Source organism: Gossypium raimondii, chromosome 3, assembly GCF_025698545.1.
Source record: "Gossypium raimondii isolate GPD5lz chromosome 3, ASM2569854v1, whole genome shotgun sequence".
NCBI lineage: Eukaryota > Viridiplantae > Streptophyta > Magnoliopsida > Malvales > Malvaceae > Gossypium > Gossypium raimondii.
The window spans coordinates 7,550,548-7,694,726 of record NC_068567.1 but is presented as its reverse complement, the minus strand read 5'-3'; the positions used below and the strand labels follow the sequence as shown (position 1 = coordinate 7,694,726).

Here is a 144,179-nt window from a genome sequence, read left to right as displayed (position 1 = left end):
CAAAGATCGTATTGATGATTTAATTTTTGTAAAACACTTAGATCGAAATGTGCTTGACTGTCCTATTTTATTTATTGATGATCTATCTGTTTTGATGGTTGATAAAAAAATTCTTGTTTTTGATAATGCATGTGTGAGTGAATCTATAGACCGTCGATTAATGCATGGTATGATTGTGCAACTCTGTGAACCATGTGAATCTTTTCAAATACCTACTTGTGACGATTATGTTTACCATTTGATTTATTACTCGCAATTTATTCATGGTTTGTGGAAACAATTTGAGACGACTGAATGCCTTAAAACATGTCCATCTTTGTTTCGAATATTTGACGAGGCAGTGGCGAGTAAATTAGATTGTTTGCATGGTAATCTGAATCTGTCCATTCGCATGCGTTATACCTGTTTTGTTATGCTTATGACTGGACTACAAGCTTGTTTGCGTTGCTATTTACTATCTCATGGCTATTCTTTTCAGTAGACTCAATTGCCATTAGTCTCGTTCGATCGAGGAAAGTCGAGTCGATTTGATTTTTTAGATTCGAGGACGAATCTTTTTGAGGAATGGGGCAATGATACGAGTCACAAAGGCCCAACCCAAGCTCAAGAAGGTGATGGGCTCAAATCAAGAAGCCCACCCATACTTAATTGAAAATCAGACCAAATTGTCAAAGTGGCCCAATTCGTAAAGTTTTATTTTTTTTAATACTTAGTTAAATTTTTATGTAAATATTCAGTCCAAGAGGCCCAATTAAAAGCCCTTGGCCAAATTTCCATTTAAATATTAAAGTAATTAGGAGTTTTTTATTTTTAGTTTTCTAATTAGATTAGGAAAACACTTGAGAGGCCTATATAAAGGCTTGGCCAGCCACCTTGTTATTGATTTCTTAAATATATTAAAGATTTCAGATTTGTTTAAGTGCAGAATTCTCCTTCAGTTTTTCTCCAAGAATTCTCTCTTGAGTTTTCTGTAGAAGTTGTTTTAACAATCTTTTGATTGTGGGAGCCATCTTCAGCCTTCTTCTTGCCACTGATATTCCTTTGGAGGGGAGATTAGAGCCGTTTGAAGGGAGTTGTGATATCTTTTGGGATTTTAAGGCTTCTTAGGACTTATCTTTTAATTTCTTGCTATCAATTTTTTTCTTTTAAATTCTGCTTGTGTCGATTTTATTTAATCACTTTGTTTGCTGTTCTTGTTGTGTTTCAGCCTTTCCAAAACTCCAAGATTTGATTCGGCACTTCCTTGGACATAAAGAAACGTTTTTGATTTCACAAAAACCCCTCTTTTCTTGCCGTCCAATCCCTAGAATTAGTTTCAATTAATTTCGTAATCTGTTTTAATTTATTTGCTTTTTTGTGTTCTTTGATAGATTCGGCTGATTGGAAGTTAATCTTGGGGCTTAGTTTCGTGTTCTTGGCTTCCAAGAACATCTATTCATAAGTGTTTTGATTCTTGTCTGTTCTTTATTGATTTGGGGATTTTTAGTTTCCAGATCTAATTGATTCTAATTAAGCTTTGCTGTTTCGTTTCAGATCCAAACGTTTAGAGTTTTCGTAGGAGTTTCCCGTGACTTGGCAACTCGATCTTGGTCCGCGCGCAACCCTCTATCAGATAGGGTATAACATTTACAACTCTTATCTTTTGCTAACTTTGCAATGCCCAATTAAAAATCCTCTCAATTTACAAACTGGTGAAATATTGTAAACAAAGGACCCTTGTAAGGGTGGGTGTTTAGAAAGTGTAACCTGTCTCAATTACAAATAAACACTTGAATAAATAAACGAAACTAAATCATATAAGTGTTTATGTACAAGGTGTGAGAATAAGAAGAATGAAAAAAGGAATCTTGAAATATAAGCTCTTAATCTTTGAAACATGTTTTTTTTTATCTTCGTTTGAGCATAAAAAAAAAACCCTATTTATATCCTCTCATTGATTTCTAGCCATTTGGGGGAGTCGCATGGAGTTTCTAGCTATTTGGAGCATTAAATGCATAAGTTATTATAGCCTTACAACTTGAGGTATTGATACCTATAAAGAAGGTATCAATAATTCCAAGAAAAATAACTATTAGAAACACAAAGATATCAATATCTTAAAACCCAGAATCAATACTTTTGGGTTAGGTATTGATACCTTAAAAATATGTATCAATACTTTATCCTTTTAAAAATAGTTGTGGCTACTAACTTCTTGATGTATTGATACTTCAGCGTAGGTATCGATATCAATACATTAACCTCTAGAATTGGTTATGAAAACTGTTTTGAGGTATTGATTACCTAAAGGCTAGATATCGATACTAAACCACTAAAATGCCTTAAAATAATTTTTAAACACTTTAAAAAGATTTGGATAAACTAAAAATATTTAGTACAAATCAAAACTTTTTGATAACTTATTTTTGAGTATTTGTAACCATTGAAAATATTTTAAAAGTATTCAATTTGATTTAAAGCCTAACAAAGTTGATACATACAAACATTTATGATTCATTTAGATTGTTTGGTGATATTTAAATTATGATAGCAAGTTTTTGTGCACTAAAGTTGTAACTATGTATAATTCTTCGACAACATAAGCAGGGGATTATTTGTAATTCTTTATTTATTAGACTCGCATATATATTAATATAAATGTACATAAATTTGGTATCAATTAAAGGAGCTCAGGTATTTGATCTACTAAGGTATTAAACTAAATGAGCTTATAGAAACATCATTCAGTTTTGTATGGGTTAATATGTTTATAAACTCAATAATGATTCAATTGTTAATGATGGACCCTAATATAAATATGTTCATGGTTATACTTGATTATGGGAAGAGCCATCCGTTTAGGCTCGAAGGTTCGTTTGAAAAATGAGAGGGTTTGGATAAAAATATAGGCCCGAAAAATGAATTTGATTAAAAAAATAAAACTCGTTTTCTAAACGGGGTGGGCCTCGGGTAGGATTTTTTGCCTGAGCCCAACCTAGCCCTGTCTGAATAAGTTGTTTCGTTGTCATTTCGCACCGATATTGTTACTATTTTGTTGTTATTGTTTGGATATTGTATAACTCTTATTTTATTGTTAATTTTGCTATTGTTTTAGAGACATTTACTTGCTAAGTTACAACTATTTTAATGTTATTTAAGTAACTTTTTTTTAATGTATTTTCAATTTGTTGGGAAACATTTATATTAATTAAAGTTTTTAATGCATTATATTTTTTAAATTTGTTTTCATATAAAAATATAAAAAAAATTAATACGGAAGGGTCGAACTCGGGTTTAACATTTTTAATTTAGACAGGACTTGGGCAGAATTTAAGCTCATTTTTACGGGCCTAAAATTTTGCATCGATCCAACCCATGATCAGGTCTAGTTATACTCGTTATGTTTTTACTCTTTATCCATGGAGAATAAATAAATAAACTAAAAATATGTTCATCACTTCAAAAGCTTCTCCAATAGATCAGACTAAGGTTTTTTTTTTTTAATTATCTATTAATTTACTACAGATGTTGGATTTTATAGTTTATAGAATCCATATTGCTAGAATTCTATGAATGAACTGCAGTTTAAGTGCATTGTACCTCAGATAAGCTTGACTACGTCTCATTCTCCCTATGCCTATTTTAGTGTGCAATACATACAGCAGGCTGCTGGGAACATACAGAATATAACGTTAATAATACTAAGGTTCACAATCACACCCACTACCAGCCGCTGTGCTTCTCACAATTCATTCACAACCTTTCCTTATGGTCAAAATACCAAGAATCAAATCCATGGAAATGAATTACCTAATTTATCTTTTATCTTTTTTCACATCTCTCGCTTTCAACTTTGAAAATGTTTACATATACGAAACCAACACCTGCTTTCCTATCACAATGTTTATACATGTTGCTTACACGTCACATGTGTATATGTAACACTTTTTTTTTCTTTTTGAAAATCATGTAAAGTTTTAGGTTTAGATTCACACAGGTTTGTCAATATTTTACACCAAATTTAGAGATTCAGCAAAAATAAATTTCTATGAGGTTCAAAGAAAAGAAAAGGAATTTAAAATATAGTTATAGTGAGTCAAAAACTCGAACGGCTCCCCCATTAAGGAAGGTGACGACAGAATCAAAGGGAGTCCACTCATTGAATGGTCTCCATCAATTTCTCCAGATTCCTCTCTTTGATGCTACCTAATTATATTTGCATTTGCTTTCACATTTGCTGTCCAATGAGTTGAGAAATGCACATGCATGACTTCAAATTTAATGTGAATCCTTGAAGCTTTAGGATACTGAGGATCAAAGAAAAAAATAAAAGAGAAAAATGGACATGCAAACACACCAGCCTAGTTGGGAACTTTTAGGGTCCTATTTTACTTCTACTACTAATCTACAATACAGGTCATTGGCATTCCCAAAGAGTAGGAAAAGGGTTTTGGGGGGGGGGGGTAATATTCCAGTCTAGCAAACATTTCGGTTTAATTTTATTACGGTGAGTTGAGAGTTTGAGAGCGAAAGACACGGATGTGGGGCTTGGATTCCTTATAAAATAAATGCTAGTACTTTTTACTAAACAGAAAAAGTGTTGTCTCTTTCTCTCTATGAACCACATTTATAATCTCACAAACTCTCTCCTAACCTTTTCCTAAATTTCCTCTCTTTTCACCTTGCTTCCAAGCACACCACTGTTTCTTTCCCTTCTTCAACTTGTTTCCCCTGGGGTTCCACTTCTCCTCTTAACATTTTCTGCCCAAGTTTTTTCTTTTTGTATTGCTTACTTTTTCTCCGTTTTTTTTCCTCATGAATTTGATGCTTCTTGAAACTGCTGGCTTATCACGCTTGTTGTGGCTATTGGTGATCAACTCTAATTCAAAAACTTTCCAGAATTTGAATAAAGGGATGATTTTGTTATTTATTTTGAGGTGATTAGCTGATGATTAGACAAGTTTGGACATGTGGGTAAGCCTTCTTTTTGTCCATGAATACCTTGGGTGAATGTTTATGGACTAGTGCCGGTGAATGGAAGGTAGATAGGCTAATCATTTTCAGGTTTTGTGTCTTTGGACAATTCACCCGCTTTAAAGTTTCATCATTTTTATAATAGATTCTTGTTTAATTTCTCAACTTGTCTTAATTCAATTGGAATTCTGCAACTTGGTAGTTTTGAGGGGTTTTTGAGTAGATGAATGGAGGGTAAATTTGGAGGCAAGCCTCGTCATTTTTATGGTCCAACGGCATCTGATTTGAAAGCAGCTGAAAAGAAGAGTGTAGAATGGGATTTGAATGACTGGAAATGGGACGGTGATCTTTTTACAGCTACTCCATTAAACCCGGTGCCATCAGATTGTAGGAGTAGGCAGTTGTTTCCTGATGGGTCTGAAACTGCGCCAAATGCAGGTTCCTCACATAGTTCATCTTCTTGTTCAGAACACAGCAGTCCTGGAAATGAGAAAGGGAAGAGAAAGATGCAGAATAAGAAAAGGGCTGTCGTTGTTCTCGATGATGATGATGATAATGATGATGATGACGATGATGGGGTAAAAGGTGATGCTGGTTCCCTTAAGTTGCAACTTGGAGGACAGGTTTACCCTATCATGGATGAGGATGCTAAGTGTGGGAAGAAAACCAAGGTTACTGGGACTCCTTGTCGTGCAGTTTGTCAGGTGGAGGATTGTAGGGCTGATCTTAGCAAAGCCAAGGATTATCATCGACGGCATAAAGTTTGTGATGTGCATTCTAAGGCCACTAAAGCACTGGTGGGAAATGTTATGCAGCGCTTCTGTCAACAGTGTAGTAGGTGGGTTATATTTTATTACATTTGTGTTTATGTGTGTGTGTGTGAAATATATACTACTAAGAATCTGCATTTTAAGAACATAGATTATGATCCTGACCTTGGTCATTATATATTGCTTTGTGAGTGCATTTCACATATTATCATCTTTAACTTCTTGTTTACTGACGGTTTAGTTTAGATGCTCTTAAAATTAGCCCATGCTGCAGAAAACTCTCTGTTCTCCATTTAGATGCAACTTGCTTAAAACTTATGGGCAGGTTTCATGTTCTTCAAGAGTTTGATGAAGGGAAGAGGAGCTGTCGTAGACGTTTGGCTGGTCATAACCGACGTAGGAGGAAGACTCATCCTGATAATTTACCTACTGCTAATTCACTGAATGATGAAAGGAATAGTAGTTTTTTGCTGATAAGTCTTCTGAGGATTCTCTCCAGTATGCATTGTAAGTATCTTCTCTAACACAAAGTTAGTCATGTCGCTGCTTAACTAGGACAGTGGCATCAATTAATTTGCTTAGATGACCTACTGAAAGCTACAGATGAGATCAAGGCTCCTGGATTTTCTGCTTTAAGCACATTAGGTCTATGAAATTAGTACCTGCTTCTCTTTGTGACAGAATAATAGATGGATTGACAATGTTCTTGTGGTTAACATGGTCTTCATTGCAGATAAATTGATTTGCATTGAACCACGTAACATAGGATTCTTGAATCTTGTAGTAGATAGGACTTGTCCATACATCTAGCTCATTTGAAATGCCGCCTAAATCGTAATGACTTACTATAGAATAAGTTCTTGCAAGTCAGTTCTTTTAGTTAGATTGCTGGAGGGTAGTAGTTGATAGGAAATAAAGATAATGGAAAAACAAACAAATTGCTTATAGGTGTAAAAGTATTATTTTACTTTGATAACTAGAATTGCAAAATGAATTCTTAAGTGTAGTAATGGTAAACTTCCAAACTTGGGACCGAGTACAAGTTCTAAATAGATTTTGAAAATATATCTTAGAGGTAGTAATGGTAAATTTTAAAACTTGGAACTGGATATAATTTGGAGCTATGAGTTATGGTAGATGTTGGTTTTACTTTGGTAACTGAATTTATAAAGGAATTTGGAGCCACGAGTTTTCATATTAAGCTTGAAAGAGATTGGTGACTTTGCAAATCCTAATGTTTCCTACTAACGACAGAACAGTTAAAATTTTCAGTATTTTGCACTTATGGTTTTTGAGGTATCTTCACATGCATGTTTCCTGCCCAATCAAATTACATGGAAGTTTACAACTGAAATAGATGTTAGATCTGATGTGGATGACATATTTTCTGGTGATGATTGGCCAGCGGTTATGTATAGTGTCACTGAGCACTGGTTCCCTGGCAAATCCTACACTTATTTAGAACTCATTAAATTTATTTCTTCAGGATACTTGGAAGATGGAGCCACTTATATTAACTTGCTTCATATTTCTCATATCATTTTGATATGCTTTTAGTTTATTCATTATATGTTTTTCCTCACTTCCTCTCTAATTTCCTCTGTCATTCTTCTTCCTTCACTTGAAGAACTTTTGGCTTCTGTAAAATTGTAGCTAACAACTCTGACCAAGCTAAGGATCAAGATCTAGTTGCTCATCTGTTGAGGAGCCTGGCCAATGTAGCTTGTTCAACTAATGGAAGAAACTTATCTGGATTTCTTCAAGGTTTCCATGGTGCAGCAAATGCTGGGAGGTCTCTTGGGAATCTTGAAAAGCCAACTGATGTAGTTTCTGGCAGTACTGAACATGTTAGGCCTTCTGGTTCTGCCTCTAAAATAGACGACTGTGCTAATCTCGCGGAGTGGCAGGGGGCTATGGGTTATTGTGGGACTGTACCTACTTCTGATTTGGCACATAGAAGAGCTAACAATGATGCTCAAGATGGAATTCTGTCTGGTTCGCCATCTAGAACACTGATTTGGTCGGGAGCCGGCTTCCAACCCAGAGCAAGTGAAACAGGGGATACAGTTGAGAGGATCAGAATTGATAAGATAGACTTGAATAATGTTTATGATGACTCACAAGACTATGTAGAGAACTTAGAAAGATCTCTGGTCCTTAAAAATCCTGTAAATGGTTCTCTGCATAGCTCTGTGGGTGTGCCTGAATCACTCAAGTCAAGTCCTCCTCAACTGAGTAAGAACTCAGATTTAACCCCTAGTCAGTCACCATCTACCTCTGGTGGAGAGGCTCAGGTGTGTTACCATCTCTTTTCTTTTTAGAGAGCTCAATTTTCTTGAGCTTTGTCACCTTCCAGCTATATTTTAGGACAGACAAAAATTGCTTGCCGACTTATTACCTTCTATAAAGATTTATTATCATTATGTTCAACTGAATATTGTTAGATCGCATGATATTTACCATTTGTTAACAGTATGTAAAGCTTTTTAAGTTATATTCTCCGTTCTTTATATCTGTTTCTCTTAAGTGTATTTTGCACTGAGATAGACACTCGCATGTAATCAATCAACTAATATGCATGTGCAATGCAACTGTGTTTTACTTGTTTTTCATTTTTGAAGAAATTATTTTGGAAGGCTTTTGGACTGCCTCATTCTCTATTTTCTAATATTTTGTTCTATGATTGAAACAACATAATGCATCAAAGCAGAATTATGTGATGTTATCTTAGGGATGTTAAAACATTTTCTGACTTGACCGCAATTTTCTTGCCTATGTTCAGAGTCGCACTGATCGAATCGTTTTTAAGCTCTTTGGAAAGAACCCAAATGATTTTCCTATTGCTCTACGTAGACAGGTAATTTGTAGAATTATTTAGTTTAAAGGTCTTTTGATAATTCTTCATGGAGTTGGTTCCATTCTGTGGAAATCATTGAACTTTTCAGATCCTTGAGTGGCTATCCCACAGTCCTGCCGACATTGAAAGCTACATAAGACCTGGCTGCATAATATTAACAATATATCTTCGTTTACGAGAGTCTGCCTGGGAAGAGGTATGCTTTGTCGGAGATGGTAAAGTGGGAGTTGCATCTATTATTCAGGAAAACCCTTGCTGATCTTCTTTCTTACTGTTTTACATGCAGCTATGCTATGATCTCGGTTCCAGCTTGAGAAAGCTAGTTGATGTGTCCAATGACTCTTTCTGGAAAACTGGATGGGTGTATGCTAGGGTTCAGCACTCTGTAGCATTTATTTATAATGGTTCCGCTCTCTCTCTCTCTCTACAGACGCACACACAAACATATGTGTATATACAATATATGTATGCATCTGCTTTAGTGCTTGTATGTGTCTATTTGTCTGTCTATGATGAAACTAGAGATGAATACTCTAATGTATTGAGGAAAAACTCACTCAAAAGTATATATTTCTTAAAAATATGTACAACTATATATACATGAAGATTGAATCAACTTAAGAAAAGAATATCTCTTAATTAGAATATCTAAAAATCAGTTGTAATCGCTAAAGATACTAATTAATGCTAACAAATAATCAAAAGGTTATCAATACTCCCCCTCAAGTTGGTGCATAGATGTCTCGCATTCCCAACTTGCAAAGAAGATTATGATAAGTCTTACAGTTGAGCTCTTTAGTAAAAACACCCGCCAGCTGTTTTCCGGATCCTAGAAAAGATATGCTTAAGGCACCACTGACTACTTTTTCCTTGATAAAATGACAATCTATTTCGATGTGTTTGGTTCTATCATGTTGCACTGGATTTCGAGCTATACTGGTGGCCGCTCTGTTGTCACAGTACAAGGTTGATCCATTTTCGTTCAACAACTTGAGTTTTTCCAATACCTTTTGCAGCCATAAAAGCTCACAAACACCTTGAGCCATGGCCCTATATTCAGCCTTTGCACTTGATCGAGTCACGACATTGTGTTTCTTGCTCCTCTAAGTGACTAATTTTCCTCCCACAAGAGTGCAATAACCCGTTGTAGCCCTTTTGTCATCAAGAGAGTCAACCCAATCTGCATCTGTAAATACTTATATCTTGAGATGACTATTTTTGGAGAAGAGAACATCTTTGCCTGGTGCAGACTTCAAATAGCACAATTTGCAATACTGTCTGCATATGAGTTTCGCGAGGATCATGCATAAACTAGCTTGCCAAACTAACTGCATAGGCTATATTAGGTCGAGTATGTGCAAGATAAATCATCGTCCGATGAGTCTTTGATATCTCCCTTTATCCACCATTTCACCGATCCCTGCTTGTAACTTGTGATTACTTTCAATAGGTGATTCTGTTGGTTTGCAACCTAACATGTCTGTCTCTATCAGAAGATCTAAGACATACTTTCTTTGGGAAATAAAGATTCCCTCTTTCGATCTGGCCACTTCTATTCCGAGGAAATATTGTAATTTTCCCAAGTCTTTGATTTCAAATTCTTGAGTCAATTATTTCTTAAGTTGGGTCATTTCTTCCTTTATCTCCTGTCATAATTATGTCATCAACATAAATTATAAGGAGAGTAATCTTACCCTTGTGATGTTTTATAAAGAGGGTATGATCAGCATTACTTTGTCAATAGTCAAACGAAACCATGGCCTTACTAAATTTGTCAAACCAAGCTTTAGGAGATTGCTTTAGTCCATATAGGGCTTTTTCAGTCTACATACCTTCACTTGAGTATCTTTATCCTCGAATCCTAGAGGGACTCTCATATACACTTCTTCTTCCAAGTCTCCATGTATGAAGGCATTCTTTACATCAAGCTGCTGTAAGTCCCAGTTGAGATTTGTTGCACTTGATAAAAGGATCCTAATCGTGTTCAATTTAGCAACTGGAGCAAATGTTTCTTGATAATCCACTCCATATGTTTGAGTGAATCCTTGCGCTACTAATTTGACTTTGAGTCTTTCAATTGAACCATCAACCTTATACTTGATAGTAAACACCCATTTGCAGCCAACCATTTTCTACCCCTTAGGGGAATTAATCAGTTCCCACGTCTCATTTTTTGCTAAAGCCCTCATTTCTTCAATCATAGCCTTCTTTCATCTTGGATCAGTGATAGCATCTCTCTAATCCTGTGGAATAGACATAGAGAACAAAGATAAAGCAAAAACTCTATAGGATGGGGATAACGAATCATACAAGGCAAAGTCAGAAATAGGATGTAAAGTAAAAGTTCTAACACCTTTCAGTAGCAAACTTAGGTAAAGAAGACTCACTTGACAGTGAAGAGTCGAGGCATAAAGTAGATTGTATGATGGCATATTCTTTCTTACCTTTTCTAGTGTATGTCCTTAAATCAGGCCTATCCAACAATCGTCCGCTAGTCTTCTTTTGAACCGAAGTCTCTACTAGAACTAAATTCTCCCTCGGAAGAGTAACAGAATAAGGTGTCATCTCTTCATTTTCAATCTCCCCCCAAAGAGATGATTGTGATGAAGAAAAGTAGGGTTCATCCTCACGAAATGTTAGATCCATACTGACATAATACTTCCTAGATGGAGGATGATAACATTTGTAACCCTTTTGTCTAGGGGAGTATCCAATAAAAACACATTTGACTGCTCGAGGATTCAGTTTGCTCCCATGTCGAAGATGAATTAAGCAAACACAACCAAAGACCTTTGGTGAAATTGGGTAATCCGTCTTGCCCTGTAAGGTTTCTATAGGACTTTTAAAATCAAGGAACCGAAGAGGCATCCGATTAATGAGATAAGCAACAACTAAGGTCGCATCCCCCAATAAGGCTTTGGGAGGTCCATAGTGAATATAAGTGATCTAGCAACCTTCAAAAGATGCCAATTTTTTTCTTTTGGCAACACCATCTTGAGCACTTGTACCTGGACAACTAGTTTGATGCAAAATCCCATATGAATCTAAATAATCATTAAAGTTATACTCGGTTCTATTATTAGTTCGCAAAATCTTAACCTTAGCATCAAACTGAGTAGTAATCAATTTATGAAAAGAACGAAAATACGAGAAAACATCACTTTTGGACTTCAATAAAAAAACTCATGTCATCCGAGTGCAACAATCAATAAATGTAACAAACCAACAATTATCAAGTAAAGAAATAAGGCAAGTAAGGCGCCAAACATCCTAATGAATAATCTCAAAAGGAACAATACTTCTATTATTATGTAAAGGATAACTGTTTCTTGTATGCTTAGCAAACTCACAAGCATCACAAACTAAAGAGTCTAACTGAGTTCTTGAAAACAAAGCAGCAAACTCACGAGCAGCGCATGAAACAAAGCTGCAGCAGCTTACGACGGCGCATGAGGCCCACACACGGGTCTTCTGGTCACCGGAGTCTGAGGTTTCGCCGGCGAGTGGATGCTGACTCCAATGGTAGGGGCTGTGAGAGAAAAAAATAATGCTAGGGTGGAAAGTACCAATTCTGTGTTTCTAGGGTTTTTGGAAAAAATCAGGAAAAAAATCTCAAAAGTATATATTTCTTATAAATATGTACAACTATATATACATGAAGATTGAATCAACTTAAGGAAAGAATATTTCTTAATTAAAATATCTAAAAATCAGTTGTAATCTCTAAAGATAGTAATTAATGCTATCAAATAATCAAAAGATTCTCAACAGTCTGTAATCTTGAAAGAGTTCCTTAGCCACAGTTGCTCCGTTTTTTTTATTGTTGCTAGGGCAAAAATTTATCAATACTTGAAAAAATTTCATACAAGCCAAAGAAAACCATAACTCCTAATTCAATACATTACAATCACCAGAAAACAGTAACACGTAAACCAATATGCAAGCAAGACACAGTGGTATAAAGAAACCAGAAACACCACAAATCAGGAGCCAGAAAACAGAAAAAGATCCATAAAGGGCAATACAATCACCGAAACACCTCAGCTTCAAGAACTGGATTCTCCACATCAGCCTCAGTATCTCCAATACAGTTGTCTGTTTTAGTGTGTGATAAATACCAAGAAATCAGATAACTTTATCTGCACATATTGTGATATGCTTCTCTTTCTATAGGCTGCAAAGTCTGAAATATAATCCCACTGAAGCCATGACTTTCTGCTTTCATTAGCAACTTTAAAATTCTTCTTTTTATTTAATTACCAACAAATTAGTACTTCGCATAGACATTGTCAAAAGACTAGCCTATGTTTTTTTGCCCCCATCTATGCTGCAGGAAGGGTTGTGCTGGATGCTCCTTTACCTCTGAAAAGCCACCGAAATTGTAAGATCTCAAGCATCAAGCCAATTGCTGTATCAGTAACCGAGAGAGCTCAATTTGTTGTTAAAGGCTTTAACCTTAATCAATCCAGCACAAGGTATTTCTTCATTATCTTTGAATCCAGCTATGCTTTCTTTTCATCCTTCATTTAGTAGAATGTGTATGCACGCAGATGTTATAAAAGACTAATAGTATAAAAGAAGAGTTATACTGTTAGTTTACCTGAACAAGTACTAAATCCAACTACCTCTGGTTCAGGTTACTCTGTGCGGTTGAAGGAAAATATCTGGTGCAGGAAACTTGTTATGACTTGATGGATGCTGTTGATCCCATCAATGAACAAGATAAACTACAACACCTTTGTTTTCTATGCTCTATACCAAATGTTTCTGGAAGAGGATTTATTGAGGTGCAGTCATAGTTTGGTGTTTTCCTATCAGATTCTTTGTTCACGGTGAAATTTGATTAGACATAGTAAATTACTTAAGTATCTATGATGAAAGCTTGTTTGAGATTTCAAGATGATAGATCTATAGTACAAAACCATGTAGCCTTATAATGCAGTTGTGGATGTGGTGTTTTGGTTGTTTGGGAGAATAGGGTTGGGGTTGGATATGGGCCTTAACATCTCATTTCCTGTGAAATATTGTTACAAGATATGCATACTGTCTTGATCAAATAATATCATCTGCTTTGAAACCAAGCAACCGAGTCAGTCACTTGGTAAATATCATTGGAAAGGAGTCCACTAAGTGCTAGTTGAGAGCTGAGACTTGGTCTTAGATTTTTAAAAGAAAATAAAGGATCCACAAATTATTTGTGTTCTGCATAGATGGAGTGTGTTTTTCCTCTCCACTCTAATGCATGGATTTTGATCATATGATTCTATCAGGTTGAAGACTTTGGACTCAGCAGCACCTTTTTCCCATTCATAGTTGCAGAGCAAGAAGTGTGTTCTGAGATTTGTACACTGGAAGGAGTGATAGAAACAGCTGTACCAACCGTTGACATTAACAAAAAAGAGGAGAAAATGGAAATCAGGAATCAAGCACTGGACTTTATACATGAAATGGGATGGCTTCTTCATAGAAATCACTTGAACAGGAAGCTGGGTGACATGAACCCCAATCTAAATCTCTTTCCTTTCAGGCGGTTCAAGTGGCTTATGGAATTCTCCATGGACCATGACTGGTGTGCCGTAGTTAAGAAACTTCTGGGCATTCTCTTTGACGGAACAGTTGATTTAGGGGACCATAGTTCTATGGAGTTTGCTTTGTTGGATATGTGTCTGCTCCACAGAGCTGTCCGAAGAAACTGCAGGCCCATGGTAGAATTACTATTAAGATATGTTCCTAATGAAGTGTTGGATAAGCCTGGATCTAAGCAGAAGCTATCGGTGGATGGAAACGACTATGGATTTATGTTTAAACCAAATGTTGTCGGGCCTGCTGGGTTGACTCCTCTTCACATGGTAGCTAGTCGGGAAGGCTGCGAGAATGTTTTAGATGCATTAACTGATGATCCTGGATTGGTATCTCCTGATGTCTCTCTTTGTATTTTCAACATAATGCATTATGTTTGTCATTGGAAAGCATGCTATTGAGTATAATAATCATAATCCCTATGTGCCTGCCCCTCCACATCCTCTTTCTATATTTTACTGATTTATGATCTTAACTCCTGAACTTGAACTGCTCTAATGCTGATTGATATCTTTGGACCGTCTCTATCTTTGTCACAATGTTTTTTGATTTTCTTGGGTTAAGATCCACAATAATGCTCCTCTTCCGGTACCGACCTGACTGTGTGCCTTGTCCAGGTGGCAATTGAAGCATGGAAAAGTGCTCAGGACAGCACAGGTTTGACACCTAATGATTATGCACGCCTTCAAGGTCACTACAGCTACATCCACCTGGTTCAGAGAAAAATCAACAAAAAATCAGAATGTGGATATATTGTGCTGGATATCCCTGGAACCCCATTAGACTGCAACTCCAAGCAGAAACTATCAGATGGAACCAGATCGGCAATGGCCGTCAGTCTGGAGATTCAAAAGATTAAGAAGAAAGCGAGGCAGGATGGTTGCAAGGCATGTGAAAAGAAGTTGGCCTATGGAAACAGAAGAACATCCTTGGTATATAGGCCGACCATGCTGTCCATGGTTGCTATTGCTGCTGTGTGTGTATGTGTGGCTCTGCTCTTCAAAAGCTCCCCTGAAGTTCTTTATGTATTCCGACCATTCAGGTGGGAACTGTTGAAGTATGGGTCCAGCTAAGGTAGCTAGGTATGATACCAGATTCCGATTAAAGGCTGAAAAACATACGCCAATTGTATCTACATGGCTAAGTGGAAATTTCACCATATAATCTACTTGTGATAGTTCACTTCAGCTATATATAGAGAGAGAGAGATTACAATTATGGAGGTGTATTTGATGGAGTAATCCAGATCACCTCTTATTCTTCCCCACGTTCCAACTCTGGGTCTGCCCAATTCTAACACGAAAATGCCTTTAAAAGAACTTTAAAATTCTTTCTCATTAATTTACAGATTGCTAAAATGGTGGCCTTTGCACTACAAGTAATATTGGACCCGATCTTTAGCCTAAAAAAATACAGCTTGGGGAAGAGGGTGGGGGGCGGGGGGGTGGAGCTTCAGCAGCCTTGATAGACCTTGTGGTAACATCCATCCACCAAGCTACCATTATGATCCCAAGCCACCAGTGTTTCCATCCCTTTTGATCCAAGTTATTGCCTCTGACATCCGCTCAGGTTTGAATCAAAGAGAGGTCGGGAGATCCAATTCTTCCACGCTTAACTCTAAACTTACAATTGAAAAAGAAATTTGCATCTTAACCCAAAGTAACTCTAAAAATGATGAAAATTAAACAAAGTATGAATAAAATATAACTATAAATATAATAAAAACTAACATAAAAGCTAAAATTCCTAAAATACTAGGAAAATTAAACTAAAATAATTCTAAATATGAGAATTATCAATTCATTTTTGGGTCGTCCTAAAAAATAATGATTTAATCTAAGTCATTTAATACAAGTTTTAGTTTTGTTCCCTAAAAATCTTTTAATTTCATCTCAAAAAACAAATTTTGGCTTGGGTTGCAAGCTTTAACTCACCTGCATAATGTTGGAATCACTAGTAATCTTTGATCATACAACGATGAATTAATTCTTGAGTATTATACACACCATTGTCACTCTATGGAGCTAGGCATGCCTGAAATTGACTTTTTTACTGTAATAATATAAAATAAATAATTATATACCAAATTGGTATGTCAGCCAGATTATATACCAAAATGATATATCAAAGACAATGGAGGGTGGTGCATAGGCAGCATCACCCCTTTTTTTTTCTAAAAATTATTTCTTTAATGTTTAAAAATAATAATTTTATATTAGTGGTTCCTTATTAGTAGGAGGCACCACAAAAAAATACGGGTTTTGGGTTTTGTAATAGCCCGATTTTAGGCCTAGTCGGAACAATGGTTTTGAGACCACAAATCCGACGAGAAAAAAAAATGTAATGGCCTGAATTTTCAGAGGTGTCGGAACGGTGATTCGAGATCACTAAATTTGACAAATGGGTAGAAAATATTATTAATTTAGTAAGTAGAAGTTAAATGTGAAGTTAGGAAAAATTTTGAAATAGTGAATAGTGCACTAGAAATAAATATTAAAATAATTAGAATCGAAATGAGGTATCAAGACCTCGGGGATTTTAAACCGAGCCATAAATATTTTTATAAATATTTATGGAGTGTTAAAAAGTTAGTATTAAAGTTTCGTTAAGAAATTTTAAAGTTTCGATAATTAATTGAACAAAAAGGACTAAATTGTAACAAATGCAAAATTTTGGGAAATGATTAAATAGCTTAAATGATAAAAGGAAGAGGGCTTAAAAGGAATATAGACCCAAGGTCTATTTGGGCTGGACGGCAAAGGCATGAAATCAGCAAGAAAGTAAGAAGAATTAAGGGCAAAATTGGAATATTGCAAAATTTGCTTAATAAAGTTAGGACCAAAGTGGAATTATCTAGATTTCTCTTCATTTTTTCTGAATTCTCATCAGCTAAAACACCATGGAAGGGCTTCTTCAATCAGGATCTTCATATTTTTATTACAAGTAAGTTCAATTCTTGACTATTTCTTGAAATTTTTGTATTTTTATGACTTTTACAACTAGGCCCACTTGTTAAATTCATTAGTTTTTGATTTTATGAAAGAAGTTGAAAGTTGATATGAATATGTGATGGAATTATATGATGATTTAGCATGAAATTAGAGCTTTAAATTGTTCATATGCTGATTTTATTGAAAGAATTGAATAGAAAGTGAATGTTTGGGACCTAATAGTAAAAGAGTTTGAAGATAGAGTTATATGTGGAAATTCTGAATTTCAATAGTTGTGTAACAACTTATAATGTCTAGTAAAGTATTAATTGAGAAAATTAGATTAATTGAGGGGTTAATTGAGAAAGGACCGAATTGTATAAACTGTGAAATTTGGGGCAAAATGGAAATCAACATTTTGCACTAAAGCAGTTTTGGACAGCAGCAGTAGTCCAACTTTGAAAAATAACCAAAAATTGTAGAGATTGAATTAGAGGATGAATAAAATATGAAACTAAAGCTTATTGAGTCTAGTTTCTTATAAAAGAAACGGTGTGAGCAATGGAATTGTAAATCATGAGATATAATAGATTTTGTGAGACAAGGTCAGAATGAATTCGGGTTCCCCTATTCTGACTTTGGAAAATCATTAAAAATTGTACAAAAATGTTTATGAGTTATAATTTATATGGTTAGAATCCTTAATGAGTCTATTTTTATAAGAAATAAACTAAAACATCATCAAAATTCTGTACAATGAGATAATTAATTTTTAGTGAAGAGTGGTCAGAACTGTCAGACAGCGAAACAGGGGAAACTTTAAAGAATAAACTGTACTATTTGGCTGAACCAAAAATTCTGAAAATTTTATGGTATGAAGATATGTGAGTATAGTTTCAGAGAAAATTAACGAATCTTAATTTTGAGCTCTGGAGCTCCAGATAAAAATAATTTAGTGACTCTGACTTGGATAAACAGTTTTGAATATACATGTGAGTGAATAATGAAATTATAGCTAATGTTGTTTAAGTGTGTTATACACATTAAGGATGTGGAATGGAGAGGAGGAGGAGGAAAATTGGGAAATATATGGATGATTTGTGTATAATTGGTCATATGCTTGATTTTAATTGATAAACGATGGAATAGAAATGATGCTTATATTTGTGCATTATTGGTCATGGTTTAAGCTCATGTGTGAAAATAAAAGTTTCATAGTATGTGTGTATGGTATATTCAGTATATGATTTGGCATGAAATAATGTCATGAATGGTTTATGAATTAACACATGTTGGTAAGCCTGATACATGAATAAATGTTGTGCTCATCCATGCTTATAATGCTTATGCTATACGTGTATTTGGCTAACATATTTGGTGTATATGCTTAGGCTTTGGCCAAGTAGTGGCTAGATTATGCCACGTTAAATTTATAAGTTATGCATTGAAATGGTTTATAGTGTGGTTAGTTCCAAAAAGAGTTATGTTTAAATACACTAGCTTGCAACTATGGTTGAATGATATGCTTATATCTTGTGTGATGTACATAGAAACAAGTGTGGAAAGATAATGAAATAATAAGTTCATATGGCTGAAATTTAATGATTAAATGTTAATTTCATAAATTATACAATGTATGATGAAATGTATTTATTTTTGAAATGAGAATAAAATAAAAATTTGAAAAATCGAATAAATGATCAAATTAAGTGGAACGCCGGATTTGAGTACTTCTGATCAAGAGATAAAGTGATAAGTGGTAGCTTTAGCTACACTTATCTGATCAAGTGAAAAAGTGATAAGTGCTACACTTATCTGATCAAGAGACAAAGTGATAAGTGGTAGCTTTAGCTACACTTATCTGATCAAGTGAAAAAGTGATAAGTGCTATACTTATCTGATCAAGTGACAAAGTGATAAGTGTTAGCCTTAGCTACACTTATCTGATCAAGTGAGAAAGTGATAAGTGGTAGCCTTAGCTACACTTATCTGATCAAGTGACAAAGTGATAAGTGGTAGCCTAGCTACACTTATCTGATCAGGGACAAGTGATAAGTGATCATACGTAAGACCATAGTTATACTATGGCAAAGTGAAAGTGAAGTACTCAATTTTCCGTAACCGTTCCCTAATTTGATTAAGGATGGTAAGTGACAAATGGGCCCAAAAGAATTAAAGTAAATGGATAAGTGGTAGTGTATTTTTATCAGGACGATGTTGTTATTCAAGCTAAAGTGATATTTTCATTGCAAAATTGAGAATTTCATAAATGTGTTATTGAATGATATAATCAATAAACATTGAGTTAAATGGTAAATACGTATTAGTGTTGAACTTGATTTCATTGAATTGTACGTGAATTAAATGGAAATTGCTAGTGATATGATCTAAATCGTGAGCATGAGAAATTGCGAATTGAAGGAAATGGAAATGAAGCATTGAATTGCATGAGTATGTATCAGGTCTCGTAAGCCCTAATTATTATGATTATAACATTTTGAGGATATACTATGAAAAGTTATAGGAGCATGTTAATTATTTTAAAATTTTTAATTTAGATGAAATTTTATAACTCGGTTAAATACGTTTACAAGTGCATCTGTTTTGGTAATGCCTCGTACCCTATTCCGGTATTGAATACGGGTAAGGGGTGTTACAGGTTTAGTATGTGCCACGTAGAAATATGGGAATGGTATATAGGGGTGGTGCCATATCAATAGGCAGCACTAGTGACCCTTATCTGATAGGCGGCACCGGTGAAGCAGATTTGGGGGTCCTTTCAATGGTCCCCAGTAAAGAAGAGAAATAGTTTAACAAAAAAAAAAGATAGCAAAAAAGAAGAAAGAAGAGAAGAAAAATGAAGGATAATGTTTTTTTTTTTAATAGAAGGGATTATGATGAGGATAAATTATTTATTAGTATTGTATAGTTTGTTTATTGTTATTTTTATGTTGTTTTAATTTATTTTGTTAGCAACTATTATAAATTATTTGTTTAATTTAATGTTTATTGTGATTTGTTAGGTTATGAATGTAATATTTTATTTTTAATTTATTTTAAAGTTATTTTGTTAGTAACTATTATAAATTAATTGTTAGTTAGTAATGACACTAGAGGAAAATAGATAAATACTGAAATTTGAAAGAAATTTTATTTTCTGTCATAGATATTGGTAGAAATGACAATAAATCTTATATTACCTGGTGAGATAACAACTTTAGCACAAAGGGAGAAAGTTGATAAGATTATGAGAGAATTGCAAGATTATAGAATGAAACCAAAAGAAGACATCATTCAACACCTTATTATCGTAAATCAAAAGATGCAAGAAGTGATATGAAAGGGTCATGAACTGATTAGAAAGAATAAAGTGTAATACTTGACCTTTAGAGGGACATTAATAGAACGGGAGCATCAAATCATTTTAGACCAACTTTGGAAGACATTGGTACCACGAACCTATTGAAATATAGTTATATTCGTGAAGTTTATAATCTCTTATGGAGTAAGAAAAATAACGAGAGAAAGTGTAAGTTCACGAAAATTGATTGAAAAGTAAAATGCCTTTGACATGCCATGGACATGCCATGGATAGATAAATTAGTTGTTAAGAAATTACCAAGATAATTTATAAATTCAATACCCGTTATAAAGATTGAAGAGGAAGAAAATCCTAAGGAATTTCCAAATTGGATTGTAGAAGATGAATTTGAAAAGAATTCAGAATTTAATATAGAGAATTTCTCAAAGGAAGATACAGAATCGAAGATGGAAGAAAACGTAGAAATGAGTTTAAGTGGTTAAATGTAAAGATAAAGTAAACGTTAGAGAGTAGAGAATGTGAAAAAAAGGAGTAAATATGGTTCTACATGTACAAAATGAGAACTGAAAAAGTCTGAGCTTATGAACGAAAAGTTTTGCATATTGATATAATTTTGGTCTTTTTTTTCATTAAATTTTCTATCTAAGTAATTTTTTTTACTGTTCGAAATTGTTTTGAGAATTTTTATTTCTTTTTTAACTTAGTATTGAAGATGGATAATCAGTTTTTCGTATGCGTTTATTTTGATGGAGTAATTTTGACAATAACAGTTGGATGCATATTATAATGTTGCCAACAAATAGCAATGAGATTTAACAGAATTGTCTCGTTTGATGATATGAAGGAAAGGATTAGTGCAAAAATTGGTAGACGTTGTGGGAGAAGGATTTCGAAACTTTTCTACAAGTTTCTAGTTTCAACAGATCCCATCAAATTCACCGAGATGGAACTTGTAAACGGTGGAGACAATGGTTGCTCTTTATTGTGGGAATTGGAGCGACCAAAATGCACCGATTCAGTTATTTGTTGAGTTAGCTAGTGTGAAGCCAACTGCAGGTCCCACTCTATTAGGTGAAGAACATAGAGCTCAAGAGTCATGTATGGTGGTTCTGATATCGTACATTGATAGTCAATCGACTGTACGCGAGATCGACATCAATCTTAATGTTGCACTCGAGACTAATGTGGTTGGTGATGATGGATACAATATTAGTGATCCTTCTAATCATGAGGTCGATAGTGATAGTGATCCTGATGTGAACGAGGTCCCGGATGATACTGACGACGAAGGCGTGAATGACGATGGAAATGTTAACGTGTCTTCAGTCAGGAACTAGATTCGACGTATTGTGATACACGATAATCCTGGGGCAAACATGTCGCTTATAAACCTGGTGCGACGCATGCAGTCGAGTTTTTGGAGTACCCTGAAATACTACTTGCTCACTGGCTGGCCATAGATTCCGATCTTGAGGAGTTGTTCGTGGGGCAGAGATTCAAAAGTAAGGAAGAATGTGTATTTACCATTAAGCAGTATAGCATGAATGTGTCAGTGGACTACAAAGTCATCGTGCTTAAACTGACATTATACATTGGAAAGTGTAGAAGGTCAACGGAAGGCTGCAATTGGCAGGTACGAGCCGCATTTATCCATAAGTCATAGATGTGAGAGATACAAAAATTTGTTGGGCCCTCACACATACACTTCAACACGTATAACAGAAGATCATCGGAACCTTGATTCTAAAATTATCTATAAGTGCATCATGCCAATGGTGAAAGACATGCCAACCATTAAAGTTTCGGTACTGATTGTTGAAATACAGGCACGATTCCAGAATCAAGTATCATACCGGAAGACATGGATAGCTAAACATATAGAAATTGAGCAATTGTACGGAGATTTCAATGCATCGTACAATGAGCTATAAGGATGGATAGTCACTATGCAGGAGTATATACCGGAGATTGTAATTGAGTTGCAGACACGACCTTATTACAGTCTGGATGACCAACTACAACCGGAAAAAAAATTTCCAACGAATGTTCTAGACGTTTTATCCATACATGTACACATTTCCCCATTACAAATCATTTGTGTAAGTATATAGGACCTGGTTATACAGTAAATATATACAGATATTCTTTCTTGGGGTTGCTTAAGACGAGAATAAAAACGTGCTCCCGATAGTGTTTGCCATTTTAGTTACGAAAAATATAGAATCATGGGAATTCTTCCTTACGAACCTGCGGAGGTATTTATTTGTAACGATAATATTTGCATCATCTCTAATAGAGAGAAAGGATTAATTGTCGCATTTGGAGTTTAGGTGTATCATGTAGATCCATTTACTGCATCCGGCACATCGCAATTAACTTTCATCGAGATTATAAGAATGCAAATTGGCAGAGACAAGTTATGAGAATAGGTAAAGGATGACATTATCTTTTCAATATACATTTTAATGTTTTAGGGCGAGACTGTAACTTATCTTTTCTTAATACATACACAGCATACGAACTAAAGTCACACATTTTTCGGCAAAGGATGACTCGACTTGAAAGTGACATGGAGGGTGAAATGAACATATATTTTTGACAGTGGTTGGATACCATGGAACCTTAGCAATGGGCACAAAGTTTTGACGAAGGCTTTCGCTATGGTCATATGACCACCAACTTAGCAAATGGGGTTAACTCTGTGTTGATGAAAACACAACATCTTTCAATTTTATATGTGTTATTGGCTGCGTTCTACAAGTTGGCTACCTTGATGCCAAGAATGGGCAGCAACAAGTCAACCAGATAGAGACGAGACACGTGTTTGTCGAAGATGCCAGGGATGCAATGGTTGTAAACCGTCAAATGACGAGGTCAATAAATGTTGAAGTATATTCATGATGTTTTGAAACATTTCAAGTTATGGAGACCATCAGTCGTCGACCCGGCATACCACCTAGGTCTTACGGAGTTAATCCCCGAAATAGAATGTGCGATTACAAGAGGTTTCAGACACTTCATTATCCATGTGCGCATGTTATGGCAGCTTGTGCTAAAGTCTCACTCAATGTTAAACAATTTATCGATGAGGTGTATATTCTTGAGCGCATGTTACATGTTCGGGAGAACGAGTTCCCCATACTTTCTGACCTACCTATATGGGAGGTGCCTCCGACAACTTTCGAGCTTGTCCCAGACAAAGGGTTGCGTAAGAATCCAAAAGGTCGTTTGCAATCATCCAAAATCCATAATGAAATAGACATTAGGGAGAAATCCGACGGGAAGCTTTGTGACGTATGCAGATTAGCTGGTCATAATCAGAGTAAATGCCCACACCGAAACTACCATATTGTACAATCATCGCGATTGGGTAGGAATTGAGCTAATGTACTCCAATGTATCTAATTTATATTACAAAGTTTGTTTCTCGTTTTAATGTTGCAATTAATTTAATTTAAATAACAAAGTTTGTTCCAATTTTTAATGTTGCAATGAATCTCAATTAAATAAATACAAAGTTTGTCTAAAGTTTGTTGCAATTAATCTAATTTGAATTAGAAAATTTGTATTTTTGCATTTATATTTTTGTAGAATTAGATAAATACAAATTTGACTATTTAAATTGTAAAAACCCTAAAATTAATGGTTTGATGTTGTGGTCTTAGGGGTATATTTTTGTAAAGGTCGACATTCACGTTGCGGGTGATTGCAGTGATCAACATTCTCTTCACCCGCACGTGGGGGTGTGCGAAACATAGAAGAAAAATCATATGCCTCAAACGCCATCGATGAACTTGAGCTAAGAGGAGTGGAGTACTGCGATGGTAGTGGGCTGAAGATATCAAACTCTGAATGATATTCGTGGCCTGACAAGTCCGGAAAATAGTCATCGCTCCCCAAGTCTGGATGATAAGAACTATCCCCAAAGTGTAGCTCTGGCTCTGGATCTGGCTCTGGCTCTGGCTCGGGTGCAAGAAGCAGATGTGGAAAGGGATGGGAGGGTTACGCAAGTTATGTCATATGTGGAGGGACTATCATCGACTGCCCACCAAATAAATAAGATTTCCCTATCTCAAAGTATCAATATATGTACTTCAACGAAGGTTGCAGATCCAAAGCACGATCCATCTGAGGTATCCGCCCAGGCCGATTGTTTTACACTGCAATATATTATTCATGCACTACCGCCCAATCATTTCCATGTTTCCTCCTCTTGCTAATCTTGTAGATGTCCCCCAATTGTACTGGCGGGATATACTATACACAACCGAACTGACGGAGTACTTGATCCCTATGATACCACTTCACTGACTAGAAATTGACAATGGGTGCGTTAATGTACTATAAGTCTGAGTGGACATGGGCAGATGAGGGAATAACCGACATAATTTTTGGGACAGAATAGGGCATCCAGATGAACTGCACAATTAATAACATGGTTATATTAATGCGGGTCGAGTAAGATAAAATAATAAAATGTCATGAATATTGGAAAAACTTACTCCCTCTCCAACATGATTCTCGATCATCAGACGGTATATCGGAACCGTGTATGACCTCCCGATACCCTATTAGTACTCCATCTACAAAAACAAATTGTTAGAATAATATCATCCGAAAAAAATTCAAATAATTGTTATAATAAGTAAAAATTCATCACCTATTCACTAGTGGAAATACATATGATTGGTGACTAATCGATACTAAGAATTGCATCCGATAAAGCGCCAAAGACTGCAGCAATATAAGGCATCCACCTATGTCCACGGCAGAAAGATTTGTCATCCGACAAAGTTTGCGATACAACATAACTAACACTGCAGACCCCCAACTGTACGAACGGATGTTACGCAAATCAGATAATAGGGGCAAGTACATCAAATGGATATTATTGTTGTTTGCATCCGGCATGGGTATACCCCCTATAATGTGTATAATGAAAGCTCGAACGACATACATCACCTCCCATTCAGTGGCAGTACTCGATAAATGCCTGAAATTAGCCTTTAGCCATGAAAACCTTAAACCCATAAATTTCTCCTCACTGGGCGAGCGTCCAAGTAAGTTATAGCAAAGGGCTGCTGACACAGATATCGAACTTACGCTCGTGACCGCATTCCTGTCGATGGGGAGCCCAAGTTGTAGTGCAACATCCTGCAGAGTGATAGTGTACTCCCCACACGGCAAATGAAATATGTGGATCTCCGGGCGCCATCACTCTACTAAAGCGGATATTAATTCGTATCGCAAATCAAAGGTCCAGATCAATGTCGCTGATCTGAAGCTGGCTAACTCCAAGTATGGCATGAGGCGTTCATCTGACAAATAGTCTACACCATTCACACGACCCCTCAATGCGCCTTACGGGCCCTAATATTATTAAATTAGCGAAATAGTTAATATAACCTAATTTAATTCTGTAAATGATGTGAGTAACAAATAACAATTTTATTACCATCTCATTAATAGTATTTGATATGTGGTCATCATTATTAATCAAAGAACTCATTTGTTGCAAATCTGCAACTAAAAAAAATTTCAATTAGGTTGTTGCAAAAAAAACATAGTACGGTAGGTAAATAGTTTGGATTTGAGCCTATTTATCCTAATAATAGAAGAAACAAAATTAAAATACAAAACTGAGACACCCTAACAATTTGTTGAGAATAACAAGTTTCAATAATTAATTTCTAGATGGTCCATTTTAATAATTATCAAAACATATTAATATTATACATACAATAAATAATACAATAAATATAGTAGAATAATAATATAATTACAATAAAAATATAATAAATCTCATATTTTACCTACTTAAAAATTATGTTAGTTTACAATAATAATATAATTAAAATAAACATAAATCATCTAAACATAAAAACATACGAATCAACAAAAATAAAATAGAAACATACGTGTTTAATTTCTTACAAACAACCTATAAAATTATATAAAAACAAATTTAATCAACATTTTAATAAATTAAAAAATTGTTAAATAAATAAAAAACAATTAAAATTACATTATAACAAATCACAATACACATTAAACTAAACAAATAATTTATAACCTAATCATAAATTACTAACAAAATAATTTTAAAATAATTTTTAAAAAAATTAAATTCATACAAAATCACAATAAACACTAAACTAAACACAAATAATTTATAACCTAATAAAAATTACTAACAAAATAATTTTAAAAAAACAAAAAATTACATTCATAAAAAATCACAATAAGCACTAAACTAAACACAAACAATTTATAATCTAATCATAAATTACTAACAAAAAACTTTAAAATAATTAAAAACAAAAAATTACATTCATAAAAATCACAATAAAACACTAAACTAAACACAAACAATTTATAATAATTATTAACCAAAAAACTTTACAATAAATAAAAAACAACATAAAAATAATTAATCCATTTTGTCTAAAAAATTACTAGTCACTTTAAATTAAATATAATTAATTACTAACAAACATACATTTTTCTCTCTCTTTCTTCTCCTTTCTTTCCTTTCTTTCTTTTCTTTCTTTCTTTTTTTTCTCCCTCTGCTGGATTTTCTCTACAAGGGGACCTTATAATCATGGTCCCCCATCTGCCCCTCCCTCTTTTTTCTCGTGCTTCAATGAGACTTAACACTGCATTTGCAGTACATTGCGCGGTTGACGGAGAGGATGTGCCGCTGGCACCAATGCCGTCTCTCAGGGAGGCATGACTAGTACCACCAGTGAAGTGGCATTACTTCTCTCCTTATCCTATGTTGTGTATTTGATACCGGGTTAAAACTCGAAACCCGTATTTTTTTGTGGTGCCACCTACTAAAAAGGTGATACCCCACTCTCCACTAAATGACTAACATACCAATTTAATATATGCCAACATTATTACGTTTAACCGCAAGGAAAGGGGGGGCAGAAGATCCAACTAGACAAAGAATATAACAATATCCGTAAACCGGTTTGATTTAAATTAATTATTTTTTTTTTAATCTAATCCATGCAAATGCTTGTTTTGCCTAGATTGGGTTGAGCTTTCAATATGTGGTGGGGGTATGGTACGAAAAAAGGACACACATCTACTTTTATGATTCCTTCCTTCGCACACCGAACAAATCCCACCGACACAGTTCACATGAACAACTGGCAGCTTTTCTACACCATCATAAATGGGCCCTCCTCTAATACCCATTTCCAAGGAATCACCCCCATTAATTTACTTCCAAAAGAAATGCTACCCATTGAGACAAAGAAAAATGCTTTAATTCATTTTCTGTTATTATATTTCAAATTGTAATAATAATAACATGGCAGTACATCCTTTCTCATTGCTATTTCATTCATTACCTCTCATATCATATGCATATGCATATATATAAATTTAATCAAATTTCAAACCCAAAAAAAGAAATTAAAGGAAATTGTAAGAAAAGCAGACTCATATGGTAGCAGACAGCAGATAAGATAAATCAGACATAGAATCAATGTGAAGAAGCTCCAATTAAGCATGGACCTTGTCCCACTTCAGTGGCTTGACAACCTCCCAAGTGAAATCTGTGTCATCCCGACCAAAATGACCATACGCAGCAGTCTTCAAGAACCTGCTATTGCCCCCTCTCTTAAGATCAAGATTGATGGCAATCATTCCTGGTCTGAAGTCAAAGGTCTCCTTCACAATCTTGAGAATTTCCTTGTCTGGGATCTTTCCAGTACCGTAAGTGTCCACAAATACAGACAATGGCTCAGGTACACCAATGGCGTAGGAGACTTGCACGATGCACCTCCTAGCTAGTCCATTAGCAACAATGCTCTTCGCAGCCTGCCTCACAATGTAAGCCCCGCTTCTATCCACCTTGGTAGGGTCTTTACCAGAGAAAGCCCCACCACCATGAGCACCCCATCCTCCATAAGTATCAATGATAATCTTGCGACCAGTGAGACCAGCATCACCATGGGGACCTCCAATGACGAAACGGCCTGACGGGTTAAGGTGGAAAATGGTTTTCTCATCAAGGTACTTCTCGGGTATAACCGGCTTGATGACGTGCTCCTTCAAATCAGCAGCTATCTCATCGTTAGTCACGGTCTCGTCATGTTGAGTGGAGATGAGCACGGTGTGGACACGAACAGGCACCATGGCACCCTTGTCGTTGTAATACTCGACGGTGACTTGAGTCTTGCCATCAGGTCTGAGCCAAGGGCAAGTTCCGTTCTTGCGAACTTCAGTGAGGCGAGCACCAAGCCTGGTTGCCAAAACATGGGTCAAAGGCATCAATTCAGGGGTTTCATCTGTGGCGTAACCAAACATATGGCCCTGGTCACCAGCACCGATTTCCTCGGGACGCTTACTGAGATGGCCATGGACACCTTGGGCAATATCAGGGCTTTGTTGCTCTATGTTAACCAGCACTTTGCAGTTGTCGGCATCCAGACCCACATCGTCAGATGTGAAACCGATGCCACGGCAGGTGTCACGCACGATCTTCTCGTAGTCTACGTCGGCTTTGGTAGTGATCTCACCAAACACCATCACCATGTTTGTCTTGCTGCAGGTCTCGCAAGCCACCTTGCTCTCAGGATCCTGTGCCAAACAGGCATCGAGGACTGCATCAGAGATCTGATCACACAGCTTGTCGGGATGTCCCTCGTTCACAGACTCCGAGGTAAATAGGAAGGTCTCCATTCCTTAATTTCTGCAAAACCCAATTCAATAAATCCTTTATTCCACTAAAGAAACACGCTAAAAAGACAAGCAGATCTGCAACTCAAAAGCAGAAATAGCAAAGATTTATAGCATTTCATATGCAAAACATGAAGTACGAAATGACCCACATACAAAAACTAATACCAATATCACAAGAAGTGAACTAAAACGGAAAAAGGAGGAGCGTTGGGTACCTCTGCTGTTTTCCTAAAACCTCAAAGGGAACGTTAGAGTGAAGTATGAGAGGAGAGATGGGGGGTTAGGCAAGTAGGCAAGGTGGGGGAGAAAGAGTATATATAGGGAGGGGAAATGTAAGAGAAACCGAAGTTGGCAGCCCCCTGGAAACGAGATTGAGGCTAGATTCATCGAGGTGTTGGGTGGAAATTTCAATCTGACGGCTGAGATGAAGCCCCAGAACGCGTTTCTGAGAATCAAGCACGTGTTGTCGATCTATTCGGATTGCTGAAAAGGAGGTGGTGAGTCGGTGTCGGTGGGTGAGATTTTTTAATCTTTCAAGAAAAATGATTTTCATTATGGTTAAAGTTAGGGACAAAAAGATCGCCGGTTAAATCAATTCAAATTAAATGTTTTATTTATAGTATAAATCATCATAATAAGAAATATGTCACCTTTTTAACTTTACGGAGAGTAAGAAATGAAAGTAAAAATTTAACCATCGTCTTAATCAAACATATAACCCATTTTTACGGTCCACTAACAGTCTGTCGGATAATTTTCCTACAATTAATAATAATATCTGATGTGAAAAAATATCTTACACAATTAATGAGACCAAAGCGGTTTAAAACTTTGGGGGTATAGGCTGTAATTCCAATTCCCAAATGCAAATCTCACAAACCAACACCCACCCTGTCCATTGTTGTATCTTTGACTTCCTTTTTCTTATTCTTATCTTCCTTTTTCTTATTCTTATTCAAACCTTTTCTTTTTCTTTACTTTTAATATTCAAAAGGTAAAAGGATCATAATACGTAGGAGTGAGTAAAACTCGATTCAACTCGAAAAAATTAAAAAAAATTTGAATTTTGAGTTAAACAAATCGAGTTATTCGAATCAACTCGAATTTTTTTTCAAATTTCGAGTTCGAATTGAGTTGAGTTTTCGAATTCGAATAACTCGAATAATTCAAATAATTCAAATATCAAACTATAATATTTTACATTTTTACCCCAAACTCTCAAACTTTTTTACTTTTCCCTCAAAACTTTTACTCCTTCCCACTTCCCCCCCAAAACTTTTACTCTCCTCCCCTCCAAACCGCCCAATCTACCCAAAATCTATTTTCCACCAAAATTTTACTCTCCCATTTACTTTTCTCAAAATTTTACTCCCAAAAACCCTCAAAACCTTTTATTTTCCCCCAAAATTTTTACTCCCTCCCACTTTTCCCCTAAAACTTTTATTCTCTTCTCATCCCTCCTCTCATCTACCACAAACCCTCCCCCTCCAATTTTTTTTAATATTTTCCCTCCAAAATTTTACTCCCCCTATTTATTTTCCCTTAAACTTTTATTCCCAAAACTTTTTATTTTCCCCCTAAACTTTTACTTCTCACCCTTTACTCTCAAATAAAAAATCAAAATTATCCAAAAAAATCAGTAAATATAAATAGTAATAATTTTATTTATATCTACTATTTATATTATTAAATTAAATTTCACATTTTATATTATTTATATTATTGAATTGTTTAGTCATATTGAATATTTATATTAAAATTGAATTATTAATTATGCCATAAAATATTAGTGTTAAAATTTTATATTGGCATCAATTTCACATTTTATTTTAAAATAACTTTTATTAAAAATCATATTTTTACATTTGATATATTTTTAATTCCAAAATACATAGTGACAAGAATCAAGATAATTGAAACAACTAAGCAAGTAAAGAAGCTAACTAATATAAAAAAATTAATATATAAATTATGAAGTGATGAAAGTTAATAAAAAAATTGATTAAGGTGGACAAATTTTATTACAATGGGTGACAGTGGTTACAAGGACCCAAAATTATTTTTTAAAATTTAACTCGAACAAATATATTCGATTCGATTCGAATTCCATCTCACTCGAATCGATTCGAGAAAACTTCAAACAAAGTTAGGATGATAAAATGAGATTCGAAAACTCGATTAACTCTAAAATTTTCGATTCGATCAAATGCTCACCCCTACTAACAGGGGTTGGTAGGCTCTCGCTTCAAAAATTAGAAAATATTTTATTTACCTTCTTTCTAATTTATAAAATTTTACTTTCACTTCTCAAAAAATAATAAAAATTTTATTAAAATAATAAAATTACATTTTTACTATTATAAAAATATATTATTTAATTTACCCCAAAAATTTTCTAACTTCACCATATATCCTAATGTATTAAATCAAGTTCTGTAACTTAAACTATTTTAATATTATTTTTCTATTTACATGTCTTGAACTTGATATATTATTTAAGGGATATTGAACTTTTGTCAATAGACTCAACAAATATTCATTTCTAACATAATCATTTATATATTATATTTAAAAAAAATTGAATTAGGCTTTATTTGATAACATGTGGGAAAATTTTTTTTGAACAATTTCATTATAGGTTTTGATCATATTTGTTTTTTTGACACAATACTTAGAACTACTCATAACTTCTCCTCAACCCATAAATAGGAAGATAATGCGCTTTAACGCACTCGAACTCACATCTTCCTACATTGGTAATAATGTTCATGCCAATCGAGTTAAGACTCAATCGGCATTTGTGAAAAAATTAAATCAATTGAAATTTAATATTTTCAATGATTTATTTTTTTTACACATGTTTGGTAATAAAAATAAAAACAATCCAATAGAAATTTTTCTATAAAAGTGTGAAAATGATTAGATAAGAGCTATTTATCACTTAATGAAAATATTTTCAATTAATTCAATTTTATTTTGTGGTAATATTATATTATCCTATAAAATTTACTTTCAAAATTTAACTTTTATTTAAAATAAGGTAAAATATTTGAAAATTAAGGATAGAATGTAAAATATAATTTTTACAATTTAAAACTAATATTTACCAAACAATTTAGTTATAGCACGTAATTAATTTTAAGTGATATATCGAATAGATTTTTAACTTAAATTAAGTACTTAAACTTTCAATAACATTGTTGCTAGGAGGACGTGGGTTTGAGTGTACGAGTGTTTTTTTAGTTTATCAGTTAGTGTCATGAATTAAATAAACAATTCAATAAATTTACAAAATGTATAAAATATATTTATTATAAAATATGTGAGAATATATATTTAAAATTATGCAACTCATCTATTTTATTTAACAACAAATTCTTAATACTAATCTTAAAAGAAAACCCTTAAACTCTCTCTGCTCCCAAGAGTGCTTTGCTAATGAGTCCTAGAGATAGCAGTAACTGCTGCGGCTCGGGATGGATGCAAGCGGTGGTGATGACCGAGAGAGAAGGGATGAGATCTCTCTTCTTCCTGAAGAACTAGTTCAGTTATCTGTCAAAGGCTCGATGGTGGTTCCAAGTTCTAAACCTACATTGATATGTACGGTTTGGACAGAAAAGCTGTATAACACAGACAGCTTTAGGGCTCATATGAAAGGAATATGGAAAACAAGGAAAAAGTTTGAAATACAGGTGGCTGGTCAAAATTTATTCTTAATAATTTTTAAGATGGAAGACCATCTGGAACTGATTTTGGAAGGAAGACCTTGGCTTTTAGGAAAAGCTTAATTTTATTCGATGATTATTCCAAGCGGTGGAGAGGGACCGGATCGAGCTTATTTCATCCCCTTTTTGGATAAAAATTGAAACGTGTTTCCCCGAGATCGACAAGAAAGATCTATTGCATGCGATTGGTGGGACTTTTGGTGGGGTTCTCAGATCTGAAATTAGTGAAGAATTCTATCGACTCAGAATTAATTTGGATGTCCAGAAACCACTTAGAAGAGGTATTTTTGTCGTTGCTGATTATGTTAGTAAAGTATGGATCCACTTTAAGTATGAAAACCTGCCAATGTTCTGTTTTGGTTGTGGAAGAATGGGGCATGGGTTGAGTAATTGCACTCAGATATCACCTGCAAGGAAAATTAAAATTAGTGACAATCCTCCTTATTCGGTGGCATTAAAAGCAGAATCAAAATTAATTGGAAAAGAAAGTATGTGTTTCAACTTTTTGATGAAGCAGAAGGGGGTGCAAAGTTCTTATACTGGAAGGGAAAGTCAGAAGCCCAATGCTACAATATGTGCTGAGGAAGGCAAAACTGAGTTAGGGGGTTCACAGGAAAATTTTAGATTAAAGGAAGCGGGGGAGATACTAAAAGAACAGAATAATACTTCAGGATTAGGGGAAACTGAGAAGGTGTGTAAAATTATCAAAAAAAGAGTCAATTTCCAAACCAAGAGAAGAATGCAGACGGGTTACGAACACAAGCTGGCGAAACAATAATAAAAGATGAGAACTACACGAGGAAGAGGAAGTCCTTAGATGGAGTTTTTAAAAGCTGTTTTAGAGAAAGTGTTGACAGAGATGGAATTAAAAGAATGAAACAAGATATTCCAGAGGTTTATAATGAAGGTTCTTGATGATGATGATGAGACAATGATAAGCAACTAGGGTGCAAGAATTATTGAGATCGGCGTACGCCAACGAGCAAGTGACCGGACGCAATGAAAATCGTAAGCTGGAATGTTCATGGATTGGGGAGTCCACGAGCTGGAAGAAGACTGCGTTATTTTCTAAAGCAGCACAATCCCCAAGTGGTCTTCTTAATGGAGACTAAAGTTGATAAGCAAAAGATAGAAAAAGTTAGACGAAGCTGCGGTTTTATGAATGGAATTGATGTTGAGGCTGAAGGCTCAAAAGGAGGTTTATGCTTAGCTTGGAAAGGAGACTTGATAGTCAGCTTACGGAGTTTCTCTAAATCCCATATTGATGTTTTGGTTAAAGAGGAGAAGGTCAAAGAAGAGTGGAGATTTACAGGGTTCTATGGATCTCCCTATATTCATAATAAGAGTAATTCATGGGAACTTTTTATGAATTTGGGGCAAGATAAGAACTATTCTTGGCTGGTAAGCGGTGATTTTAATGAGATTATGTTTTCTTTTGAGAAATGTGGGGGCGCCCCAAGGGAAGAAAGCAGAATACAAATATTTCGGGACACATTAGAAAACTGTCAGTTGGAGGATTTGGGGTTTTCAGAAGTATAGTTTACATGGGAAAGGGGAAATTTGCCAGAAACAAATATTAGAGAAAGACTTGATAGGGGGTGATAAATGATAAGTGGAGGATCCTCTTTCCGGCAGGTAGGGTTAACCATCTTTCTCACACAATGTCGGATCATTGTCCAATCCTTATTACTACAGATGGCGATAATATTTACAAAGGCGATTCAAAGTTTAAATTTGAGGCGTGGTGGTTGATGGAAGAGACGTGTGAAATAACTTTCAGAAACTCTTGGGAGTCAGGAGCATGTACATTTGAAGAGAAACTTGGAAAACTACAAGCAGATTTATTAGTTTGGGCGAGAACAATTAAAAAAAGGAAGAGAAGGCTTAAAGAAAAAGTTAACAAAGCAGCTTGATATGTTAATGGGAGAAGAAAGGAATGATAATACGCTGGCAGAAATTATTGACACCAAGATCCATTTGAATATGGAAATTGACAAAGATGAAATTTATTGGGAACAAAGGGCAAGGGCGAATTGGCTTAAAGTAGGAGATAAGAACTCGGCCTTTTTTCATAGGTTTGCTACATACCGCAGACGTATTAATTCAATATCCAGGTTGGAAAAAGAAGAGGGAGGAGAGGCTAATGAAGAGAGTGAGATTAATGAAGTAGCTTCCTCTTATTTTCAGGAGCTCTTTACGACAAAAGAAGATGGGGACTGTTCATATCTTTTATCGGGAGTTGAAGAAAGTATTTCAACAGATATTAATAAAGATTTATTGTCAGCTTTTACAGCAGACGAGTTATACGCGGCACTCAAGGGAATGGGACCTACAAAAGCTCCAGGGCCTGACGGTTTCCCTGCTATTTTCTTTCAAAAATTCTGGCATATAGTAGGTGAGGAAACATCTAAATTCTGTCTGGATATCTTAAATAATGGTGCTACTTTCGGTAATTTTAATCATACGGATATTGTGTTGATCCCAAAAATTCTAAATCCCTCAAGCATTGTTAACTTTAGACCCATTAGCTTATGCTCGGTGATCTACAAAATGGTCGCAAAAACAATTGCCAACCGACTTCAAGTAGTTATTGGAAGATGTATTGATGCGACTCAAAGCGCGTTTGTTCTGGGAAGGTTAATAACTGATAATGTGCTTTTAGCTTATGAGATCTTACATATTTTGCGACAGAAGCACAGAGGGAAAAAATGATATATGACGGTTAAAGTTGATATGAGCAAAGCTTATGACAGGGTTGAGTGGGGATATCTGAAGAAAGTAATGTTACGAATGGGTTTCGCATCAGAATAGGTTAGGTTGGTTATGAATTGTGTTTCCACAACATCTTATGCAGTTAATATCAATGGAAGAAGTGGAAGAACCTTTTCACCGTCTAGAGGTTTGCGTCAAGGGGACCCTTTAAGCCATTTTCTTTTTCTGATTTGCAGTGAGGGATTATCATCTTTGATGAGAATGGCTTCGGTGGTCGGAAAACTAAAAGGTGCAAAAGCCAGTAGAAGAGGACCAGAAATTTCACACTTGCTTTTTGCTGATGATTGTATTTTGTTCGGTGAAGCATCAGATAGGGGTGCTAGGGTATTAAAGGATATTTTGGAAATATATGGAAAGTGTTCTGGGTAATGTGTTAACTTTAATAAGTCTACAATATTTTTTAGTACGAATACATCTGATGAGAAGAAGAAAAAAGTATCAGCAAAGTTGGGGATTATGACCTCTACAAACTTAGAACGATATTTGGGGCTTCCGAACATGGTTGGGCGTAGCAAGAAGGAATCTTTTCAGCAGTTAAAAGAGAAGATTGTTACTCGGATTGATGGGTGGAGTACTAGATTATTATCCCAATGAGGTAAAGAAGTCTTTATCAAATCAGTGTTACAGGCCATTCCAACCTATGCTATGTCGTGTTTTTTACTACCAAAGACTCTTTGTGGGGAATTTGAAAATATATTTGCTAAGTTTTGGTGACAGAAAGCACATAGAAGAAGAGGTATCCACTGGTGTCAGTGGAAATATCTATGTCGTCCTAAAGATGAGGGTGGTTTGGGTTTCAGAAATATGGCTCAATTTAATATCTCCCTTCTAGCTAAACAGGGGTGACGCATTTTGAATAACCCAGATTCTCTAGTTGCAAAAGTTTTAAAAGCAAAGTATTTTGCAAATATTGATTTTTTAGATTCCCATTTGGGGAATAATGCTTCGTATACATGGAAGAGTATTTGGGCTACTAAGGGTGTCTTAGCTAAGGGATTATGCTGGAGGGTGGGTAAAGGTACAAATATCTCGATTAATCATGATTATTGGATTCCAGGTTTATTGCGAGATGAATTACCAGCTTTAACTTCGAATTTGAATGCTAGTAAAGTTGCGGATTTAATTGAATCAAGCAGTAGAACATGGAAACAAGAGTTGATAGAGTATACCTTTCCGGAGGATGTTGCTGAGAAGATTCTTAGTATTCAGCTGGCAGAAAAACCACACGATGATTTCCAAGTCTAGAGTGCTGAAGCGTCGGGTGAGTTCACAGTCAGGAGCGCCTATAAACTATTGTAAAACACTGAAAATAATCCTAGAGCTTATGCTTTACAAGATGACTATAAGGACTTCTACAGGAAGCTATGGCTTCTTGATCTTCCTTCAAAAATAAAAATTACAGTTTGGAAGATCTCTTGGAATTTCCTAGCAACTCGGGTTAATATGCTTCTTAGAAGACTAACAAACTTTTCAGTGTGTCCTCGGTGTGGATCTGGATCTAAATCTATGGACCACCTTTTTCGTGAATGCCCTGTTACAATTTCAGTGTGGAAAGAGTTATCATTTTATAAGTATATGCAAGAAAATCAGTTGGGGTTTCTTCAGTGGTTAATCTGGGTTTTTAAACAAAGCTCGGCATTTCAGTGTCGGACCTTCTGTGTTGCTGTATGGGCCATCTGGGGTGATAGGAATAACAGACTGCATAATAAAGGGAGTAAATCTGGAAAAGACATAGGAAGATTTGTTAACAGATACATTTCAGAGTTAGAATCGGTTGGTCAAAATAGTAGACAAACTCCATTTACTGTTACAAAATGGAAAAAACCAGAGGATAACTTTGTCAAAATCAATTTTGATGCAGCATATGAAAAAGGACAGAATAAAGCGGCTATCGGAGTTGTAGCCAGAGACAAAGAGGGTTTAGTTCTCTTATCTTGTTCGGAGGTTCATCAAAGGGTCTCCTCAGCTTTTGGAGCGGAAGCAATGGCGTGCCGGAAAGCTCTCCAAATCGGCGTTCACAAACAGTGGGAAAGAGTTATTATCGAAGGAGACTCTTTATCAATAATAAAAAAGTGCAAAGCAAAAAGCCCAGATAAATCAATGGTGAGTGAATTTATCCATGACATCCATCAGCTTTCGTTTTATTTTAAAAAATGCAAGTTTGAGCATATTCCTAAATTAACAAATAGCCTAGCGCATATTTTTTATATGAAGCGAATAAGCGAAGCAGAGGGATTACACGGCCTGGACGAGTCCCTGATGGTGCAAAATTTCAAGCAGAAAATGAAAGGCTGAGAGAACCAGATTGAAACGGGGAAAGGGAGAATTAGAAGGAAGGAAATGGTGAAGAGCAGATATCAAAGTGACTTTTCAAAGCTCTTGGGTGGTTCAAAACGTCTTGAAGAAGGAAACAGGTGAAGAGACAGGACGTTTAATAGCTTTTGAAACTGATTGGGCAGGTGGAGCGGCTGAATTAATGTTTTGCAGTTTTTGTTTCCTTTTTTCTTTTCCTAGGTGATTAGGTTTCCTTTTATTTATGCTTCTGCTTGTCTTCCGTTTGGCCTGGTCTGGTTACTGGGCTTGCTCTATTTTATGTTTATAAAACTTATATGTTTATTACTAGTTTAAATAAAGCCCAATCTGAGTATTATTTCAAAAAAAAAAACAAATTCTTAAATATTTACTTCCCATTATTTATTTTATAGTTTAATTTTTTGACTTGAGACATTTGATTTTAATTTGAAGAATGCATTTCGCATGCGTCAAAATCTAGTTACTATTACACCAAACCAAATTACCAATACCACCCCACTTTGAATTCAAACTGAACGCTACACTTTTCTTCATGTTACTAGTCAATTCGAAAATGACTTCAATGTCATATTTTAAAATTATATATTATTACAGCACCATTTTATAAAAAATACTACTTATAATAAATTAAATATAATTGGTTCAATTCAACATATCTTTTATAAATATAATTTTATATAGGGTAAAGTATAAAAATAGTCACTTTTGTTTGTCTCAGATTACACTTTTAATCACTTATATTTGAAATGTTATGTTTTAGCCACTTACGTTATTGTTTTGTTGCGAAGTGGTCGTCACCCTACCGTTAAACTCTGTTACATCCCTAACAACAGTCCTACGTGGCAGTCCAAATGAATTTTAAATGCCAACTTGGATGTCTAGTTACTGGGAAGAAAATAGGTTTTTAATTAAATAATTTTAATTTGGACTACCACTTAGGACATCTAAGTTGGCATTTAAAACTCATTTGGACTGCCACGTGAGACCGACGTCAGGGAGGTAATAGAGCTTAACAGTAGAGTAATCACTTTATAACAAAACAATAATGTAAGTGACTAAAACGTAAAATCTGAAGCAAACAAAAATGACTATTTTTATAGTTTACCTTTTTTTATATAATATATATTTTTCCTTTCTCCTACCTCATGGGTTTTGCATGATATGGAATTATTAATGGGTTGAAGTTTATTTTTTAAGTTTACTATTAATAAAAATCACATATTCATTTTTGAAAATATAATTTAAGAATATAAGATAGTTTTGTATTTCTTTTAGTGTAATTTAAAAAAAATCAGTAACAATAAATCTATCTATATTAATTTAAATAGTTCAATTTTGGATCAATAAGATTATAAAACAAAAATATTTAATATATTATCGTTACATAAATTCCTTGTACCATTGGTAAACAATAACATGACAACTCATTATTAAATATAATAAAAATAGTAAAAGACTTATAAATAAATATTAATAACTTTGTTTAAACATATTTAAATTCAATATACTAAATCTGAGTGTTGCTAATATTTTTTTATAATAGTTACGTTTAATGTTTAATTATATTTAAATAAAATTATTTGGATTTATTTATAAATTCTCCATAATTTTATTTAATTTAATAATGATATATACTATTATTATTCATTAATAATGTATAATACTTATACACTAATGATGCATCAAATATTATTTTATTTTACATTCTAAATAATAAAATCTTTTATTCCAATTTTCAATTTCCAACAACTTTATATACCTCTTTCCATTTTTAAAATTTTTTATACATTTTAAGTTTATTAATAATATAAAATAATTTTAAATTACATAATGATGATGCACCAAGGCATGGTTTAAAAAAAAGACCTTTTGTGCAATGAATGGTTTGGTTTAGGAATGGCATGGTGGGTTGGTGAGAGATAATGACAGCAGTTTTAATTTTCTCCAAGAATCAGGTCACATTCCAATACCTCCTTGGAAATTCTAACAACCATATCACTTGCAATATCAAAACTCATCATACATTTGGTTTTATTAATATAAACAAACACACACATAGGTACATTCATGGATTACTCCTAACTTTAATTTGTGTTACTTTTTATTTAGTTCCATTTTATATGGATAAAATATGATAAATGTAATTAACATATAAATACTAATTCAAAAGATAAAAAAAATTCATCAGCAAATAGCAAATAAATAAATAGGAAAGTATCGAATTTTCTCGACAAATAGAGATTCCACACAACACCTTCCTCATTTAAGCTTTTTGCATCATATAATTGAATTATTCAATGTACAAAATAAACAAGAAACAATAAATCCAAGCTCATTACCATTAAAAGGAACAACATAATTAACCGAAGACACACAAAGCATCCTCTACTTTACCCATATGCTATTAAAGTGTTTTTTTTACTAAAATAGTGAAAAATAATTAAATAAATACTGAAATGAGATAAAAGCAATAATATTTACGAATCTAGGCAGGAGTTAATGTAAAAAATCAGTGTCGCCTGACCAATCAGAGGCACTCCTCCCTTTAGCCACCTGAGTGCCACCTGATCAATTGACAGTACTGGATTGAAATATGATGATCTAAAATATTCATGATATATAAATTTACCATTTTGATTGAAAAGCTTGAAGGTGTGGCATGATAAAAGCCTTCTTAAAGAGAGAGAGAGAAAAAAAAAGAGAGTTGGTAGGTATACTAAACAAGAAGACTTGACATTAGATAAACAGACATATCTTATATTACCAGATTTGATATATTATCTTATTATAAATCATTAAATAAACATTGAAAGGAGGGAGAGAGATTATTTTGTTTATTTTGACACATCAATTTCAATCCTTATTTTTTAATTAGTAGATTTAATTTGTTGTTGAAGGCAAATATACACATGTATAAACTCCAGCTTATTTTAATTCCCTCCTAGGGTGAGTTTGGATGGGTGGTGCGTTTAACTGCGGTTAGTGTAAAAACAGCGGTGGCGGTGAGATTAGATACTATAGGGATACTGTAGCGTAAGAGAAAAAGTAAGCTAAACGCACCGCACCGCACCCAATCGCCCATCCAAACCCACCCTTACTCTCCCCTATCATTCCTAATAAACGGAATTCAATCAATATTGCCATTACTAATTATGTTAATATTTGACGTATTATAATGCATTTTCAACCAATCAAATGATGGTATGTTATTAAAAATAAAGATAAATGAATTTAGTTTTATTTTTTTAGTTGGTGATATTATTTAGCTTATTAATATTGTTATTATATTAAATATAAATCCTTAATAATTAAGTTATATTAAATTTCTAACTATTTTTTTCACACTATAATTTTTTATGCATTTCTCACTTTTTGCATTACCAACTATATATCCTATCACAAAACACTTTTCATAATGTTGTGAAAATCGAACGAATAATTCAACTAATTTGATAGATTGCACATAATATTTTACAAATGAATAAAATAATAAAATGAGTATAGCATAAAACCACTTTCAACACGTATTAAAATAAAATTAATTAAAATAACATAAAATATCAAAAATAAAATTATGCGTCCTATATAATGAATATACAAAATTAATAAAAAATGCTATAAATAAAAGATAAGTATAATTCTTTAATTTCACAACTCGGTTCAGATTTTATCACATATTCTTAATTTGCATTTAAAAAAAATATATAAATATAATATGAAATGAATTAATACTAATTCACTAAGATATTATATGAAGAATCATCACCTACCAAGTTGAGATATTTTATTAGTGGGATCTAAATATCTAATCTCTCCTGCTGCCCACATCGAAATGGTAACCCACATGAGAGTCATAAACTTTAATGGGCTGATCCAAACATTGTTGCCTTGCCAAGGGATTTTCACAAACCCCTTAACAGAGATTTAGAAGAAGAAGAGAGGCTTTAACCAGCCACAAACTCATGAAACATTGCCATTTTAATCGTCTATGTTAATGACATAAAGGAGCTACTAAAGGAAGCCGGAATTATGCCGCCGACACATCTCACCATCACCCAACCGTTTCTTTTATTGTCTTTTTTATACATTAATCAGACAACCAGGCAAAATGGTTCTAACTACTTTAGTCGAATAAATCTTTTATACTTTATTTACCATTGTTTCTTTTGGGTACCGACATTAACAACATCCTCGAAACTAACATCTTAACAGCCTGGTTGAAACAGGTCTCAAAACACAATGAGACATGTCCTCTCTTAGGTTGAAATGTCTACCTAGAAAGGCCACATTTTCTCCTTCGGTTTTTTTCTGTTGCTGTTGTCTTACTCAGAAAAAACTCTGGTTTCTCAAAAGACATAACAATGGTGAAGCGTCAGCCTTTTCTAAAGGAGCAATCACTAGGTAAATATTTTCAGTACCTTTTTCTTTACCTTTGATAGATTATGATTATGATTATGGTTTTTCGTTTTTGTTTTGTTTTGCATTTGCATTTGCAGAGCAACGACTGGAAGAATCAAAAACTATATTAGCCAAATACCCAGATCGAATTCCTGTAAATTTAATCACCAGCATCTCTAATTTCATTGATTTTTTTATTATTTTATTTATATAGGAGAAATTTTTATGTTGAGGCTGAGATAAAATTATAAAATTTTGGATGATAAAAGTTTTAAAAAAATTGTTAAAAAAACTTAAATTAAATTATTAAATTTTTGGAATAGCCAAAAATGGAATTTTAACATTTATTTAAGGGGGCTTAAATTAATTTAATAATTTTTAGAAGAGGCTAGAAGTGTAGTTTGCCTATACTAAGGGGGCCAGGGTTCCTAATTGTTATTAAAAAATATTAGGCATATGAATTGCAATATGATCTTTTCTATTACAGTATCTGATTAATCAAATTTTGGTCTGAAAAGGGTTTTCTTGGATGTAATAAATTTTGGTCACTTTATTTTTGAGTTATTAACCTGCTAATTACAGCTATAGGCTCAAACATTGTGTCAGCCTCAACCATAAATGGTGGTTAGTGATCACTTTTTTTTGTCTGTCTATTATATGTTTGTTTATATTCCAGGTGATCATTGAAAGGTATTCAAGGACAGACCTCCCAGATATAGAGAAGAATAAGTATTGTTTTCTTTTTCCTTTTATTCTCATTATATATGTATATATGAAGTTAATAAAACTTGGTAAATATTATTAATTGGTTTCTTTTAACTCTCCTTTTTTCTTGGCTCTCAAGGTTCCTGGTTCCTCGAGACATGTTGGTGGGTCAGTTCATTCACATTTTAAGTAGCAGGCTACATTTGAGTCCTGGAAAAGCTCACTTTGTTTTTGTGCACAATACATTACCTCAAACAGGTTAAAAAACCATCTGCATTTCTCTCATGGATGATTCTTACTAATTGATTCATTAAACAAGAACTTGCTGACCCATTTTTTCTTTTTATCTCAACTACGCAGCAAGTCTCATGGGGTGTGTCTATAATTCTTTCAAAGATGATGATGGGTTTCTCTACATGTGTTACAGCACTGAGGAAACTTTTGGCTAAACTCTCCTCTGCATCTTTAATCTTCAATGTAAAACATTGGCAAATATATATACATATCTATGTATGTGTTGTTGTAATTGTTTATAGTTCAATTCACCCTATTGATCTGTAAATGATGTAACTATATTTAAATATAAAATGTTTATATGACTTGTATTTGCATATTTATGTTTCCTTTTTTATGTATCATATTGGCACTGCACATTGTTAGATACAGTTATGCGAGGAAAGATTGTATACCTTTACTCGTGTCTAGATATGCTTCGGTCACGAGTGTCTAATGCGAGCCCTGAGTTTAATTATAGCAAAACATTAGTTACAATGTATTGGAAACGGCGTGGACAGTCACCTCAGCTTCCACCATGCATATATCTTTCACTAGGCACCCACTACTTGCATGATAGAAATAAGCCAGAGAAACAAAATTTTCAAACCCACTTTCTTGGCTTGAGCTACTAAACCAGTGACTAACTGCAACAGAAATGAAAATATTATGCTTTTTAATGTACATTTGATTTTCATTTTTGTAAGGATTTTAGTGAATGTTATTTACAGATGATTTGAGCTTTTTATACCTTTTCCAGCAATGTGCCTGCTCTGCTGTTGGTCCAGAATACGCAAGGTGAACTCTGCAAATATTTTAGAACCATCCAAAAGTGTGGCAGAATCTGCTAAAGCCAAATACATGGAGATATGAGTGCCTAATCCATGCCGTCTTCCTCTGGGAAAAAGATGTATTTTCCTGCATCATAAAGGTGAACAAAATCCCCTTGAAATTGCAATTAAAATCTTAGAATATCGTTACAGCATATCTCACAGATAATATGAAGGTATCGTCCTCTTTGGGTGTTGTTGAAGAACCGGCGCACCCTCAAGGTTTTGTCCTCATGTGATTGCTTTTCTTTAGTCATGGTTTTGCCTGTTCAAGCATCAAGAGACACCCTTAAGCTCTCTTTAGAGCCGAGAGAGACAAAACCTTGAAGGTGCTCCTTTTATCACCACAATATGCTCTAACAGATATCATAGAGGAGTAGGAGATAAAGTGGATATATACCATTTATGATTGGCAGCAAAGAATTGTTGTGATTCATTGTACTCTGAATCTAAATTGGAAAAGTTTTCAATCTTCCAAACATGCTTGGAACTTAAGGCATCCTTTATCATTGATAAGCATTCTCCTTTCCCTGAGCTCATTTCCTTGGTAACAAACACTTCAGCTCCAAACACACAACTGTCATCCAGTAGGTATCCATTGCCAACATCATTAAAACTTCTAATTGGTATCAACTGATCAAATCCCCACTGATGCATTGATCTATGAAACGGCCTTTCTTTTCCCGCGGCATCTAGGCATCAAAATCAGAGGTAAAAAATTCTCTTTTAAAGCATCTCCATTCCACCTATATTTCTGAAGTAGTTGTTCATTGCAAATATCAATAAAAACAGTAATGTTGTTTGCAAGGAAAATATAATACCATGAACTACCAAGTAATTGTCCTTGGTCTGATCAAGCAGGAAAAACCGGAAAACAGCGTGGACTTCCGAATCAAGACGAATCAGAGAAGCAACATCTGCAAAAACCAAGTAGAGAGAAAGGTGCTCTTTTACATTTCTACTCTTGTTTCCATGTGGGTACAGCACCAGTTTCCTGTGACCATACACAAATTAAAAGAAGGCTAATTAAGCCAATAAACATACACGGTTTTGAAGAAATTAATGATACCATTTGTATCCACCAGCTTCAAACTCTCCAGATTCATACTTGTCTATGCCAGTCTTTGCAAGTAAAGAAAATGACATGATCTTTATTATGTAATGTCTAGGTGCTGCTTCTGATATACATCTTCCAACTTCTGCAATGAGAACAAGCTTATAATTAGCTCATAAAAACACTAAACCAGGCATGCACAAAAGGATACCTACCTTCTAGGTTACTATAGACCAAGTTTGCCATGGCAACAAATTTTTGGATACAATTTTCTTTAGAAATACAGCTAATTTGCTATGTATCTGTATGTATATAAGTAAAACAGAATCTCATCCCTGGCTTAGAGAGGAATGTTGTGATAAATCAACAAGCTGTTATTATTCTCAACTTGCTTAATGAAAGATGGAGTATCAAGCAATCGAAGTTTATTTTCCAAAACCAAAGAAGCAATTAAAATTTGAAGTAAAAGCTTTTAGAGAATATACCATGACCATTATTTTACTTGCAGGTTCTGCAATCCATTGAAATGAGAGCAGGGCAAAAATGGTTGTTTGAAAATTCTTACGTGCATATATGTCTAATGACTTGCTTTTTTACAATTACAAGTTTAATACATACTCGATTTCATTTTAAATATCAATTTTTTATTTGAGCCAACAGGTGTTTGTTGTTCCCATTCACATCCTTCACCCCCACCCCCTTTCTACTGTTGATATAACAGGCATTCCATTTTGAACTACCGTTTGCTTTTGTTTTCGGCTATTATGATGCTCCTCTTTGGGCTTTTTGGCTTTTGCCTCGTAAAAGGATCAGAAACCATTAATGGTATTGTTTGCTTACAAGTTATTTCTCATAATCCTTTAATTGATTCTATCTATGGGACTTTAATGCTCCTTCAAAACCTGAAAATTTATGGGTTCAAAACCAACTTTAAGGGCTTACTTATTTAGTTTATAGCCTATAAGAAAGAGCTCACTTGTTTTCTCAACTTTTATTCCAATTTTTTTTTATTTTGTCACGATCTAACTTGACCTGCAAAACATAAGTCTTGTCCTAAGCATGAGCAAAAATTGTCTGCTTTGGGCACCTACAAGTTCAGCTAGATCAATTGTCATCCATTCTGTAGAGAGAATTTATTTATTTGTTGTGATTGAGTTAATGTCTAAACATACACTTATATGTAGTTTGAGGGTAACAAAACTTCGAGAGACTTATGTACAAAAGAAAAAGACAATTCCAATTTATGTTCGCCGGGTCAGCTGACATATTCTGCCGACGTGCATACAGACATATAGCATAACCAAGCAGGTTATGCAACTAAACTTCAATGGTTATTGATACTGTCCTTTTCAAGAATGAAATATTCATAGCATATATTTTATCCCTGTCTGTCTTTTTTTTCCTATCATAAAAACATGGTGAAGCAAAAAAAAGCCTGTTGTGATTCTCACAAACACACGACCAAAATGTTAGTTCAAGACAATGAATAAAAAAGATTATTAATAATAATTATGATTAAATAACCCTTAATAAGTTCCTAATCGGGTGGATTAAAACAAACACACGTGTTGGTAAGAGAGAGACACATAGTACTTTGATGTTTGATGATAAACATGGCCAAATCCCAACAAAAGAAAAAGGTCCCCACGGTGTACCTGCGAGACGACCTGATTTATTTCACCAACTCCGAAACTGCCAACATTTTTTTGCAATAAACTCCATAACCCAAATCTCATTACAATTCAACAAACATATATCATAAACTGAGTTGCAGAAAAAAAGAAGAAGATGACCTTGGGTACACCATCATCTCAAGCATACGGTGAGCCATGGTACTGGGATAACCGCTATGCCCATGAATCAGCTCCTTTTGATTGGTACCAAAAATACCCTGCCTTAGCATCTCTTATTCACCTTTATGTGCCCCACCGCGATGAACGCATTCTCGTTGTCGGCTGTGGCAACTCAGGTACCTACTCCTCTACAAAATCAATGGATACCCTTTTTCAGATCTCTTGGTTTTATGTACCAAATCTCTGCATTTTTTTTTGTTGTTGTAGTGTTTAGTGAAGACATGGTGAACGATGGGTACGAGGATGTTGTTAACGTTGATATATCACCTGTGGTTATTGAAGCTATGCAAACCAAGTACTCTAATTGTCAGCAGCTAAAATGTATTCATAGCTTGAGTTCTTTATTCAAATCAAAGTAAAATACGAGGAAATGAATTTTTTTTTTGACAATTTTTTCTTTCTTTTTCTTTTTTTATAGATATTAAATTGGATGTACGAGATATGAGTCCTTTTCAAGCTGGTTCCTTTGCAGCAGTTATTGATAAAGGTGTTGGCTTTTTGTTTTTATTTCGTTAATTAAATTATTTTTGGCCTTAAACATTACTGATTTTCATTTGTTAAATGGTGATTTTTTTCAGGGACCCTTGATTCTATCTTGGTGAGTGTTTATGAATTTGTGGCTTATATATGTTCTTCTTGAGATCTGATTTGACAATAATAAGCTGATGGGAAACTTTTTTGTGCAGTGTGGGAATAATTCTAGACAGAATGCTACTCAAATGCTTGGGGAAGTCTGGAGGTATAATAATCATTAAAAGTAACTAGCTATGATACTTGGACTCGGGTGTTAGTGTCGGATATGGTTAGATATTTCCAAGTCTTTCCAAGGAACCTCCCATATCCACGTTTTGGATTTGGTGCTTCGAGTCTGAGCAACATAGTTTATTAGACTTGTCTACATTAGAAATTTCTTTTTATGGGTTTTCTTGATCTGTTCACCATATATTGAAGCAGTTGATAACACACTATAGGGTCCTCAAGGATAAAGGAGTCTATATTCTGGTAACTTTACTCACCTTTTATTCCTTTGGCATAAAATATTTGTTCTGCTTGTGTGGCATGGATTTTGAGTTATTTGCATTTTCCCCCATTCAGATTGCAATCTCTCTGTATGTACAGATATTTTTTTTCCCTAACTGTTCTTGCAAGTGCTGCAGATTACATATGGAGCTCCTGTATATCGCCTTGGCTTGCTGAAAGAATCGTGCATGTGGAGCATAAAACTGCATGTGATAGGTTGATTGAATTCCCATTCTGGTTACTATGTTGTCAATACCTTATACTTTTCATTTTTTTATGTGGAATACTTTGTACGCTTGCCATAATCCTTTTGTTATGGGGTTAGGTGGTACTGACTTGTGACAGCTGAATGATCAGATCTTGCCTAGAATTGATAATGTCATTTGCAATCACTTGAATATTATAGAGCATGTAAAGTAATTACTTCAAATATACAACAGATGACCTAGGTAGGCATCGGGTTTCTTATTGTAGGTAACCATCTCCCATCCCATAATCTTCACCTCTCTGCCTGAGGTTTGAACTTGAGACCCCAAATCGAGAATCTCAGGTGCTGACCATATACTGCTGAGTTGTCACAAGATGTAACCAGCTTATTAAGGAATGATGATGCTTAGACAAATAAAAGAAAATGGCGTAGAATTACTTAGTTGATTTGAACGAAAAGGAAGAGTGACTTTTGAATCTAGTTAACCATTAAGATGCATAAGATCGCATATTCCCTTATGCTTCCTATGAAATGAATGTTTTAGAAGAGTGCTGTGTTTATTTTCTCTCTTGACATAAGTAGAACAGCAAATATTTCTATTTATCTTACTTTACAGCATAAATCACTCCAGAATAAGAACATGATTCGTGAGAGTAACTAGATTCTTGAAGCCTGTAAAACTAGTTTCATCCTCCATGTATAGTAGCCTGGCATGAATGACATAGTTCTAATCTAGCTCTTTATCATGCAGCGAAATTTGGAGCAGAAGGAAGTTCCGAACAGCCAACAAGGGCATTGACAGACCCAATTCTGTTGGATGAGAGTGGAAGCTCGGTGGAAGATGTACTTGGAAAAAACCCTGACGTCCATTACATCTACGTTTGTACCAAGGTGAGAAAATTTTCTACTCAACTTTTCTTTTGGGTATACTCCAATGGCTATAACTCAGAACCGGTTTGGCTGAAAAGTCTTGCTTTTAAGTGCATCTAGGAGTTGCTTGCCTTGTCTATGATTTGAAACTGTGAATCATTTGCTTTGATTTATAAAGGAACCCAAGACAAAGGACTGAAGCAAACAGCGATCAAAGAAGACAAGGATGTCGAACCTTTTGTGCAATTCTTTTTGCTGTACCTGATTGTAGCAGGCTTTAGTTTCTGTGTTGTTTGTGTCATGATACCATGAGCTATTAAGATTTAATCTGACCGTACCATATTAAAAAGCACTTTGTAATAACTGAACCAATTACAGCAGTTGTTTTTGTTATTATTGCTTTCAGGCATTGCCTATAATATTACCTGCTATACCCTTATCTAGGCCTTACATGTTGATATGATGCATGGCCTTTATTGTTGTTCTATAAATTAAGGTGACAAAGAGGGAAGATTATTTTCCTTGCAGCACTTACTAGCTCAATCAGTATTCATGTTAGTAAAAGGACTCTTGAGGAAGAGATCTCTAGTTCGAACCAAATGAGATGCACCTTGAGGGTCTATAGGTGCTCGAAAAGGACAATTCTTATTATCATGTTTGTTGCTCATTCAACTATGGATTAGTTCAATAATGATACCAAAACTGCAGGTTAGTGTTGAACTTGTTTATTTCTTCTCTTTATTTGTATGTCTTTAAACTAAAATGGAGCCTTGCAAGGCTTAATATTTTGAAGTATACTTATCTTCTATTTTGATACTTAAACTATCATCCCATCGCATTTTATTTCAAAAAGTTAATATTGTCCAGTAATAATATGCCATATGTCAGGTTTTGCCTTACCCTATTGGAGGCCTTGTTGGGTGTTCACCTTGTCAAGACCAACTATTAAACGATAAACAAATCGCATGTAAAGTTGGTTAATCCATTATCATGGTGGTTGAATTAGTTTAACAAGATAACATGTGGCTTAGTAGCGCATATTAGTATACGTGTTCGTAGGAGTCCATAACTCATTTCTCGAACATCCAAAAAGTGGCTCTCTACATAATTAATGTGAACCTCGGCCCTCTCTCTCTCCAACCTTACCTTCTAATTCCCTTCTTCCTTATCCCACTCCTTGATACACATCAACAAGATATCAAGCTATAAAGTGTTTTGTTACTCAATGCAACTGAATTGAAAAGGCAACATGGGCTTCTAATGCTAATTATTTTAACCATTCTGTTTCCTGTTAGCCATAAAGAAGACCTTCCATGATTCAAAATTGAATTATTTGACACTGCACCACTTACCTGGATTCTGCTTCCAAGCTTCATGTTTTATCCATAGTAGTTAGTACCAGTCATTTCAATCCGTAGGTTCTGTTTCGATAATATATCAGAACTCCAAATTACATTTTCGTTCTGGTAAAAGTTTTGACTGGTGTTAATGATATCAATGTGTTTCGCCTAATCGTGTCGACCGGAATAATGTTTACCTGCTACATAACTAATGAATTTGAACAAGGCTAAATAAATACATTATTTTAATTTAATTAAATTACAAGTATATATAAATATTTACATAAAAACTAATATCTAAATAAGTAAAGTTTATAAAAAATATGTGACATCTATTTATATACATGAACTATCAAGAAAACTCCTAAATAAGAAGAGTTAATTCAAATAAAATTCAAGTTTAAAGTTCAAACAAGAAGTCTAGGTGCCACATGACTTGGAACAACATCTAACTTGTTGAGGTTAGATATGAAGACTGCTTTGGGGAGTGCTTTTGTAAGTGGGTCAACAATTTGATTGGCCATAGAATGTGAGTGACATCCAAATTTTTTCTTTGAACATGATCGTAAATGAAATGTAAATCCATCTCAAGATGCTTCATTTTGCTATGCAAAACCAAATGTTAGCTATGAGATGTTGTACCTCGACTGTCAAAAAGATTTTTAGAAGATGAGATGGTGGAAGTTTGAGCTTTTTTACCAGATTCATAACCCAAAGAATTTTAGAAGTAGTAGTTGCAATTGCTTGATATTTAGCTTCAGTGGAGGAGCGAGCAATGGTAGGTTGTTTCTTTGAGGACTAACTTATTGGGTTTGATCAAAATAAATAATAAAATCAATTGTCAGACCGCAATCGGTGTGATCACCTACCCATTCTGTGTTTGAGTATATATAAAGATTTGGATCCAAATGACGAGTGAATCAAAGACTATAGTTGGAGGTTTTCTTCAAATATTGAAGAATGTGTTTCACTGCTTTTCAATATATGGACAATGGAGCATGCATAAACTTTGTTCACAACAAATAAAAAATGAACTCTCGTAAAGAAAGATATTGGAGTTTCCTAATAGTTGTATCGGTCACCGACCACCTATATACATTGTTATTAAACATGATTAAGCTAAATTTTTAACAAGACAAATTAAAATAAAAACACAAAAATAAAAACTATAGAACGAAATAAAAAAGCACTATTTGTAACACCCCAAGTAACTTCCCGGTTTTAGCTAAATCAGAACAGTGGTTTTGAAACCACAAATTCGAGGTCGTAAAATTTATTTTATTATTATTTTAATATTTATAGCATGATATTAGAGTTGTGTGAAATTTTCGTAAAGAAATTTTATCGTTTAAGTGTTTAATTCGGTAAAAAAGACTAAATCATGTAAAGCGTAAAAATTGAGCTAATAGCTAAAGGTATTAAATAGCTATAGGGCTTTAAAGTGGAAGTCCTTATATGGTAATTAGACCATTAATGTTGATAGTGAAATGTGATGGCTCGGCATTTGTGTAAATTTTAAATGTTTTAAAGGTTATAAAAGTAAATTAATTAATAATGATAAATTAAGTAAAATAAAGTAAATGTATCATCTTTTCTTCTCCATCTTCAACCGAATTTTAGGGCAAGAAAAGCCATTTGAGAGCTTTTACATTCGACAACTATTTCCTAGCTTGTGTGGTATGTATTTTTGTCCCATTTTTAATTATTTCTATGTTTTTGTGATCGTTGCTTCGTAATCTAGCTAGCCTGTGCCTCTAAATTCGAAACTGTTAAAGATTTAACATGTTGCCATTGTTAAATGCTTGAGTAAATTGATGATTTATGACAGATTATGAATATTTGATGTTAGATTTTCATCTTTTATAAAGTGATTTTTTTGAGAAAAATGTCAACTTTGGACTAAATTGTGAAATGTGGAAATTTAGTGGTTAAAATGTGAAATAAATTGAAAATATGGGCTGATAGTAATATATGGAAATTTTGGATAGCTTGGGTTTGTGTTTAATTTCATGAAATTGTGATTTTATGTGATAAGGACTAAATTGCAAAAATGTGAAATAATAGGGGCAAAATGTAATTTTTCCAAAATGTGTAAATTGTGCTAAATTGAATGAAATGATGGTTAAATAAATAAATTTTGATATTATATAGATTGAGATAAACGAGATTTGGATCTAGAACGGGGGAAAACAAAGTATCGGATTAGTCGACCTAACTTGTCGGTTCAGCGAATGAGGTAAGTTTGTATGTTTAATAAACATTAAATTATACATGTTTAAATTCTTAATTGAGATAATTATGGTGAATTCTTAAATATTGAATTTAATTGTGATTACAATGATTTAGAAATGTTCGACGGAGATTCGACAAAGTAAAAGTCCTGGTTGAACCTTAGGAATAGATAGGATATAAATGTCATGACATTAGGGTTACCGAGATTACGTGTAAGACCATATCTGGGATATGACATCGATATGAGAATTTGTGTAAGACCATGTCTGGGACATTTGCATCGATATGTGATTTTGTGTAAGACCATGGCTGAGTTATTGGCATCGATACGAGATTACATGTAAGACCATATCTGGGATATGGCATTGTTATGGTACTATGTGTACGAGATCCCCGAGTATCCTTTAGTATTCCAAATGGTTCAATGGGAAAAGTGGATGAAACATGGTTATAAGTGATGGTACAACAAAAGCAAAGTATTCGTGACAGAAATCAACAAGTAAGTGAAAGTTGAGAATGGAAGTACGATTGAGTTAAGCAAGACAGGTACGTACAGAACCTATGTGAGAATCAAATGAAAGTGAATTAATGAGTTCTGTAACAGCCCGGTTTAGACCCTAGTTGGACAGTGGTTTCGGGACCACAAATTCGACTCAAAAAATATTTTAATATTATTTTCCGTGCTTATAGTATGCGAAGTGATAGGTGTGAAATTTTCGTGATTTAATTTATCCGTTTGTGTGCTTAATTTGTGAAAAGGGCTAAATCGCATAAAAAGTAAAAGTGACATTCTCATTGTTAATATGCTAATTTGTTATGATTTGATTTATGGGAAGTCCTTAAAAGGTTTTTATGCCATTATAAGATTAGTGGACATTTATGACCATGATTCAAATGACTTAAATTATGATTTTATTAAGGTTAAAATAGTAAAAAGGTAAATAAGATGAAATTAAATAAAATAAAACATGAAAATGGCCATGCATGTTCATCATTTTTGGCCGAAAGTTGAGAAAGAAAATAAGCTTTTGAGTTTTTAGGTATTCGACACTTTGGAGCTTAAAATTAGGTATGTTTCTTGTTCGGTTTTTGATAATTTTTATATTTTTGAGATCGTGGCTTCGAATACTAGCTAGCCCATGCTTGAATTTTTGAATTAATTGTGGATTTTGTGATTTGTCATTGTTAATAGCTTGAGATTTTTGTTGTTTGATGATGGAAAATAAATCTTTGATGTTTGATTATCATGTTTAATTAAGTGATTTTTGATAAAAATCCAAATTAGGGATTTATTTGTGAAATTAGAAAATTTAGGAGCTTAAATGTGAAATAAATGAAATAAATGGGTTGCTAGGGACCCTAGGAAAATTCTGCTAAGGCATGGTTTTGATGAATTTTGTGTCTTTTGTGATTTTATAAAATAGGGATTAAATTGTGAAAATGTGAATTTTGGGGGCTAAAGTGAAAATTTCCCAAATATATGTTTGTGTTTTAAATTGAATGAAATGTGTTATTAAATAGCTAAATTTGAATTTATCTAGATCAAGAACAAAAGAAAACAGAATTAGAACGGGAGAAGTCGAAAATGGTCGAGTAGTCGATTTCATCCGTTTGTCTTCGTCTGAGGTAAGTTCATAGTAAATAATTGTTGTTAAATTCATATAGAAATGTATTTAATTGTGCCGAATTGAATTATAGTAATTATATATGTGTATGCCTAATTGATTTAAGTATGGGAGAAGTAACTACGAGCTTGAATCGATGGATTTACGATGTCCGAAAGCCATGTACGAACCATAGGAATAATTTGGATATATATGTCATGACATAGAATTTCGATATGAGTTATCGTATAAGACCACGTCTGGGACGTTGGCATCTATTTGAGATTTACGTGTAAGACCCTGTCTAGTACAATGGCATCGATGTTTGATTACATGTAAGACCACATCTGGGACGTTGGCATTGTACGAGCTTTCCAAGTTATCTGAATATCCTTATTGACTCCGAATGGTTCAACAGGCAATATTGAGAAATGAATGATTATGCAATAATTGTATTCAATTTAGGTATGTTCAGTTTGTTAATATGATTCGGAAATGAAAAGTGAGTATGATTTAAATGACTATATTGAATTACATGACAGTGAATGATGCCTATGTAGTAAGTGAATATATATATGTTTGAAATGGTTAGTATTCGGCCTATTTGAATTGAATTGTTAACAATCTCATAATGATTTATTTTCTATGACTTACTAAGCTTTTTAAGCTTACTTTGTGTGTCCATTCGGTGTTTTATAGATTTTGGAAGGTAGTTACGAGCTCGGGGATCGTCGAGGAAATCCATCACACTATCGAACACTATTTTGGTATTTTAAAATCTTGAATTATGAACTTATGACATGTATAGGCTAGCATTTGTTTTGGTTGGATTTGAAAGTGCATATAAATACATAAGCCATACGAAAATGGCTTTATCTTTATGCTTGAGCTTGGTTATGTTTGATTATAATTTAAGCTTATTGTGGTAGTATGTTTCATAACTTGTATGTATGATAAATTTGGTTATATGTTTTGTTAGCATATCACGAATGCCTTGTAATAGCTCATCGAATATACTTGTTACATGGATAGATTTGCATTTTGGGTTAGTTTAAAATTCAGCTTAAAATGAGGTAATATAAATACTTTATATTTGTTTGTATTGGTTAATTTTGATTCGGTTTGAAAGTAAAAGAGTATGCATGTATGTTATGCTTGCATTAATAAATCATTAGGTACGAATCAAATTAGAAATAGTACAAATTTTTTGAGGTTAAGTTCGATGATTGTAAGTAAGTTTATTTGTTTTGGTATGTACATGAAAGTGATACATGATTGAGGTTATTTATAGAAATGCAAAGGCTATAAGGTTTACTCAATATCTTGACTAATAGAATTATAAGGCATAAGTAAATAGATATGTTTAGTATAATTGTTTGGAAATGGCTCAATTGATGTATAGTTGTTTTAGAAATAGGTTTAGATTTAGTATGTAATGCACATGTAAAATCGGCTAAAGTTAGGTAAATTGATTATATATATTATGCATGATATGTCTTTGTTGTTAATGTTTGATTTGATAGTTAATATTAGTTGAATGAGTTGTGTATGAAATAAGTATAGTTTTCTTTTATATGGTTATTGCTAGCGAATTAGAAGATTGTATAATTAGTTGTGAAATGAGGTTTGTTTAGGTGTGTTATATATATATTTGGATATCTAGTATGCGATGTGATATTGATTATTAAGTTTAATATACAATTAAATTAAAGTGAAATGTTGAATACCTAGTTTATGAAATGTATGTTTTATAATATGCTCGAGGTATGTCGTAAAGTTATAAGCTTGAAAGTAAATTTTAATATACAAACGATACGATCATAGTAGTATTAAAATTTGAAATTTTGAATAGATGAGTGTATTATTGAGAGTGATTTACGAAGTATAAAAAAATGAATGCTTGTTTTGAGTCGTGTTCTGTTCGGTAATGCCTCGTAACTCAAATCCGGTGACGAATACAGGTTAGAAGTGTTACAAGTTCATACCATATCATGTATATGAAATGAGAAAGGTATGTGTTTAAATATGTCATATACCAAAATGTGCTCATTTGGCTATATGGAAGTATGAATTGAATGTTATATGAGAATTAAATTGACTAAACTTGTGAAAGCTAAGGTTAGCTATGTAAATGATTATATGATTGAGAATGAAATGAAATATGATCTGTGTGAATTGTATAGATGAAATATGATATGTGTTATGAGGACATATGGAATTGGAAACGAAATTTTATGAAATGTATGAAAGAAATCATGAAAGAGTAAAATTTGCAATAAAACAGTTTTGGACATGAGCAGTTGTATAACTTTGAAAAATAACTAAAAATTGTGGAATCACATTAGAGGTTGAATAAGACATGAAATTAAAACTTATTAAGTCTAGTTTCACATAGAAGAAATGATGTAATCAAAAGAATTTCTTATTATGAGATATTTGAATTTTGTGAGATAATGTCGAATGATTTTGGAATCCTTTGTTCGACTTTGGAAAATCATTAAAATTGTATAAAAAGAATTATGGGTTATAATTTATATGATTAAAATTATTAACGAGTCTATTTTCAAGATAAATAAATAGGAATATCATCTGAATCCCGTACTAAGAGATAATTAATTTTTAGAGAAGAAGGGTCGGAACTATTAGACAGCAGAATAGGGACGACTTTGAAGAATTAACTGTACTTATTTGCTAAACCAAAAATTTTGAAAATTTTATGGTAAGAAGGTATGTGAGTCTAGTTTTGGTAAAATTAATCAGATCTTAATTTGGAGTCCTGTAGCGCAAGATATAAATAAGTTAGTGACTATGACTCGAGTAAACAACTTGATGTGAACATGAGTAAATAGTAGAACTATGTGCAATTTTGATTGTATTATCTTGAGAACATGTTGTGAAGATTGGTAAAAGCAGGTTAACAGATTGCTTATTATTTACATATCAACTTACTAAGCTTTATAGCTTACTTTGTGTTATTTTTCTATGTTTATAGTGTTCCAAAGGCTTGCTCGGGTTGGAAATCGTCGGAGATCCCATCACACTATCCAGCTATGGTTTCGGTACTTAAAAGGCTTGAAATTTTGGTTATGTGGCATGTATAGGCTAGCTGGTTTGTTAAGTGTATAAGTGATTTTGGCTATTGGTGCCTATATGTTTGAAATGCATTGAGCCATGAGATTTGGCTTGTTTATAATGTGAGGTTTGATATATAGATGGCCTTATAATTAGAATGTGATTGTGGTTATGTGGTAAGCTTTAGTAAAGTTATTGATGCATTAGTGGAAATGTTCAAAATTGATATTCACGATTGATGAATAATGGTATATTATGTGCTTGTGTAGGGTTGACCCTTATGGTTGGCGAATTGGCCTTGCAAATGACCTAAATTCGTCCACGCGGCTGTTCACACGGGCATGAGACGTCAGTTACTTAGAAATTTCTTAAAGTTTCAGAAATTTTTATGTGTGACCAGTTTAGTCTCGAACCTTCTTAAAAGCCTGTTTTAGATCTCGTAGACCTATTTAAGGGACAATGTAATTATGAATGAATGTGATATGATGATACATGATCAATGTATATGAAATGTTTGTATAATGATGTGAATTGTTCGGTAATACCTCTTAACCCTAGTCAGGCGACGGATATGGGTTAAGAGTGTTACACCAAAAACCCGCCTAGAAGTTTAGACCAAATTTCGGAGGTTACATTGATCACCAAAGTGATCTAAAAGCCATTTACTTGGTCGAAAAATAGTTTGCTAAATTCGAATTTAACAGCTTGACAAATCAAGTTTTGAAACAATAATTAAGCACTGTTATAAACAATTAGGAACAAAAACCCACGATTTTTATAATTTCAGTTAAAATGGCGGTTTACGAAAAACCAAAAGTAAACTCATACCACAGTTATTATAATTATTTATAGTTCACAACAGCTTATCAAAATAGGAGTCGAAAAGAAATCCTATTGGCTTGTGTTCAAACGTGTCAATACGAGACCTCCGTCTTGCCAAGTCCAACTTCAGAAACGAGAGTACCTAAAAAGGGAAACTAAGGGAGTAAGCTACGCAAGCTCAGTGTGAGTTTGAAATGGAAGAGAACGAAAAAAGACAATAATTCAAAACAAATATTTAACTAAAAGAGAACTCAGATAGAGTACGAAACAACCCATTTCAACAACCAGCTAAACGTAACACAAAGTTGTCACCCAAAACACACCGGTACAGAACATATCGAACAACACAACCCTTATGCAATTAATCACGCAATCTTACAGACAGATTGAATGTGAAATGTATGAACAATAAAAAACCCACCCCAACCAACCGAACACCACTTTGATCCTCGTTCACACCATGAATGAGCTATATCAAGCCCGACCAACCCTGCACACCATATAGGACCTTGAAAGGCCCATCCGCCCTATACACTATGCTTGTGGAGCTGAGCCACATTAATTTCAATAAGCAGTTGAGCTGACATACATTCAATACATTACGGTAAACCGATGTACGGATGTGTTGCAGTTAAAACTGCCAAAACAGAACAGACTTCCTTCTCTTTGCAACCAAACCCAGAGTTTTATGCAAATGTATGTATGCAAACAGATCACTAACAGACTCACAGAAATAATTTAAATAACTCATAGACAGACACACATCAATCAAACAGAACCAGAGGTGCACATATTCATTCGACCAGATTCAGAATCAAGTATGTTTGTAGCTATTTACTAGTAACATCATATAACACATAATCGAACTGATAAATTCACACTCTAATTGCACATAAACGCATGAATCCGAGCTCATCAAAGTCTTTATCAACTTTACTAAGACATAACTGAAAGTTGGAACACTCAGAAACACCAACAAGTCAAAATCCTTCACAAAACAAAAATATACGAATCAGAGCCACACGACCGTGTGAAAGCCTTCACGCCCATGTGAAGGGGGTACACGCCCGAGTGCAGAAGCACACGCCCGTGTGGAAGGAGGTATAAGACTGTGTGGGCAGCCCGTGTAACTCTCTGTCCAAAATGGCTAAAATAAAGTGTAGGGCAGACACGGTCGTGTGGCTATGGGACATGGTCGTGTGTCCAGAACATACGTCCATGTGAATATTGACTAAAAATCCCTAAATCAGCCACACGGCCGTATGACCAGGCCGTGTGGTACCAAAATTGGCCCTAAAACCATAATTCCTAATTCCATATGGCTGTGCGAGCCGTCCGTGTGGAGCACACGCCCGTATGGCCACCTGTGTGGTCACGAAACCACACCGAAACAGACTGTATATCGTGCTTTTCTTCCTGAAACGTATTCCTTGTAACAGTAGCTCTAAAACCTACCCTGAAATTTATTAAAATCACGCAACCATTATAAAAAACGATTCCTATACGCTTTAATCCCAGAAATATACGGTTTAATTCCAATAACCTACAAGAAATAACTAAACTCCATAGAATCCAACATCAAAACTATACAATTCGGAAATACACTTGTAATTGTCGAATTTCATGTAACCAAATCAGAATCTAATAATGGAAAGGAAAAGTTTCGAACCAACAACTTAATTTCGCGATTAAAACGCCTAAAATAATCGACGCCTCAAATCTACCTATTCCGAAACCCCTGTCGATGAAATTGCAAAACAAAGCAAAAGAAATAGAGTAGAATCAAAAGAATAGAGTTCCAATTAACAGAGAGAAAAAAGAACAAGAACGTGTTAAAGAGAATGTGGGAGAGGAATAAAAGAAGAAAACATGTGGAACAGGAAGAATAGAACGTGAAAAAGAATTTGACTTCTTTCAAAATAAAAATAAAAATAATAAATATTTAAACTTTTAAAACAAAATAAAAAATAGTCCTTCAAAATGCACCTAAGGACTTGAACCCGAGAACCCAAGCTAAATTAACACACAACTAACCACCAGACCTGTAGACCCATTCTAACATTAAAACACAACAATAAACCCAATTGTCCGATCTAGCCACTGACCCTACCTATAAATCTCAAAACTTCTAACCCTAGAAACCGGGGTGTTACACTATCTAATTTCATTGTCTTTCGACTAATATTACCTCAAAAGCAACTAACTTGACTACACATTTACACCGTTACAATCCCCAACAACTTGACCACGCCCTAACGTACGTGCACCAAGGCTACGAATAAACACAAATACAATCAGAAATATAGTGGTGTACTGCAAATGTGACAAGTTAGTTGTAATATTTATAAGTGTTACAATGGAGCACTTTGAGTGTTCTGAGGATCGAACCCAAGAGATTGCCAAATTGGTAAATGTGTTTATCAAGATAATTGCAAGTTATTACTAATCTAATCGAGTCGAACATTATTAGTGTAAATTCAAATATAAATTGTTTATAAACTAAATGTAAATCATCAACTAAACAAACTAATCTAATTTTTTCTTTATTGTTTTAAACAAAGTAAATGATAAAACGATGGTCGATTGAATAGTCGGTTGCCCATTAAACTAATGAACCTATACCGATTATATTATTTGCCACTCTTAGTTAGGAATCTTCTCTCGGTCTTATCCTAAACTAAAACATACCACCTAAGCTCTCCTCTTGGTTTCACCTAGGTATATAAACCTCCTATTTGTCTCACTATTCGTCACAATTATATTAAACTATCTAATGATAAACTCTTCTTTTAATATCGTTTATCTAAATTTTCTACTAGAGGTGTCAATTCTAGTGTATGAAGCATTTCGATATAAAATAACAACCAAACAATCAAGTATAGGGATGAACTTAATCCAACAATCAATTCATCAATTAACCAACAAACAATATTAGCACATAATAAAGCTTAACACCCAAATAGACATTTCATCGAACAATTAATATGTGTAACATAAAGGTAAGGGTAAGAAATGCTCAGTTAGATGTGGAATCAATGGCACCTAAAAGCTTGATCCATCTCTATTTACAAAAGTATTCAACAAGCAAAAAGAAAGAAAACAATAAAAATAAAATCTATTCAAAAAAAATAAAAAAGAAATCCTAATCTGAATATGAAAAGAAAATAAATCTAACAAAAAACTATAAAAAGTACAGAAAGATGATTAGCCACCAAAATCTACTTTCACAAGCTTATGAAGTAGTATTTGTAGTCTACTAACATTTAACCTAACATTAACAATTAAATGAAAAGTGACTTAAGCTTGTTTGGACACAAAATTGCCCCTACAGTTTTTCACCTCAACAAGCTTTTGTGTCGCAACAGCAAAGCTTGGGTGTCGCGACATCCTCGACAGTAGGCACATCTTGGCTTAGGGGTTCTTGATGTCGCGACCTTGACTAGCTAGTGTTACGACATCCTCGGTAGTGGCCATGATTTCATCACTTCAACAACCATCGGTGATGTTGCGACCTTGGAGGCTTGGTGTTGTGACTTTAGGCTTAATGTCGTGACACAACACCCTTAGTGTCGCGACACTCTCAACAATTAGCTCCAGGTTAATTTATTGTTGAAGCCTTGCACCCTTGAAACAATAGAGACTCAGTGTCGTAGCATCCTAACACCAGTGTTGCGACACCCATGTCAAATGTAATTTTCCTTGATGTTTGATCATCGTTGTCTCCTTACATAAGCTCAAATCAATCATTAGACTCCCAATGATATAGTTTTTCCAATTTGAGTCTCAAAATAAGTCAAAATATAAGAAAAGCTATCATTAACACTAAAATTTAAGAATCGTTGAAAAACATTAAAAAAGATTCGTAAACTACTTGAAAACAAGTGCATTAAGTACTTGAGATTACTTAATTTGACATATCAAATTACAACATATTCGCATGGCAAGAGCTGATGGAGTCTGATATCTTGCTGAAGTTTGTGTACTTGAAGAAATGAGGATGAATTTGGAATATGTAGTGAAACAGGTGAAGAGGAATCGATATTTGAGCTAAATATTGTTGACAAGAGATTTTTAGATACGAAATTAAAATTGCACTCAATATTTGAACATTTTTTTCTTAATTTTAGAGAAAACTATTTTCAAAAAGAAAAATGTCTTAAAAATGTTGACATCTCTAGAAAAAATTATGTCTTTGTATGGAAGCCCTGATGACAGTGGTAAAAAATGTGGTTTAAGTTTGTTTTGAGTATATGGTTTAAGCCATGGGTAATAAAGGGAACCAAAAACTTTTAATGCTTTGTAATTTGGTTCATCACCAAACAATTTATGATAAGGGAGTCATTTTGAAGAAGTTTTGTGGGTAGGCAATTTATAAGATAAAATGCCTAATGACAAATGGAAAAATAGATGGGACGAATGCTTGGTGTAATAAAGTTTTAGATGTTTCAATTATATGTCTATGGCGACGTTCAACAATAGAGACGCGTTGTGGGGTGTAAGGTGGGGGTTTGAGGTGTTCTATACCTTAGGAAGTAAGATAAAGTTCTAAACTTTGAAATTCACCACCGCCATTTATATAAAGTGAATTTTTTTCTAAGGGGTAAAATTTTGAATACATTAATTGGACCTTATTTTTAGATTTCAAGGTGTATAGCCAAATATATATGTATGGTGTTTTGATCAACAAAAAAAATAATAGTATAACTTTTTTCAATTGATAATATCATAAATGGTCCTTAAATCACTAAAAAGTCTTTTTAGGCACATGTCACTTGACAAGGTATTTTGGTAGAAAGGAAATTGATGAATTTTATTACTTGACCAAGCATTACAAAAAAGAAAATATTCAATTTTGGATACGGATAATTTTCTACAAGTTAGAGATTTCGAGGATCACCTATGATATAATGGGATGCACCAGTGACAAGGATCCATAATGATGTTGGGGCACCTTGTCTGGATACAAAGTTAACCTTTGCTTTTTGATGGTTGTAAGATCTAAATTTGTAAACACGAGCAATGTAACCATAGCAGTCCTATTGTAATGGGAGGAAGTTCTACTAGGAACCTCACAGATATTGTTGTTGCGATTGATTTCGTCTACTATTAGGACTAAGAAAAGATGAATTGGAAGTGGACCTTTAAGCAATGGTGACAATAATGGAAACTTTTGGTTTATGAAGAGCTATTCGACAAGCTTCTTAATCGTGAGATATTCCTTCAAAATTCTTTTTTGATACCGTAAATTATTAACAAAACTCCTAAACAAGAGGAGTTAATTCAAATAAATTTAAAGTTAGAATTTCAAATAAGAAATTTAAGTGCCAAATGACTTGTCCAACCAATAATTTCTTTTTAATTTTTAATTGGTAAAAAAAATCACCTTAATCATTTATGGATGACCTTGTTTTTTAATGTCTGAGATAGTTTTTTTGTCGATTATGCAACTGACTTAGTGACAAAACTTGTGTGGGTTTTTGTAATGCGCTAAATTTCTAGTATAGTAAATGGTATAATTTTGTGATCTGATGTAGTGAAATCCCGAGGAAATTTGAAAACAAGTTTAATGAATGAAGTTTTAAAGAATTATTTTGTTTTGTAGAAAATAAATTTTACGAGAATGATTGAGAATATGAAATTTTGATAGAAATAGGCCGAATCATAAATTTGGATAAGTTTGAGGACTAAAATGAAATTTGACCAAATTGAGGAAATAGGAGTTAATAGTGATTGTTGAACATGAGAATGACATAGAATATGTATTAATATGATGAGAATCACTTTTAGGATTTAATTGTGAAATTAAAAGAGTACAATGATTGAAAGTGTAAATTGCTCAACGATAAAGAAGTGAGTTAAAAGTATTAATAAAGTACCATATGATTAGGAAAGTGAATAAGTTCAAAGGAAATAGAGTTTGGACTAAATAGAATTGAAATGAAAGTTTGAGGACTAAATCGTAACTTTTTCATTTTTGGGAAAAGTTCATAAATGCAAATTGTGTTTGAATACTTCATAACTAGAGATGATAAGTGCGAGATATGTGAAATTGATGTAATGAGTGTTGTGTATGGAAATAAAAAAGGTGATAAGTGATAAAGGGATAAAGTGTAATTTTTACAAAAGAGGCAATTTGGTCATTTTACATGAATTTTATATTGAAAATATTATTTTGATGAGATATTACGGATTGGGATCAATTTTAAGTCATTGGGTTTGTTTTATGCATAGAGATTAAATGTGGACCCTAATCAGAAGTTAATTACCAACCTAGAATGAGTTAATCTTCCCGATTGGTTTATTGATTTAAGTCGTTTGTTTATTTTTCTTGTTTATTTATTTTAGTTATTTAAATTATCTTATTACTTTATTTTATGGTTTATCGTAATATAAGATTTAGTTAATACTATTTAAACTTATTGTTGTAAAATGTTTTATAATTTTATTCTATCCTCTATTGGGTATGATCCTCGGAATACTTCCAAGTGTTTCGTTGTAAATTATACTATATTACAATTTGACCTGTGCACTTGTGGACATTGTCGTTTTAATCTTTTTTGTGTTATTTTATTATAAATGATAACTCGTTTATAGAAGTCAAATACCCACGACGGTCTTAAAATGGGCGGTCCTTGGGTGTCTCAATATCGCGATACCATGGCTGGTATCGCAATACCACTAAAGATGACATTAATTCTCTTCATTTCAACACTATCAGGGGTATCACGACTTCCATGCTTCGATATCACGATACCTCTTTTTTAGGTGATGTTTTATTTACATTCGGGCCACCATTGATTCCTTACAACATTCAATCAACTTGTTAGGTTCCCTATGGTGCATTTGGTCAACTCAGGTCTCAAAAATAGCATAAAACACACAAAATCACTTATTCGAGTAAAAAGCTAAAACTAAATAAAAACATGAAAAAGACATCTAAATTGCTCGATAATAAGCTCTTCAAGTGTAATGGAGAGTCTAATTTGACATATCAAATTATGGGAGATCAAACATATACAAGTCTCAAGCATATATAATAGTTCCGACTTGATAACATAGTAGATCAAGTATAATCAATCTATCCATCATAGTAGCGCTAATGTAATGTATACAATATGCTAATAAAGTCTAAGATACTGTAAAGATAATAGAGATAAGTCTTCAACGTAGATACAATCTAATCTCTTCATTTCAGGGAATTTGATTGCTTGATTTGATTCGAACCATTTTTTAAGATACATTGTTTCAAATGGATCGATCTTCAAAGATTGGCTAACACACGTCCAAGATATCAACAATGGTTACAACCTGAAGATCTTGTTTCCAAAGATTGTTAACACTAAATAAGGCAAGTTATATAACTTACGTAGTGCCAAGAGCAGTGGGTGTTAATTGTGGCATTGCGTGAGGCACATTGCTCATGTAATTGCCTCAACAAAAAAACCACCTCTTTCGATGTGGTAACCTTTAGGATTACCACCATTGTTTGCCTTATTCAACCTCTACAATCGATTTTGCTTGTTCACTCATGAAAGTTGTTGGTTTTAACTTAGTGTCTCTTTGTTTTAATAGTGCTCTAGGTTTTTCCTTCTTTGGGTTTGATAATTTTGTCGGGGAGAACACTACTTTCACTATCGAGATTCAAGGCACCAACAAAGGGTATTCCAAGTTGGCTGGTGATATGTTATGTTTGAAGGGCTTTGATTCCTCTGTTAGCCTTGATGTCGTTGGTTAATGCCAACCTTTGCCACCATTGATCATGAATAGAGTTGCTTTATCCCATTTTGGTTGAATTTAGTTACAATTTGATTGCCCAATTTCTTTTGGGTTTATCTCTTATTGTATTTTAGGGATTTTGAACATTTGATTGGTAACGATAAAGAAGTGAGTTAAAAGTATTAATAAAGTACCATATGATTAGGAAAGTGAATAAGTTCAAAGGAAATAGAGTTTGGACTAAATAGAATTGAAATGAAAGTTTGAGGACTAAATCGTAACTTTTTCATTTTTGGGAAAAGTTCATAAATGCAAATTGTGTTTGAATACTTCATAACTAGAGATGATAAGTGCGAGATATGTGAAATTGATGTAATGAGTGTTGTGTATGGAAATAAAAAAAGGTGATAAGTGATAAAGGGATAAAGTGTAATTTTTTACAAAAGAGGCAATTTGGTCATTTTACATGAATTTTATATTGAAAATATTATTTTTGATGAGATATTACGGATTGGGATCAATTTTAAGTCATTGGGTTTGTTTTATGCATAGAGATTAAATGTGGACCCTAATCCGAAGTTAATTACCAACCCTAGAATGAGTTAATCTTCCTGATTGGTTTATTGATTTAAGTCGTTTGTTTATTTTTCTTGTTTATTTATTTTAGTTATTTAAATTATCTTATTACTTTATTTTATGGTTTATCGTAATATAAGATTTAGTTAATACTATTTAAACTTATTGTTGTAAAAATGTTTTTATAATTTTATTCTATCCTCTATTGGGTATGATCCTCGGAATACTTCCAAGTGTTTCGTTGTAAATTATACTATATTACAATTTGACCTGTGCACTTGTGGACATTGTCGTTTTAATCTTTTTTTTGTGTTATTTTATTATAAATGATAACTCGTTTATAGAAGTCAAATACCAGACGGTCTTAAAATGGGCGGTCCTTGGGTGTCTCAATATCGCGATACCATGGCTGGTATCGCAATACCACTAAAGATGACATTAATTCTCTTCATTTCAACACTATCGAGGGTATCACGACTTCCATGCTTCGATATCACGATACCTCTTTTTAGGTGATGTTTTATTTACATTCGCCACCATTGATTCCTTACAACATTCAATCAACTTGTTAGGTTCCCTATGGTGCATTTGGTCAACTCAGTCTCAAAAATAGCATAAAACACACAAAATCACTTATTCGAGTAAAAAGCTAAAACTAAATAAAACATGAAAAAGACATCTAAATTGCTCGATAATAAGCTCTTCAAGTGTAATGGAGAGTCTAATTTGACATATCAAATTATGGGAGATCAAACATATACAAGTCTCAAGCATATATAATAGTTCGACTTGATAACATAGTAGATCAAGTATAATCAATCTATCCATCATAGTAGCGCTAATGTAATGTATACAATATGCTAATAAAGTCTAAGATCTTGTAAAGATAATAGAGATAAGTCTTCAACGTAGATACAATCTAATCTCTTCATTTCGTGGAATTTGATTGCTTGATTTGATTCGAACCATTTTTAAGATACATTGTTTCAAATGGATCGATCTTCAAAGATTGGCTAACACACGTCCAAGATATCAACAATGGTTACAACTTGAAGATCTTGTTTCAAAGATTGTTAACACTAAATAAGGCAAGTTATATAACTTACGTAGTGCCAAGAGCGATGGGTGTTAATTGTGGCATTGCGTGAGGCACATTGCTCATGTAATTGCCTCAACAAAAAACCACCTCTTTCGATGTGGTAACCTTTAGGATTACCACCATTGTTTGCCTTATTCAACCTCTACAATCGATTTTGCTTGTTCACTCATGAAAGTTGTTGGTTTTAACTTAGTGTCTCTTTGTTTTAATAGTGCTCTAGGTTTTTCCTTCTTTGGGTTTGATAATTTTGTCGGGGAGAACACTACTTTCACTATCGAGATTCAAGGCACCAACAAAGGGTATTCCAAGTTGGCTGGTGATATGTTATGTTTGAAGGGCTTTGATTCCTCTGTTAGCCTTGATGTCGTTGGTTAATGCCAACCTTTGCCACCATTGATCATGAATAGAGTTGCTTTATCCCATTTTGGTTGAATTTAGTTACAATTTGATTGCCCAATTTCTTTTGGGTTTATCTCTTATTGTATTTTAGGGATTTTTGAACATTTGATTGGTACCATTTGTGAAAAGAAGTCAAAGTTTATTTGAAATATGAAAAAAAACTTAATTAATTTATTACCAAATAAAAAAAAGTTAGGGTAAACTACACTCAAGGTCACTAAACTATTAATAACTTTACGTTTTGATCACTCAACTTCAAAAAAATACAAAATGGTCACTAGACTATTCAAAAGTTCTTATTTAAACCACTGAAATGTGCAAAAGTTTTTTTATTTAAGTCACTAAGATGTTAAGTGTTTTTTTTAAAAGCTAGGCTAGTGAGCTCCAAGGGACAATTCAACTATTAGTACAGTGAATTGGTACCCATCAACGAGTAGACGTACATATCTTAGATCCAAATCGATCCGATGCTCAAATCAGAAAAGGAAGCTATTTGAATTTTAATTTACAAATTTATGACGTTCAAAGATATTTCATGAAAGAACTGAACTATAAAAGAGAAGGGGATAAGAGATTTCCATTGGTGTGAATAGAGAATGCCATATAACAATAATTTTAACAGTTTAGTGATTCAAATGAAAATTTTTAAATAGTTCAATGACTATTTTGTAACTTTTTAAAGTTAAAAAATTAAAACATAAACTTACTAATTTAGTGTACTTGGTGTAGGTTAACCAAATATTTATTATCAAAGGCAGAATTTATTTAAAAAATGTTAATTACAAGGAACGCTCACATGGCTATTGCTACAAAAGAACTCTAAATCTACGCCATTTCTTTTTAAGAGGTTGTAGGAGAGCAAGGGCAAGAGCCGACTCAGCTGATTAGACAGTGAAAGCCCCTTATCCATCTTACCCTCAAAACTAAACTTTTCCCGCCTTATTTTTTTCCGCACCTCTTTAGCAACTTTTTAGGGTTTTGAAGAACTCAAACGAAAATCCAAACAGTCAGCCATGGACCTCACTCAGATTGCTCAGCTACTCGACCAGACGCTCAGCCCCGATGGCCACGTTGTCCGTACATCAACTGAAGCGCTCGATCGCCTCTCTTCGCTGCCACAGTTCCCTTTTGCTCTACTCTCCATTGCCGCTGGTAGGCCAAATTCCCTCTTCTTCATCTTCTGCTTCCAATCAGTGTACCGTTTATTTCACTCCAAATTATCTCACTTCCTATCAATTTCAATTTTGCGAATCATTTCACATTGGCGTGATCCTTTTTAATGATTCTTGTAGGAGGTCAAAATCAAGGTCAAAGAGTCGCTGCTTCAACTTATCTTAAAAACTTCGCTAGGCGAAACATTGAGGTCAGTCCTGGATCGTCTTCAAGAGTCAGCCAGGAGTTCAAGTCCCAGCTGATGCGAACTTTGCTTCAAGCCGAAGCGTCAGTTCTAAAAGTTCTAGTGGAAGCGGTACCGATTTTCTTCAATCTTTATATTATATATATTACTCAATGTTAAAATAAATTATAATAGTATATGAACACCTTTGTCTCCCTCTCGGCAGTTTCGGATCATTGTAGTTGCCGAGTTTGTTAAGCAGAATTCTTGGCCGGAACTTGTGCCTGATCTCAGATCTGCTATTCAAAGCAGTAATGTCATAAGCAATGGTGCAAGCAGTGAATTGAGTACCATCAATACCCTTACGGTTCTTCATGCCCTTGTTAGACCTTTCCAGGTGCTTTTTTGTTACTTTTTATTTTTCCAGTACTATGTAAATTTAGTACAAATATGATTTGATGCTTAAGGTTTCTAATCGTGAGTCTGTTCTTTATTGAAGTAAATGTGACGTCAACTCAAAAATAGCTTAAAGTAACACATATTTGGAGTTTAAGCTATTTTTGTTTCTTTTTTATGGCAGTACTTTTTGAATCCTAAAGTTGCTAAGGAGCCAGTACCACCACAGCTGGAACTAATTGCAAAAGAAATTCTTGCCCCTTTGCTGACGGTGTTTCATCATCTTGTTGAAAAGGTTGTTGTCTTCAAACTCTCTTTTTCTTTTTTCGACTTAATTCTCCCTATCTGTTCAAAAAAAGATATTTGAATCTCCATCATAAAGCATAATGTGGTCTGTAGTACAGGCTAGAGCTAACCATGGTAGAAAAGACCTGGAAACAGAGAAGATCCTTCTCCTTATATGCAAATGCTTATATTTTGCGGTGAGTAATATCTCTTATTCCATTAATTCAAACAGCATTGGATGAATCTGTTAGTCTATTAAAAAAAATTTCATTACTATGTAGCTGTACAGACTTCAGAAGTTTAATGATCCGATTAAGAATTTGCATACAATTTAACCCGGTTTGCCTCTTGTCATGTTAGTTATAGCACCTGTAGTAGCTGTAAGCCCCCAAATGGTAGCAGTTACTTTTGGTTGCTACTTAATCGAAAAGGCCCCATGAGTTTATTTTGCATGTTATGCTATTTTCCTCCTTCTACTGGAACCTCTTTTGAAATTATGGTTAGCTTTATAGGTGAGGTCATATATGCCATCTGCCGTGGCTCCTCTTTTGTCTTCCTTCTGCCATGATCTAATTTTCATTCTGGGTTCATTGAGTTTGGATCATGGTGATACTTCAGAAGATGAGTACCTGCTAAGGTTGAAGACTGGAAAGAGGGCTTTGCTAATTTTCTGTTCTTTGACAACACGGCACCGCAAGTATTGTGATAAGTAATGATCGGATTTTTCTTGTCTAATTTTTCTACTGTTAACCTATCTGCTGCATTGTTTGATGCCATGCCCTTAATTTTTCAGGCTAATGCAAGACATTATAAACTGTGTTTTGAAGATAGTCAAATGTAGCTCAAATATCTGTGTAAGTTTCATATGTAATTCTTCAGCTATTATTTCCTTGGCTGTTTGGGGACTATTCGCGTGGTAACATAGAAAAGTGTATTGCCTATAAGCTAGTTGCTGTGGAGCTATATCGGAGCATAGCTCCATGATACTACTTAATTTACATATATTTGTGCTTCTATATAATTTGATGCTTTTATGGTTGTGTTAACACTAAAAGAATGGATTTTCCTTTTGTAGAAGCTTGATTTTCTATCCGAGAGGATTGTTTCACTAGCTTTCGATGCGATTTCACATGTCCTGGAGACAGGCCCTGTAAGTTCTTTCAAACTTTGTTGCTTTCACGACTCACCATCAGTTTCAGTGCCTTCTTTGTTGCTTTTTTTACTTTCAAATGCTTACTCAATGTGTGTCTGCCATTTTTCATTTTTTAGGAAGTTACAGGCAAGGTGCTCCGAATTTTATATCCAATAATTTATTTCTTTAACGTAACATCATTTTTATCCTTTGCAAACAGGGATGGAGATTAGTTTCACCTCATTTTTCATTTTTGTTGGAATCTGCAATCTTACCAGCATTGATGTTGAATGAGAAGGTTTTTTTTTTTTTAATTGAGGAAATGCATATTCATCAACTATTTGTAAATTGAATTTGGAATAGAAGTTGAGTTAATTGACGGATTTTTGGTGTTTGATTTCTCCCAAGTAGGATATGTCAGAGTGGGAAGATGATCCAGAAGAGTACATCCGGAAGAATCTTCCATCTGAACTTGTTTGTACATTAATAGTTTTTTCTATCTGTCATTGCCTCTTATCTATCATGGTCATACTGAATGATATATTTACCAAATTGTTGGCTTTTATATCAACACTTTTAATTTGTATCTAGGAAGAAATTTCTGGATGGAGGGAGGATTTATTTACAGCCAGAAAAAGTGCAATAAACTTACTTGGTGTCGTTTCAATGTCAAAGGTCGGTGATCGATAGTCCTTGATAAATAATCTCGAGATACTTCTATCTTGATAGAATTACTATTTGTTTAATGCATACAGGGGCCTCCAACTGTGAGTTCTAATAATGGATCTTCAGCTTCATCCAAGCGCAAGAAAGGTGAAAAGAATAAGAAAAATAATCAGCGTTCTATCGGAGAGTTATTGGTGCTTCCATATCTATCAAAATTTCCCATTCCTTCAGATGCTACTGCTTCTGATCCAAAAATTTTGAAAGAGTGAGTTAATAAACATATTTCACATATTTGTCTTGTTAATAATGAAATTTTGTAGTTGAATGGCTGTTTTCTCCTTTAAAACCTCATGTTCTCTTTCCCTCTCTCATTTATCTGATATTTATTGCCTTTTCTTTGTCTTCTCAGCAAGAGAAGTGGAGGGATTTGTGATAAATTTCTTATTTTCTGACCAGTTGCCTTTCCTTTCTGGAAGTTAACTATTTAATTTTCTTCTACTTACTCATCCTTTCCCATCAGTAGTTCTTGACATGCATTTAAATCTTTCTTATTGTATTCTGTTCATCAACTATGACAGTTATTTTGGCTTTCTGATGGCATATGGTGGCCTGCAAGATGTAAGCAAATCTGGTCCCTCTGTTGCATTATTAAAAAATTTTACCCTTAAATATTTTTTATAATGAAATCTACCATTAATTTTTGTAATCGGTCATTCTAAAAAACAGTTTCTGAAGGAGCAAAAACCTGCATTTACAACAACTTTGGTTAATACCCGAGTGCTACCATTGTACTCACTTTCCTTCTGTCCACCATACTTGGTTGCTGCTGCGAGTTGGGTGCTTGGGGAGCTTGCTACATGTCTTCCTGAAGTGAGTCCTTTTTGCACTAGTTTCATCTCTTGTTCTTTCATCAGACCAAAGTTTTTTGTTAGTTTAAGCATTCAATTATTCTACTGATTTGCTTACCCTATTATGCTGCTTTTCAATTTGCTTTAACACCATTCATAAAATGCAATGACTAAATAAATTTCCTTTTCTGTGTTTGTATCCTTTTCAGGAGATGAGCGCAGACATCTATTCTTCCTTGCTCAAGGCATTGGCAATGCCTGATAAAGGGGATACTTCTTGTTACCCTGTGCGAGTAGCTGCTGCAGGGGCAATTGCTGGGCTTCTGGAAGTAGGTCCCCTAATTAATCCGTGGTGTTGGAAGTCATTCTCATTTTGGTTATAATGTCTCACTCACCTATCTTTTATGCTTGTTCTTTTCAGAATGAGTATCTGCCACCAGAGTGGTTACCTCTTCTTCAAGTTGTAATTAGTAGGATTGGTAATGAAGATGAAGAAAACATTATTCTATTTCAGCTTCTCAATTCTATTGTAGAGGCTGGAAACGAGAATACAGCAATTCATATTCCTCATATTATTTCATCATTGGTTGATGTGATCTCAAAGTCCATACATCCTAGCGTGGAGCCATGGCCCCATGTAAGTATGAATTCCTGTAGCTAGGCTGCTACATTTTACTCTCTTAAAATTTCTAGTTTCTGCAAGTTTCGCATTTGCATCTATGATTGCGAAAAAACAGCATGTCATGTTAAACATTTGGGTTTCTGTCAGTTCAATGCCTAAAGTGTTTGCTTTAATTTTGGAGCATTGAATACATTCTCTCTGACGGATTGTGGTTGAAAATGGACTGTTAAATGTCACTGGGCAACCCTGATTTAGTTGATTAAGTGAACTGCATTTGTAATAGGTGGTTGTACGGGGTTTTGAAGCATTAGCAGTGATGGCTCAATCTTGGGAAAACTTCATGCTCGAAGAGGTTGAACAGAATGACTCAAGTGAAAAGAAGGCATCTGGTCAGGGTGCCATTGCTAGAGCTTTATCAGCTCTTTTGCAACAGGCTTGGCTCACAGTTCCATTGGTTAGTATTCTTCTCATTGTAATATTTGCGTTTTTTAAGAATTGCTCTGGTGCTTGAGCAGGTGAGGAGATTGTGTCTCTAAATGGGTTATAAGAATGAACATGTTTGACTGCTGATGGTAAAATTTGTATGCAATCATATAAAATTTCTAAATTTTATTAGAACAGAAAATATATTGATTTATAGTGTCTTTAATGCTTTGGATTTTGCTCTTTATATATATTCAAACCATCATCTAGGCTATGTACCTGGTGCAAACTTGGCATTGAATTGAAAATTTTTTGTTATCTGCTTCATAGTTTACATTATCTGTTGTTTTACTTATGCTTTTTATTCATCAGATGATATCCTGCTACTGAAAGTTATCTGATTACCATTTTACTTGTGTAAATTCATGACATATTTACTTTCTCCTTAAATTATTGTAATGATCAGGAAGCTGAGGCATCACCCCCTGCATCATGTATAGATCATTCATCAACATTGCTTCGATCCATTATTCTCTCTGTTACTGGAAGCAGCGTAATCGTAGAGCTTAAACTATCAGAATTACTACTAGTTTGGGCTGACATGATTTCAGATTGGCATGCTTGGGAAGAATCAGAGGATATGGCTGTCTTTGACTGCATCAAGGAAGTAGTTAGTTTGCACAGTAAATATGGACTGGAGAGTTTTATCGTTAGACAGATTCCACCTGCTCCTGCTCCACCTGTGCCACAGAGATCCATTATTGAAGCAATAAGTGTATTTGTCAGTGAGGCCATTTTACAATACCCGTCTGCAACATGGAGAGCTTTCTCATGTGTTCACATACTATTACATGTCCCAAAGTATTCAAGTGAAACAGAAGGTGTGCGGCTATCATTAGCGGCGGTTTTCTGTCGGGCAGCATTTTCTCATTTGAAAGGAGTGAGAAGCAAGCCTCCTTCACTATGGAAGCCTCTCTTGCTTGCTATTGCATCATGCTATTTATGTCATCCTGATACCGTGGAGGCAATACTGGAGAAGGAGGGTGATGGAGGCTTTGCAACCTGGGCATCTGCAATGGCTTTTGCCTGCACTCACTCTTCTGAAGTCGGTCTGTCTGCAAAGTCTGAGATAAAGTTGATGGGTAAGTATCTATTTTATGACTCCTGTAGAACTTGGAAAATTCTCACTTCATTTTATATTCATTAGTAAGTATGATCTATATAGTTACGACTTTAGCAATATATTTGTTGGCCTTAATCAGTCACTCGCCTCCCTCGCATCTGCCCCAGTATCTACTTCCTCCACTCCTTGTCCTGTTTTCCCCCCAGTAAATTTAACTGACATCAATTCTAATTATTTTTTGTTCTCAGTGATGACACTGCTAAAGATGACTGAAAGGTTGTTGGGAGTAGGTAATCCAAGTGGTGGCTTGTTACGAGATTGCTTTACTTCACTGATTAAGACATCTATACAATTGAAAGAACTGGATGAAGAAATGGAAGAGGAAGAAAATGATGAAGAATCTGAAGATTATGATAATGATGATGAGGATGAGGATGATGATGAAATCGAAATTGATGATGAGGTCCAACTCTTAGGATACATGGATTTTATTTAGTCCATACAATTGCATCTTTTTATCATGATCTAATATATGACAGCTAACTAAATGACAGATAGAGCTGGAAAGTTGGGAGTTGTGTAGGAATTCAGCATACATTAATCTGAAAGCAAATATATGTTTTTTCATTTTGTTGAACAGGAATCTGAGAGTGAACATGAAGAAACTGAAGAACAGTTTCTGGAAAGGTACGCACAAGCGGCTTCTGCACTGGAGAATGGTACTGTTGAAGAAGGGGATGCTGAAGATCAAGAGGTTGAGATCGAGTTAGGTAAGCCTTTGGGTTGAACTGTTGTTCTCTATAAATGCTTACTTAACATTTTGGTAACCATGATTGTTAGAAAGGCAGTTTGCCTTGCGGAATTTAGGTCTAATTCTGAATTTTATCTCTTTACTTAAAACTGAGAAGTTAATCACTCTACTTTAATTTGTTAGACTTTGGGCTTCATACTTCACGAAAATTGAGAAGTTAGTCCAATTGTTGGTAAACACATAAACTTAAAATGTTGAATTTTGCTAATTTGTTGCATATAAATTGGACCATTTATTTTCAAGTCAGCGATGTAACGATAAGGTATAACAATGTTATCCAATTGGACAACTTTTCAGTTTCCGTGATGGATGATCAAATTTTGACAAATTAAAGTAGGACTAACTTTTCAGTTTTAGAGGGATGAAATCATAATTAGACCATTGAATTAATTTGCTTTGGTAAATGTAACATGTGGTATGGTGGGGGTGACAACAGGTGGTTTGGAAGAAGCTGATGAGCAGAAAATGGTGCTATCATTGATAGAGAGATACCACCATGTACTTATTAAAGGCCAAGCTTTATCTCCTGAGCTTGTTTCAAGTTTCATTAATGCCTTCCCCGACTCTACTTCCTTCTTCCACCAATACATGTAGGCTTCTTTTACTTCATATAAAACATGATATGATGTTTGTATGGGGGTGGAAATTTGTAATTTTTAATATATTCTTTTTACTGGGTGTGGTGTGTGCATGAGTTTTGATTTGTGGTGTTATTGAGATTTGAGAGGGAAGTAATTGCTATACAAATTGCAATCATGGTGTTCTTAACAATTACTCTTTGTTTTTCCCCGTTTTATACCCAATGCGTTTTGGGACCTTGATTGATGATTTCTCTGATTTAATTGAGGCGTCTGAAATTATAGCTATCCGCGCACCGTGCCTTCGGGGGTTGTTAAAAGAAGTTAATTAGCTTCAGTATCTATACACAGTAAAATTCTATAAATCTTAATTAATGAAATCTAGAAAATGTCAACAAAAGAATCCTAAAAAATAAACACCAAAGACTAATTCAAAATAAAACAATCTTGTAACTAGAAGATCGAGTCAATAGAGAATCAGTAATAAATCACCTTAATATGTCCCTTCAAATTTGGGTTGATTTACAGAATATTAAGATGAAAGGCTGTTTTAGTGAGTATCAGTAACTTGATCAGCGGCATAAACATGATGATCATTAAGTTCCTTATGATCAATATAGTAGTCAACAAAGTGAACAAAAACTTTTAAATGCTTCTTCTTGTGAACAAAGTGAGATCATAAAATAAATTATGTACTAATGTGGGTACATGATCATTGAGATAAACCCAATCACCATCACTATACATGTAGATATTAGAATCACAACAACCAAATATCTGAAGACTAAATTTTTTTGAGTTATTTAACCGCTCTCCATTGTAATCCGGATGGATTGTGCATGAATTATGATAACTTGTTGATAGAGTAACAAATATTTGACGTTATGAATGTCAAGTATTGTAGTTTGCCAAGCACTTTTTGAAACTTTGTAGCATCAATGGAACTAGTTCCATAAATTAAGACCAAAACTTCTGAAAACTCATGGGTGGTTGAACACCTTTGCTCTCATGGATATTTGTCTCACAAATATATTTGGATCGAGATAGTAATAAGCTGTTAGGAGTATGAATCACTTTAACTCACCAGGATTTTTAATCGGAAATTTTGTAGATAGATAAAATAAGATTTTTTATGAGGGATGTGATGTTTATGGTTATTACAATGTCATTGGCATAAACTAAGAAGTAGATGCAATTGCCATTGATGTATTTGATGAACAAGGAGGCATATGACAGAGAGTGTTGGAACCCCATTTGCAAGAGAACTTTGGTGAGGTCTTTATCCCATTGTTGTGGGGCTTGTTTGAGCCTAGAGATGGTCTTAGATAATTTGCATTTATAATTTGGATGGATTGAGTCCTTAAATATTAATTGTTGTCTCATAAAGACTTATTCATTAAGAGAATCTCGAAGAAAAGTATTATTGACATCGATTTATGAAATTTCCAATGATTTAGTATGGTTATAAAAAGAATCAAACGGATCAAAGTAGGTTTAACATTGGGTTGAATGTAAAATAATAATCTACTGTTGCAATCTCGCTTTATAGCGATTAATAGAGCCATCAGGTTTTTGTTTAACTGGAAATATCCCATTACAATCAAGTTAGATTAGGTGGAACCAATTCCCAAGTTCTATTTCGTTTTGATGCACAAACTCTGCTTGCATTGACGCTTTCTAAAGAGGAATTTTTAAACCATATTTATACGTCCTGGAAGGGATGGATGAGGTAACATTCACAGTATAGTCAACTATTTTTGTGGGTTTGAATAAGTTGTTATGGAATTTAGTGATTGTGAGATGAAAATGGCATGTTTGATGGGCTTGGATCTACTTGGTGTTTGAGTTTTGGGATCGTGGAGGAAGGTAGGGAGTGGTAGATTATGTTTCAGTTGAAGGAAGGTTGATTCGAGAAGATGTAAAATTTAAATTTTAGATTGAGTTTAGATAAAATTAGATGATTAAAATGAGTATTAATGATAAATTAACCTAAACTGATTAAAATTATAAAGTATGTCACAACCATGATTAAAAAATATAATGATAATGCTTAAATTATATATAGTTTTTATTTTCCATAGTCAAAATAAAAATTTATAAAAATTTAACTCAAAATTTTAGACTTCTATTTATCCAAATATGTATATATATATTAAAATCTTTCTAAATCTTCACCCAAACACTTTCATATAAAGTTAAAAAGTTCTGCTCACTATTATTCTTTTAATTCCTCTTCCACTTTCTTTCCATTTTAACGAAAACATTCGTTTTCAACCCGCAAGTCGTAGGTCGTTAAGGAAAAAAAGCTCTCAAATTAGTACATCCAGATTGCTGTACCGATCACCTGCGTAATAATAAACTATTTATGCTATTGAGTATAACGTGTTCGACAGTTTGTCTCAAAGGAACTCAGCCTATCTACACAGCTTACTGTTTTTAGTATCTTATTACTGAATTTATTGAATCTGCAAAATATGATAAAGGAGTTGAAAGAAGCTCTTCGTTTTGCTGCGTCCATTAGTTTTTGGAGAATGGCCGTGTTTTGGACAATCTCACTCTTCATTTCTTACTTCCAGTTACACACCAACTGGATCTTTTCTCGCCGACTCCAATCCTACCCACGATGTCATCCTCCAATCTCTGAGTCTGTGACGCCTGTTTGCATCATTACAGGCGTAAGTCTTCTTTATTTTCACCTCACTAGCCTGAATTATTATTACTAGTTTGTGGTTTCTTTCCTTTTTGTTTCATTCCCTCATTGCTGCAGGCTACATCAGGACTGGGAGCTGCGGCTGCGCACGCTCTTTCACGGGAAGGCTTCTTTGTTGTTCTTGGTACCCTGCTCTGCCCACAACTTATTTCATTTACTTTTAATTTTCTAGATGCATCTCGTTCTATTTTGGCTCGTGAGACACGAACTGGAATTGCCTTGCTTGAATGCCCATTGCTAGCCTCTCAAGGTTTGTTTTCACACTTAAGCGTGCCACCACATATTCGAACCCATATACTTACATATAATAATAGTTTTGTAGAAGGGATACAAATTGAACTAGCTAGATAAGAGGTATATGTTCTGTAGAGTGCACTCAAAGCGGTGGCAAAACCTTGAGGACCTGTCAGTAACTAAACCAGGCAATTTGATTTGTGTCTCACACGTGGTCTAGCAGGCTGGGTCGGGTCATGACATAAACTATCCAGTGAAGGCTCTTTTACCTGCTCGTGTCTTTAAATTGAGCATCTCACTTGACATTTATTTACGTTGGTTTCTGCAGTTGGACGATCATCGCATTTGTTATCAAAGGTATATAGATATATACACAGTAAATTTATTGTTGCATGTGTCCTCTCGTTTTATGATGCTGTTTATCCTATTTGTCTTTTTGGTTCTTGTTGTTTATAGATTATGACAGAGATAAAAACCCAGAATAAAGATGCCCATGTCAAAGCTTTTGTGGTTGACCTGGCATCATTCCAATCAATTTTGGAGTTCAAAAGCTCACTTCAGCAGTGGCTTTTGGATTGCAAACTGCATTGTTCTTTGCAGCTCTTGATTAATAATGCTGGGATACTGGCAACATCATCGCGAACCACACCTGAAGGCTATGATCAGTAATTAACTACTCTAGCTTTGATGCTGCATATTGGTTCAACTGTATAATATTCTTTACTGGTTGGAAAATGTGTAACCTGTGTTAGTGTATACTGTCAGTTGCAAGCTGTTAGGTACTTAGGTTGCTACGATGATGGTTACGATGTTAATTAAGATCGTTACATGTGCATACAGCTGCATGGTTGTTATTAACAAATAGTCCTTTTAGAATCATCAATATACGATTCTTGTTATCTTCATTTTCTTGGTAGATTTTCTCAGCTATCAAACAGGTTGTCATGATCCATTCTTGAATCTTAACTACCCAAATCTCCCAAATGCGAAAAGGTTTAATATGCTACATTTTCTTCGAGTGAAATTTAACCTTACCTAGAAGTTCTTACCACTTGCTAGTGCAGATTAACCTCAAACTGCCGTTGGTTTTGAGTATTTCCTGTCCTTCGCACCATTTGTTCTTGTGGTCACAATGTCCCTTTTCTGTCCTCAAATTCCTTCTTACAAGTTCACTCGTGTTCCTCAGGATGATGGGTACAAATTACATAGGACCGTTCTGTCTGACCAAATTACTACTACCTCTTCTTAAAAGAAGCCCTGTTCCTTCTCGGATTGTAAATGTCACATCCTTTACACATCGAAGTGGTGAGTATCTTTCTAGATGCCGTGTATTATATATTCTTCAGGTAATTCATATATATATATATATAACAGATATATATATGTATGTATGTATATTCTTCGGGGCAAGCATAGTGTTTGAGAAATAGGGGGAAAGACCCTCATATAACTACATTCGTGCACTTTCCTTCAGTTTTTGATGTACAGGTTGACAAGGAATCTGTTTATGGGACACGTTTCTTGAGATCAGAACAATATCCATTTGCCCGTCTCTATGAGTACTCGAAATGTAATTCATTTAACATGAAAGATTATTGTGATTGACTTTCATCTCCATTCTATCAATGACATGTAATTTTGTTTCAACAGTATTCTTGATTCTCTTCTCATATGAGCTCCACCGGCAACTTGGCTTGATGGATCAACCTTATCATGTCTCTGTAAAGTATATTTTAAGTGGTTTTTGTTAAACTTTTTCTCTTAAAGAAAAGAGAAAAATTCATTTTAACTTTGATGGTCTTATAACGGCTATAGAACATCTTTATTATTTTTCATCTTGAAAAGCATTTGTATTAGGCATCTATCCACTTTATGAAATGTAATATGGTCTGTTTTGCTTTTGAAGTGCTGCGGATCCTGGAAGTGTAAAAACCAACATCATGAGGGAAGTCCCTTCGTGTCTTTCGAGTTTGGCATTTCAAGTTTTGAAGTCTTTGGGCCTTTTGCAGTCACCAAAGAATGGGGTTAGCTCTCTTATTGATGCAGCCCTTGCCCCACCTGTAAGTTCATCTGAGATATATGATTATAGTTTCTTCTTACCAAAGTCTTAACATTAACTAGTCATAAATGATGAATCCAATTATACTGTTAGTCTCCAACGCTGAAATTTGCAACTTAGTTCGAGTAATGAACCTTCTCCATTCTTGTCTGATGGTAATATTGCATCATATCTCGAGGGAAAAAAAAATTATCTCTGGTGATTTAGTGAACCTATTGATTTCTGACTTTGGTATTTCAGGAAGCCTCTGGGGTATACTTTTTTGGTGGAAAGGGTAGGACTGTGGATTCATCAGTGCTATCACACAATACCAAACTTGCAAAAGAACTTTGGGACATATCTGATAATTTGTTCATGGAAGCAAGCCTTGCTTTCAAAGAAACAGCTAGTTCCGAGTCAGATAATTGGTTGTAAAATAAAGGAAGTCAAGACCATGAGAAAGAAATGTGAAGGTGATTTCCAGGAAAAAGGTTTCCCCCTCGTCTACTTCGACTGATATTTGAACCAGAAAACATACTTGTGGCCATTTGTCATGGCATTTGTTGTTTCGGTTTACTCGATCAATGGATTAGAAAGGGTTTCAACCTTAGTAAATTGTCATTAATTCATATTCAAATGAATTTTATCAAAATTCAGTTGTCTACGATTCACTGAACTACAGGAGCGGTAAAGCACTCGTGTTTTCTAGATTCATCTCCAAGACATTTTTACTCCCTATCTCTTATCAAAAAACTTAGTTGTCAATCATGGTGTTTTTTTTTTTTTTTTTTTATGATTAAGTTATCCTTCATGTTTGTTTTACGGTATGATTATACTCAACTCTTATCGGCTATATCTTAATGGTTTTAATAACTAGTGTTTGTCTTAATGGTTCCAATGGAGGATCAAACTCTTAAAAAGCACATATTTTCATATGAAAATTGTGAATATTTGACAAATTCGGTAATCATCATTTATGGTACAATGGGAAGTATTATCTCTTTGAGTTCCATTCATCATCAAACCGTCAAAATGAGCTGGCCATTTCAAGCTATAGTGTTGTTAAATGAAGAACGGCTAAAATACTGAATAGGCCATTAATCTTTGTTACTTTATTGAGATAAACCCTTTTTTTTTCTTTTCACTCAAATAAAGTCTTAAATTTTATTTCTATCCAAATGAGCCAATACCCCCCTAACATAAAATCAACATTTGAAATTAGGTTAAGCCATGGATGTTTAAAATTCCATATTCTTGTCTCACTGTGTGTGTCTTTGGTTCATATATATTTTGGTTTAAGTCTTATCATTTTAGGTCCGATCCAATTTCATTTTAATTTAAGTTTGGATATATTTTAATTAACAATCTAATTATACTTATTTTGATTATAATTATTTGAATATATATATTTATAATTGTAATTATATTTTTAATTTAGTTTTAACTTTTAAAAAATACTTTTGAAATAACGGCTATATTAAGTACAAAGCTTATTAATTTAACAATTCAACAACTTGTTTAGTAGTATTACATAGATTCTGATATATTTTTATAAGTGCGCTAAACCAAATCGAGATTATTTTGTATTTCTCATATATTTGGAATTTGTATTTTACTTTTATTTTAGAAATTTAATTTTTTAATTTTAAAATTTTAAAATTTAGATATAATTGTTATCAACTTAAAATTCTTGTATTAAATTTATTGTTCGAACTTTGAAATAAATAAAAAAATACTCACTTGATAGTCATAAAACAAAACAAAAAAAATGTTGTAATGAATCTAAATTTAATAAAAGAACAATGTTAATAATCAAACTTGTATTTTAAAATCTTAAAAGTAGAGGACTCAATTTCAAATGTATAAAAAGTACAAAGACTTCCAACTTATTTTAACCTTATAATTTTATATTTATAACATGTACGAATAATCATTGTAATTAATAAACCCGTTGAATTGAGCATTCCAATTACAGGACTCTCTATTTCTTGTGAAGGGGTTGAGAATGGGATAATATGCAAGTACAAACAATTTCTCTCAAATCAATTTACCTTAATATTTTAATTTTAAGACATATGTTTTATTTCTTAAAATATAATTATATGTTATTTTACTAATGAAAATTTTATTGATAAGAGATAATTTCTTATACATTTTGACCTACTAATTATTTTTCATATTAACAACACTACCTTCATATAGCGTACAAAAAAGGTTAGATCGTGCTAGCATATTGCATATTTCATAATTTTATCTGTGGTGGAATTGAGATCATCCATACTTTGAAGAAGACATGGAAAAAACAAATTTTGATAATTTTAATAATACAGATTTAGATTCAAATGACGAATAATTTGGCCAAAGACTAACAGGTGTTGACAATAAGTATGTTTTAATGTTAAAGAGAGTCTGAGTCAATAAATATGGAACACAAGAGCAATTAGATAGAATTATACGAGACATTAATTTTTCTTATCTTGGTTACTAATTATATTGTCAATTTTTTGAATTAACATATTATATAAGATGATTTAATTGTAAGTTTTGTTACTTGCTTATAAATTTTCATTATCAAGTATTATTGATCATTTTATAATATTTTTTAAATTTATATAATTGTTTAATTACAATTTATACTATAAATATGACATAAAGAATTATAATGTAATTACATTTTGTCAAATACATTCTTTAATATACTCTCAAATTTTCAAATATTTATTTATCAGAATTTTATTATACTATTATTGTATCTCCCTGCGCAGAGAATTTTAATTTTCTATCAATTTTATTTAATAATTAATTTCAAAATAAATTTTAATAAACTATAATTACTTGATTTTTCAAAATTATGATATTTTAATTGATTATTTATTTAGGGTTGGATAAGGATTTTCAATTAACTAGTTAAATTTTAAATATATCATTTAAAAATTAAAAAAACTTTTTGGCCAAATGTGAATAATTAAGGTTCTTAATTGAGCCAAAAGTGAAATATAAATAATCATTTTAAGAAAAAATATTTGATACATTGTCAATGAAGTTTTACTCCACAAGTAAGGTTAGGTGATTATCAAACGTCTTATAAGGGTATAGTTTAATATTAAAAAAAAAAGACATGTGACAATTTTTTAAAACTGCTTGTGGAATAAAAAAAATGAGAAGAGATTGTATGAAACTGTGATTCCGCGTCATCTCTATCTCTTTCCAATAGGATAATGACAAATCAGATTTTTTCTCTTAATTTTTAGCTTATTCCTCCTAAACAAATTTAAATTCAACTAAAAATGCTAATGTATGAAATATTAATCCCATCCAAATAAACAAAAAATATAAGTAAATCAAGAACAAATCTTAAATCGATTTGTGAAAGGATATGCCTATCAAATCTTTAAAATATATAATTTTAAATTAAAGAAAAAATAATTATTCAAATTATTTAATTTTTAACTTTTTTATAATTGATCAACTGTAAATCCTAAATCAATTTACGAGTCAAACTCGGACGAATCCATCTAAATATATCATTTGAGAATAAAATAACATAAAATAAATTATTAAATAATTGTTCTCTAAATTAGACCACGAAGATAAAATATTTAAATAATTTTTCTATAATGTTATGTCTTAGAAAATAAATTAAATTAAGATATAACACAAAAACGAGAAAAAAAATAAAATACATTAAAAAATTTTAATATGTAAAAAGTAAATAAATACGAAAAGCCACTCTTTCTTTCCACTTTAGTTCCTTCTCTTTTCATCTCTCTTTTTGTTCAGCCTGCCCCTACTCAATCAACTAATAACCAACACACGTTATCATCTCCCCTTTGTCTGTCTCTACTTCTATTCTTCCATCCTTTTCCTCCCACGTTACAAAGTAAAAAAAAAAAAAAAAGAAAAGGCCCCACGTTGACGGCCTCTAGATTTGATAATGGTCAGGTGGGACCGAGGAGATCGTTAAATTTAGATATTTTTTAAGTTTAAATTTTACTTAAAATGAACTTAAAATTTTACTTAAACTTGACCTAGATAAAAAAAAATTAAACTTGAGCCTAGGCCATTTGTATTAAATTTTTATATAAAAATAATTTTAAAATTATAATACATCAAATATACTAAAAATATTAACATAAATATTTCCCAACAAATTGAAAATATATTTAAAAAGTCTTTATACTTAAATAATATTTTGATAGTTGCAACTTTGCAAGTAAATACCTCTAAAATAGTAGCAAAATTAATAATAAAACAAGAGTCATACGATATCCAAATAACAATAACAAAATGGCAGAAAAACAGAAACATGAAAAAAATAGGTAATTTCAGGTCGGGCCTAGGTCAAAAAAATCTTATCGAAGGCCCGACCCGTTTAGAAAATGAGCCTTATTTTTTTATCCAAATTTATTTTTCGAGTTTATATTTTTGCCTAAACCCCCTTCGAGCTTGGACAAGTGGTTCGGCTCAAGATCAGGTCTAATTGCCTCCATGTAGCTTTTTCGAGCTTTTCATTGGTCATTGAATAATTGTGCAATTATAAATTATTAAAAAAATATATAAATATGATATTGTCAATACAAAATAGAATTTAAAAAAAAATAGAAACTGTGGAGTTAATTATGTTGCAAAATATGAAATAATTGCTCATCTAAATTTCCAGTTCCAATATCTATTTTCAAGATCTAAATTTCCATGCTCTAACCACAGCCACTTACCATGATCGCAAACACAAAATGGATGACATAGATTGATCATTTTCAAGATGTTTGCAATATTATGCTCATTAACACATGCTTTTCTTTCTTTCGTTTTGGTATATTTTTTAATTTTCATGTTATGAATTTGAGAGGATTTTTTAGTATTTATTTTGAAGGAGTCGAAAGAGATTTAATAATTAGAGTCAATTAGTTAAATAAGGGTTGAGAACCGATGAAACTCTATATATAAATCCTTGAATAGTAGTTTATTTTTAAAATTAATTGGTGATATCTATTTGCAATAATGGCTTAGTAGAGGACTCAATTTCAAATGTATAAAAAGTACAAAGACTTCCAACTTATTTTAACCTTATAATTTTATATTTATAACATGTCGAATAATCATTGTAATTAATAAACCCCGTTGAATTGAGCATTCCAATTACAGGACTCTCTATTTCTTGTGAAGGGGTTGAGAATGGGGATAATATGCAAGTACAAACAATTTCTCTCAAATCAATTTACCTTAATATTTTAATTTTAAGACATATGTTTTATTTCTTAAAATATAATTATATGTTATTTTACTAATGAAAATTTTATTGATAAGAGATAATTTCTTATACATTTTGACCTACTAATTATTTTTCATATTAACAACACTACCTTCATATAGCGTACAAAAAGGTTAGATCGTCTAGCATATTGCATATTTCATAATTTTATCGTGGTGGAATTGAGATCATCCATACTTTGAAGAAGACATGGAAAAAACAAATTTTGATAATTTTAATAATACTGATTTAGATTCAAATGACGAATAATTTGGCCAAAGACTAACAGTGTTGACAATAAGTATGTTTTAATGTTAAAGAGAGTCGAGTCAATAAATATGGAACACAAGAGCAATTAGATAGAATTTACGAGACATTAATTTTTCTTATCTTGGTTACTAATTATATTGTCAATTTTTTGAATTAACATATTATATAAGATGATTTAATTGTAAGTTTTGTTACTTGCTTATAAATTTTCATTATCAAGTATTATTGATCATTTTATAATATTTTTTTAAATTTATATAATTGTTTAATTACAATTTATACTATAAATATGACATAAAGAATTATAATGTAATTACATTTTGTCAAATACATTCTTTAATATACTCTCAAATTTTCAAATATTTATTTATCAGAATTTTATTATACTATTATTGTATCTCCCTGCGCAGAGAATTTTAATTTTCTATCAATTTTATTTAATAATTAATTTCAAAATAAATTTTAATAAACTATAATTACTTGATTTTTCAAAATTATGATATTTTAATTGATTATTTATTTAGGGTTGGATAAGGATTTTCAATTAACTAGTTAAATTTTAAATATATCATTTAAAAATTAAAAAAACTTTTTTGGCCAAATGTGAATAATTAAGGTTCTTAATTGAGCCAAAAGTGAAATATAAATAATCATTTTAAGAAAAATATTTGATACATGTCAATGAAGTTTTACTCCACAAGTAAGGTTAGGTGATTATCAAACGTCTTATAAGGGTATAGTTTAATATTAAAAAAAAGACATGTGACAATTTTTAAAAGCTGCTTGGAATAAAAAAATGAGAAGAGATTGTATGAAAGCTGTGATTCCGCGTCATCTCTATCTCTTTCCAATAGGATAATGACAAATCGATTTTTCTCTTAATTTTAGCTTATTCCTCCTAAACAAATTTAAATTCAACTAAAAATGCTAATGTATGAAATATTAATCCCATCCAAATAAACAAAAATATAAGTAAATCAAGAACAAATCTTAAATCGATTTGTGAAAGGATATGCCTATCAAATCTTTAAAATATATAATTTTAAATTAAAGAAAAAATAATTATTCAAATTATTTAATTTTTAACTTTTTTATAATTGATCAACTGTAAATCCTAAATCAATTTACGAGTCAAACTCGGACGAATCCATCTAAATATATCATTTGAGAATAAAATAACATAAAATAAATTATTAAATAATTGTTCTCTAAATTAGACCACGAAGATAAAATATTTAAATAATTTTTCTATAATGTTATGTCTTAGAAAATAAATTAAATTAAGATATAACACAAAACGAGAAAAAAATAAAATACATTAAAAATTTTAATATGTAAAAAGTAAATAAATACGAAAAGCCACTCTTTCTTTCCACTTTAGTTCCTTCTCTTTTCATCTCTCTTTTGTTCAGCCTGCCCTACTCAATCAACTAATAACCAACACACGTTATCATCTCCCTTTGTCTGTCTCTACTTCTATTCTTCCATCCTTTTCCTCCCACGTTACAAAGTAAAAAAAAAAAAAGGCCCCACGTTGACGGCCTCTAGATTTGATAATGGTCAGGTGGGACCGAGGAGATCGTTAAATTTAGATATTTTTAAGTTTAAATTTTACTTAAAATGAACTTAAAATTTTACTTAAACTTGACCTAGATAAAAAAAATTAAACTTGAGCCTAGGCCATTTGTATTAAATTTTATATAAAAATAATTTTAAAATTATAATACATCAAATATACTAAAAATATTAACATAAATATTTCCCAACAAATTGAAAATATATTTAAAAAGTCTTTATACTTAAATAATATTTTGATAGTTGCAACTTTGCAAGTAAATACCTCTAAAATAGTAGCAAAATTAATAATAAAACAAGAGTCATACGATATCCAAATAACAATAACAAAATGGCAGAAAAACCGAAACATGAAAAAAATAGGTAATTTCAGGTCGGGCCTAGGTCAAAAAAATCTTATCGAAGGCCGACCCGTTTAGAAAATGAGCCTTATTTTTTTATCCAAATTTATTTTTCGAGTTTATATTTTTGCCTAAACCCCCTTCGAGCTTGGACAAGTGGTTCGGCTCAAGATCAGGTCTAATTGCCTCCATGTAGCTTTTTCGAGCTTTTCATTGGTCATTGAATAATTGTGCAATTATAAATTATTAAAAAAATATATAAATATGATATTGTCAATACAAAATAGAATTTAAAAAAATAGAAACTGTGGAGTTAATTATGTTGCAAAATATGAAATAATTGCTCATCTAAATTTCCAGTTCCAATATCTATTTTCAAGATCTAAATTTCCATGCTCTAACCACAGCCACTTACCATGATCGCAAACACAAAATGGATGACATAGATTGATCATTTTCAAGATGTTTGCAATATTATGCTCATTAACACATGCTTTTCTTTCTTTCGTTTTGGTATATTTTTTAATTTTCATGTTATGAATTTGAGAGGATTTTTTAGTATTTATTTTGAAGGAGTCGAAAGAGATTTAATAATTAGAGTCAATTAGTTAAATAAGGGTTGAGAACCGATGAAACTCTATATATAAATCCTTGAATAGTAGTTTATTTTTTAAAATTAATTGGTGATATCTATTTGCAATAATGGCTTCATCTTATACGAACATACTGAATAGGATGATCCATTTGCTGAACTCTTCTATTTTAACATCTAATCAATGAAGGTGAAGGACGTAGGAACAAATTTATAGAGCAAGCTCCTTAGTTCAGGTTAATTTTATCCCTTTTTCTTGGTTTCTTCATGATTACTAATTTTCTTTTCTAATTTTATGCTAAGTTTTTTTCAAAAGAACATAAATTGATATATAACAAAGTGATAAAAGAAAAATAATATGAATACAATAAAATTACACAAAAAATTATTAATATGTAAAATATATAAACACAAAAAGCATAATTTTTCCTCCCTTTCCTTTCCTTTCCTTTCTTTCCTTCTTTCTTTCCGTTTAGTTTCATTGTCTTTTTTTCCCCGTCTTTTCTTATCTCTCTTTGTCTTTCTCTACTTTTTTTATTAACATCTACAATCACATCAATGTACTTTCCCAAACTTTGCATCCATCTTTCAACAATTTTGCATAATTATAAAATTATTTAAAAACTTATAAATATAGACAAAATTAGTGGTAAATGCTATTGTATATATATGAAAAAGGAAATAGACTAATTTTAACGTTTTTTATACTTAGAGTTCTATTTAATTAATAAATTTATTTTTTAAAGTTGTACAACTTTTTAAATTAAATTAAAATTATTTTTAAAATTAATTTAATATATGATGAGCAGTAAAGGGTATTCCCATTGGTTCAATTTTTTTTCCAAACCCTGCTCTTATATATTATATTATAGATAAAAAAAAGTTTAATTGGTGTTAACGGAAAATGTATAGCAATTTACAGGTTAAAAAGATAAGTGGAAGAGGTAGAGGTCGAGGTAAAGGCCTTTCATGGACGATTAGTGGGCCCAATTCTTTAGCGCGTAAGCATGGGGAGACCCTATCTCATTTACTAAAGATGTCTATAAAAGGAGGTCTACTTCTTGTATATGGCAAAGGAAAAGTAAAAGGAAAAGGAAATTTTTACTTACTAAATTCCCAGCAAATTCGAAAATATGAAGAGCATGATTTATTTACTAATGAAGGCGAAATGGAAGAAATCATCAAAAAGGAAGGAAAAGGTAATTATCATTTCCCATTTTGATCTATGCCTTTATTAGTTTAGTTGAATGATTAATTCATGAATTTTTTTTTTCCAAAGAGATTCCGCGAGCGCATGAGAGCGGAGATGGGAATGATCAGAGTCAGACAACAAACACGGTTCGTTTAATATTTTAGAAAAAAAATTATATACTAATTATTATTAAAAAAAGAATTAAATGCTAAATTATGTACAGTCTTCTGAAAAAAAAATTTAACTTGAAGTTTCAAAAACTGCTGGTAGGATGCAGTGTAGCTCAATTGTGGCTGAAATGGAAAAGCTTCAAGAAGAGGTAGCATTGAAGAGGGAAGAGACAAGCGCCCTGAGGCAGCAGCAGTTAAGGGAAGAAGAAACTAAGGTGGAAGCTATCTTACAAAGTCTCAATCAACAAAGGCTGCTTAACGCCCGCCTCTTATTCCAACATTCATGTCACCAACAGCTTCTTGACCTTCTGATACGCCATTTTCTGGGAGATTGAATCTATACCAATTGGTAAGCTTATTGAAGCTTAGTAAATTTGATATATAGAATCAATAAACCTTACCAAAGTAAAAACAACATTTCAACCAATAATATGTCAACTACAATGTTTCTTATCATCTAAAATCTCAACCCGGTGAATTGTATAATTCAATTCAAAACTCAACCAAAGTTCTCTGAGAATAATATATATATCCACAATATAATCAAGTCTAGATATCAATTACATGTCATGACATTCAAAGTCATTATTTAAGTGTAATACAATCATTTATGATTTGATAAACGACTACAGATACAAGCACATTAATCCACCCGATAACACGCCAATTGCTCCGAAGAACTAGTCCAACCGAAAGCACAACAAAACAGGAAGTATAATATGAGAGTTCGCAAAAAATGCTAAACCTTAGCCTACTGGAGAAAAATAAATATATCACTCCACATTAATCTCCATTCTAATCCCCACATAACACGCCATCATTCAATTATACTCTATCTCTCATTCATTCGATCAAAGTATTGAATTTCAAAAATAATTCTCAAATAACTTTACATCAACAATAAAATAATTTATATATTATATCATATTATATCATCAAACATTTTGTATAGATATTAAATGATAAACCATACGAACTTACTTGGACTAAGTTGTAATAGTTGTTGAAGTTCAGGGATTATTTCGCTATTTTCCTTTTTCCACGTAAATCAACAGGATCTTGATCAAAATATAAAATTCTCAATTATTAGCTTAAATTTCATTTTCCAATTTAATTTATAGTTTATACCCTTTTATTTTTCAAATTTACACAATTTCCCTAACTTTCACAACTTTTGCAATTTAGTCCCTTAACTCGAAAATTATCAAATTGACCCTTTCTAGGAATCAAATTACAGCGAATATTGACCTAAAAGTCCTATTAAAGATTAAATTCACCATCAAACCTTGAAATTTTGACATTTTAACAATTTAATCCTTTAGTCAAAATCTAACAAAATCACTTCACAAAACAACCAACTACCACAATCAAAGCTTTAAACACATATTTATCATTAAAAACATTCAAGATTCATTAATGGAAACTTCAAAAATTCTTAACATATTCAAAAACGAAGGTTCACGCTATCTAGACTTAGTTACAACGATCTTAAAAACATAAAATTCATTAAAAATGGGGCTAAAAAACTTACTCATGCAAGAGATGAACTAACCGAACCTCCAAAATAGGCTTCCATGGTGTTTTCAGCAAGATTAAGTGAAAATGAAGAAGAAAATGTCTTTTACTTCATTTAATTTTGTTTTAATTTTACAATATTTACCATTTTGCCATTAAATCTTATATTATTTTATAATTTTCATCCATAATGTCGTCTTACATATTAACTAAGGCTAAATTACCACTTAGATTCTTCCTTATTTGATTATTAAGCTATTTAATCATTTAAATGCAATAATTACTAAGTTTTGCACCATTTATAATTTAGTCCTTCTTCTTAAATTAACTATCTAAATGTTAAAATCTCTTAACCAAATTTTAATACAACCCTAATGACTCTGGAAACATTCTATAAATAATATTTGTAAGCTAACACAACGGAAACTTGTGGTCCTAAAACTACTATTCCATCACCACTGAAAAATGGGTTGTTACAAGACAAATGCACTTTTCATTCGTTTAAACAAATCATCAATATGCAGTAACGAACATCAGTTCTTGATTGCCAGCTTAATCAACAATAAAAAATTAATGCAGAGCCACATTGACCGATATTTCTTCTTAATGACAATACTGAAGCCCTCTAGGACAAAATACTAAAACGTATAAAGATGCAATCTAGAAGATCTTGTATCAACCTCACTATCAGGAGGCACTCCGGGTAATTCTTTTGGATACACTTTTGGGAACTCACATATTGTACGGATCTTACTCATTTAGCTTTTATCCAAGTTCTATTTACTCAATCTTATGCCTTTGACTTCAATAATTTCACCTTAAGGATTTGCACAAAAAACTCTTTTTTAACAATAATGCAAAATCGCATGTTTCGGTCAACTAGTCCATTCCCATAGTTACGTCAAAATCATCAAACGACATGATTAACAAATTACCTAGGAATGATTTGTGTTGGATTTTTAATGTGCATCGCTTGTACACTTGATCAACTAGTACATTTTATTTTAAAGGACTTGGAACAAATGTTGTTATACTTAACAACTTCGATTTCAATTTTCTTGCTATAAGATCCATAACATTATCCTCTTTCTGGTTTAGATCACATAGGCTTGTGCAAAACTCTAACTTCGATCGCTAGATTGAAGAACAACTTGAGAGTTCGCAAAAATGCTAAACCTTAGCCTACTGGAGAAAAATAAATATATCACTCCACATTAATCTCCATTCTAATCCCCACATAACACGCCATCATTCAATTATACTCTATCTCTCATTCATTCGATCAAAGTATTGAATTTCAAAATAATTCTCAAATAACTTTACATCAACAATAAAATAATTTATATATTATATCATATTATATCATCAAACATTTTGTATAGATATTAAATGATAAACCATACGAACTTACTTGGACTAAGTTGTAATAGTTGTTGAAGTTCAGGGATTATTTCGCTATTTTCCTTTTTCCACGTAAATCAACAGGATCTTGATCAAAAATATAAAATTCTCAATTATTAGCTTAAATTTCATTTTCCAATTTAATTTATAGTTTATACCCTTTTATTTTTCAAATTTACACAATTTCCCCTAACTTTCACAACTTTTGCAATTTAGTCCCTTAACTCGAAAATTATCAAATTGACCCTTTCTAGGAATCAAATTACAGCCGAATATTGACCTAAAAAGTCCCTATTAAAGATTAAATTCACCATCAAACCTTGAAATTTTGACATTTTAACAATTTAATCCTTTAGTCAAAATCTAACAAAAATCACTTCACAAAACAACCAACTACCACAATCAAAGCTTTAAACACATATTTATCATTAAAAACATTCAAGATTCATTAATGGAAACTTCAAAAATTCTTAACATATTCAAAAACGAAGGTTCACGCTATCTAGACTTAGTTACAACGATCTTAAAAACATAAAATTCATTAAAAATGGGGCTAAAAAACTTACTCATGCAAGAGATGAACTAACCGAACCTCCAAAATAGGCTTCCATGGTGTTTTCAGCAAGATTAAGTGAAAATGAAGAAGAAAATGTCTTTTACTTCATTTAATTTTGTTTTAATTTTACAATATTTACCATTTTGCCATTAAATCTTATATTATTTTATAATTTTCATCCATAATGTCGTCTTACATATTAACTAAGGCTAAATTACCACTTAGATTCTTCCTTATTTGATTATTAAGCTATTTAATCATTTAAATGCAATAATTACTAAGTTTTGCACCATTTATAATTTAGTCCTTCTTCTTAAATTAACTATCTAAATGTTAAAATCTCTTAACCAAATTTTAATACAACCCTAATGACTCGAAACATTCTATAAATAATATTTGTAAGCTAACACAACGGAAACTTGTGGTCCTAAAACTACTATTCCATCACCATTGAAAAATGGGTTGTTACAAGACAAATGCACTTTTCATTCGTTTAAACAAATCATCAATATGCGAATTAACATCGGTTCTTGATTGCCGACTTAATCAACAATAAAAATTAATGCAGAGCCACATTGACCGATATTTCTTCTTAATGACAATACTGAAGCCCTCTAGGACAAAATACTAAAACGTATAAAGATGCAATCTAGAAGATCTTGTATCAACCTCACTATCAGGAGGCACTCCGGGTAATTCTTTTGGATACACTTTTGGGAACTCACATATTGTACGGATCTTACTCATTTAGCTTTTATCCAAGTTCTATTTACTCAATCTTATGCCTTTGACTTCAATAATTTCACCTTAAGGATTTGCACAAAAAACTTTTTTTTAACAATAATGCAAAATCAGACAGTGCTCGGTCAACTAGTCCATTCCCATAGTTACGTCAAAATCATCAAACGACATGATTAACAAATTACCTAGGAATGATTTGTGTTGGATTTTTAATGTGCATCGCTTGTACACTTGATCAACTAGTACATTTTATTTTAAAGGACTTGGAACAAATGTTGTTATACTTAACAACTTCGATTTCAATTTTCTTGCTATAAGATCCATAACATTATCCTCTTTCCTGGTTTAGATCACATAGGCTTGTGCAAAAACTCTAACTTCAGACTGCTAGATTGAAGAACAACTTCCTTTCTCTGACTGTTCCCCACGGCTTTTTCCTTGGCCTCTAACTAAATGTGCAGATTTCTGAGTAGTCGCAGAAACATCATGAACATTAGTAACATTTCTCTGGCACACACTAGTCAAATGTTCCAGGGACCGGTAATGGGCAACATAGGTTAGTTTTTTTTTCTAGCACTCTCCCTTGTGGCTTCTTCCACAAAGTTCATAGTTTGGAAGACTAACGTCTTTAGCAGGATAACCAGTACTAAAAACTAGCATGGATAGTTTCGTGACTTAGTATTTTTCTTAGGTCTGACATAATATCTAAGAAACCTAATTCGTAAGCACATGACGGGTGACAGTTAGCCACCACTAATATGCCTATCCTTTTAAAAGAGATACCACACGCTTGACACACAAGTGGTGAGCATTATAATTATTGGAGAACTCGTTCGGTTGAATCTAACCAAATTTTAGCTAATGAAGGGTCAACACATTCAGCCTTTAGAAATCAGTTGCTTCATACTTTCGCAACTATTTTTATCAGGACTCGCCAAACTGTAGCTACTAGTGCAACTTGTTGGGAAACTCTCGCTACTCTTTATTAAAGTTTCGCTATAGCGCGAAGTAAATCCTCATCACCTCGACCCTCATGGTGACATTTATTAACTCTATTTATGTTTCAAGCACCGGCCTGATCAATATCACATATCTCGATTCTCACTCTACTCTCACCCTCAACGGGGTGATTACTGTTGTTAACTTCTTCTCTAACAACATTTGTCAATTTGCTTGACATTATCAGCTATATAGTAGCTCAATTCATAATCAACATCCGATTATGACTCAGACTCGACTCAACCTTGGAATGTACCTATAGACTTAATTTCAAGCTCGATTTAATCTAAGAAGTAGCTAAACATTGGTCCTAAAAATAATGAATTAATCATGATAATTAATGGTGAGATTGAAGTATTTAAATGAGGTCACCAAAAAATGAGGGAAGTAGGAAATAATTAAGGAAGGCATGCTATGAATATATGTAAAAACCTAATAACCTTATGCCAAAAAATGTATTTTCTATGATTAGTGCAGGATAGAAAAAAATTTAGGGAACAAGAAAAATGGAGCACGATGCAGTGGCATGATGGACATTAGACTAATATAGATAGAAAATCAATAAATTACGCATCCATGCATAAACTGAAAAAGCTAACGGGTGAATCCAGTAGAACACTTGATCCTCCCTAAACTATTTTAATTTTTGTAAATTATTATATTTTAATAAACTTACATTGTAGAATATGTAGATTGCGACTTAATTTTTCTTTAAATTACTTGGAATTAGGTTAGGTATGTACTGAGAACCTTAGAATTCAAGAAAAAGGGCCAAAACAGGGTCGGTGTCACAAAAAGGCACCCCCGTGTCGCAACACCGACCACAGACTCGAGAAATTGAGTAATGCAGCTCGATGTCAAGACATGAAACCCCTGTGTCGCGACATAATAGCCAGTAGGCTCAAAATGAAAAAATTTCAGGGTGTGTCGCGACACCGAATCCTGATGTTGCGACATCGGGACACTGCTTAGAATGTCGTGACATTGAACCCTTATATTGTTACATCACTACAATTTTCTGCAGGGTCGACCCGACTCGTTGCGCAACTCTCTTTAAAACACTCTAACTTCAAAACCTTTATTCACTATGTCTTTTATTTGTCTTTTTGCTACAAATTTTTCTTTTGCTTTTTTTGTTCTTATTTTGTGCAGTGATAAAACTCCACATTGACGAGGAATTTGTAATGAACTTACATAAGGAACAACAAATATTTGACATACTAAGGTTAATGGTTCATTTCTAAGTTCTACTGTTACATTGCATTATTGGTTTGAGAAATATATTGCTCGATTTGTTTTACTTCATCTAGTCAAATACATTTGAAAATGCCCTATAGGAAAACTAGAGGAACTAATGAACAAGAGGCACAAGTGGATGTGAATCCATCCAACTTTTCAAACTCGAATGTCGATAATTCTTCTTAGAAATTCAAAGAAAGACGTTCATACAAGAGAAGGGCTTCGAGTCATCGATGGTCTTGTGCAAAGAAATTTGGGCACTCGTTCAGTATCATAGGTGGGAATGTTTTTGTGTAACTCCTAAAGAACTCACTGTAATCCTTGTAGTACAAGAGTTATGCATCATTTAGGGATCGAGAGTCTAGATGACCTTATGATGCTGTTTGGGAAAACTTACCGATGTAGGGTAAAGATGTACATGTCACCCTTAGAGAAATTTGTGAGTTTTATAATCTCCATATTATGAATCTGATTTTTGTTGAAAACAGTGATTTAGAATATTTTAAAGATATTAATATGGATAACATTATAAAATATTTAACAGAAAGTAGGGGTGAATGGAATCATCGTCGTGGCACTGATATCCTACTTCTTTTAATCAAGTAATTTTGTTTCTTGTAGATAAAATGTGAATGCAATTTTTATGCACCTGAATTGCTTTTGTTTTAAATGTGTCTAACATAAATACTTTCCGAGCGGTTTTGTTATATGTTGTTTTGTAGAAAAAATAGGTATGTATCGGGACATAGATCTACCACTATATAAAGAGGTTTTGTTATAAGTTGTTTCTAAAGAATTACTTTCCGAGCGGTTTTGTTATATGTTGTTTTGTAGAAAAAAATAAGTAGATTTACTCGATCTTATGCCCTTGACTTTAATAATTTCTCGTTTCAGGATTTTCACAAAGAACTTTCTTTCTATAATAGTCCAAAATCGCACAGTGCTCGGTCAACCAGTCTATTCTCATAATTACATAAAAATCATCAAACGATATGATTAACAAATTAACTAGGAATGATTTATTCTTGATTTCTAATGTGCTTCACTTGCACACTTGATCAACGAGTACAATTTATTTCAAAGGACTTGGAACAAATCTTGTTATACTTAACAACTCCAATTTCAATTTTCTTACTATAGCATCAGTAACATTATCCTCTTCCCTAGTTCAGACCACATAGGCTTGTGTAAGAACTCTAGCTTTAGATTGCTGGATTGTAAAACCTGCTTCCCTTATTTGACTATTCCTCACTATCGATTTTTTACGACTATTTCCCTGGCCTTTAACTAAATGAACAGATTTCTGGGTAGTCATAGGAACTCACTAGTTAAATGTTCTAGGGACCTGCATTGAACAACATGGGTTAGTCTTTTTCCAACACCCACCCTTATGGTTTCTTCCACAAAGTCATAGTTTGGAAGACTAACGTCTTTAGCACGACCACCAGTACTGATAACTAGCATGGATAGTTGCCTAACTCAGTCTTTTTCTTAGGTCTGACAAAATATCTAAGAAATTCGATTCGAAAGCACAAGATGGGTGAAAGTTAGCCACCACTAATATGCCTCTCTCTTTAGAAGAGATACCACACACCTGACATACAGGTGGTGAGCAGTCTAATTATTGGAGAACTAATTCGGCTGATTCCAACCAAATTTCAGTTAATGAACAGTCAACACATTCAGCTTTTAGAAGTCAGTTGTTTCATACTTTCGTAACTTTTTTTATTAGGACTCGCCAAGTTGCAGCTACTAGTGTAACTTGCTAGGAAACACTTGCTACTCTCCAGAAAACTTCGTTATAACGTGAAGTAAATCCTTATCACCACGACCCTTAATGTGACTTTTATTAACTCTATTTTTGTTTTGAGCACCGGCTTGATCAATATCATATATCTCAATTCTCACTTTACTCTCACCCTCAATGGGGTGATTACTGTTGTTAACTTCTTCTCTAACAACATTTATCAATTTGCCTAACATTATCAGCTATATAGTAGCTCAATTCATAATCAGCATCTAATTCATGACTCAGACTCGACTCAATGTTGGCATGTACCTTTAGACTTAATTTCGAGCTCGATTTAGTTTAAGAACTAGCTAAACATGTTACTCTGATACCATTAAATGTAACACTCCAAACCTGATCTGATCATTGGATTCGAGCTACGGGATGCCACATCAGTTGACGAAGTAACTACAATTTAATTTTCCATTTATGTATACCATTAACCATATTAATGAATATCAATATGATATGCTATCATTTTCAGGTTTTATATGAGCTTGCGAAAGGTCTTTTGCTAACCCATGATCAAATTAGGACTAAATTGTAAAGTTTACAAAATACAGGGTTGCCGCTGCGACTTCGGGGGTTCCTCGTTGCGATGTAATTCACTGACTTGGTCTCATTATGATGACAAGGGCTTGACGTTACAAAGTGACTACTTGTTTTGCTAATGGCCCAAAATGATGTCAATATGCACTTACCTAAACAAATCCAAAGACATTTCCTTTGACTTTTCTAGCAAAAATCTCATCTCCAATGGGTTCAATTCTAAACATTAATACCATATCTATATATTCACATTTGCAACACAACCATTTCATCATTTCCATTCAACATGTAAGTTTGTAATATCCCTAAACTGGGTCTAGTAGTTTTGGATATATTTTTCGGGTTTCGAGTGTAAAACTAGGAATTTATAGGGTTTCTAGTAATTTTTAATTTAATTTAGGAGGTTAATTTAATCTAAAATCGATTAAAGAATAATCCGGAAAAATATCAGAAAAATATTTTTAAAAATTAATTTTATAGATTTTAAATAATTATTAGTGAAAATCATCAATTTGGGTTGAAAAGGAATTTTAAAATAGTTTTTATTAGGGGTAATTTGGGTAAAATTTAAATATTAATTAAATAGGGTTTAATTGTAAAATAAGGAAAAATTTAGAGTATTTATATGGAAAATAAAACTTAAAATTCAAAATTTTGGAGGGAAAGCATTAAATGGTAAAGTAAGGGAAATGTGGGAGTGGTCAGTAGGCAAATTTCTCAATTTTTAAATTTCCAGTGGGTGGTTTCAGATTTAAAACTAATGTATCTAGCCCAATTTTCACACATTTTACATCAGATTAGAGAGTTTTAAAATTTGTTTTCTTTGCATGATTTTAAAGATCTATCATCATAGAATAGATCCAACCAATTTCCTTCTCAAAATACTCTCTCAGTTCACCTAAAATTATTCTCAAAAGTAGCAAAAAATGTTCTGAATTTTCTCAAGTTTCTTGAATCAAGATTTTCGATCAACGAATTTAGAGTGAACCAAAGGTAATCTTCAATGCTAAACTTATTTTTATGATGATTAGAAACATTTTTACATGATTTAGGAGTCAAATAAAGGATTTTTATCAATGCCAACTTCTTTCAAGAACAAATGGTTCTTTAATGATGGATCTTGAATTTTGAGAGTAAATCCACAAATCAATGGATGTTCCAACTCAAAATGGATCTATTAAAAGGTTTTTGATCTTATTTATCAAGATTAAACATGATTTGTGAGGTAATTTAAAGAAATCTGAATTTCATAATCTTCATGAATCGATTTTCTAGAATTTTGTGAAATTGATTTAAAGATGTAACTGATGCTTAGTATAATTGTATTTGGTCTAGTATTGATGATTGAAAGGTAGTTTTCGACTTGATGTTACAAATCTTGTAAGGTATCTTTGTAAGAGGATTTTGATTAGTATAGTTAATTAAAATTCGTGTTTATTATAGCATTAGAAAGGTGGTAATGTCTACTTTATCTCTGTTGAAGCTCTAAATCTTGAAGATGACCGAGCGAACCAGAATTGAAGCTTGGATTTTTGCTTGGTTGATCACTTGTTTGTGGTAGAATAAATTGTGTGGTGAGTGTTTCTAAGGGCGATTTAGTAAATTGACCCTCATTTATGTTTAAGTAGTAGCTTAATTGATTATTTCAATTGAGTAATTATGGTTGAATGGCTGATTTGTGCAAGATTGATATTATATGTACAAGAGTTGAATTTTTATTAAATAATGGTAAGTAAGCATTTAGGTGGTTTTGTGCAATTTAGTTAGGTTAATTATATTGATGATTAAAGCATGTTTACTGAAGTTTTTTATTATGATATATTGGTGTTACAATTGGTAATTGAACATTAGAAAATGGCAAATGAAATGCTTGACTTATTTGGATGTTAAATGACTATGTTACATGTTACACATAAGCATATTGTCACATTAAATTGAGCACAATAATGACTAATTTATATGCTATAGGATTTGTGAGTACTCACATTTATTTGTGACATTGTGAGCATAAGGCTCTAGGTAGACTGATTTGTTTGGCGTAGATAAAGCCGTGTTGAGCACGAGTCTCCACTTATTGGGTTATTTGAGGTGCTATAAGGGAGCGTGTGCTTTGGCTCACTCAACTCAGTGGATTGTAATTGATATTTGTGGGAGTTCGGAGATCTATTTTTTTGATGTATGATCACCCAATTAAGCCATGAGAATTGTATGCCAATATATTTATGTGTGATTATTGTTATATCATTCGATGTTTGTAAGCCATGGATAATTGATTCTTGATATTGATAAAGTATATGGAAATTAAAGTAACATGTTTCTTTATTATGGCTGATAATTGGTGACTGATTGGATGTAATTTAAGCATGATTTGGATGCTGATTTACTAGTTATTTTTATTAACATTCATTGAGCTTTTTAAAGCTCACACCCTCACAATTCGTACAGATAATCGTCGGGCTTGAGGAGTAGAGGAGCTGAGAAAGAGAGTTCCAAGAGATTTAAGCATGCTAGAGACTTTATTACACATTTTAGAGACTGTAATCGGGCATTGTGAAACTTTTGAGAATTAGTTTAATTTTGGTTGTAATTGGACATTGGACATTTTATTTTGGATGGTTTTATAATAATTTTGAGGCATGTTTGAGTTTAATTATTGAATGGTTTACGGTGTATTGTTGCTTCATAACACGATGATTGATAACACGGTGTGTAAGGCATTAAATTTATACTAACGATTACTTAAATGAAGCTTCTATGGAGTGGGTTACTAGTGACTAAGGTACGCCACTTGTTTGATTTATTCAGTGGTTGTTATGCATGAAATTGATTACCTAATTCTAGATAATTGAGGCTTAATTGATGTCAATAAACTTAACTGAAGGTGTATATGTATGTTAATTAATAGTATTAAATCGAGTTTAATTGACCATTAAAATATGAAAAATCGGGTTTTAAAACGAGTTTTTCGTAAAAATAGGTGCAGTGATTTTTACACGGGCGTGTGGCATTTCCATACGGACGTGTGCGATCGACCTAAAAGTTTTTTACGACGCGAACACAGTTATTTAATGACACACGATCTTAGGAACATGGCCGTGTGGGTTTTGGGGTTTGAATTTTTGTCTTTTAAAATTGGTATTCTAATTTGTTTAAGTTACAATTTAGTCCTTAAATTTGATTAGTCTAATTAGTGCCTTAGATGATAAGGAAACTTGGTAAAATTTTGGGATTAGTCTTTTAATGGGTAAAATTCAATAGGAAAGCACTTAACTCATAATTTTGAATAGGTCCTAATATTTTTTATTTGTTACAATTTAGTCCCTAGTAATAAAACTTGAATTAGACATGTAAACGAACTCAAATTAAGCTGAAATTTTTAGGCTTACATAATTTAACTAAAATAAGGTCAATAAACACTTAGATATAAAATTAGGTTAATTTTACAATAGGTGGTAAAATGACGAAAATGCCTTTAGGTTAAATTACCTAGGAAAAGTTTAAAATTGGCTCATAGTTTGCTTCTGCATTAATAAATAACTAATAATTAGATAATATTGAAGTGTTATAAGGTCAAGGTGTGTCTTGGGTGGTCGTTGCTGGAAAGTCACTTAGGTAGCTAATCTAATTCTTTGAATTCGGGCTGGTCCGTCCCAGTTGGGTTTGGGTGTCACATTTCGTGGTATCAGAGCTCTAGGCTGAAAACCTTAGGTTAGCCTAGGTTTCTTGAATATCAATTATCTTGGATTATGATGTTTGCTTGCTTGTGTTGATTAAAAATTTTGTATTTTTGCCTATGCATGATCTTTGTGATATAAATTGTTTTTAGAGGTAGGACTGGGAACACAGTACCCTATAGGAACTGTACTTAGTTAAATCTTGGATCACTTACCCCTACTCACTCATGGTACGTTTTATTTACTCTTTGTCTTTAGTATATGGTAGTTGTTATGCCTCTGTATCATGATCGGGGTAGTATGGATGATGATACATTGCTGTGAGACGATGCTCAGATGGGCTGGGTTGAGCACTTCATGTCTGAGATGGTAGCAGCACTATAGTGTATCATTAGTGCCTACACTGCTTCAGCTCGTTATGGTTTGGCCTAGAGCATTTACGAGCTATTAGTGGTAAGGAGTTTCGTGGTGTTGGGCGCGATAATCCGACACGTGCAGAGTATTATCGGAGGGTGTCGTTCGTATTATCAGTTAGATTGGTTGTTCTGACTAGGATAAGTTGGGCTGTGTCGTATCATTGCTGGCGGACAATGTTCACAGATGGTGGATGACTATCGAGAGGGGTACTGCACTGGATCGTCTGACTTAGGACTTCTTCTTAGCATCGTTTCGACTGAAGTTTATGGTTAGCTCCATCAGTGTACACACGAGTGTTCTTTTATTACTTGTCTATCAGTATCAGTCTAGCATCTCTCATGGCACTCTGCATTCTTTCGTTTATCCCGTCCTTGACCTTTTCCTTTTGACTTGCACTGATCATAATAAATACTTTTTGCTGATCAAAGTTATTAGCCACGTTTATACATATTCGATAACTTGATGGTCCTAAATTTTTCTCAGACTCCTAATACTATAAAACAACACTTTTATATATCTTAATTTTATTTTTTATTTTGACTCCATTAGTAATAAACCTAGAGGAGTCTAAGAAAAGTTTCCCTAACAAACTAGATATTTCAGAGTTTCCTTCAAAATCTAGGGTTATAGAATCAATCTTACATTGTTCGATCAATAAATCTTTGGACATCCCTTTTGATTGAGATACAAATTCGTTATGTGGTTCTAGCAGGAAGTGAGTTCTTTATAATTTCCCAACCCTAGTTTCTTATTTGTTGGTAGGGTCAGTCGATTAGGAACAATTCTTAAGCCACTTCAAGCTCTATTGACACATATAGTTCGTAGCTTGATTAACATCGTAAAACTCCTTAGCCTTTAAATTTTTTGGGGTGCCTGATTAAGGATTATCACTTTACAAAACGTATCAATGTTGAACGGGTCTTCATTTTCAAAATTCTTATGCTCTTCCATGATTTCCTTTATAGGTTTTAAAGGCATTGGCAATTTCTCTGTTGGTTCTATAAGAGTTAACTTCTCACAAAATGATTGGAGTAGGTTTGAAAAACTTACACCTTCAGTTATATCTTGATGTTTTTCATTCTCCAATTGTGATGGGACCGATGTTGTTAGGATAGAAAATTCAGTACCTGACCTATTGTTACATTTAGTTGTCAACTCAACTATTGGTTCTATCTCAGCTTTGACATCATTTTGCAACATTGTCTCCTCTGTGTCTTCCAAAATTAGGGTTGCCCGGCTACTCAAGGTTTTACCTTCCCAAGATGCTATTGCGGTTGGGTTCTCCTCTTCACTTATCCAAAACTCATCTTTACTTTTGCCCTAGATTTGACCGAACCTCTGGCAAGATCTATCTATATTCATACCCCGATTGTTGTTCTGTAGAAATGTTGAGACTTCACCTCTTAGCTGGTTCAATTATAGTATTAGCAATATTTGGTTTTATTTAATTTCCCATTCTTCATATACTCCCTCTATTTAAAATTCATCATTGTAATTTGCTTAATCATCGGACCACATATAATAAAATTCGTCCATAATATTGCTAAATTGGTCTCAGTGACTAACTCTATAGGGAACTTTCTTTTTTTTAGGAGTATGTGATGGGATTTCTTGAAGAAAAGAAAAAATTTAGCAAAGTAAAATAAATAAATAAATTGAAGAAATTAAAGATCGTATCTATAGTTTAAAATTTTCCTAATTACTCTATTAGACACAAAAGTTAAAACTAATTTACTAGCGTTGCCTCCCCGATAATAGTGCCAATTACTTGATCGCCTTCGAACGTACTAATGTCCAAAGTGTGAATATTGCTGCTAAAAATATGGAATTGAGGCGGCGTTTGCAAGTATATGAGTCAAGTTGTAATATAGTTTTCACAGAAAAGTAGGTGACTATTCCAAGGATTGTACCCAAGGGAGGCGAATACTAAATTAATAGTAACCTAAATGTAAATAGATCTATTTAGTACTATAAATAAATCATAGTACGACAAAGTATAAAGTGAAAAATATTTGTTTTTATAAGAAAAGAAATAAACAGGCATAAAAGAATGAAAACAAAGAACTAATATGTAAACTCAATTAAATCTAAGCATGGGTGACTAACTCACATCGATGGTCATAACTAATTCCTATTTCAAGTTTCTATTCAATCAACTAGGTTTTACTCGTGCAGGATCTCTCGATCTTCCACTAAAATAATGAGTCGGCAAGAACTACTTATCTCTCAACCTCACAGTCTAAATCGGATTAGGGTAAGGGGCTCATGGATAGGCAATACCAATTATGGTTTATTTCCCACCTAAATGACTTCCTAGGGTTGTCAGGCCTAGGGTTTAAGTTCTTTGTATCCCAAACAGTTGATCCGCTAAGAAACCCTACATAGAAATTAATTAATTACACTTTCACTCGCTCATCCTCCATAAGAGGATAAAACAAATAAACATAAAGAACAGATCAAGATTAAAAGTTTAAGAAGAATCTTGAATTGTATTTGAATGAAGTGTAGAAATCCATAAAGAGTTTGTGTTAAGTCTACAAAAAAGATTCTTCGAAGAACACGAACAAAGATAAAATGAAAATAAATCCCAAGTATGAAGGAATCTAAACATTGAAAAACTAAACTGAAGGAAAAAGTCTAAGTTATAAAAAAGATAATCTCTCAAGTGTTTAATGATCCTATTATAATATTAGGGTTAGTCATCATCCTTAGCCTTAGTTCGATCGAATCTTTTACGTTAAAATACATTGTACGAACCAAAATGCCCTCAACTCATTAATGCTTTCACATACAGGGCTGGTGTCGCGACATCCACTATTTATACCGTGATGCTAAAGGCAGTTTACTTGGCTCAGGCTTAGCTTCATGGGTGTGTCACAACATCCATTGGATATGTCGTGACACCAAAGGTAGACTTGGTATTTTTGGTTCCTCATCACGATATTCCGATGTTGAACCTCCATGTTGTAACATGACGACCAGTCTCTAGCTCTCATGCCTCTGAATGATGTCCTGCACACTCACCAAACACGTTAGCCTTCTCTTAGGCCTATTTCAGCCCCTAAGGTCATAAAATCAGCTCAAATCACACTTTTTATTAAATTAAAACTAAAATAGAAAAACTAAAACATAATAAGATTGCTTATATTCAAGCTCTTTAAGTACGAAAATTTTTTTAGTCTACTACAATGAATTGCGGCAGATCAACGATAAGTGAGTTCGCCATAGGGAGTTCTCCATAGAGTAGTTTGCCACATGTGAGTTCACCATAAGGAGTTCGCCATACGTGAGTTTGCCATAAGGGAGTTCACTGTAGGAGAGTTCATCATAAGGGAGTTCGCCATAGGGTTATGCACAGTGTGGACTTGGCGAACTATTTTGCTATGTTATTGTGAATTAGTCTGTCTATTATTGTTAATGTATGTGTTGTGTGAATTCGCAAGTTTTAGCAAATTTAAGGTGATGCATTTAGAGTCTTTAAACTACACAAAATGTTTTAGAATTTTAATGTCTTAATTTCATTCCTTGAATTTTAGTATGGTAGTTTCAATTGCTTAAAATGGTTTACCTGAATATTTTGCAAAAATTATGTTTTAGTCCTTAAAACTTTATTTTTAAATTAAGTGAGTTTTAAATGTCATTTTGAACTGAATTTGTCACAAATAGTTTAAAAGAAAATTCCCAAGGCATTAGTTGGTACAAATTCATGATTTACGTATTTATTGTTTACAGTGCGTAAAATGATGATTTTACTTCTTGTCATTTTCATTGTATTGTGATAGATGAAGCATGATTTAGGATTGTTCATTTAAAATTACTTGTTTAAGCATGTTTTTAATTGGTGTAATGGTTGGTTTGTGGTGTGTTGGTTGATCGGTAAGGAGAGTTACGTAAGTGGCTAAAGTAATGCTCAGACCGGTAGGGTTTGGGGCACCATAATTTTCATTTTCGGGCTTCAAAACTGCTCAAAAACATGAACTCATTCTTCTAATAATTTTTGAGTAATTCACGTACATTTGCAAATGAATCATTTATCATTTTCATCTCCATTTTCATTTTGAGAAAACCATATTCATTTCCAAATAATTCAATTTTTCCATTTTGGAGAAAACCATAATAATTTCTAAATGTTTTTAATTTCTCTAGTTCTATTCATTACGTTCATTTTCGATTCAACACGCAATTCATTATTGGTTTCAACACGCTAGTGGAGGGACCGATTGACATATGTAATTAGGGTTTAAATGATTTATACTTACGTTTTGACTTTTCGCCTATTAATTATAAACTCATTTACTCACGAAAACATTCTACTATAGTATCGTGACTGAGCTCTCCCCAATGACATACCATTACGAAAGCATCTACTCAGTGCTCATCCAATGACCTTGTCATAAGTGTGTTACCCTCATAGGATATCTTTGATCTCTATGGGATAATATTCACTCTCCCAATATGATCCTATTTTATCTCATGGTAACCATTACATCTTCATTCATGAAATGTTAATCACTATAGCGATCAACTCATTCATCACAAAGACGAATGACTCGTAGACACATTTATTTTTCATCAACCATGTAATGCCAATGAGGGGATATCATTTACCCATGTCTCGGGCTATGAGTTCCATTGTTGTAAATGACGCTACGTACTACAGAAGTCGTACACCCAACGCACCAGCTTTCGGTTCCTTATCTATTCAAACTCAGGCTTTTACTTACATCAAAGTGTATGAGTCACGCATACATAGTCTGCCATCCACTTAGGATTTAGGTATGCCACACTATGAACATTACAAGTGAACAAGTCCATAAACGAATTCATGTTCTATTCCACTTGGGTTCTGTCTGATGTACTATCAGTCCAATTAGTCACATCTATGTCTCTATCTTTTAGGAGTCATCCGCTCTGATGCCCAAGATAAGGCATCTCCCCAATTAGACTTAATAAACGACATATTAGTCTTTTAATCGGTTTGCTCATTTCTGATTAGACTAAGGACATGTTTAGGTTCGTCTACTAATACAAGTTGTTTATTCGAATTACGATCCAACCACGTAATACCCCTTAGTATTAGTTAAACCAATGAGCAACATTTGCCTCCATTTTGCTAAGGACATGTTTAGGTTCGTCTACTAATATAAGTTATCTTTTCATATCATGATCTGACCACGTAATACTACTTAGTATTAGTTAAACATTAGATAACCAATGAGCAACATGTGCTTCCATTCTGCTTTGTGTGCAAAAACCATTTGAGGATAATAATACAAAGTATATTAACTATAATTAATAAATTTATTTTATTAACCAATTTGTTTGAAAAAATTACAAGTTTACAAACGAATATACTACACTCAGGGCACTAGGTCTAACACTCACTAGTAACAAGGTCATATTTTGCCTTCTTGCAAGGTGATGATGTGATACTATAGATTAATGATGTAACATTTTAAGACGACTTAGTAATCAATGGGTGTGAGTTTCTATGCGCTCCTAATTGTTAGAATATAAAATATGCATGCTTTAATTATGCAGTGCATATACTATGTTTTTCTTATTATTCAGAAACGTTTCAATACAGTATTTATAGAGAACACTGAGAGAAGCTATTAGCTATTAGCTTCTTTACCAGAATAACAACTAACAACTTAACTGCTACCTAACTAGCAACTGACAGCTTAACTGCTAGTAACTGACTATCTTCCATATTCTCTATCATTCTCCTCGTTTTCAAAACCTTTCGAAACTAAGTTCCTTGCTGTGACTCGAAGAGCTTCGCGAAAACCAGAGAAGTGTTTGGGAGGAACAGGTTTTGTAAGAACATCTGCTACTTGGTGCACTGAGGGTACATAGTTGACTTGGAGCAATCCTTCAAGAACTTTTTCACGAACAAAGTGATAGTCTATCTCAACGTGTTTGACTCGTGCATGATGTGTTGAGTTTGCTGCCATAGACACAGTGGAGGTATTATCACACCAGACCATTGGTGTTTGTTCCATCGAAACCCCTATTTCCTGCAACAACTGCTGGACCCATATCAACTCAGAGACGCAGTTTGCCAAGTTGCGATATTCAGCTTCAGACGACGACCTGGAGACTACAACCTGCTTCTTTGAACACCAGGCTATTGGATTAGGCCCCAAATACACCACGTAGCTCGTAGTAGAGCGTCTGTCTTCAACCGAGGATGCCCAGTCAGCGTCTGAGTAGCAGACCAGCTGAAATTACCCCTGTGCAAAGAACAGCCCATGATCCAAGGTGCCCACCAGATAGCGTAGAACTCGTTTAACAGCCTTCCAGTGAGATTCATTAGGAGCATTCATATACTGACTGAGTTTGTTAACACAGAAAGCCAGATCAGGCCATTTAATGCAAATATATTGAAGCATACCAATAGTGCTACGATAAAACTGTCCATCTACAGGCTTTTGTTCAGTGGAGTCACCAGTAAGTTTAGGGAAACTTACCATAGGTGTTGGAGTGGGAGAGGCACTTGTCATACCAGTTTTTGACAAAATCTCTTGTATATACTTCTTCTGACTAAGACACATCCCATGAGTAGTGTACTGCACATCAATGCCAAGGAAAAAATTGAGGCACCCCAAGTCTTTGAGAGCAAACTAATTGTGAAGTTGGCTTATCATACCATCAATGTCAGCACTCGAATTGCCTGTGAGGACGATATCATCAACATAAGCCATAAGTAGAAGTTGACTACTTTCAGTAATACGAATGAACAGTGACGGATCGGATTTGGACGCATGGAACCCCAGTTTGCTGATCAGAAACTGTTTAAGAGTTTGAAACCACGCCCTTGGAGCTTGTCGCAGCCCATATAATACTTTATTTAGTTTGCATACCAACCTCTGATTATTAGGTCCTGTGACTTCAAAACCAGGTGGCTGGTCCATGAATATATCTTCAGACAGTTCTCCATTCAAGAAGGCGTTGTTCACGTCCACTTGCCGAAGAGGCCACCCCTTCATTACGGCAACAGCAAGAACCGTTCGGATGGTCACTACTCGAACTATCGGACTAAAGGTGTCTCGAAAATCTGTTCCTGCATGTTGAGAGTACCCCTTGGCTACCAGCCGAGCCTTATATCGGTCAACAGTGCCATCAGCTTTCTTTTTTATTTTAAATAACCACTTGCATCCAACTGTGCGACGGTGCAAGGGTAATGGACAGAGACTCCAGGTGTTGTTGTGGGCAAGAGCTTCTAGCTCAGCATGAACCGCAGCTCGTTAGGAAGAGTGTGCCATAGCTGTATGAATATTAGTAAGAATATCAGTAGCTTCACTCACAGTGCTTAAATAAACTTTAGGTTCGAATACACCAGCTTTGCTATGAGTAAGCATTGGATGTGTGTTTTGTGGTAGTGGGCACACAGGTAGAGAAGTTGTTGTGACATTTGGTGAGTGATTTAATGGGACAGTTGACGTAGGTATAGGGTGTGTGTCTACAGAAGAAGACTGTATGCTAGGCTGGGCAGATAAAGTATTAGTAGGTGTAGGAGAGGTTGTTGATATGGGTACTGTTGACCTAGCAGTTGATGGAGCGGGAATAGAGCACTGGGTGCGAGGCTGGAGAACAAGTAATTTGGAGCTAGTTGCTGGACCTTTGTTAGTAGGTATAAGGTGCATAGTAAAAGTTTTGAAAGGAAAACTGCCTTCATGAAAAGTAACATGCCGAGTGACATATATTCGGCCATTACCATCTAGACACCTGTACCCTTTGTGAGTGAAAGAATAACCAATAAATGTACAGGGAGTGGAGCGAAACTAAAGTTTGTGGGTGTTGTACGGTATGAGATTTGGGAAACACAGGCATCCAAAAGTCTTGAGCAAACTGTAATTGGGTTTAGTGTGATGAAGTTTTTCATAAGGAGAGACAAAGTTGAGGGGAGTAGCTGAAAGTCTGTTAATAAGGTAAATGGCACGGCTAAAGGCATCACTCCAGGAAGCCATTGGCATAGAAGCATGGGCAAGCATGGCTAGCCCCATTTCAACCACTTGCCGGTGTTTGCGTTCAACAATACCGTTTTGAGCTGAAGTATATGGACAAGAGAACCTATGAACAATTTCATGCTGAGAAAGGTACGGTCTTAGTGCCTGAAATTCCCCACCCCATCCGTTTGCACTGTTCGTAGTTGAACACCAAGGGTGCGCTCAACCTGTTTGTAAAACTGAGGAAAGACTGTCAAGACCTCAGATTTGCTGTGTAGAAAATAGATCCATGAGTATCTGGTGCAGGCATCAGTAAACATTACATAATATCGAAAACTATTGGAGATTATTGGGGCTGGTCCCCAAACATCCGCAACAACTAACTGTAATGGAACAGAATAGTGAGTAGTCGAAGAAGGGAACGGTTGTTTATGCTCCTTGCCAAGGTGACATGCAACACAGGCAACCTCTTCTTTATTCACATCAAATGACAAATTACAACTCTGTAAAGCTTTGATCAACACAGTTTTACAAGGATGCCCTAGTCTAGAGTGCCACACATTCAGAGGAGTAGCACTGTTGGTTACAAAGCACTGTGCGGAGTGTGTTGATGAAAACTATCTAAGGTCATTATGTAAATGAAGCTTGTAGAGACCGTCTTGCACAGATCCTCGAAGAAGAACTTCTCTGGTCCTAAGATCACGTACCTGACATTGTGATGGTAGGAACTCAAACATCACCTGATTGTCACTGGTGAACTTAGATACAGACAGCAAATTTTTAGTGACACCAGGAGTATATAAAATTGACTTCATATAAAGCGGTCGAGCCTTAGTGAGTAAAGAAGATTGACCAGAACAAATAACAGGAAGAGCACTACCATTTCCAACATACACCATACGTGGTCCATTGTTCGTCAGATTTTCACCAGCAGATGTTACTGAGTGAGTGAGATGGTGAGTAGCCCCGGAGTCAGGGTACCAAGCAAGATCACCCACAGTGTCAGGTGTAGCAATTAGAGCCTGTGGAGAGGCAATAGGAGCAGATGTTGGAACCGCATGCTGTGTGTGATAACACATGTAGGAATTTGCCCAGGTAGGTTGAGGTTGTGTCTGAGGAGACCAGCTAGGAAAAGACTGAACCACTGGTGAGGAAGATGTCCAGGATGAAACACCAGGTGTAAGCATACAGACATTTGTTTGCGGGGGAGGCCTGTAGTTGGTGCTTTTGTAGGAGGAATCAAACCGATGATAACACCAGTCAACTAAGTGTCCAGATTTTCCACAGAGTTGACATTGAATACGAGCTCCAGATGATCGGCCACGTCCACGACCCCTGGCGTTGGACGCGTGATAGTTTGGCACAGAAGTATCAGTGCTGGACTGTGCAGGCTGTTGAGTCACCAGATTAGCAGAGCTGGGAGTTTCAGCCAAGATAACCTGTTGTCTTGCTTCTACATCCATCAACATCGTTGTAACACTCTGAACTGTATAAACTTGTTGACCAGCAAGAATGATGGAAACAATAGGTTCATATTCAAGCGACAGTCCATTGAGAATAGCTGTGATGTGTTCATGAGCACTTATGACCTATCCACAGCTTGCTAGATTATCACAATACGACTTTATTTTTAGAAGAAAATCTTTCATAGTCATATCACCTTTTCGTTGGGAATGAAGTGCTCGACGGTAAAACATCAGTCGAGAGGTAGTTTTGCTACCATACAGATTAACAATATAATTCCAAATCTGTGCACTAGTTTCAAGACCAATGAGATGAGGAAGAACATCAGAACTAACCGAAGACAAGAGACACGACGCAAGGGCGCTATCTTGCTGCTCGAACTTGACAAATTCAACATTTTCTTGTAGCACCCCTTCACCATCGGTGACCACCGAAGGAGGCAGTATTATGTTGACATCAAGAAATGGCTGCAGTTTGTGAGCCTTAACTGCTAGTAAAACTTGTTGCCGCCATAGTAGATAATTGGAATCATCAAGAAGAACACTTAATTTCTTGGTAGAGAAAAACTTACTGTCAAGAACACTGTTAGCAAGAGTGGACGCCATCGTTGGAGCAGCTGAGTGAGCAGCGGAAGGACTCGACAACGGTTCCATGCGTTATAGGCAACTAGAACTTGAAGAGAACCTCTGATACCATGTTAGAATATAAAAGATGCATGCTTTAATTATGCAGTGCATATACTATATTTTTCTTATTATTCAGAAACGTTCCAATACAGTATTTATAGAGAACACTGAGAGAAGCTATTAGCTATTAGCTTCTTTACCAGAATAACAACTAACAACTTAACTGCTACCTAACTAGCAACTGACAGCTTAACTGCTAGTAACTGACTATCTTCCATATTCTCTATCACTAATTAAGGTAGTCCACAACAAAGGTTTGTCAAGTATGGGGTCCGCTCTATGTTGGAGGTGAACCTAGTATGAGGTTAACATAATGGTGACATGTGTAGCTACCTATGGAGGTAGTATAACATATCTTAAAAATGCCAAGAGAGTTGTGTATGAAAGGTGATTTACCTAAGCCTGTTATATCTCTATTATGCCATTTTTCTTTTTCTACTAGGGAAATTGCATAATCGTGGAAAATGAAGGTATCTAACCAATCCTTTTCATTACTTAGTTCCTCTAAAAACATATCCTGCTTTTGGAAAGTATGATAATCATATAAATTTAAATTACCAACAACAGTGAGTTGTTTTAGCATCTATAATAATGGACCAACATAAGAAAGCCAAACTTTATAGAAACAAAACGAAAGCAAATACTAAAGATTTCTCTCCATCACTCATTCACTAAATCTACCATTATCAAATTCAATCTTGCTTCAACTATTAACAAGTGTAAGACCTTTTTATCACCATTGCCAACTATTGAAATAATCCAACACAGTGTAAAGGATACTAAGGGCCAATTTAGCATTGCTTCTCAGAAGCACTTTTGGGCCAGAAAGTATTTTTGGGCCAAAAAGTACTTTTGAGTAAAAGCTAAAATTTTTTGCTTCCACTTTTAGCCAAAAAGTGCTTTTGCAATGCATTTTTTTGTCCTAAAAGCATCTTGTTTATCAATACTTTTATCTCAAAAGTGCTTTTTGTCCCTAAAGTACTTTTGAGAAGTAATATTAAACTGACCCTAAAACATTCCGAACGCATAAAAGATTATTATGGTTTCGCTCCTTTGACTTGGCTTTATATAATTATGACCTAAAGCGAGTCACTAATTATCATCTAATGTTTATATTCGAATGAATATATATATTTCCCTAAATTTAATTCTTATAATTAATAAAAAATAATTACAACAACTTAGTATTAATATTAAGGGCAAACTACCTTAATGGTCATCAAATATTTTGTGTGTTTCTGTTTCGGTTATCGAACTATGAAAAATTTTAATTTAATTACTAAACTATCCAAATTCATTTTTTAGTCATTGGACCGTTAAAGTATAAACGACTAGATGACATGGAATTTCAAAAAGTATTTAAGGCAATAGGCTCTACCACATTATTATATTTCTGTTTTCTTATTCTTCTTCTTCTTCTTTGTTTATATTCCCCATGTTTATTTACTTCTTTATTTATTTTTTTCATTTTTCATTTTCTTCTTCTTCTTTCTTTCTAGTAATCCTAATTATTGTCGCCTTACGCTATTGCTGTTCGATGTTGTCTTTGACCAAACTCGCAGCCAAAAGACTCATTTTTTATCCATATTTAAATTACACAATTAGTTTTCTGAAAACAAGAACTACAATGGCCAAAAACCTAGATGTTGGCTCGAAATAAAAACCTTTAATACATTGTCATATGCCCTTAGATTACTGTCAACCTGAAATATATTACTCTCCATGCCTCTCTCATTTGTTCGACCGTTCGGATCATCAAGAATGGCACCAGAGGACTTGAACCTACAAAAATCAAAATGGGTATGGGTACTCTCTTATCTTTTGTTTTTTTTTCTTTTTCCTTCTAATTTTTTATAATGTTGAGTTGACCAAGTCAACTCTCTATCAAGGAATTAAAACAAAATGGAGGAATTTCATTTGTTGTGCCATAATACCGTTAATTTTTTAACGAAAATGTTGTCGAGAAAAACGAATTCGGATAATTTAGTGATTAAATTGAAAATTTTTATAACTCGGTGACTAAAATAGGATCACACAGAAAGTTTAGTGACCATTTAAGTAGTTTACCCTAATACTATTAATATATTAAAAATAAATAAAATAAATATCTAATTTAGAATTTCCTAAAACCCCAGCGAATGCGGGGCTTCATTCTAGTTCCCTTTAAAAGTTTCCGACCCACTCTCATCTCTCTTAACACATCGCCCGCCGCCAAACCAGCCTCGTCTTCCTCTTCCCTTTTTTATTATCGAAACCACTTGTGACCATTATCGTCAATCTATTTCTCTCTGGTTTTCTGTTTTATCCCACACCATTAAAACCGCTCTTCTCAACTCTCCTATTACCTCCCCTTTTTTATTATATTTATTATTTATGGGGTTAGGGTTTCTAGTCGAAGGTAATGTCGCAGAAAACCTATTTCTGTCTCTATAAATTGCAGGAATTTTCTTTGGAGTGACTTTCCAGGTGAACCAAGGCTTGATTCTTTTATTTTCCCGGTAAAATTCTCTCTTCTTATAGTGCCCCTTTTTTCTTTTTTTCTTTTTTATCTTCGAACTTGATTTCATTTTATTGAATTTTCCCCCTTTTACTATAACTGGTGACCTGAAAACTTGAAATTATTCCTCAAAGATTGATTTGTAACTTGGTTTTGTGCTGTTCTGGTTTGAGCTTATTATATGAATGCGTGTATTTGGAAGGGTATTTGATTCTTGAAGTGTTGGGATTTCTTCAACTAGTTTGAGAATATCAATTGTTGTTTTGGGGGATTTTTAGTAGTTGCTGACTTATGACGCGTTTCCCTCCTTTTGTTGTTCCCTCTTTATTTCCAAACCTTAATAGCTAAATGGAATCTGCTTCAGTTTGGTGTATGCCATTGCTCACCTTTTCATTTGTTTTTCTCTATTGTTTTCTTGTTCCTTTTTGTTTATTTCATGGGGGTTTTGGTTTTGAGCAACAAAGATAGAAGCCTCTTTCTTGACCATGTGGATTGCTTATAGGATTCCCTTTTTGGATTATCTTATCATCTCTTTTGATTGACCCTTTTAATTAAGGAATTGCTGTTCTGTTGTTTTCTCCCCTCCCATGTAAGTATGGGAAGGGAAAAAAAGGTTTTACTTGAGATTTGTTGTTCAATAATAGGCTTGTCCATTTTCACTTTCTTTTGTATGTATAATTGCATTACCAATGCCATTTGGTGTATTGGATGCCAGATTCAATTATCTTGTTTCTTTGTTTATGTAATTCTTGTTTTAGGGTCTTATTAATTGATATATGACTGGTAGTCTGAATTGCTACTGCTTTCTTGTTCCTTTTTGTTTATTTCATGGGGGTTTTGGTTTTGAGCAACAAAGATATAAGCCTCTTTCTTGACCATGTGGTTTGCTTATAGGATTCCCTTTTTGGATTATCTTATCATCTCTTTTGATTGACTTTTAATTAAGGAATTGCTGTTCTGTTGTTTTCTCCCATCCCATGTAAGTATGGGAAGGGAAAAGAAGGTTTTACTTGAGATTTGTTGTTCAATAATAGGCTTGTCCATTTTCACTTTCTCTTGTATGTATAATTGTATTACCAATGCCATTTGGTGTATTGGATGTCAGATTCAATTATCTTGTTTCTTTGTTTATGTAATTCTTGTTTTAGGGTCTTATTAATTGATATATGACTAGTAGTCTGAATTGCTACTGTTTTCTTTCCTTTTTGTTTATTTCATGGGGGTTTTGGTTTTGAGCAACAAAGATAGAAGCCTCTTTCTTGACCATGTGGTTTGCTTATAGGATTCCCTTTTTGGATTATCTTATCATCTCTTTTGATTGACTCTTTTAATTAAGGAATTGCTGTTCTGTTGCTTTCTCCCCTCCCATGTAAGTATGGGAAGGGAAAAAAACGTTTTACTTGAGATTTGTTGTTCAATAATAGGCTTGTCCATTTTCACTTTCTCTTGTATGTATAATTGTATTACCAATGCTATTTGGTGTATTGGATGTCAGATTCAATTATCTTGTTTCTTTGTTTATGTAATTCTTGTTTTAGGGTCTTATTAATTGATATATGACTAGTAGTCTGAATTGCTACTGATTGGAAAATCTCTCTGTCATGATATGATTTCTTATATATATTTCAGATTACATATAACAGATAAGTATTGCTACTTTTAGGGTTTTTTTCTGATGACTTATGCGATATTGTCTTAATTTCTGTAATTTGATTAGAAATTTGCTGATTTTGGAGGGAAAGTTTACATGTTTTTGTGGGTGTGTTTCGTATTTGTTTCGGTTGAGTGGATTCACATTAAAAAAAATATTGCATTAGACTATCTACGGCATGGGTTTTTCCACCCTTGTTCTGAATCTAAGGACTTTATGTGGTTTTAGATATATATTGGACAAATGACGACTGCAGAAGCAGCAGCAGCCAATCTTGGCCCGCGGTATGCACCGGATGATCCTACTCTTCCGAAACCTTGGAAGGGGCTGATTGATGGAACAACTGGCCTCCTTTATTACTGGAATCCTGAGAACAATGTCACCCAATACGAAAGGCCAACCATTTTGCCTCCACCCCTGCCACCGGGACCTCCTCCTGCAGTTTCCACACCTAAGCTAACTCCAATTTCTGTTGCCCACTCCGCACAACCTAATGGTGCGGTGGCACAGATGAGCCAGGTGCAAGTTGTCCAGGGTGCAAAACAGCTGGGGCAGCAAATGAGCCAATTAGCTCAACAGCAAGGACAAATAGTTGGGCAGCAACAGGGTTCAATGGTAGCTCAGGTTACGGATCAGCAGGGTGCACAACAACCAGGTCCACAAATGGGACAGCAGGGGCAGTTTATCCCGCAGCAACATAGGCCACAGGCAATGCAGCACCCAAATCAGCAAATGGTGTCTCAAATTGGGCAGCAGACAATGCAGCATCAAAACTCACAAATGGCACAACCACAAGGACAACAATATGCACATCAGCATTTGCAGTATATGGCATATCAACAAAGTGTGCTTCCACAGGGCCAACAAAGTTCTCAGCAGCTCGCTCCTCATGGTGCACAACACCAGGGTCAGCAGTATCCAAATCGAGAAGATTATAAAGCAGCAGTTCCGAAAAAGGAGGATGTTGATTTTCAGCTAGGGAACCAAACTGGGTTTTCTCCTGCTCAATTTCAACAGATGGGCACATCTTCTCAGAACCACTCTGCTGGAACTAATTCAGTTCAGACTCCACCGGCAGGTTTATATTCAGGTCAACAACAGCAGTTTACAGGCTCCTCTGTCAATATGCAACAGCCAACCTCTATGACTCATTCACAGCAAACTGGAACAGATTTGGTTCAGCGGCAGCAGGGTCATAGGTTTCAGAATCAGATGGGCCCATCCGTTTTACAGGCTAGTATGCCTCCTCCTGGTTTAAATACTGGTTATGAAGATAAACTACACGGCAGATCTGGAAATGATTACTACTTTAGTGGTAGCAAAGATGGGCAAATGATGGGTCCACAGCAGCCATCTCTTTCTGCTATACCCATGGTGAGATATCAACTAATGTTTTCGTTTTCAGGTTATTCATTTATATGTTGGCATTATAATGTGGTTATATTGGTGCTAATTTTGAAAATCTCTTCTCTGTTGGTTTGTGCAAATGCCAACTGTTACTTATTTTCTAGATACCTGTATAAATGCAGTTTCATTTTACTTCTGGAAATCAAAGCATGGAATTAACTGTCCTTTTCACACATCAACTGAATTTAGGATCCATGTGAAATATACCTACTCTGCTGCCATGTAAAATTTTCATCATTTCTTGGAGAGTTGTTTGGAAATGATGGGTAGTCATTTTGGTGTCTGTGGCAAATAGGACATAGAGATCTGTAGTTCTTGATTTCTTATGTTAGTTCATAAATGCAACTTATTTGCAGCTAGTGCAAGATAGAGCATTCATTATATAACCTGTTCTTTTCTTCCAGTTTTTAAAATGATTTGTTGGGAAATTAAGTATTTTTATTCATTTATTGTATGAGAAGGTGTTTTTCTTTTCTTCATACGACTAAATTGGTAATAGATACCATTTCATAATTCATATGTTAATGCAATTTCCTCATAATACTGCTTCTGCTGTCAGGAGACAAGGATGAGTGGTCTGCCACATCAAAATGTGCTTGGTCATGGTGGGGGATTTAATGCTATTGGAGGTCATGCGGTGCATAACATGTATGGTCATGCTGGTCCACCTTATCCCAATAATGCCTTGATGAGGCCTCCATTTGTTGCATCTGCAGATGCTAATCATCTGTCTCCAGCTGATGCATATCGTAAGCAGCATGAAGTCACAGCAACGGTCTGTATTACATCTGTTCTTGTTAACTTATGTGTGATTAGTGAATTGTGAAAATGTGTGACTAGTATAGAATAAATTACCAATACCTAAGATATTAAAATTTTGAGGCTAATTTCTTTGTAAGAGCTATAGCTTAATTTTGGGAAACTGCTGAAGGGGAAGGGGGTTGGATAAATATCATTTTTTGAAAATCTCTTGCTTTGTGCCTTGTTCTTTTTAATTCTCACTTAATTGTTCTTCCATTACAATATTTGAAGAGCTGTCTTTGTTTTAATGGTGAAGAAATGATTCATTTTGCCAATTCAAGATTATTCATGATTTTGATTGTTTATTAAATTGCATAGGGAGACAACGTTCCAGCACCATTCATAAGATTTGAAGATACTGGTTTCCCTCCAGAGATACTGAGAGAGGTAAGTTCTACTGATGTTATGATCCCTAAGCCTTGGTATGGAAATGAAATATGTATGCTGCTTGTACCATTTGTGCTTTTTATTGCTTTTCTTTTTTAAATTTAATTTAAACTTATTCTTTTCGCTTGTCGCAGGTGCGATATCTGCTCCGGAGGAGGAGCAAATGTCGTACGCTGCACTGCAATTGGTACACTTACAAATGCAACAAAATTCTCATTTTTGGAGGATGCAAAATGGATAGTTGGAGCCTTTCTTGTGCATCTTCTAGAAGGGTGGTTGGCCCTTAATCCAAATCACACTTGGATGTGACTGGGACCTTGCTTAATGGCTCCGCCTCTTAATTCTATATTGCCCTCTTTTGTTGCCTCAAGTTGCTTCAGTAAGCAACATATACTTATGGATTTTGAGTTAAACTGCATGATAACCGAAATGTGTGTTTTTGCTTTTTTTCCCTAAGAACATATAAGATCCATTGCAAATTCAGTTAATACTCACTATTTATGATTTATGCTTCCTTTCAGATTCATTCTGCTGGTTTTTCCTCTCCCACTCCAATACAAGCACAAACATGGCCCATTGCACTACAAAGTCGGGACATTGTGGCTATTGCTAAAACTGGTTCTGGTAAAACATTGGGCTACTTGATTCCCGCTTTCATGCTTTTGAGGCAACGGCATAACAACCCTCTGAATGGCCCAACAGTGTTGGTTTTGGCTCCAACTCGCGAGCTTGCTACACAAATACAGGAAGAGGCCATAAAATTTGGCCGATCTTCAAGAGTCTCTTGCACGGTGGGGCTTGACTGCTCATTTATTTTTTAAAGAAAAGATTATAGTAAAATCTTGCTCGTACAAACATGCAGACAAAACTGAGCTAATTTTTTCCTTTCAACTGAATTTGGTTTTCCGGTTCTCTCAAATTTCTTCAGTGTTTGTATGGTGGGGCTCCAAAGGCTAATCAATTGAAAGAGTTAGATCGAGGAGCTGATATTGTAGTGGCAACTCCTGGTCGGCTAAATGACATCCTTGAAATGAAGAAAATTGAGTTTGGACAGGTGTCACTCCTTGTTCTTGATGAAGCAGATCGAATGCTTGACATGGGTTTTGAGCCCCAGATTCGCAAGATTGTTAATGAGATACCTCCTCGCAGACAAACTCTGATGTACACTGCAACATGGCCCAAGGAGGTTAGAAAAATAGCAGGTGACCTCCTTGTCAATCCTGTCCAGGTGAACATTGGCAGTGTTGATGAGCTTGCTGCCAATAAGTCTATCACCCAGGTATTCTCTAAAGCCTAGATGGTTTTATTGGAATTCGGTTGATGGGTAACCATCAAAATATTGAATGTTGTATGCAGGAAATTGCCATGTGAAATGCTCTTTCATTTTGATTTAAGATTTGCATCCTGATTTTTCCTTTTGAGATATGTGCTAACTAAGTATTCTGTCAATTCTTATTGGAAGTCTTAAAAAATTCTTGATCTGAGATCCTTGGAAACCATGACACCTTTTTCAGTTATTCCTGGATGTGTATTTCCAGAAGTTCAATATTCCATTGCTTTTTTAGATTACAAATACCTTCCCCATTAGCTTACAAACTTTTTCATGATTTGGCAGTATGTTGAGGTTGTTCCCCAGATGGAGAAGGAGAGGCGCCTGGAGCAGATTCTCCAAGCTCAAGAGCGCGGTTCAAAGGTTATTATTTTTTGCTCCACTAAGAGGTTGTGTGACCAGCTTGCTCGTAGTCTTGGACGCAACTTTGGAGCTGTTGCTTTCCATGGAGATAAATCTCAAAATGAAAGGGACTGGGTGTTGAGTCAGTTCCGAACTGGGAAATCCCCCATATTGGTTGCCACTGATGTTGCTGCTCGTGGGCTTGACATCAAAGATATAAGGTTAGTTTGCTCTTAATTTCTGTAGTTGCAACTGTTTATTCAGTAAATGAAAATATTTTGTTCTTAACATTTCCTTGCTACAGGGTGGTTATCAATTTTGATTTCCCTACCGGCATTGAGGACTATGTTCACCGAATTGGAAGGACTGGAAGAGCTGGTGCAACTGGGGTGTCGTTCACCTTTTTCTCTGAGCAGGACTGGAAGTATGCCCCTGACTTGATTCAAGTTCTGGAGAGAGCTAACCAGCATGTGCCTCCTGAGGTGCGAGAGATAGCTTCTCGTGGTGGGCCTGGTTTTGGGAAGGATCGAGGTGGAATGAATAGATTTAATTCTCCTAGTGGTAGTGGTGGGCGTTGGGATTCTGGAGGCCGTGGTGGAATGAGGGATGGAGGCTTTGGTGGCCGTGGTGGAATGAGGGATGGGGGCTTTGGTGGGCGTGGTGGCATGAGAGATGGTTTTGGCGGTCGTGGTGGTATGAGGGATAGTGGCTTTGGTGGTCCTGGAGGGAGAGGTGACCCATTTTCTGGACGTGGAAACCGAGGAGGACGTGGATTTGGTGGCCCTGCTGGTGGTCATGTTGGTTGGGGCAGGAATGAGAGAAGCTTGCATGATCAATATAATAATTTTGACGGGCGAGGACGTGGTCGTGGACGAGGACGGGGACGATTTGATAACAGAAGAGGCATTGGTGATAGAAGTAGAGGCAGAAGCTATAGCCGAAGTCCTGACATGGTTCGAACTTGGCGCCGTAGCCGTAGCCGTAGCCGTAGCCGCAGTGGGAGTCGGAGTTGGAGTAGGAGTAGTAGGAGTAGGAGTCGAAGCAGAAGCAGAAGCAGGAGCTGGTCACGTGGTCGTAGCCGCAGCTACAGCCGTAGTCCTGGTCGAGGGCGGAGCCGAAGCCATAGCCATGGCCGCCGCAGTCGAAGCCGTAGTCACAGCTATGAGCGGAAGGATGTTGCAAAGCGGGCATTTGATTCTCCTCCTGCTTCCAACGAACATAACTTGCAACAGAAGGATGTTGCGAAGCGAGCATTTGATTCTCCTCCTCCTCCCAACAAACAGAACTTAGAGCAGAAGGATGTTGCAAAGCAGGCATTTGATTCACCTGGTGCACAAGGCAATTCAGTGCCAGAAAATAATTCTATAGAACCGTTACAAACAGTCGGAATTTCTGAGCTACCTCAAGGAGAGGAGGGTGCAGGCAAAGTGCATGAATCAGTGACTGAGCCATAAGTTCTGTTTTTGCAGCTTGGCATTTTAGCTGACCCCAACTTATGTTGGCGCCTGCTTCCTATAGTGATGGTGCGGCTAATGTTTTTAAGATGAGGTTTGGAATGGTGAAAAATCTTAATCAAACCAGCTGACACTAGTACTACATGCTGCTGCCGTTTGGAGTTTCTGTTTTAGAATTATCACCAACAATAGAGATGTTTTGGTATATGGTATCGGAGGGCCCCTTTAAGCCTTCGCCATTTATATACTTGGTGGTTAATGTTGTGGGATGCAGTATCATGTTATTAGATGAACTTTGCCTTAATTCTTTTGGATTTAAACATATATATAACTGCATCATGAATTTGTAATATTTTTAAAATATATTTTGAAATTTCTTGTTGCTCTATGATATAAACCAACTTCAACTAAGATATCCTGAAACTTTCCTTCATTTTCTATATTTTCCATAATTGCTTGTATGTGTGTGTGTGTATGTATGTATGAGAGAAAAATGGGAAGAGAATTTCACCTTTGGCTGGAAAATTAAAGTTGTTGGGGGAAGAAAGAATTAAGCAAAGATAAAAGATGAGCAAATCACTTTTCAATGGAATCCTTATCCCATTTCCCGTCTCTTCGTCTTGCAGAAGCCGATACCTACCAACGGAACCTTCCCTAAAATCCTCTGCCCACTCCTTTACCTTTTTTATTTGCCCTATCTGGACAGTATCTTTTAAGGCTACATCAATCCGATGTCCCCGTATTTTAAATTAGCTCTCAAATTTTAAAGTATTTTAATTGAGTCTTTAAGAAATAATTCTTCTAAAATATAATGACTTGTTTCTTTAATTCACCTTCTTATGATTAAGATTTTGGAATCTTTATAACTATTTATCCTTAGCATTTAATAATATGTTGTCCATTAGATTAACTGTGACTATTGGATAAGAAAAAGGGCTTGCCTTGTAACTATTAGATAAAAAAAGGGCTTCCCTCTATAAGTGAAGGCTACCCTCTCTCATTTGTATACAAGCTAGCTTTTAAGTAATATACTTCCAAATTCTCTTAAAGCCTCTCTCACTCTTTCTTATATGCTCGTGTAGTTTTCTTGGCTTAGCCTCTCCAAGGAAAGATCGAAGACTAAATTAGGCTTGTTGTGATAGGAACTGAGCCTAACGCCACACAAGATTGAAGCTAAAGTCTTGACTCATGACACTTGTAGATTCCACTTCCAATATGGTTTGGTTTATGCCTTTATCACGTGAAGTTGGAGTTCAATTACTTGGCATTTCTACTCTATAGTGTGACAACTTCAGCTCAATTGGCATAACCTTTAATTGTAACAACTCAATTTTCAGTGATATCAAAAAATGCAATTTTAGAACCCTATTTCCGTAAACCAAGTCCATAAATATTAAATATGAATATTTACAGAGATAATATAAAATATATTACTGATTGATACAATAATTTTGCCGAATTAATAGTTGATTAAGACTCAGGGACTGACTTGTAAAATTCCAATAACTATAGATTTTTAATTGACACAAGGCTTGAGGATTAAAACAACAATTAGATAAAGGTCCAAAATGATAATAAATCCATTTCTAAGGAGTTAGTGGATGATGATGGTATAATCCATTATATGTGGTTAAATGATAAGTTATGTTAATGAAAGTATGATTAAAATAATTAAGTAATGAATGGTTACTTAAGTACTATAGTACAAATGATAGTGGAATTTATTCATCTTCTCCATTTCTCCTAACCGCACAAAACTAGAAAAATCGAAGGAAGAAAACCATTTTGAAGCTATTACATTCGACCATTAATTGGCAAGTGATTTCAAGTTATTTTCTTGTAATTTTTATAGATTTGAGGTCATGAGAGCTTAATTTAGGTAGCCTATGTACCAATTTGTAAAATGGTTAAAATTTTAGGAAGTTACCATTGTTGATTTCATGAAGAATTAGGCTTATAATTGATAGGTTTTAAGCTTAGAATATGAGAAAAGACTAGATTGTAAAATTAATTTAGCTTATTGTTAACTTTGTTACATTAGGACCAAATTGAATAAATATAAAAATTATCATAAAATTATGTTCGAAATAGATAGTATAAAGTTTCTAATGAGAATATATGAAATTAGATTTTAACCCAAGCTAGGAATCAAAAGTTATGCTTATTCCGAGTTTAGGGACTAAATTGAATAAAATATAAATATGATGGGAATCGAAAAATAGAATTATATGAAATCATAAATATCATGGTATAGTATAAAAATGTTTGATATTGATTGGTGATATGAAATATTTTTTAGATCAAGAATTGGATTGAAGTGGAGTTAATTGGGGAAAAGTTAAAATTGTTGATTAGTCCTTGAAGAATCAACTTGTTTTGGTGTTACTAATAGGTAAGTTCATATGGAAATATTAGCTGATTTTATGTTGTGTGTGATTTGTGTTTGATTTCATATATACATATGTTTCGATATAATCAGATTTCTAGTGAATTTGTCATGTATGGCTAATTATGGACTAAATTGAAATGTCATGTGATTATTGGCTATTATGTAATAGTACAGGGTACAAATGTGAAAGTTGATTGATTACAGGATACGTAAATGAACTATGTGATCATGTACAGGGATCGATAATGACATATAGATAGAAATGATGCCCATGTGAACTTAGTAAAAGGTTATGATACGTTTGGCATGCCAATAGGGTTATACATGTGTTTGATCAAGGATGAGATATGTTATAACGAGGTCTAGCATTTGTTGTAGACTCTTTGGTTATATGTGATTTAGGTTTAGCCTGGACAGGTAACCTAATATAAGTCAGCTTGTGTGAGCAACTTAATCACCTGTTCATCCGAGTTTGTTTTACTATAGTTCTATCGGACAGTATTCAAGTAAATTGAAACAGAAAACTTGGAAATGAAATAGTATAAGTTTATAGCTTGACATATGACATTTGATTTCCTCAATGTTAGTGATATTACTCATGATATGTAAACATGACTAACATACTTGATTGGTAATGTTGGTGTCAAACTCGGTTTCTACTAAGGACGGGAATTAAGGAAGAATTGGGAGTTAATTGAAAGAAATTGTAGGTTCTATGGACTCTACGGTAAAATTTGAAGAATGCAAGGATAGGATCGAAATTAGTTGTATTCTAAATCTGGTTTGGTTATGTTGGAATTGGTAAGTTCCTTAACGGGAGCATAATGATTTTCGGCCACTAGTTTTGGTAGGGCCTTCGGTGGTCGTGCATGAAGGTTATATATATAGCTGAGATGAGTTATTCCCGTGTGAATTTTCCTTAATTTTGTTGCATTTTCTTCTCTTTTGCATCATTTTCTTTAATTCCTCCGAAGAAGAGATAGTTGAGGAAAGCTCTGCATGTAGCGATGAATGTGAGGATTGAGTTTGAATAGATGAGAATCTGATGAACTGGTATGCTTCTTAATCTTTTTGTGCTCATGGATTTGAAAAAAAAAGTTAAAGGTTTCTGTAAAATTTGAAAGGTTTCTACAAGTTTTTGGATTCAAGATTTTAAAGCATGAATGTCTTCTATTTAACTGGTATATTTGGTTGTCATGCTTAGCTAACCAGGATGGATGAGACTTTGGTTGTTGGAAAAGCTAAGTTGGTAAGGAGGAAGGACAGCAAGTGATTTTCTGTACTCCACCTTTTGGTGTTTGTTGGTTGCTGTGTTGTTTGCATGTTCTGTACTAAGTTTGGTCTAAGTCTATTGTTGTATATTATTGTGGTTGACTAGGAAAATTATACATGCATAAAGATGTGCAATTGCATGAATGTTTGTAATATGTTCTTTGGTTTCATGATAAGGTTGTGTATAGATGAATTTGTATGTGGCGTACTCCATAATATAATATGAATAAATAGTATTTGTTGTAATGATGAGCGTGGTATGCATGATTATAAAAAGCAGGGTACCGAGGGAATTATTTGATGGGTTAGTTGAAGATAGGAAAATTGGTGTAATAGAAGAATGAATGGATGGAATGAGAACTGGAGTCACTGAAATATGAAATGGCTCAGCCTTGCAGGCGAACACTTAGGTGTTTGAATTAACAAGGAGGATTTGAGGAGGTTTGGTTGGATAAATGGTCTACTGGCTCTACGGAGCGACATCATGGAAATTTTTAGTCCACTCCAAACAATTGATTTAGAAGCCTCCTGTTGAGGTTAAGTACGTGAGGGTTTCCTTTTGGATAGGTATCTGAGTTAGCTGCATTATATACACGAAGCAGTCCGAATAATACTGGGTGTTTACCAATAATTTTTAGAAAATGATAAGTAATGGGTAAGAATCCGCCACAATGACGAAGTGTCTACTAGTCTGCCAGAGTCAACCAATGATACGTATGTTAGCTCAAGAGTCGAGATATCCAATAAGATTATCAAGTGAAAAAGACTCTGAATCTGAGATGAAGTTTACATCTCTTGTAAGAGTCGTCGGGACCCATACAATTTAGAGCGATCCTCCATAGATATATCCGCTAACGATTTGTTTAGGAAGAACGTACAGATGTTCCCGCGCCAGTCAAATTGCAAAAAATCATATGAAACTCAAGGAGTTTAATTACGTGCATAAATTCTTTATACTTGTGATAACCAGAGTTATTAATTAATAATTGATGTATGGAATCTATAGCACCCCTAACCCGTCTTCGTCGTCGAATTAGGGTGATGGAGTATTACCGCTCAATCGAAAACATTTAAATTTTAAATCATCCAATAATTTAATCATAACGTAATCCAATCATAAACATGCATATTGTCCCTAAATTGAGCCCTCGAGGTTTTAAATATAACTTAGAAGCAGTTTAGGACCAAATTGAAACAATTAGGAAAGTTTAGGAAAAGTCACAAAAATTTGGAAACAAGGGTCACACGGCTTAGACACAAGCCCGTGTAACCTTGGAACTAGGGATACACGACTGTGTCCCAGCCCATGTCCTCACCCGTGTAGCTTTCTGAGTAGGGTTACACGGCCATGTCACACGCCTGTGTGCCAGGCCGTGTAAATCTCTGAGTTGCCCCACACGCCCGTGTGCCATACCATGTAACTCATTGACTTACAACCTAAAGAAATCATCAGATGACACACTGTCGTGTCGCCAGGCCGTGTGTCTCACACGGATGAGTTACAAGCCCGTGTCTCAGGTCGTGTAGACCCAAATTTACCTAAACTCAAGCCATTTCCAAGACCATTTCAAGCACAATCATTCAACCCATTTAAGCACACTTTAAAGAGACTCGGACATCACCAAAACACACTTCAAAATGTCATTTCATGACCTTAATTCAACTAACCAATTTATTATTCAGAGGTACCACAAATGCATACAAATAGCACCTACCTAAACATGTTAATGCTACCACATTTCAAGCATCACATCCTATTTCAAAACTTACCAAAAAATGCCACAAACTTGACTGTTATTATACCATTCCAAATTTACCATAAAGATCCATACAAACATGTCTGTTAAGATAACCAAAATGACACAATTTGACAAGGCATCAAATGGTATCAACCAAGTTAACTTCCAAAACTTCTACATGCCAAAACACCCACTAAACAATAATCAAAATACCATTACAATTCATCCTATGCATGACATTATAAACCATTGGCCAAAATGTTAAAAAACTGCCAAAAAGACTTCTGGATAGTGTGATAGATCTCCAACAAACTTCTAAACCGATCGAGCTTTCGATAATCTATAAAAAATAGGAAATAAACTAGGTAAGCAACAATGCTTAGTAAGCTCGTATAAACAAACATAACTTACCATTTCATTTGCATAATGTAAAGCATAAATATAGTATAATCCAAACCATATGCTTGATATAAGCCTATATATCACCGTCAGTACACAAGTTAGCACACTTTTACATAATTCAAATGAACTAACCATAAGACAAATCATTTTCCATATGAAACATATCATATATTTCATACATTCTTTCCATAAGATTATGCTTAATTCCATTTGAATACTTACCATTACGTTCCCTTTTTTTTTCCAGTTGAACCATTTAGAATTAACTCGGATACTCGAGAAAGCTTACACAAAGTGTGCCTTTACATATAACCGTAACATTTCCTTCACTTTATTGCTCACACGAGCTGTGAAATAGGTTTGCTCACACGAGCTGTGGGTCAGAATGTAAGCTACACGATACTGCTCACACGAGATGTGGCATATCCTCAACAAATGCAGGACCTCAGACATCGATAGGACATTCAAGACCAGCATCTGAAACAGAAAATCCCTAATGACCTGTCATTTGTATCCTAAGAGTTGGGTCACACAACTCTAACAGTCTCCAACATTCCAGTGGTTGTTAGAAGGCATAAATACAAGTCAATAGCTCCACATTTAAGACAAGAAAAAAAGTTTGTAAAGCCAATTGCACAAAAATCCAGTCGTTTCTCATATTCTTTTTGTTCTTCATACACACACTTGAATAACCGTCTTTCTTATTCTTCTTAAGTGTTGTATTGTTATTTAGTGAGCTTTATCCTTAGAATATCTTCCCTTGGGATGTGTCTTTTATTCTTGTTCTTATTTCTTATCTTTGTAATGGGTTATTTAAGGCTTTGGGTTAAAAAACCTTAAGGGAAGTGGCTCTATCTTACCTAGTGAAACGATAGTGTTTTGTAAAGGTTAAACATTGTCCTTGAAAGGTTCAAATATACTGAATTTGAGAAATCCTCAGTTTTGGCCAGCTAAGGTAATGGAGGTAGACATTTGGGGTCGAACCACTATAAATCGAATTGTCCAAGCTTTTCTTCCATTATTTAACATTTAGAAAAGTTTGTAGAAATTTTTAAAATACCAATTCACCCCTTCTTGGTAGTTTAGGGTCTAACACATAACAATACAAAATAATTTAATTACTTAACCCATACTAATTGTATATATATATATATCATAATCTATTACAAAGTTAGATACACCTCCAGGGTTTTGTTGGAACGTCGGCACCCCTACAGCGCAGGAGAAAATTAAAACATTCGGCGATCCTAACCATGGATCCATGTGTGAGGAACGAATCGGGGTGAAATAAAGGTTTCGAAATTACCGAATCTTTATTCTGAGTAGACAGTAACGCCTCAGCAATGAGTAATCTTATCTACTATCGAACCAAGCCGCAATCTATCGTGATTTCGGCCTCTACGTAATCCATCCAGTTGACAATAAACGGAAGGAATCCCCAAAACTATTTTGGAAAAGACTTTGCTTTAACGGCTGCTAGACCCCAAGCAAAGAAAAATCAAGATTTTTATATCTATATTTAGGGTTTCTAGAAATTAAATAAATATAACAATGTTTTAAACTGAAAATTATAATTACATTAATTAAAATAATGATTTTGGTAAACTATATATTTATTTGAATTTATATACTAACCAAATTCATGTTCTTATTATGCGTATAACAACTTTGTACATAATGTGTTCGATATTTGATTATCCAATTAAATTAATTATATAATTAATTTAATTCAAACGACAACCAAACACAATACTAACTACGTTTTTTTTCTGTTCATTTCAACTATAGGGTGTGACCCTGTAGGTTCTTGTAACGTTAGTAGTAATACTAGAACGATTCCAATGTTACAAACAATGAGTGGCACCTAGCAATGCATCATTGCTACCTAAGTCACAAAAAATCATGATTCGACATAACCTTTTTATGATTAACCTTTCATGCAATAATCCTTAAGTCCTTTATCTCTGGATTGCACACAAGTCATGGAATAGTCACACTTGCATAGTCCATTCCATGTTCCTTGATATCTTAAGTAGACTATGATATACAAATAAGTATGACATCTCATATCAGGTTATTTGAGCATGGCCATGCATTTCTAGTCTCACTCAATCAAGTGGCCTAAGATATTACTTCCATTATGTAAGAGGGACATATCATATATCGATCAACCATATCCCTCTACATAGATCATGGTATATCCAACATCAGCCTTTATAGAACAACCAGTTACAGGGTACGTTTAACTATATCAAAATATACAACTCACGATGTTGGGATTGTGATGATCTCAAGTCTGAGGATCATATACATATTAATCACTATGAGTAATGTTGTGACAATTACATAATAATCCAAGAAACATACTCATAATAGGTCAGTCCAATATGTTGTTCTCTAACACACATATTCATGTTATCATCGGTAGGTACTCTGCATATCTCTACATCCCCTCGATCGATAATCTCTCGAATAAGATGGTAGCGCCTAAGTATATGTCTAGATCGTTGGTGAGATCTAGGTTCTTTAGCTTGTGCAATGGCTCCATTGTTATCACATCAGAGTTCTATAGCATCTGATATGCTAGGCACAACCCCTAGTTAAGTAATGAACTTCTTGATCCAAAACGTTACCTTTGCTGCCTCACTGGCTACAATATACTCGGCCTTTGTTGTAGAATCGGCTACTGTACTTTGCTTTGAACTCTTCCAGCTCACAGCACCACTATTAAGGCAAAAAACTTGATTGTGATCGAGAATTATCCTTGTCGGTTTGGAAGCTGGCATAAGTGTAACATTTTGCACTTAACTCTTCCCCACCTCCATATATTAGGAACGTATCCTTAGTTCTTCTTAAGTACTTAAGGATATTCTTGACTGTGGTCTAGTGACCTTCACCGGAATCTACTTGGTACCTGCTCGTCATACTTAAGGCATATAAGACATCTGGACGGGTACATAACATGGCATACATGATAGATCCAATAGCGGAAGCATATGGAATTTTACTCATGCGTTCTCTCTCTTGTGAAGTTGAAGGACATATTTCCTTTGAGAGTGAAATACCATGTCTCATAGGTAGGAATCATTTCTTAGATTCTTCCATACTGAACCTTTTCAGTACTTTATCTATGTATGTACTTTGGCTTAGACCTAGTAGTCGTCTTGATCTATCTCTATAGATCTTCACTCTTAAGATGTAAGTGGCTTCGCCCAAGTCCTTCATAGAAAAACAACTTCCTAACCAAGTCTTAATAAACTGCAAGGTTGGTATGTCACTTCCTACGATAAGTATGTCATCCACATATAGTACCAAGAATGTTATAGTGCTCCCACTAACTTTCTTGTAAACACATGGCTCATCTTCATTTTTTATAAAACCAAACTCTTTGATTGCATCGTTAAAACGAAGATTCCAACTTCGAAAAGCTTGCTTTAATCCATAAATGGATCTTTGTAGCTTACATACCTTTCTAGCATCATCTGAATTGACAAAACCTTTAGGTTGTATCATGTACACATCCTTTTCAAGTTTCCCGTTAAAGAAAGCTGTTTTGACTTCCATTTGCCAGATTTCATAGTCATGAAATGCAGCTATAGCGAGCAAGATCCTAATGGATTTAAACATAGCTACAGGAGAAAAGGTTTCATCATAGTCAACACCATGAACTTGGCAAAAACCTTTAGCGACTAATCACCCCTTGTATGTTTGTACATTACCATCCATGTCAGTTTTCTTTTTGAAAACCCACTTGCACCCTATGGGTTTAACCCCTTCGAGTGGGTCAACCAAAGTCCATACTTGGTTTTCATACATGGAATCCATCTCAGATCTCATGGCCTCAAGCCATTTCTTAGAGTCTGGGCTCGTTACCACTTCTTGATAAGTCCTAGGCTCATCTTGATTTACAAGTAGAACGTCACCATGCGTTGTAATGAGAAATCCATATCTCTCAGGTGCTTGGCGTTCTCTTAAAGATCTACGCGGTGGTTGTGTTTCTACAGCAGTTACTTGTTCCTAAATTCCTTGTGGAACTTGCTGTTGTTCTATCTATGGTTCAGTGGTATTTTGTGATTCTCGAATTTCTTCAAGTTCAATCTTTTTCCCACTTCCTTTTCTAGAAACAAATTCTCTCTCTAGGAAGACACCAGTCCGAGAAACAAGTATTTTGTTCTCAGTGGGATAAAAGAAATAATATCCTTTGGTTTCTTTCGGATACCCCACAAAAACACACTTTTTAGATTTGGGTTCAAGCTTAGTAGACGTCTGACGTTTAACATAAGCTTCGCAACCCCAAATTTTCATAAAAGACATACTAGGACATTTCCCAGTCCACATCTCATATGGCGTCTTTTGAACCGATTTAGATGGAACACGATTTAGTGTGAAAGCAGTTGTCTCAAGTGCATGTCCCCAAAAGAAAGTCGGCAGATCAGCATTACTCATCATAGATCGAACCATGTCTAACAAAGTTTGATTTCTTCTCTCGGAAACTCCATTCCATTGAGGAGTACCAGGAGGAGTATGTTGTGAGACAATCCCACATTGCTTCAACAGATCATCAAACTCTAAGTTCAAATACTCCCCACCTCGATCAGATCGAAGTGTCTTGATAGTTTTGCCTAGTTGATTTTGTACTTCATTTTTGAATTCCTTGAACTTTTCAAGGGACTCAGACTTATGGCACATGAGATAGACATACCCATATCTACTAAAATCATCAGTGAAAGTAATGAAGTAGTGAAATCCTCCTCTAGCCTGTGTATTTATTGGCCCACATACATCAGAATATATTAGGCCCAATAAATCACTAGCTCGTTCACTTTTACCAGTAAAATGAGATTTAGTCATTTTTCCCAATAAGCAAGATTCACATACTTCAAATTGTTCAAAAACAAATGAATCTAAGAGACCATCTTTATGGAGCTTGGATATGCGTTCCTCACTTATGTGGCCCAAACGACAATGCCATAGATAAGTTTGATTTGAGTCATTTATTTTCAATCTTTTAGTATTTATGTTGTAAATGGGATTCATTTAATCTAAAATATAGAGGCCATTAATCAATTGTGTCGAACCATAGAAAACATTATTGAGATAAAAGGAACAACAATTATTCTTAATAATTATCTCAAAACCAATTTTGTCTAAACAAGAAATTGAAATAATGTTTTTAGTCAAACTAGGCACATAATAACAATCCTCTAAACATATACCAAGTCCACTAGGCAAAGATAAATTATATGTTCCCACAGTTAATACAACAAATTTTGCTCCATTTCTGACTCGTAGGTCCACCTCTCCTCTAGCCAAAGTCCTACTCCTTTGTAATCTCTGTACAGAAGTACAAATGTGAGAACCACAACCAGTATCTAATACCCATGAAGTAGTAGTTGATAAATTAATATCAATAACATAAATACCTGAAGCAGACGTTCGCTTATTTCGCCTTCTTGACTTCCTCAAGATAGATAGGCGATTCGCTTCCAATTTCCAGTCACACCACAATGAAAACAGTTTCCTTCCTTAGCCACCCCACCTTTAGGTTTCAATGCAGCCTTTACTTTTCCAGGCTTGGGCCTACCTTTGCCTTTGGGCTTTGTCTGAACTTTGGCCTTTCCCTTGCCCTTGTTATTACGGACCATTAGTATAGGCTTGGGTCCAACCTTTTTCATGCTGCTTTCAGCAGTTCATAACATACTGAGCAACTGTGGTAGAGTCTTATCAATTTCATTCATATTGAAATTGAGGACAAACTGGCTGTAGCTATCCGGCAACGATTGCAGAATAACATCAGTGGCCAACTCTTGGCTCAATGGAAACCCAAGCTTAGACAAGCTTTCAATATAGCCAATCATCTTAAGGACATGAGGTCCTACTAGGCTTCCTTCAGCCAGCTTACATTGGAACAAGGCCTTAGAGATATCGAACCTCTCTTGCCGTGCTTGCCCCTGGTAAAGTTCTTTCAAGTGCTCAATCATTTCATAAGCAACCATGTCCTCATGTTGCTTCTGAAGCTCAGGATTCATAGTTGCAAGCATAAGACATCCAACATCTACCATGTCATCGAGATGCTTCTTGTAAGCATCTCTATCAGCCCTCGAGGCATTAGCGAGTGGTTCGTTAGGAACTGGTTGTTCAATTACATATAATTTTCATTCTTGTTTGAAGATAATCCTCAAGTTACGGAACCAGTCAAGAAAATTCAAACCATTCAATTTGTCCTTCTCAAAGACCGATCGCAATGAGAGTGTATTAGTGTTTGCAGCCATAATGTATCTACAACAATAAAATATGTGTGTGTAAATTTATCAAATTTATATAAATCATTAAAAGGACTTTATTAAAAGATGTTCCCACTATTTTATTAAAAAATTAATAACCCTCATATATTAGTTTCAGAAAGACTTTCTCGAAAAGTATTTCAAGTGGGTTAAGGATCCATATTTCACCTCCTCTTAAGTCATCTTTGGCTTTACTCTCAAGATTATGGTTATCTAGGTAAGCAACACTTGCTAATTACATCATATGTAACTCCTAAATTTTGGTGAACAACTCTTATTCTAATCATATTATGATTTATCCAAATTACTTGCCTCTAGGTTTCTAATCTTATTAGAATAACCTAGTTAAGTTATTAACCAATTTTAACCAGCGAATATCACTTGTTTATTCTTCGCGTTTAACCAAGATAAATACTAGTACTTCACTTTAGCAGAACCTACACAGTATTGATCAAGGCCTTAACAATGGCAAAATTGGAAGGCTATATTGACTTAATATTTTAATAGAGGGATTTTGTTAAGGTTGTTCCATCTCACTAATTATGGTTTACCTTAGTTCATTTAGCTATTTAATTGATCTCATCAATTAATGTGGTTCATTATTATCAAATTTTAAAATATTTAAAATTTGGCATGCTTTAGTTATAGCCCATAACATCTCATACATGAATAAATAAAACAATAAATAAATGCAATAGTTATAGCCCATAAACTAAGGTGGTGCAATCCAAGCCAATGGGAGAAGCAAAAGGAAACCTAAAGGTGTAAGTCGTTTCACAAGCTAGCGATCCACACTAGTTGGCCCATCTTCCTTCTCGTCTAGCCCACAGCAACTCTTGCAAATTACAATATGCAAAAACATTTTACATACGAGGGAGTAAGATGAGAAGAGAAATACAAGAGAATATTAGTAAGGCACGACACGCAGGCCGTATTTATAAAATTACAACCTTTTATCAAATGGGTCATTGGGCTATAACTATGCATTTCAAACACCGTGCATGTCAATAATAACATACATAATACAACATCTTGTTAAGGTGAATTATAACATATCCTTTCAACTTTTATGGTCACCAAGCTTAATTTATTATAAAACATACTTTAAGAAGATAGGGAACTGCCACGGTAGGAGCAGGGGGTATGGACCAGGGGTTAGGGGTGGAGCCCCCGCGATACGAATCGTATACCCTCTTACGGTTTGATACTTTTATCAATAGAATCGTGTTTTCAGGATTTTAGTCATTGAGGTTTCATGCCAGAACAACCCTTGTTCCACTAACCAGTTAACTTTTACTGGAAACTGTAAGCACCACCATTGTACCATTACAGATCTGTTAACACTTAACAGTAATAACATAAAACCGAATAGGCCATAACACCATTATTAACATTTAATCCATTGTCAAAAAGAACAGTTATCAGGTTACTCTTAAACGATTTCAACAGTCGAAAATGTAATAAAAATTGAAGCATGCATCTCATACAATTGCATCACCCAAGTATTTAAACCCGAGTATGTATCACACAAGTGGCTCTGATACCACTGTTGGAACCCTGGCACCCCTAAGGCGCAATAGAAAATTAAAATATTCGGCGATCCTAACCATGGATCCATGTGTGAGAAACGAATCGGGGTGAAATAAAGGTTTCAAAATTACCGAATCTTTATTCTGAGTAGACAGCAACGCCTCAGCAACGAGTAATCTGATCTACTATCGAACCAAGCCGCAATCTATCGTGATTCTAGCCTCTACGTAATCCATCCAGTTGATAATGAACGGAAGGAATCCCCAAAACTGTTTTAGAGAAGACTTTGCTTTGACGACTGCTAGACCCCAAGCAAAGAAAAAACGAGATTTTTATATCTATATTTAGGGTTTCTAGAAATTAAATAAATATAACAATGTTTTAAACCAAAAATTATAATTACATTAATTATAATAATGATTTCGGTAAACTATATATTTCTTTGAATTTATATACTAACCAAATTCATGTTCTTATTATGCGTATAACAACTTTGTACATAATGTGTTCGATATTTGATTATCCTATTAAATTAATTCTATAATTAATTTAATTCAAGCGACAACCAAACACAATACCAACTATGTTTTATTCCGTTTATTTCAACTATAGGGTGTGACCCTGTAAGTTCTTGTAACGTTAGCAGTAATACTAGAATGATTCCAATGTTACAAACAATGAGTGGCACCTAGCAATGCATCATTGCTACCTAAGTCACAAGAAATCATGATTTGACATAACCTTTTTATGATTAACCTTTCATGCAATAATCCTTAAGTCCTTTATCTCTGGATTGCACACAAGTCATGGAATAGTCACACTTGCATAGTCCATTCCATGTTCCTTGATATCTTAACTAGACTATGATATACAAATAAGTATGACATCTCATATCAGGTTATTTGAGCATGGCAATGCATTTCTAGTCTCACTTAATCAAGTGGCCTAAGATATTACTCCCATTATGTAGGAGGGACTTATCCTATATCGATCAACCATATCCCTCTACATAGATCATGGTATATCCAACACCAGTCTTTATAGAACAACCAGTTACGGTGTACGTTTGACTGTATCAAAGTATACAACTCATGATGTTGGGATTATGTTGATCTCAAGTCTGAGGATCATATACATATTAATCATTATGAGTAATGTTGTGACAATTACATAATAATCCAAGAAACATACTCATAACGGGTCAGTCTAATATGTTGTTCTCTAACACACATATTCATGCATCGATTTTTACATTTCATATCAATGACAACTCTTGATCATCAATCAACTACATGTTAGTCTTAATGTATTATTGTTGTTCTATCCAACAATAATACTTGACTAAGGACCTTTAAGAATAATCATATTACTCTCGGGACATTATTATAAAAGCAGTTTATTTATACACATAAAAAGAAATTGAAATAATAATGGTAACGCATTATATTAATAAACATGATAAATTAAGTATGTTATTACAACCATCTCATGATTGATCTTTGGGCATACTCTAACATGTTTAAGGTTATGCATCATTAATGTAAAATGTACATTATAATATCATAATTGTATTTCAAGTTACATATAATTAATAATCTAACTTCATTATATAATGCTAATTATATATATTATAATCTATCATAGAGTTAGTTACACGTTTAGTGTTTAAGCTTACATATCATTAATATAAAATGTACAACAAAGCAATATATATGGATACATGTTGTTAAAAATCTACCTTAATTACATAATGTTAATTGTATATATTATATTCTACCATAAAATTAGTTTCACGTTTAAGGTTTAGGTTGCATATCATTAATAAAAGAATGCACATTACACTATTACACTATTATAATTGTATAATTATTATACATTTGTAATTTACTTATATATAACAATTGATATATAATATGTAGTTAAACATGTATGTATACTCTTTTTTAATATAATATGTATTGATATAATTATATCTCACATTATAAAATAAAATCATATTATAGTATTTATTTTAATTATATAAATATTAATTAGTTTTTATTAAAGTAATTTATCTAATTGAGTTGATCAAATAATAAAGAGGATAAAGCATAAACTTAAGGAATTTGACGATCCCATCTTATCATTTGGTTAGGTTTACGATACAAAAGAATATGATTTAGGAGAAGCTAAATGAGATTTTTAAAATATATATATGTTAAAAGAAAATATCTTTTTCAAAAAAAATGTTTCATTTTATTATTAATTATTATATTTAATTTTAAAAATATTTTATTAGATCATTATTCATCATTTATTATTTTTTGAAAATTGTAATAAATGTTTAAGGCAAACAATAGTGGTTAAAGCATGCTCTTATATGTAAGAGATCTTGGGTTCAAACCTTGTTAGGATTAATTATTTTGTAACCAATAAATTTGGATCAGATGTCTAATTTTGAATTTGCAATTGTAGCAAATAGTAATTTTAACATTTGAATTCGCAATACTCAAATCCACAATTCGAATTGTCATCCCCTAGCGAGAACCCATGCCTACTAAACCTCCTTCTATAAATACCTCTTCAGGTCATATATCCGAATCTATAATTTGAACTGCCATCCTAGCTCGGACCCATGCTCAATCGGCCTCCTTTTATAAACATGTATCGCTGCAAACCCCGAGATATTATTCCAGCGAGGGATGAACAAAAATCTAGAACTCTGATTCAAAATTATCTTGATTCATCCACCAATGAAGAATCACCAAAATATTTGACCTTTCACACATTACTATATAAAGGATTAGTCAATCAAATAATAGATAGGAAATGGGTTGGTTTGAAAATAAATGAATTGCTTGTCGTAGAATATTATTCTCGTCAAACTTAAACCTAACTAAAATAACAAAACAATGGTTCTGTCCCATTTTCACCCGAGTTAAGGTTAAGTAAAGGAAGACAGGGGAATGGGTTTGATTCGGAGATTTTCTCCTATTCATGTATGATAGATATGTAAGGAGATTTTCATCCCCTGTATGCTATTTTACGTATTCCATATTAAAAAGGAATTGGGAATAGAGAATCTATACTAAAGAAGGGTCTAATTCTTTAGTGTATGTTCTTATTTGATTTGATACATTGTAGTCAGTTACATTGACGAATTAGGTGAAGGTAATGTGGAAAGAGAGGGATTCGAACCCTTGGTAAACAAGAGTCTACATAGCAGTTCCAATGCTACGCCTTGAACCACTCGACCATCTCTCCTACATAATTATTATGGTTGATACCCCGAGCGAATAGCGAGTTATTCATATTAGATTGTTCAATAGGTACGAACAATATCAATTCTAATAAGGAAACTTGCTATAAAAATAGAAAACTTTTCATCACTTTTTTTTTATCACTTTTTCTTTAGCCTCCGGGCTCAAAGAATTAAAAAAAAATGGAATGGGTATACTTTTATGTTATTTCGTACTATACACTTTCTTTGTTTATGAGATCATTTTATTTTCTCATGAGGGGTAATGAAAAGAGTTAAAGAATGGATTGCTACCTATGCCTAGATCGAAGATAAATGGAAAATTTTATTGATAAGGCCTTTTGAACTGTAGCCAATATCTTATTACGAATAATTCCGATAACTTCAGGAGAAAAAGAGGCATTTACTTATTACAAAGATGGTGCGGTTTGATTATTATATATTTATATATTTTACTTTATTTATTATTTACTTTTTTATTTACTTTACCACTCTCAGTCTTAGGAAAAAGATACATTATTCAGAATAGAGAAAAGGCTATTGAAAACAAAAAAGAAATCTACGCTTGTTATACAATTCATCAGAAAACAATTTTTCTGGTGTGAAAAAAATATTTTTTTTGTATAATTTCCCCAAAAGTTGCTAAACTGGGTGGATACGTAAAAGATATTTTTTTCTTTTCCATCACTTTGACATGTATAAAAAAAATATTGTGACTTTTCATTTTTTATAGCATTTTAAACCCGGTCATTTTTTATATATCGCAAAGGTCGACTCCATCTTTTAGAATAAAAAAGAAGTGTCACAAGAGGTTTTCAATCCATAATAAATATTTAACCAATCGATTATGAATAAATCAAAATTGTGAAGCAAAATAAAAAGTATGTGGATAAATAGAAGGATGAGAGAAAAGAGAAACATAAATAGCAATGAAATGATATAGGATTCCAATATGTAAGGTCTATGAAACATCTCATAAAGAGCAATGTAATAGAGCATCAACAGAGATTCATCAATAATTAGATGAATATTTGTTCATTGAAGAAAAAATCAAGAGCCTTAACTTAAGTCAATAAAGACTGAAAAGGTTGAGTCAAGAACAAATTTTGTTTTTATTTTATTAAATAAATAGAAATATTAAATATTAAATTAAGGCTCCATTGGAGAATTCAGACCTAAGCATTAATCGAGAGCGATGGGGACGACGGAACCCGTGAATGCGGAGGATTCTATTGAAAACGAATCCTAATGATTTATCGGGGAGGATGGCGGAACAAACCAAAGAGTGTTTCAATTTTGATATTTTTAATATTTTATGGATAATATATTTTTGGGTTAAATTCTTATTTGGGGCTTGAATTATCAACAACTCTTACATTGGAGCCTAAACATTTTTTGGTTCAAGTTAGCCTTTGAACTTGGTAATTATTCTCATATTAGGACCTGAACTAGACAGTTGTTCTCACATGGGGTTTGGACTTTTTTTTATCTAAGTTAGTCCCTGAACTTGGCAGTTGTTCTCACATTGAGGCCTAAACTTTGCAATTATTCTTACATTAAGGCTTTAGGGTTTTCAAGAAAATTTTAAAAACTAACTAACTTGGACAAAAAAAAAATTCAAACTCCAATGTGAGTACAATTACCAAGTTAAGAGACTAATTTGAATAAAAAAAGTTCAAAAGCTGAGAACAATAATCAGAGGAACTAACTTGAATAAAAAAATTCAAACACTCAGAATTAGAGGTGCATATGGGTCGGATTGGGCTCAATCAAAATTTTAGGCCCATTTGTTAGGTCTGGGCCCTACCCAAAAAATGGGCATAAAATTTTGCCCAAGCTCAACCTGGATAAAAATGCTAAAACCCGAGCCCGCCCCGGCTCAGCCGTATTATTTTTTATATAATTTAAAAAATATATATATATATAATACTAAAAACATTAAAATAAATGTTTCCCAACAAATTAAAAATAAATTAAAAATTTATATGTATACTTAAATAACACTAAGGTAGGTGCAACTTAACAAGCAAATGGCTATAAAATAGTAACAAAATTAACAATAAAACAAGTTATACAATAATAACAAAATAGTAGCAATATAATAGTGAAATAGTAGTAAAATAGTGAAAAAACAACAAGAAAATAACAAAAAAATAAAAAAAAACTTTTTTTTTGCATATTCAAGTCAGGCTTTGGTCAAAAAAGCCTTATCTGAAGCCCAATCAATTTTCTAAATGAATATTATTTTTTGCCCAAGCTTATTTTTCGAGCCTATAATTTTACTCAAACTATCTCACTTTTCGAATGGACTTTTGAGTCGAATCAAATGGCTCTGTCCATGAGGAGGTATACTCGAAATAATGATCAAATTCAGATTTTTAACGCTATATTTTCTGTATTCACTACTAGCTTCTCAACTAAGTAAAATTTTTTTATTAAATGGGCACGCCGAAAAGAAAATTCTTTTTTCCCTTTTAAAAACTTTTTGTGCCAATTAATTTTGATTTAAACTTCGGTTTCAAACTTTATATATAATTATAGTAGATTTGAATTTGGTACATTGACAAAATTACACCAACTAATACAGAAATGAATATCAATTAATATTTGATGATACCTATTGGGCCTATTTGCCTATTTGCTGCCAATTGGAATTTACTGTTTCCTCATTCTCAATATTTTAATACATCCATCAGTGACCAACCAATCCCATTCTCATAAAACAGTGTCGGCATGCATTCTCTTTCACTTTTTCAAAAAACATGATTGGACTGTCATCTCAAAACCGTCACGGGTCCTAAGTTTAGAAGTTGAAACCAACTGACGACGTTTCAAGAGAGTGGCAATCTCGATATTAACAAAACCACTTGTGACCCTTATCGTCAATCTACGTCTCTCTGGTTCTCTTTTATTCCACACCATCAAAACCGCCGTTTTCAAGTGTCCTATTACCTTCTCTTTTTATTATATTATTATTATTTTATGGGGTTAGGGTTTCTAATTGAAGGAAATGTCGCAGAAAACCCATTTCTGTCTCTATAAATTGCACGAATTTTCTTTGGAGCGACTTTCCAGGTCAACCAAGGCTTGATTCTTTTATTTTTCCGGTAGAATTCTGTCTTCGTAAAGCCCCCCTTTTTACTTTTTTTTTTTTAATCTTCGAACTTGATTTGCTTTGATTGAATCCCCCCCCCCCTTTTTACTATAACTGGAGACCTGAAAACTTGAAATTATTCCTTAAAGATTGATTTGCAACTTGGTTTTCTGCTGTTATGGTTGAGCTTATTATATGAATGCGTGTGTTTGGAAGGGTATTTGATTCTTCAAGTGTTGGGATTTCTTCAACTAGTTTGAGAATTTCAATTGTTGTTTTGGGGTGTTTTTAGTAGTTGCTGACTTATGACGCGTTTCCCCCCCTTTTCTTATTCCCTCTTTAGTTCCAAATCTTAATAGCTAAATGGAATCTGCTTCAGTTTGGTGTATGCCATTGCTCACCTTTTCATTTGTTTTTCTCTATTGTTTTCTTATTCTTTTTTGTTCATTTCATGAGGGATTTTGGGTTTGACCAACCAAGATAGAAGCCTCTTTCTTGACCATGTGGTTTGCTTATAGGATTCCCTTTTTTGATTATCTTATCATCTCTTTTGATTGACTCTTTTAATTAAGGTATTGTTGCTCTGATATGTGCTGCTGACTTTACTATGAGTTGTTTTCTCCCTTCCCATGTAAGCATGGGAAGGGAAAAAAGGTTTTACTTGAGATTTGTTGCTCAATAATAGGCTTGTCCATTTTCACTTTTTCTTGTATGTATAACTGTATTACCAATGACTAATGTTTCATTGGATTTCAGATTCAAAATTCTCTGCTAAACCCACAACACAAGTCCACTTT

General features: G+C 34.0%; 10 protein-coding genes and 2 long non-coding RNA genes across 22 annotated transcripts in view; 8 read left to right on the top strand and 4 right to left on the bottom strand.

The window, feature by feature from the left end:
* The first annotated feature begins 4,582 nt into the window (after nt 1-4,582).
* On the top strand, nt 4,583-15,378 carry LOC105796957 (squamosa promoter-binding-like protein 1). 2 transcript variants are annotated; one of them, XM_012626826.2, is made up of 10 exons: nt 4,583-5,791; nt 6,049-6,230; nt 7,377-8,017; nt 8,506-8,580; nt 8,669-8,776; nt 8,867-8,984; nt 12,914-13,055; nt 13,217-13,367; nt 13,851-14,489; nt 14,778-15,378. In XM_012626826.2, exons 1-10 carry the CDS (start codon nt 5,181-5,183, stop codon nt 15,231-15,233), a joined length of 3,123 nt encoding a protein of 1,040 aa, XP_012482280.2. In that variant the 5' UTR covers nt 4,583-5,180; the 3' UTR covers nt 15,234-15,378. The 2 variants fall into 2 exon arrangements, with proteins under 2 accessions (XP_012482280.2, XP_012482282.2); XM_012626828.2 differs by having other exon boundaries at nt 5,396-5,791; nt 6,066-6,230.
* Nucleotides 15,379-24,082: 8,704 nt separating this feature from the next.
* Nucleotides 24,083-25,767, bottom strand: LOC128039612 (uncharacterized). The gene is made up of 3 exons (XR_008194056.1): nt 25,073-25,767; nt 24,915-24,995; nt 24,083-24,831 (listed from the first exon to the last, which is right to left on the bottom strand). It is a non-coding gene; the product is annotated as an uncharacterized LOC128039612 (long non-coding RNA).
* Nucleotides 25,768-27,683: 1,916 nt separating this feature from the next.
* LOC105796950 (S-adenosylmethionine synthase) lies at nt 27,684-29,487 on the bottom strand. Its single transcript, XM_012626817.2, has 2 exons — nt 29,325-29,487; nt 27,684-29,119 (listed from the first exon to the last, which is right to left on the bottom strand). Exon 2 carries the CDS (start codon nt 29,107-29,109, stop codon nt 27,928-27,930), a length of 1,182 nt encoding a protein of 393 aa, XP_012482271.1. The 5' UTR covers nt 29,110-29,119; nt 29,325-29,487; the 3' UTR covers nt 27,684-27,927.
* Nucleotides 29,488-32,963: 3,476 nt separating this feature from the next.
* Nucleotides 32,964-37,703, bottom strand: LOC128040009 (uncharacterized). The gene is made up of 3 exons (XR_008194663.1): nt 37,259-37,703; nt 36,776-37,137; nt 32,964-33,241 (listed from the first exon to the last, which is right to left on the bottom strand). It is a non-coding gene; the product is annotated as an uncharacterized LOC128040009 (long non-coding RNA).
* A 4,047-nt stretch (nt 37,704-41,750) lies between these two features.
* LOC105796955 (autophagy-related protein 8i) lies at nt 41,751-45,184 on the top strand. Of its 3 annotated transcripts, XR_008194243.1 has the most exons (8): nt 41,751-42,320; nt 42,416-42,471; nt 42,994-43,046; nt 43,162-43,280; nt 43,383-43,532; nt 44,056-44,226; nt 44,689-44,836; nt 44,987-45,184. XR_008194243.1 is itself a non-coding variant. In XM_012626823.2 (5 exons), exons 1-5 carry the CDS (start codon nt 42,281-42,283, stop codon nt 43,469-43,471), a joined length of 357 nt encoding a protein of 118 aa, XP_012482277.1. In that variant the 5' UTR covers nt 41,752-42,280; the 3' UTR covers nt 43,472-43,633. The 3 variants fall into 3 exon arrangements, 1 of the variants encoding a protein (XP_012482277.1); XR_008194244.1 differs by having other exon boundaries at nt 43,383-43,499; nt 44,056-44,836; XM_012626823.2 differs by lacking the exons at nt 44,056-44,226; nt 44,689-44,836; nt 44,987-45,184 and having other exon boundaries at nt 41,752-42,320; nt 43,383-43,633.
* Nucleotides 43,777-45,502, bottom strand: LOC105796952 (BTB/POZ and MATH domain-containing protein 6). Its single transcript, XM_012626818.2, has 6 exons — nt 45,395-45,502; nt 45,195-45,324; nt 44,947-45,119; nt 44,526-44,817; nt 44,047-44,213; nt 43,777-43,942 (listed from the first exon to the last, which is right to left on the bottom strand). The coding sequence occupies exons 1-6, from the start codon at nt 45,423-45,425 to the stop codon at nt 43,788-43,790; spliced, it is 948 nt and encodes a 315-aa protein (XP_012482272.1). The 5' UTR covers nt 45,426-45,502; the 3' UTR covers nt 43,777-43,787.
* A 1,309-nt stretch (nt 45,503-46,811) lies between these two features.
* Nucleotides 46,812-49,523, top strand: LOC105796953 (uncharacterized). The gene is made up of 9 exons (XM_012626819.2): nt 46,812-47,148; nt 47,240-47,353; nt 47,451-47,519; nt 47,611-47,630; nt 47,719-47,771; nt 48,004-48,034; nt 48,190-48,268; nt 49,012-49,151; nt 49,309-49,523. The coding sequence occupies exons 1-9, from the start codon at nt 46,968-46,970 to the stop codon at nt 49,327-49,329; spliced, it is 708 nt and encodes a 235-aa protein (XP_012482273.1). The 5' UTR covers nt 46,812-46,967; the 3' UTR covers nt 49,330-49,523.
* A 19,320-nt stretch (nt 49,524-68,843) lies between these two features.
* Nucleotides 68,844-76,403, top strand: LOC105796949 (importin beta-like SAD2 homolog). Of its 2 annotated transcripts, none has more exons than XM_012626816.2 (21): nt 68,844-69,142; nt 69,283-69,458; nt 69,553-69,723; nt 69,907-70,017; nt 70,127-70,204; nt 70,520-70,716; nt 70,801-70,861; nt 71,086-71,157; nt 71,360-71,437; nt 71,551-71,613; nt 71,731-71,814; nt 71,895-72,070; nt 72,384-72,423; nt 72,532-72,675; nt 72,863-72,982; nt 73,075-73,290; nt 73,559-73,729; nt 74,165-74,840; nt 75,070-75,284; nt 75,462-75,591; nt 76,069-76,403. In XM_012626816.2, exons 1-21 carry the CDS (start codon nt 69,004-69,006, stop codon nt 76,224-76,226), a joined length of 3,276 nt encoding a protein of 1,091 aa, XP_012482270.1. In that variant the 5' UTR covers nt 68,844-69,003; the 3' UTR covers nt 76,227-76,403. The 2 variants fall into 2 exon arrangements, with proteins under 2 accessions (XP_012482270.1, XP_012482269.1); XM_012626815.2 differs by having other exon boundaries at nt 71,083-71,157.
* Nucleotides 76,404-78,374: 1,971 nt separating this feature from the next.
* LOC105796948 (uncharacterized) lies at nt 78,375-81,957 on the top strand. Of its 2 annotated transcripts, none has more exons than XM_012626814.2 (9): nt 78,375-78,885; nt 78,978-79,044; nt 79,483-79,511; nt 79,611-79,819; nt 80,341-80,459; nt 80,629-80,724; nt 80,805-80,875; nt 81,061-81,214; nt 81,454-81,602. In XM_012626814.2, exons 1-8 carry the CDS (start codon nt 78,685-78,687, stop codon nt 81,181-81,183), a joined length of 915 nt encoding a protein of 304 aa, XP_012482268.1. In that variant the 5' UTR covers nt 78,375-78,684; the 3' UTR covers nt 81,184-81,214; nt 81,454-81,602. The 2 variants fall into 2 exon arrangements, with proteins under 2 accessions (XP_012482268.1, XP_012482267.1); XM_012626813.2 differs by having other exon boundaries at nt 78,377-78,885; nt 80,805-80,880; nt 81,454-81,957.
* An 8,347-nt stretch (nt 81,958-90,304) lies between these two features.
* On the top strand, nt 90,305-102,151 carry LOC105796100 (hypothetical protein). 3 transcript variants are annotated; one of them, XR_008194241.1, is made up of 5 exons: nt 90,305-90,420; nt 90,501-90,559; nt 90,684-90,932; nt 100,856-100,946; nt 101,818-102,151. XR_008194241.1 is itself a non-coding variant. In XM_052628071.1 (4 exons), the coding sequence occupies exons 1-3, from the start codon at nt 90,355-90,357 to the stop codon at nt 90,916-90,918; spliced, it is 360 nt and encodes a 119-aa protein (XP_052484031.1). In that variant the 5' UTR covers nt 90,305-90,354; the 3' UTR covers nt 90,919-90,932; nt 100,856-101,083. The 3 variants fall into 3 exon arrangements, 2 of the variants coding, with proteins under 2 accessions (XP_052484031.1, XP_012481182.1); XM_052628071.1 differs by lacking the exon at nt 101,818-102,151 and having other exon boundaries at nt 100,856-101,083; XM_012625728.2 differs by lacking the exons at nt 100,856-100,946; nt 101,818-102,151 and having other exon boundaries at nt 90,684-91,579.
* Nucleotides 102,152-115,709: 13,558 nt separating this feature from the next.
* On the top strand, nt 115,710-123,845 carry LOC105796947 (DEAD-box ATP-dependent RNA helicase 46). The gene is made up of 8 exons (XM_012626812.2): nt 115,710-116,063; nt 117,942-119,087; nt 119,680-119,895; nt 120,240-120,308; nt 120,830-121,099; nt 121,237-121,587; nt 121,924-122,201; nt 122,285-123,845. The coding sequence occupies exons 2-8, from the start codon at nt 117,957-117,959 to the stop codon at nt 123,432-123,434; spliced, it is 3,465 nt and encodes a 1,154-aa protein (XP_012482266.1). The 5' UTR covers nt 115,710-116,063; nt 117,942-117,956; the 3' UTR covers nt 123,435-123,845.
* Nucleotides 123,846-143,226: 19,381 nt separating this feature from the next.
* Nucleotides 143,227-144,179, top strand: part of LOC105796946 (YTH domain-containing protein ECT4) — a 3,969-nt gene continuing 3,016 nt past the window's right edge. Inside the window, exons 1-2 of one of the 4 annotated variants that reach the window (XM_012626810.2) lie at nt 143,227-143,395; nt 144,139-144,179. The exon at nt 144,139-144,179 is cut by the window's right edge and continues 102 nt beyond it. The gene's annotated coding sequence lies outside the window, so the exon portion shown is untranslated. Of the gene's footprint in view, nt 143,396-143,463; nt 143,600-143,621; nt 143,955-144,138 lie in introns of those variants that run through there. The other 3 variants (XM_052628069.1, XM_052628070.1, XM_012626811.2) reach the window with 3 other exon arrangements.

Excerpts from the sequence above, each read along its gene's own strand:
- LOC105796947 (XM_012626812.2), top strand. The coding sequence starts at position 117,957 with ATGACGACTGCAGAAGCAGCAGCAGCCAATCTTGGCCCGCGGTATGCA. Across the intron at positions 119,088-119,679 it reads CTCTTTCTGCTATACCCATG|GAGACAAGGATGAGTGGTCT; the intron begins GTGAGATATCAA and ends TTCTGCTGTCAG. Across the intron at positions 122,202-122,284 it reads CTTGACATCAAAGATATAAG|GGTGGTTATCAATTTTGATT; the intron begins GTTAGTTTGCTC and ends TCCTTGCTACAG.
- LOC105796100 (XM_052628071.1), top strand. The coding sequence starts at position 90,355 with ATGAAGAGCATGATTTATTTACTAATGAAGGCGAAATGGAAGAAATCA. Across the intron at positions 90,421-90,500 it reads CATCAAAAAGGAAGGAAAAG|AGATTCCGCGAGCGCATGAG; the intron begins GTAATTATCATT and ends TTTTTTCCAAAG. Across the intron at positions 90,560-90,683 it reads AGAGTCAGACAACAAACACG|GATGCAGTGTAGCTCAATTG; the intron begins GTTCGTTTAATA and ends AACTGCTGGTAG.
- LOC105796950 (XM_012626817.2), bottom strand. The coding sequence starts at position 29,109 with ATGGAGACCTTCCTATTTACCTCGGAGTCTGTGAACGAGGGACATCCC.
- LOC105796948 (XM_012626813.2), top strand. The coding sequence starts at position 78,685 with ATGATAAAGGAGTTGAAAGAAGCTCTTCGTTTTGCTGCGTCCATTAGT. Across the intron at positions 78,886-78,977 it reads CTGTTTGCATCATTACAGGC|GCTACATCAGGACTGGGAGC; the intron begins GTAAGTCTTCTT and ends TCATTGCTGCAG. Across the intron at positions 80,881-81,060 it reads CCTTATCATGTCTCTGTAAA|TGCTGCGGATCCTGGAAGTG; the intron begins GTATATTTTAAG and ends TTGCTTTTGAAG.
- LOC105796952 (XM_012626818.2), bottom strand. The coding sequence starts at position 45,425 with ATGGCAAACTTGGTCTATAGTAACCTAGAAG. Across the intron at positions 45,325-45,394 it reads GGTCTATAGTAACCTAGAAG|AAGTTGGAAGATGTATATCA; the intron begins GTAGGTATCCTT and ends TTCTCATTGCAG. Across the intron at positions 45,120-45,194 it reads GAAGCTGGTGGATACAAATG|GAAACTGGTGCTGTACCCAC; the intron begins GTATCATTAATT and ends GTATGGTCACAG.
- LOC105796955 (XM_012626823.2), top strand. The coding sequence starts at position 42,281 with ATGGTGAAGCGTCAGCCTTTTCTAAAGGAGCAATCACTAG. Across the intron at positions 42,472-42,993 it reads AATACCCAGATCGAATTCCT|GTGATCATTGAAAGGTATTC; the intron begins GTAAATTTAATC and ends TTTATATTCCAG. Across the intron at positions 43,047-43,161 it reads CCAGATATAGAGAAGAATAA|GTTCCTGGTTCCTCGAGACA; the intron begins GTATTGTTTTCT and ends TTGGCTCTCAAG.
- LOC105796957 (XM_012626826.2), top strand. The coding sequence starts at position 5,181 with ATGGAGGGTAAATTTGGAGGCAAGCCTCGTCATTTTTATGGTCCAACG. Across the intron at positions 8,777-8,866 it reads GAGAGTCTGCCTGGGAAGAG|CTATGCTATGATCTCGGTTC; the intron begins GTATGCTTTGTC and ends TTTTACATGCAG. Across the intron at positions 8,985-12,913 it reads TGTAGCATTTATTTATAATG|GAAGGGTTGTGCTGGATGCT; the intron begins GTTCCGCTCTCT and ends TCTATGCTGCAG.
- LOC105796949 (XM_012626815.2), top strand. The coding sequence starts at position 69,004 with ATGGACCTCACTCAGATTGCTCAGCTACTCGACCAGACGCTCAGCCCC. Across the intron at positions 71,158-71,359 it reads ATGTCCTGGAGACAGGCCCT|GGATGGAGATTAGTTTCACC; the intron begins GTAAGTTCTTTC and ends CTTTGCAAACAG. Across the intron at positions 72,071-72,383 it reads GATCCAAAAATTTTGAAAGA|TTATTTTGGCTTTCTGATGG; the intron begins GTGAGTTAATAA and ends CAACTATGACAG.
- LOC105796953 (XM_012626819.2), top strand. The coding sequence starts at position 46,968 with ATGACCTTGGGTACACCATCATCTCAAGCATACGGTGAGCCATGGTAC. Across the intron at positions 47,631-47,718 it reads GGACCCTTGATTCTATCTTG|TGTGGGAATAATTCTAGACA; the intron begins GTGAGTGTTTAT and ends TTTTTTGTGCAG. Across the intron at positions 48,035-48,189 it reads ATAAAGGAGTCTATATTCTG|ATTACATATGGAGCTCCTGT; the intron begins GTAACTTTACTC and ends CAAGTGCTGCAG.